The sequence below is a fragment of the Lissotriton vulgaris genome, chromosome 9 (genome assembly GCF_964263255.1).
Source record: "Lissotriton vulgaris chromosome 9, aLisVul1.2, whole genome shotgun sequence".
Classification (NCBI taxonomy): domain Eukaryota; kingdom Metazoa; phylum Chordata; class Amphibia; order Caudata; family Salamandridae; genus Lissotriton; species Lissotriton vulgaris.
This window is the reverse complement of record NC_141697.1, coordinates 568,454,872-568,599,050: the sequence shown is the minus strand read 5'-3', so window position 1 is coordinate 568,599,050 and position 144,179 is coordinate 568,454,872. Positions and strand designations below refer to the sequence as shown.

At 46.1% G+C, this 144,179-nt stretch overlaps 1 protein-coding gene across 1 annotated transcript; it reads right to left on the bottom strand.

The window, feature by feature from the left end:
- Window positions 1-46,735: 46,735 nt before the first annotated feature.
- On the bottom strand, window positions 46,736-121,498 carry WDR74 (WD repeat domain 74). The gene is made up of 11 exons (XM_086938115.1): window positions 121,367-121,498; window positions 89,146-89,252; window positions 87,573-87,694; window positions 87,353-87,416; window positions 86,457-86,600; window positions 60,591-60,692; window positions 60,291-60,391; window positions 59,291-59,346; window positions 58,758-58,900; window positions 58,281-58,337; window positions 46,736-47,787 (listed from the first exon to the last, which is right to left on the bottom strand). The coding sequence occupies exons 1-11, from the start codon at window positions 121,425-121,427 to the stop codon at window positions 47,578-47,580; spliced, it is 1,167 nt and encodes a 388-aa protein (XP_086794241.1). The 5' UTR covers window positions 121,428-121,498; the 3' UTR covers window positions 46,736-47,577.
- Between the last annotated feature and the right edge of the window lie 22,681 nt (window positions 121,499-144,179).

Below are 144,179 nucleotides of genomic sequence, written 5' to 3'. Positions count from 1 at the left end.
TCAAGCCAAGGAATGCCATGACTTGAGTCTGGGTTGTTGGAGCTTACCAGTCCAGAATGGTCTGGATCTTGCCGTGTAAGAGTTGAACTTGGCATCCACCTACAAGCTGGCCCAAGTATACAACTATGCCCTGCCTATCTGGCACTCGCTTGCCTTGATAATGAGGCCTGCAACTTTCAGAGCCTTAGGGACCTTTCCATGGTGGATCAGGTGATCCTTCCAAGTGGAACTATCCTTCCAAGTGGAACTATAGACAGCAATATCTTCAAGGTATGCTGCACTAGAAGTCTCCAACCGAGCAAGGACTTTATTCACCAACCTTTGGAAGGTGGAAGGGGCATTCTATAACGCAAATAGTAAAACAGGGAATGGGAAATGCCAATCTGGAGTCAAGAATGCTGTCAGACCAATCTGCCAATACGTCAAATCAAAGGTACTGAGAAATGTGGTTGCCCCCAGTTGGCCAATCAACTCATCAGCTCTGGGTATAGGTGTGCATCTGTCTTAGTGACAGCATTGAGAGCTCTATAGTCCACACAAAACATCAGCTCTGGTTTCCCAACTTTAAAATGAGGCTTGGGGTCTAAGAGCACTGGGCTAGCACAGGGACTGTCAGAGGGCTCAATCACCCCTAACTCCAGCATCTTGCTGACATAAGGACTGATGCTTTCCTTAATTTTGTCAGACTGTCTGTAGATTTTGTTCCTGACAGGAGTGCTGTCTCCAGTGTCCACATCATGGATACACCAGTGTGTCGTGTCTGACTAGGGGGTAATGGTAAACAGCCTAGCATACTGTTCCAGGACATGCATGTAGTCAGCTTTCTTTTTGGAAGAGAGGGTGCCTGAGAAGACAACTCCATCCACTGACCCATCTTTTGAGCTGTAGGAGAGGTCAGGGAGAGGTTCTTTCTGGTTCCTGATCCTCATCATTGCTCATCAGCATGGCCATCTCAGCCCTGTCCTAAAAAGGTTTCAGGCAATTCATATGGATGACCCAGCAAGGGCCTAGGTCGACCAGGATGGTGGTCTCCCCTTTCCTTTCAAGGATGGGGCAGGGACGAGTCCACTTGTCCTGAAGGGCCCTATCTGTCACAGGCTACAATACCCATACCTTCTGCCCTCGTTGGAACTCCGCATTTTGGTCATACCAGGGCTTCTGAAGCACTTGGCGGGCCTCAATGTTTTTGGTTACCTTACTCATGTACCCAGCCAGAACATAGGCCACGCCCATAGTCGAGAGTGTCTGGCCTACGTTTTTTGAGAGATCTCACCCATCCTTCCTTCTCACCCATCCTTCCTTCACCAGACATAGTTGTACCCTCACAGGATGACCAACAGGAGTTCAAAGGGACTACAGCCCACTAAATACGGTTGCATCTCTCTGTAGGCGAAAAACAGGCATGGTAAAAGGATATCCCATCTCCTTCTAAATTGTTCAGGAAGTCTCATGATCATACCTTTCGTGGTCCTGTTGAATCTCTCAACTAAATCATTGGTTTGTGGGTGATATGGGGTGGTAAACTTGTATGTCACCCCATATGCAGCCCATGCGGCTTTCAGGGAGCCAGATATGAAGTTTGTACTTGTATCTGACACCACCTCCTTAGGAACACCCACTCTAAAAAAGATACTTATGAGAGCTCTGACAACTGAAGGAGTAGTGACAGTCCTTGTGGGAATTGCCTCATGATACCTGGTGGCATGATTCACTACCGCCAGTGTATATATATATATATATGTTTCCCGATGCTGTTGGAGGGTCTAGGGGGCTCACTAGGTTAATCCCTACCCTGTCAAAGGGAACCCTAACCACTGTAAGGGGGTTTAAGGGGACCTTTGGGTGGTTGCCTAGCTTGCTACTGGCTTGACAGGTAACACAGGAGTTGCAAAACCCTTTTGTCCTTCTGTGACATAACGGGCTAGTAGAAGTGGATGACTAACCTACTCCAGGTTTTGGTCTGGTCAAGATGCCCAGCTAAGGGGATGTCGTACTAGTCAAGGTAAGAACTCTCTGTACTGCTGAGGCACTACCACTTTACTAGTGACACCAGGTTTGGTGTCTCTGGCCTCAGTATACAGGAGTCCCTCCTCCCAATAGGTTCTGTGGGAGCCACGGACATCTCCCTTTCTTCTGGTCAGCAGCTTGCTGTCTCAGGCTCTCAAGAGTGGGGCAAGTCCTCTGTCCCTGGCACAGCTCTTATCTAGAGGGTCCCCCTGGGCCTACGAGCTCAGCCGTGTAAGGCCTAAGTTCCTGGGGTTCGGTCCCCTCTGGGGCTGACAGGTCTTTTTTCTGAGGATAAGGGTCCTGAGCTTGTGGCTGTTCAGAAGTTTTTCCAGACTTCTTACCTTTTCTCTTGGAAGGATGAGCTTTGCTTTGTTCTCTGGTTTTCATGTGCACTCAATCAGGTATTCCTTGAATGGCTGCATGGGACTTGAGCTCTATCTCAGCTCATGCGAGGTCTCCAGATCATTCCCTAGCAGCCATTCTACCGGAATCTTGACACTAGGATAACATGTATTAAAAATATTTCCTGTGTCCCAGTAGTCTTTTTTAATTTTCACAATTTTTCTTTTGCACTGCAATTTTTCAGCACCACTGATTGAGATCACACTTGGGTTGGGCCGATCATCAGTTTTGAATTAAGTGCAGTAGAGTTCCCCCGACTTAGGGGTGGACTGCACTGGATTCACTTAACCATTCCCAGATGATGATGCTCCGCCAGTGTTATGGGCTGATGGGATTCATCTCAATATGGTGAGGCTGAATTTGTATTGCTCTTAGACTTCACAAAAAATAATTCCATCTAGGTTCTCTGTCTCTATACGGTTCGACCGGCAGTCTCCTCTTTTGTTTGTTGGATTGTTATTGGGGGTTGGAGACCACCCGGTTAGTAAATATTTTCTCCCCTGGACCCTCTTTTGTAAATATGTATTCTGGTACTTGCACCTCTACTCCTCAATGTTTCCACTCTAACCCCATTAATATGTGGCTGTTGACAGTATTTATCCAGATTATTGGCCAGACAGCCAGGGCAGCTACATCCACTCCACCCTCTGATATTGAGGTAGCTTCAGTGTTCTCTCCGACCTGATCAGGTCACACCAAGGATCCTATCTGGACACTCACCACCCCAGAGGAAGCCTTTTTGGGACAGGAAGAGTCCCCAGTTCAGTGTCCATTGGCTGTTCAATTAAAACACCAAGCTTGGGATCCCAGTTCTTAACCTGGTACCCACCCTTGGATTGTGAAGTGTCTAAATGCCCACCTTCCTAAACAGGTTTTGTGGTCCCTTAGAAGACGCTTTACCTTTTTCTTCAGACTGTCTGCATCTTACCCGGGTGGGAGATTAGCAACCCCTCTCTTTTGGTCACACACTCCATGAGACTTTTCAGACACCCAAGTCTTGACCTAATGGTTGGCTTTCTTTCCCAACTCCTGGGGAAAAATCAAACCTAGGTCCACCAAGTATTTTCAGAAGTAGAGTTACTCAACAGATGCTCTTTCATAATTAAATTATAAAGCCCGTCATAATCCTGCACCTGACGTCCCTCCAACCAACCACCTAGTGTTTTGACTGAAAAAGTTCACAAAATCAACCGAGGGATGACTCAAGGTTTCTGAGTCTCCCTGAACTTAATTTTATACTCCTCAGTGGTGATGCCAAAGCCCTCAGTCAGGGTTCCCTTCATGAGGTCATAGCACTGAGCACATGCCTGCCTCATTAAGTGTCAGAAGTCTATCCCTGTACTTGCCTGAGATCAGCTCCCGCAGTAGAGAGCCCCAAATACTTCTGGCTGAGTTTCTTCATCTTACAAGCCCTCTCTAAGGCTGTAAACCATTTGGTTATATCATCACCTTCTACATACTTTGGGATAATCCCTTTGGGATTTTAGAGTCAAACCCCTCATCTTTCCCCCATTTAGGATTTTGCTGCCACCAGAGATGGTTCCTAGGCCCAACTCAGCCCTTTCTTTTTCAATGGCCAAGATTTTGGCCTCAAGGGCTACTCTTCTTGCTAGTTTTTGAAGATCAGAATCTTTATCTTCTACTTCTTCTGGGGTACTGTTAGAAGTACTCCCAGTAGGGGTACTATCAGTAGGGGTTTCTGAGGAATTATCATCTTCACTGACAGCTCAATCCCCTGTAGGATTTTCTCCCATTGCCAGGGCTCTATCGTGTTTGGCAAGCAACTCCTGGAGATGTGCCCTAGTGGGTTTAGGTCCAATGGCAATGTCACAAGGTTACAGAGGTTCTTAAGTTGGCCTAGCTTAAGGTTTTTGTACGGGGCTAGGTTGAGCTCCTGGCTTGTACTCTTTGTATCTGACATTTTAAAAACAGTTGGGAGCTTTTAGAATCTTCTTTTTAATTCAAACAGAAATGTCAAGGCCTTACTGACTAGTACAATTTTTTTTAAAGTCTAAAACAAATTGGACTGGGAGATGTAACGAAGGCCCTGAAAGTTCAAATGTAAAAATTTGGAAAGAAAAACAAAAAAATTCGAAAAATATTGTTTAAGCTAATGTCAATTGTGGCTTTACTCAATTCAAACAAAGGGTAGCTGTTTCAAAATTGGGTGCAATGGTCACCCACAAGAAGGAGAAAAAGGGAGCCTATGTCTAAACCCCACAAACTAGAGGCAAGCGCGAGTCTAGTCTCTTGATGACCTCAGACATCCTGAGTGATGTCATGCTTCATCACTGTGCATTAAGAAACAATGTCCTGACAGGTAAGAATATGTAAGCAATTAATTATGCATGCATACAGCATTACTCAAGAATAAAGAAGGAGAGCACTCGTTTTTGAAAAAAGAAGTTAATCATCTTATATTGTATCACAAGTTCATGGTCAGAAATTATACAATTAGAAGCAGCACTGCATAAAATGAATTAGTGACAACCATATAATACTTGGTGCATAAAAAAGTGTCTGTGGTGACAGTGGCGACGCAAGTGCAGAAGTGAACAGCGTGGACGGCGCACTGTGAACAAGGTGCAGGTAATTTACAGTGAGTGGCTCAAAAAATGTGACAACGTGATATCACAGTTTATAAGCGTTCTTTCAATTTGATGTAGAGCCACAAAGAAGTACGCCTGTTAATGAGCTGTTACTTACTTACCCAGTCCTGAATTGGTATATGGGTCACGCTCCTGTAAAACTTTACAATGCTTCATCACTGGGCGTTGCTCCTCGTCGGGCCGGCGCTGTAATGCCCTACCAGTCACTTTGGAGGAAATTGGTACTGACGTATGATGAGTGAGGGTGTGAGATAAAGGGTTCTAGGAGATAGGTGAGTGGGCGTAATGAGCCTCAGTAACTTTCGGTCGACATGTTTCACGCCGTCTCGGTGAATATGCAGGAAGGCTTGTAAGGGGTAGGTGCTGGCAGGCAGTGCACCCGGCGGCAACTCCCGTTAAGGTGCGGGTGACTACATGTGCTAGCCTATGGAGCAACCAACAAACTTAGACAAGGTTGCAACTGGAGCGGCCACTCAATAGAGCTGTAGCCACCTTGTAGTTGTACACAAGGTTGGACAGTTCCTGCTTACTAGGGTTCTAGACCCACTCACTTTTACTCACATTTTACTCACTTCATTGGTCCTGAAGAAGAACCAGGGATTGTTCTAACCACTCAGACGGCGTGAAATATGTCGACCGAAAGTTACTGAGGCCTATTACGCCCCTTCAGTAACACACGACCTACGGGTTTTTTAACCTGGCAAGGGAACCTATATATTAAACCTAATTCACCCTGGTATCCCTTAGCTAGTTTTATCATTCACTCACCTACTCACGCTTCTCCCAGAACCCTTTATCTCACACCCTCATTCATCATGTGGCAGTACCAATAAAAGATCTCCGCCAAAGTGACCCTTCGGGCATCAAGAGACAAGCTTGCCTCTAGTTTGGAACAGTTACCGTTTGTTTGACTTTAGATTAACACAGGGAGCATGGGTACTGGACCACAATGAGCTCCTAGTCCCCCCCCCCCTTTTCTTCTTAGTGCACAATTGTGGCTTTACTTCATGGGGTCTTTATTGTCCAAGCAGTATCAACAAATGCAAAGTCTTGCATCCCACCGCTGAACCACCAATGTAGGAAGCTGGCTCTCTATATTGTGGACCAAAAAAAGGTACACTGTGCAGAGAGACCAGGCAACCCTTATTGGTTTACAGAGGAACAAGTAACAAACCCAAATGCACTCTTTGTGGTAGTGTGGGTAGTGCTAAGCATTTGTTGTATTCACACAGCCAATAAATGAGACACACACTTGAAGATAAACCCAAGAACAATTGAGAAAAACAACAAATATTTTAATATAAATTTCAGCACCAAGAACTTCGGGGTCAAGTAAGTACTCTTCGAGATATAGATTGTTACAGGTAATTAAATCGTTCACTTAAATGCGTGTTTATATGACAATGCTTTTGTATTGGGGAAAAAGGCATACACCGCATACTTACTTGCAATAGGTTTCCAGAGGTCCCCTTCAGGACTTAAGGTGGTAGGGGGCCACGGTCCAAAGAACAGTCAGCAGTTAATCTTTACCTGCTCTGGAGCAGCCATGTGTGTACGTGCTGGTCAGGTTGGTAGGTTTGTGCGCCACACCAAAGGAGAGGGGCCATCTAGAAACACGCTTCAGAATGGGACTTAGGGACAAGTCCAGGAGCTCCCAATGGGAGGCTTGGTTTGTAACGGCCCAGGGAGCAAGGCAGCACAGTCAGTACTTGGGGAACCAGGCTAGGGCACTCTGGTGCAGAGTGGTTAAGTCGGCTTGCACTCTCGTTGTCGGTCTAGCTGATTGAGGGGACAAAAACAGGACAGCTGAGCCACTCTGAAAGTGGGTCTCTGTGGTGCTGATGTCCCTCGATGGCTGCTCGGTCTTGGAGTCCGTTTTGAACTTAAATAGGCTTTGGTTGTTGCAAGGGGTCAGTACCACTGGTATTGGTACTGTGCTGCTCCCGTTGGTGCTCTGTGGCTCTGGTTGGTCCTGGCATCTTCTCACTTAGTGGGAGACTGATCTGATCTTCTGTAGCATGACTACCTTTTCCTGGGTGGCTGCTATGTTAGGGAGACCGGGGAGTGGCAGAACGGTGGACCGGATTTTGCTGTTTGGTGCCTGCAAGCTGCAGGGGAAAAGCTTCTCTACTCCAAGCGACATTTGCTGGCAATTTGTGGAAGTTCTGGCAGTCCACCGGGGTTCTTGGCAGGTGCACAGCTGCAGGATGAGTCCGTTTGCCACGATTGTCGGGGCAGGTGAAGGCAGGCAGGGTTTGGCACCAAAAAGTCTGCAGCTGGTCCTCAGCTCTTGCTTTCTTCGTTCTTCTTGTGTCCGTCAAATCTGAGTTCCAGGTGTCAGAGGTGCCACTTAAATACTTAATTTAGGGGAGTGTAAGGTAGTAGCCAAATGGCCACTTACCTTTTGGGGTGCCTACACAACCTATATGACCACTTCTTGTGGGAAGTGGGCATAACCATGACCCAGATTATTTAATGTCACCAAAAAACATGATGGTGGAATTCTATTCTTCATGTTCACTTCACTAGCCCTATAGGGAACACTCCTCCTGACTAGCTAATTTCCCTGTCTGTCCTGGTGCCAAATGGGCCCTGTGCGGGGGTGGCAGTTTCCATGTCTGGGGGAAGCCAGGTTCGCAAATTAAAGGTAGGAGAGGCCTTTTGAAGCCTCCTGCCCTGATATGCTGATTACTTAGCCATCCTGCTTGGAGATGGTGACAACCCCTCCAGTCATAGCAGGCAGTACTTCTGACCTCAGAGAGCGTGGGCTCTCACCTGCAGGAGGTCAGAAACCTATCTGTGGTGGCAGGCTAGTCTGCACCAGTCAGCCAGTACACTAGATGTTGGTAGGTTTTCAGGTGGCACCTCTAAGGTGCTCTCTGGGTGCATGTTTTAATAAATCCACTACTGGCATCAGTATGTATCTATTAGGACAATGTGTTTGATACCAAACACCATCGGTTTCAGTGAAGCTATCATGTAGCTGGGAAACTCGTAATGACCAATGGCCAGTACATGTACTCATGACGGCTTCCATGTTCACTTGCACTATCTTTTAATTTGACATAACAGCACAGGGGCATATCTGCTCACATAGACATTTCCTCACAGGTAATATAATGCACCCTGCTTTAGGGCTGTAAGGCCATATATTTCATGCAGCGTCTGGGAACATGGCAAACAGGGCGTGTGCCATGTTGTGTTTTCACATTTGTGTGCACCATTGCATGCAGCCTGCAAAGGCAGTCTGCATGACTTTGGTGTTGGGTCCTTAAGGGTGGCATAATGCATGCTGCAATCTTTAGGTTTAAAGTATTTTATTAAGGCACAAAAACACGGGGAGGGGAGCAGGAGGTCAAGCAAACATACAGTACAAGAAGCGGAACGTTGCAGCGAGTCAGAAGAAAAGCAGGGAGGCAGGAAGCCCCAGAGGGTAACAAGGCAAAGACATAAGGCAATAAGGCATTGTGAACTACCCCCCAGTAGACCCCCACTCCCTAGGCAAGGCCGAGCCCGAATAGCACCCCGCAACACAGTAAGGGAGAAGCATACCGTTCCACCAACCCCCCGACCCCAGAAAAGAAGAAGAAAGAAAAGCAAAGGAGGAAAAGAAAGAAAACAATACCCCAACATCCCCGTCCGAAAGTCAGCATTAGAAGCATATAACCCATCTTCCCGCCCCCAACCCCCGGCCCCCGATCCGCACTTTCACTCCGCCGCAGCCGCCGGCGGCGTCAGCCTAAGGAGGCGCAAATACCGTGGACACGTGAGCTCGTGAAATTCCGTGGACAGCAGTGCCAAAAAGGGGTGCCAGAGCTCCTCAAACTGGTCAACATTCCCAGCCACCGTTAGCGACATCTTCTCCATGCCCAGTACCTGCCAGAGCCTATGCAAACAACCAGTGATAGAGGGGGCAGTGGGGGTGCACCAGAGTACAAGTATGTTCTGAACGGCGGAGCCTAGCGCAATCGCAATCTGCCTGCCCCTGCAGGATTTCAGCGGGTACATCAAGTCATTGGGGAGGCCTAGCAAGACATACGCGGGGAAGCGCGGAAGCTCGATCTCAAAATGCCTATCCACCTCATCTAAGACTTCCTTCCAATAGGCCGACAGCACCGGGCACTCCCAGAGAATGTGCGTGAGGGTGCCCTCCTGTCCGCAGCCGCGCCAGCAACCTTTATCGCCGATTTTGCGCATCTCATAGAGCCGCTCCTGGGTGTAGTACCAATAGGTGGACACTTTAGTGAAGGTTTCCGTCAGCCCAGTGTGGTACGCAGAGTGCCTCGCCCGATACGCAATCCTGTCCCACTCCTTGTGACTCAGGGTCCTGCCCAGTTCCCTGTGCCAGCGCTCCCTCCCTGGGTTATGGTAATGAAACGGCGGGGGTTGGAGAAACTTATACAAGTCAGTGATGAGCTTGGCGTCCGAGGTCCGGGTTACCAACCATCGCTCGTAGGGCGTAATCGAACGGGCAGCGACGTCACGCACTGGGGGTTGAAGAGCCCAGTGGCGGACTTGCATGTAACGCAGTCTGTCCCCTTCCGTCAGGCCAAACTCCTGTCGGAGCTGCTGGAAGGGGAGCACGCCCTCCGGCCCGTAGATCTGGAAAAGCGCCCTGCAACCCGCGCTCACCCAGTGGGAAAAGGCTCCCGGCTCCAGACCCGGGGTAAAGTCCGGATTGCCAGCAATGGGAGTGAACGGCGATGGGAAAGTGGTGAGCTCACGCAGCTCACACACCGCGTCCCACACTCTTAGCGGGACCCGGGTGATGAAAGAGGCGTAGAGATTAGGCGGGCGGTGAGTGCGCCGCAGGAACGGGACCTCCTGGAGGATACGGCCTGCAACCGCCTGGTCTTGAAAGAGCCAGTGTTTGTCCGATTCCCACCGGCTCCACTCCACCAAATACCGGAGCTGCGCCGCCTGAAAGTACTTCCGGAGGTCCGGGACTCCGAGACCCCCCGCCTCCGGGGCAAGCATGGAGAGGACCCGCTTCATCCGGGGTTTACGGCCCTGCCACACAAAGCGGGAGATGTCTGCCTGCGTCTGCCGTATCCAACCCACGGGGGGCTGGAGAGGCAGAGCGCGGAAAAGATACAGGATCTGAGGCAGTATCGTCATCTTCACCGCCGCGATACGGCCCAACCACGAGAGTAGGCCCTTGTTCCAACGGCCGAGTTCCTCTTTGATCTTTTTGCCCAGAGAGGAATAGTTAGCTGCGACCATGGCAGGCAGGGAGGGAGCAAGCAAAATCCCCAGGTAAGGCACCGTGGAGGAGGACCACTGCAGAGGAAAGAGACTCTGAAGGTCCCGCCTGGTGTCGGCAGAGAGCGACACATCCAGTGCAGCCGACTTAGTCATATTCATTTTAAAGCCCGCCACGCGGGCAAAAGCGTTCAGTTCCTGGACGTAGGCAGGGAGCGACCGCTTGGGGTCATCCAGGGTCAGCAAGACATCGTCCGCGTATAAGCTGACAGTATGCGTGTATTGCCCCATCTTCACCCCAATAGCGTCCGGGTTATCGCGAATCCTCTGTGCAAACGGCTCCATATAAAGGGCAAAGAGGAGCGGCGAGAGGGGGCAACCCTGTCTCGTGCCGCGCTCAATGGCAAAGCTGCTGGAGCTGTGTCCATTGACACGCACTGACGCTGACGGTCTCCTATAGCAGTTAAAGACCATAGTGCGGAACTTCTCGCCGATCCCCAGTTTCCCAAGGACCAGCTCGAGATATGGCCAATGAACCCTATCAAAGGCCTTCTCCGCGTCGACCGATAGCAGCATCCGCTCCCCCGGGACGCGTGAGGCCTTTTCCAGCACGTGCGTCACCCTCTTTGTGTTGTCGACCGTCTGCCTACCGGGTACAAAACCGGCCTGGTCCGCCTCCACCAAACCTGGTAGGTGTAGACCCAGTCTGGCCGCCAAGATTCCGGTGTAAAGCTTGAGGTCCACATTTAGGAGCGAGATGGGCCGGTACGAGCCGCACAGGGTCCGGTCCTTCCCCGGCTTGGGGATAACCGACACAGTCGCTGAGAGAAGGTCCGGTGGGATGGCTCCCGGTTCGGAGAAGGAGTTGAACAAGCGAGCCAGTAGAGGCGCGACAGTGGGACAGAAGGTCTTGTAAAACAAGGCCGTATAGCCATCCGGGCCCGGGGCTTTACCATGCTTTAGCCGTGCAATCGCGGAGATGACCTCCTCCACGTGAATGTCCCTCTCTAGGTGGTCCGCCTGGGAGGGGTCCAGGGCCGGGAGGGTCACGGATTCCAAATAGGCCTCAGCCTCTCCCAGTGGGGAAGGCTCCGCAGCATACAGCGCCTCGTAAAAGGAACGAAAGGAATCTGCCACCTCCGCGTCACCGGAAACCGGGATCCCATCCACTCCCACCAGCTCCTTCACCACATTGCGTTGCTGCGCAGCCCTGAGCCTATGGGCCAGGAGCTTACCGCACCTGTCTCCGCCGGTGTAAAAGGCATGCTTCAGGCGCAGCACTGCATACTCCGCCCGATCTAGATCCAACGCAGAGAGGAGTTTCCGTGCCGCCTTCAGCTGCTTCCAGACACGAGGAGCCCCTGTTCGGCGGTGAACCTGCTCAAGCTCCCTAACCTGCGCCGTCAGTTCCTCCCTCTTGCGTTGGCGTTCCCTGTTTTCCGCCGAGGAAATGGAGATAAACTCCCCCCTGACGACCGCTTTCAAAGCCGCCCACTGCGTTGCCAGGGACGTGGCAGAGTTGTTATTGTGGGTCAGGTAGTCCTGGATGACCTCCTCCACTCGCTTCACAACCGATTTCTTATGGAGAAGCGTGTCCCGAAGCCGCCACATCCCCCTAGAGGGGGGGGCCGCCGGCCAAGCAAAGATTCCGTAAACCGGTGCGTGGTCGGACAGGGACAAGACCCCAATTTCTGCCGCTGTGGCGGCCGAACAAAGCGGTCCGCTCACCAAGAGGTAATCCAACCGTGAATACGTGCGGTGCGCGTGGGAGAAATAGGAGTAGTCCCTATCGGTGGGGTGCATGGCGCGCCAGAGGTCATGCAGGTCCATTTCCGCAATCTGGTCCCGTACCGCCCTAGAAAGCTCCCCTGTCTGCGGAAAGCGCTGGGCGGACCTATCCAGGGTGGAGTCGAAGACCATATTCAGGTCTCCCCCCAAGATGATATGGCGATCGGGCGAGGCAGTAACGTCCACCAACACTGATTCCAGGAAGCGATCCTGGTGGTCATTTGGGCTGTATACCGAACCAACCGTAAAGGCAACACCTCCCAAACGCATGCGATACACTAGAAGCCTCCCCTTCTGCTCAGCATGTTTATGCAACACCTCCCCCCTGAAGGAGCTGGCTAGAAGAATGGCCACCCCAGCAGTCTTAGTCGCAGCAGAGGAAAAGAGTTGCGTGGGGAACTTGGCAGAGCGCAACCTATGGCAATCTTTGGAAAGTAAATGGGTTTCCTGCAGTAGGCAGATATCCGCCTGCGACCCCTCCAACAGGGAAAGGATCGCCCTACGCTTCACGGGGTTATTCAGACCCTTAACATTAAGGGTCACTACTTTCAGGGGCGGCATCGCCTCCAGGGAAACAACGCGCTATGCAGCGAGCGAGGGATCAGCGGAGGGGGCGCGCGGGGCAGGGGCGCAGGGAAGGCCAGAGGCAGCATCGCACATGGTCGGACAACTTCGGACGGGACCCCCCCCACACCAAACCAACAGTGAAACCCCCCCAGAACCAGCCCATAGCAACCAACCAAAACAAAAAACAGGAAACAACACCCCATAGTCTCAGTCTAGCCCAGGTGGGCGAGTCTGCAGAAAACAGTCAAGTGGACGTCCAGCCACACGCCTCCCCCCTTGCCCCCCCAGCCCCCAGCCCCAGCCCAGCATCGTTAAAGCTAAGAGTCTCTCCCCCCGGAGAAAAGTTAGGCCGTTAGGGCCACACCAGTAGTTTCAGGCAAGTTCCTGGCCGCAGTCCTCAGGGCCTCCGCCATGTCTGCTCTGATGGTGGGCGAGTCTGGACGACTCGCCGTCGCTGACGATTGGCGCCTCCTCGATCTCCGTCGGCCCCGCCGTTCGGGGCGCCGCCATGCGGGTGTAGCCCCTTCCTCCTCCGTAGCAGTAAGGCCCAGTACTCCACAGACATCTTGTAAAGAGCGCAGCTGATGCAGCACCCCATTCCATCGAAAGATAAGACGGAAGGGGTGACCCCAGGAATAGGCTGTCTCATGCTCTCGCAGAAAGTCCGTAGCGATGCGGAAAGACCTGCGCTTCTGCAGTGTGATGGCGGACAGGTCCTGATAGAGCGCCACAGGTCTTTCTCGGAAGGTCAGCGGTTGCTTCCTGCGGGCCTCCGTCATGATGCGCTCTTTTAGGGGGAAATCCGGCAGGAATGCCAGGATATCAGGCAGGGGTGCCGATGACTGGCGCTGGCGGCCCACCCTGTGTGCTCTGTCAATGCGGATCGGGAAATCCGCTCCTTCCTCCAAGATGTCGCAGAACAGGTCCTGCAGATAGGCCACTAGGTCCTCACCTTCATCCGCGGATGGAACCCCTCGAACCCGGATGTTATTCCGCCTGGACCTGTTCTCGAGGTCCTCCGAGTGGGCCTGGAGCTCGACACATTGCTCCCGGAGGCGGAGGACGTCCTGCTGGAGATGAGTTATCTCTTCATCGCAACGTTGGGCCGCCGTCTCCACAGTATCGACCCGCTCGCCCAGGCCTTCGACTTCCCTGCGCACCTCCCGGACCTCTCCAGCCACTTCGGTCTTAAGAGTTTGAAATTCCTCCTTGAGGGAGCTGAATAAGTCCTCCATGAAGGACCTCGTGACTGGTGGCTCGCCCACGGTTGCGTCTGTTGATGCCCGGGAGGCCCCCGGGGACGGCTGCGCCCTGTCGCGTAGTTGCTGGGACCTGCCGAGCATTTCCGGCAAAGTGCGATCTCCTCGTGCCGCGCCACGTCTCCCAGTCATCTTGGCCCCCGGTGAAGCCTAGGGTCAGTTGCTGTAGGCGAGCGCCACCGCTCGCGGGCACCAGATGTGAGGCCCTCGTCGGGGACAAGGGTAGTGCGTCACAGGCGACAAAATGGCGGCCCGGGCCTGGGCAAGACGACCCCCGGGCCAGCAGGGCAGGCAGCAACGTCCAAAGTGTAGGCCTCTTGCCTCGTACTCCCAGGGGGGGCAGCAGATGAGTCGGTACCAGGACGAGCCGAGGCTCCCGTGTGAGAAGGGCGCGGGCAAGGGCCACTGGGCTCAGCTACACAAAGACAAGATGGCGGGAGGGTGGAACCCAAGAAGGCAGCCCGGGCCAGCAAGTCCGTGGGCAACCCTCAAACAGCAACGGGTCCGGAAAGTGCGAAACCGATGTCTTCCTTCACCACCAGTTGATTTGCCCGGCTCGGGCACTGCTCGAACTCCGCCATCCAGTGCCTCCGGGCGCGGAGTTCGCAAGTCAGCACTCCGCGAAACCCAGGGTAGGGGGAAGATCGCCGGCTCAGGGCTGGGGTTCGTCGCCCAGCAATGGTGTTCGCCGCCAGGGCACCGGCCAGGAAGCCTCCACACTCCGCGGAGTCCGTCTAGTCCGCTCCCCCGGGATCTCCGGCTTTCAGCTTTTCAGCACTCGGCCCAGCCGAGGCGCGCGGACAGCGCCGCAATACGCTCCGCCTCCCGGCTCTTCACCTCGGGCGACCCGGGCTCCACTCCTCGGAGCGGTCTCCGAATAAACTTTTCGGGGACTTCCCCCGGGGCCACAGAAGTCAAAGTGGTCTCAAAATGTGCCCCACGAACTCCGGCACAGTTCTCTCACCCGCAGTGCAGCCGCGGGGGGAGAGAAGCGCAGGAATCGGGGCTCGGGCTGAGCCGGGCCGGAGGAGCTACGGGAGGAAGCGTCCGCTCACCCCGCCATCTTGGCCACGCCCCCCCTGCAATCTTTAGAGACCTCATTAGTACCCATGCCCTAAGTACCAGGGGTACTATTTACCAGAAACTTACAGGGGCACTCAGGTTCTTGTGAACTGTGGAACAATTGCACAATTACCTTGCTTTTGGGAAAGAACACTGGCACTGGGGAACTGGTTAGCAGGAACCCAGTGCCCTTCAGTCAAAGTTGCATCAAATATCCAGCAAAAAAATGGGGGTGACCATGTCAAAAGGGGGCACTTTCTTACAATAAAGTTGTTAGCGGTTGGGGATTAAAGCCATAGTATTTGTTGAAGGCTGCAGCACATGAATGAAGGTAATGTACCATGGGATCTGCAGCCAAGCAATGCCGGAAATTGTACAATTGGCCAAAGAATTTGGCAATTGCTCTGGGTATAAGTTGAATGAGGGGAAAACCCAGATCATCTGTACCAAGAATATTAGGAAAAGTGATCATAGGTATGTAGAGTGTGCGACGTATCTTGGGGTTAAAATTAATTCATCAGTTGAGAAGATGGTTGAGGAGAACTATCTTCCGCTGCTGGGCTCAATTGAAAAAGAGCTTAGAAGAATTGATGTCCTGCATCTATCCCTTATAGGTAGGGTGAATGCCCTAAAGATGACTATGTTTCCCAAAATATATCTTTTTAGGGCTATTCCCCTACTTATAGGGGAGACAATGATCAGAAAAATTGAATCCACGTTTGTCAGATTTGTGTGGCAGTACGGTAAAATCAGACGATCTATAAACTATTTATCTTTACCGGTAGATAGGGGCGGTCTGTCATTTCCGAATCTTAAATTTTACCATTTGGCATGCCTGTTCACACAAATGAATATATTGATTCAATCTGAACCCTTGCCAGCAGTAGGTTATAATGAAAATCAAGATCCTCCCTCCATCTATGAGCTATTGCTGGGTAGAAAAGCATATGGGTTATTACAGTGTGAAGTGGAACGGAGATTCTACAACAGGACGAGATATAGGATTATCGAAGGGGTTTGGTGGACGTGGAAATCCATAGGTAAAATTCTAGGAATCCCCAAAATAAATGCTAATACTAATCTGTGGAAATCAAGTCTATTCACCCATCTTGGACAGAATGAGAATAGTTTAATTTGGAGGGCACAAGGGATAAGATGCTTGGGCGATGTCATGATGGGAGAGAATATATATAGCTTTATTGAAATGCAGCAGAGGTTTGGGATCCCTGGGAATCACTGGCTGCTATATTGGGAAGTCGCTCAAACTATCTCAGCAATAAGACCAAAACTAGTGATGACACCAAACTGCCAACTGATTGAGTATATAAAAAGAGGGGGAAGGAAGATTGGTACTGCCTATAATTTTCTGGTGACCGGGCTCCCAGATGATCTGGATAAAACTGAGGTGGCTTGGTCACATAAGTTAGGGGACCCAGACGTAGATATAGATCTGGCCTTACTTTTAAGCAGTAAAGTATTTCGAGCTTCAAACTTAAGGGCCCAACACTACAAGACGGTGTTTAACCTTTATTACACCCCCGCAAAATTGTTTGGGTGGGGGTTAAGGGAAGACGATAAGTGCCCAAGATGCAACACAGGCCCAGCAGATTTGATACATATGTTTTACGGCTGCTCTAGTCTGGCCCCAATCTGTGGTGAGATAACAACCTTTCTGAGGGGGCTGCTAGGTAACAATATCAACCTATCCCCCACGCCGGTTCTTTTAGGAGCGGACTCTAAACTTAAGGTTGGGAAACATGCACAAGCATTGTTATTTATTGCCGCAGCAGTACTCCGTATGCTAATCTCTGCTGGGTGGAAAGATTCCAACGCCCCCACATTTCAGATGTGGATGTCTAGGCTGCTGGGTATCCACAATCTGGAAGCCTGCCTTTATGAATTAAAGGGTAGAAAGAAGCAGGAGTTTGGTAGGAATATTTGGGCACCGGTTAAGATCTGGAGAAACTCTGATTCATGAGATTTGTGGGGACTTAGCCCCTTTGTTCTCTTTTTAAGAATTATGACAGCATGTTATTAACTTTTGTAAAGCTCTGATTAATGTATTGCATATTATGATTTTTTTTTTACATTCTATAATATATATTGTATCTATTTATCCGGATATGTATTGATTCTGTAAGTGTAACTGCCTTATCTCTAATAAAAATTTTTTTTAAAAAAAAGGGATCTGCAGCCAAGGGCAGGGGGTGCAGGGCTTTAGCATATTAACAAAAAAGCTTTAAAAACAATCTGTGAAAACATTGTTAAACAAATGTGTGGTATTTTGAAGAAGAAATTACATTTCTCTATAAAACATCAGTTGAAAGAAGGGTCTGGTATGATACAAACCCTAAAAAACACTGTAAGTCACCATTCATGGTGAGCAAAGCAACCATAACCCACTTGCCCCCAATGCACTGTTCGTAAACTTACATATCAAATATGTCATCAGTTTCATCAATAAAGCTTAAATGAGATCGGGGACATGCAGGATTGGAGTGGAGGATCAGACTACGGCCAGAACAAGCACCTACAGCACACTGGGCTTCAACAAAGTCAATGTCGATTCACCTCATGAGGTGATTTGTTATATATTCAGCCACCATTCACAATCAGTAGTAGGCAATGCTCACCTATACCTGATGAAATTTAGTTACTTGGTATCAGGACCATAACATCCCTTCTACTGCAAGTTTCTATGAAAGCTTCCGTTATTTTTATATCAAATGTCATATCACTTCTGAGTAAGGCAGCATAACTTTCCTTCAACAAATAATGTTGTGATACAATACATTGATCTTAATGTATCTTTTTCAAATATTACACATTTTCTTTTTTTCTGGAGGGTGGAATGGTGGTCCCAGAATGGGCATACATGCCGTGGGCCCAACCTCAGCTTTGACCTAAGGTTACCCATGTAGAGGCTGCCACGGTTGGTTGAAGGAGGCGATCTGTGCTGATTCATATGAGATGTGACCAAATGGGGCACCCAGAATATCAAAGGCCTTGAATCCTCAACATAGAGGTTCAGCCTGAAAATGGGGTTTCAAAGCAAGATTTGTAAATCTTCCTTACTGAAGAAACACATTTTTAAAATAAGGAATTTAATGTTATGTGGAGAGGGAATAAAATTGGGGAATATGCTACCATAAAAAGAAGGGTAGTGCAGAGATCCTGCTCGGATCAGACAAACAGCTTGAGCTGATGGCAGTGAAATGTAGGAAGGGACTGTTATTTCTTCATGAACGGTTCTTCCTGATTTGAACCTGCAAACTGTCTTGTGTCTATTGGCCAAACCAAAACCAAGTTAAATTCTGGGAAAAGGTGTGGTTGAGACTGGAAGAATTTTAAGGGAGGTAAACTCATTGGGACTTGTGACAATAACATGGTCAATTGCTGTACCTTTGTTGGCTAGATCAAATGGGTGATAGATGCCTAGAAGACCAAAGTAGAGTGGGGATGGGCTTTGATGAATTAATCTAGAGACACCTCATAGATGTTTAGAGTTAACGCCAAACTTTAAAGAAAAGGTATACTGTTTACTCTCAAGACCATAATTTTATGGGTGCATTAATTATGCTTTTGTGTGGTCACATACTCTAAATAAATCATGGTCTCTATATGAGACGAGAAAATAGTGAGGCTATCTAGGAAGACCTAATGTATTCCACATGAGGAAGGAGAATTTATTTCCCTAATTTTGAGGTGCATTTCAAGCCCATACAACTGCTGTTTCAAGGAGATTATCTTCAGGATAGAAATGGTTATCAGTAGAAATATATGGAAAACTGTAAACTGCACCCCTTTATATCTGATACTTTGAATTGGTCCCCTTTAAAAACTATTCTGGAGAAGATGCATCAGCACCCAAATGTAACAGTACTTTGGAAGGTGTGAACTGACAAACCAGCCAATGCTGGGTTGTCCATATGGCCATCACCACTGAACTTGCTATGGCGTCCTCTGCTTAGCTTTTATAGCTAAGAGCCTTTGCTCTACTAGGAATGATATGATGGAGGGTTAAAGAAAGTAAGTTAGTTTTGGTTGGGTTGTTGTGTAGAAACACATACTTAAAACGGATTTGGGGTACGCTTGAATGTGAAACTTTCTGTTTTTAAAGGTGAAAATGGAGCTTGTAAATAGCAAACGAGGCAAAAACTTTGGAAACCACGGACATCTATTGAAGAAATGTTTGTCCTCTCTTTGGATCATAAACCTGCTGGATACAAGGACATCATAATTATTTCCACTGAAACCCACCTAAATTCAGACGATTAAGGGGTAGGACTCTCCCCAGATGAGTTATGGAATAAATTTAGTTAAGCACATCCCACGAGGGTTATCAACACAGCCTTTATAAAGTTCCATAGGTAGCATTATGATCCCTGACATACATAAAAAATATGAGGGGTCTGATCGGGAGTCTACCTGTGAGACTGTGCTGAAACTGGGACATGTCACCATGTTTTAGAGTTGCGCAGAGCCCAAAAAGAATGGAAAGATGTGCTGAGATGTATTTGGGAGTTCACGGACGCCATCAATCTATGAATATAGTTCCAGTTATGGTTGATATTCCAGTAGCAGCAATAAGTAAGTAAGTAATATTTTATTGTTTGGTTAATTAAAAACTTTACATATAAAATGCAGCATAGCAACAGAGTTCATATTCTATTTTTTTTAAATAAAACATATAAAAACTTTCCTGAGTTGTATTAACATGCGTAGAGCAGTTGTCGGTAATTGTTTGCACGGACCATGAATTAAAAAACACGGCTCAGTTCTCAACGGGAGAGAGGCTGTTCCATGATCTGTAGGTTTGTAACAGCAACAATGGTAAATTGCTGTTCGCTGTCCTGCTTAAGCATGTATCGTCCGGGTGTTGAGCAGCCAGAAAATGTCATTTTCGCTTTAATGTAACACTTTAGGAGGCAGTGGGATGCAGAGATAAAGCGATCCGGTCGCTTGACGACAGAGCTTTTGCCCCTGTTGATTCCATGAATTGAACAAAGTGACACGCTAGCTGTGCATCTTCACCTCCGAAACATGCCTTCACAGCTTGTCTGCAGGTTCTTATCCCCTTACTTGCAAAGAGCGGCTTCAGTAACTGTCGCCGATTGGCCTGTAAATCTCTGCAGATACATAATAGGTGTAATACACTTTCATTGGCATCCTCACATAATTGGCACATTGGCCGACCCTGCGGTCGTTTCCACGGGGGAAGATGCGGTAATGATGGTAAAATACCCAATCGGCACTGAAGGTATTTTTCTTTCTTCTTCCTATTAAAACTGACGCCTGAGTCTGGTTGTGAAGAGGACTTGTCGTAGCTGTGGACAACAAAGCATCCCTGGGCTCTTTCTGTGAGTATCGCCTTATCTTCTACTAGTGATAGCCTTTTCACTGTCTTGCTTACAATTTGTTTAAAACAATGGTAGGTCCCTGAGGCTGCCCACAGTACCTCGAGTCCAAGACGATCTATTGTTGTTGTCAAATAGGCCCTTGCTGCACACTCCCTCTTTCATTCCATAAATAGGAGTTCAGTGTGCCAGTTTCACCTTTTTTTTAATCCTATACCAGCTCTTAGCATAGGCTCCTTTGTGGGCTATTCTATTTCTTGACTTTGCATGCCGAATTCTAGCCTTATTTGGGCTGGCGAGATGTACTTTGGTAAGTTAAATATCATCCTGGCTGCTCTTGAGACAGTTCTAACTAAAGTAACCGCGTCTCTTCCCCTCAGACAGTAGCAGTAATAGTGGGTCAGAAAAATATACACTTGATGCCAGTTAGAGCTAAAGCTTTGCTCACCCAGTTCTGGAAGAAATGTTTCCAAATGGAAAACAGTAAGTGGGTGCATAAAGCATAGGAAGTATACACAATGAAAAAACTAACACACCAGGTCAGAAATACACAATCTGAATTCCTAGAGGTCTGGAGCCTCTTCCTTGCACATTTCTTTCTCGTCTACCAACCAACTACATAAGCCACACACCTTGAAATCCTTCTTTGTGTAGAAGGGAAAGTAAAAGGTATATTGTAATATTGGAACCAGAAAAGTTTGTAACACAGTTTCAGTTGAGATGTGATTCATTCTTTCATTATTGTACAACATGTGAAAAGGAAAGGCCTTGTGTGAACTCGGTTTGAGGGGTCTTTGGAGCGGGTGGGTGGCTATGGCAGGGCTGGGGGATGCTGGGGTGGATAGGGCATGGCAGATGGCATTGCCTAATCTCTCGACACTTTTCTGTCTTCCTCTGCTTTAAATCTTTTATTTGTCCTCATCCATATTAGGTGCTACCTAGGCAGTGTATGTGTTGTCTCTTTGAGACATGCTGTGTTTACTCTGTGGGCTTCTAGCACGCCCATCACTGTTGATTTGCTCCTTTAGTGCCATTCGTAAATTCGTGCTTTTATGGTTTTGTTAGTCCCTTCTTTTGGTGCTTGGGTCCCTCCCATGGAGCCTGCCCCTCTTGTGGTCTTACTCTTTTGGTTATTTATATTATTTTGTGTGAACAATTTTTTTAATGTTCCTCGGTTTATGTTTAAGGTTTGTAGTTATTTTTACCTTTCTAACTAAAACACGCGTATCTCTTTTTTTTGTTAAGTCTCGCCTAGGCATCGCTTGCACTTTCTCTTCAAGACATGCTGTATTCAGGTATGGACTTGAAGCTCCGCCCACTTTCTGCCCATCTTGTTAATTGGCTACTGTCACTGTCCTTTGTAAATGTTGGCTTTTCATTGGTGAATATACTTAGTAGTCCCCCTTAGTACCACATTGTCCCTTCTTGTAACCTCACATAAAGACTGGCTGTCTTGCTTGCGTTATTACTCAGTAGGCTTTAACTGCAGCCTCTGAGCACTATTTTCTTAAACTGCTTTGTCCTGCCTGCCGTTGCAAGCAAGATACGCTCTCCCAAAATGCTTTTTACTAAGTCAGAGCGACGCCATTGTGGACACTTCCGTCATGTGCCATTGCCCCCCCCCCCCATCCCTATCCCATCCATGGCTCACAGCACATGTGCAACTTAATCTCACCGTGCTTTCACTTAAACAATGGGGGTCGCCGTATTCACTTTTGAAAACATTGTATTTTTTTTAACGCACCCCATCCCGGCTTTCAATTAAACAATGGGGGGGGGGTGCCAAGTTAGATCGGTCGTCTGTTGCGCACACATCTTAGACGTGATTTTCTTGAAACTCCGATAGGACCTGCTTTTCAAAGACGTGCTGTCGAAAGAGATGCTCTACTTTCAAGACCGCTTTCATTTTAAAACTGATGTTGATTTCTACACTCACATATTGGGCACTTGACTCCCCCCTTGCCCCAGCAACCCTGACACTAGGGTCCTGCTGCAAAAATGAAACTCTAAATCCCGGGAGAGCTTATTCGAGACGAGCCAACTTCACATCTGCAACAGCCAGTTACATGAATGCAGCTCAAGTGCCTCTTACAGACTTTCATTCAAAGGGAGGCCTGTGGGTGGGGCCAGCCCACCGAGGAGGTTCTAGCCTGGCCGCTGGGGCCACTGCCTTAGTGCCAATATCGGCCCATACCCCGGACCGCTCCTCCTCCAACTTTCCCAAATAACAGACACCACTCTATGATTTGTTGGAGAAAGTTGTAGCAGCTTTATTAGCACATACATTATGCCAATATGTTGGGTTATCTTACGGGCGATCCAAGAGCAGGCCGCCTCTCGCGACCCGCCCACCTGATGAGCCATAACCCCCCGGGGTGTTAACCGCGGGGGCATTGTCAGTTTCGAGGAAAGGTCTAACCCCTCCCCTCAGCGGACCTCTATTCCGCCCCTTGTTCACGCCCCTACCCCTGGGGGGCGGAGCGTTGTGGCAACCCCCGGTTGCTCAGGTCTACAACCGCCCGAAGGACTAACGGGGCGTCGGTCCTCCAGGATCCATCACAGCGTGGATCTCCCTGGGGATAATTCTGCTCTCGCACCCTTCCGGTGCTCCTGTAGAGGGTACCCCTCTGTACCTTTCTGCATTGGATCACCCTGTAACTCCGCCTGCAACAAAAAAAAGACAGTAATATTAATAGCAAACCCCCCCTCCCCCACTTACTGCCCGAAAGCAGAGTAAGCGGAAGGGAGGGAAAAACAGCAACGGGCAGTCACCAGCATCGGGGTCCGGGCAGGGGAGGGCGATGGTCACGCGAGCTGTGGCCAGGAACAAAGAGGGCGCTTGACCCTCGCCCCCTAGGATATATAGCCCCTCGGACCCCTCCCCACCAGAAGTGACATCACTGGGAGACCATCCGGTCCCCCAAACACTAGACCGTACCGAGGTCTGTGCCATCCTATGGCACTAAGGGTGGCCGCCCTCGTAGGTGGCCGCCTTTGGTGGCCCGGGGCAGCCATTCATAGTGCCAATATCGGCCCATACACCGGACCGCACCTCTTCCAACTTTCCCAAATAACAGACACCACACTATGATTTGTTGGAGAAAGTTGTTGCAGCTTTATTAGCACATACATTATGCTATTTCCCTTCTTTCCGATCTGACCATCGAGGTGGCGCCGGTCTTCGACTGAGATCTCTTCTGTCGATTCACTGTGCAGTGGCCGTTTGGTCGAATTTAGAACTTGGCAGTTGGAACCTGGACACCCTATGATTGGTAAGGGCTGTTTTACAGCACGTACTATGGGTTTTGGATGCCCTTGTAAGGTAAGGTAGTTTTAGGAACACTTACTGTGGCATATTTGGTATTTGGTAAAGACTAGTCTTATTTGTATTTGTATGATTTGCTATGATATATGAATTATAACACATATAGGGAGGCAATGTGGAGATTTTTCTTTAATGAGTCAAATTTTGAACGGCGCAACAATTCTAGAAGTACTTTAAGTGCCACTTGGTGTATAATACTGCATATTTTGTATTATTTTTGGCATGCCTGTTTTCAGCGCACTTCGAAGGATGTGCTGCTTTTGTAATGGGACCCGACTTAGACTTGAAGACTCGCAACCGGCTCCCCCAGACGGGACTTATGTCTATAAAATGTGGTCTTTCTTCCATAATGTACAGCACGTTATGGCATAGATATACCCGCAAGGATCCTGAGTTATCTTGGCCTACGCATGGGTCATTTGATATACAAAAGATTGAGAACGTGGAGCAATGTATGTTTGAGCGAAGTCTAGACGTGATATGTTTGAATGCGTGCGTATGTGGGAGAAAGAAGTGCGTGAACGAGCGAAACGTGAGCAAGCATTGATTGAGAAGGAGCAGCGGAAGAATGTGTATGAGAAAGCGCTGGAGTTGAGAAAGAAAGAAATGAAAGAGCTGAAAGAGAGAGAGGAGAAAGAACACAGATTGCAGGTATCTGGCCAATACCCTGTCGGACAACCTCTCTACCCTGTCCTTAATAAACCACAAGATGATTTTTTGTTATTAGATCGACCTCTATTGCCGTATGCCATTCCGTTCGCTCCGTCCGATGGTGGTAAGGATTCAGATTCAGATCAACGAAAGGCGCGGGACACCCGTTCTATGCTGTCCACACAACGTGCAGCCGATATCAGACAAGCTGCTCGTAAAGCATTACGTAGCACTGATCCTGCTTCCGATCTCTTAGCTAGTATACAGGGATGGTCGGAAAGGGAGCAGATATATTTCACTGAGACGCTTGCTTCAGAAGTCGTTGAATTATTTTGGAAATTCTCTCCAGATTTAGAACCTGATGATGTAGAAGCTGATTGTAAGAAGATGAGTGATGGTCTTTTTGTTTTCCCTCAGGTGGCTGGGACGATTAGACGGTTGGTTAAATTACAAACTGAGGCGGTTCACTTGAAGGAGAAGAAAAAGCTCGCAGACGAAGCTGCGCAGAAATCTCAGACCGGAGAGTTGCAGTCTTCCATCTTCGGAACAGATAAGCTAATGGCGGTTTATATGAAGCCCATGCGGGAAGCCGCGCCCTTGTATGTTCCTCCTAGAGGAGCGGGTGACAATGATGATAAAAGTTCTGTTGATGCAAAAGGTTATTTTATTTATAATTGGGTCTATACTCCTTGGAATAGGGCAGATGTAATGGCGCTTAAAGCAGCATTACCCGATCCACGTAAAAATCCAGTTGCCTTCCATGAGGAAGTTGAAGGCGCTATAAATTCTTGTACTATGACTGTGTGATATTGATTTATTTTTCGGGTTGATATTACCACCGGATATGTGGAGGACCGTTCATAGAATTAACGATCGTGCTACTTTTGGCACGGAATGGAAAGAATTAGAACAATTGGATGTGGAGAGGGAACAAGCTCAAAAGCCACATAAGTTAATATTAGATCTCCCTGCAGCTATATTAACTAAGCTTAAAACAGTTATTCCCCCGAAAAAGATAGATTGGACTGTTTTAGCATTGTGCAAACAAAAGGTAGATGAATCGGTTTCTGATTTCTTTACATGTTTTGAGGAAGCTTTTCACGATTTTAGTGGTCAGTCCTTGACAGATGATACAGGCAGACATCTTTTTGTCGATAAATATTTTACGAATCTGTTACCAGGGATAGCTAACCGTTTAAAAGCCAGTGAATGTTATTGGACTACATCTTCTCCAGCATCTGTTTTAACGATGGCTCAATATTATGAGCGTCAAGAATTAGAAGCGAAAGGTAATGAAGACAAGAAATCTAAAGATCTGAAAACGAAGGTTATGTAAGCCCAAGTTTATGGTCCGCCCTCAAGAGGCTATGATAGAGGCGGACGTGGATCTTTTAATCCCCCCTATACTCGTTCGAATTTGTCCATTAATCAATGTGAGTATTGTAAGCAATTTGGCCACTGGATTGCCGATTGTCCAGTGTGGCGTGCTCAACAGGGTTTGCGAGGTCGGGGACAAATGAGAAATTGGTCTGGTTATTCAGGGCCTAGAGGAAATACAAATGATCGTGCTTAATTGGACACCAATGTACGAACACAGGATAGGTTTAACACCTTTGATAGACGAAATCAGTATCAAATGTCCGATTATGTGCAGCCTGACCTTTAAAATTCTGTTCATGCATAGGATTACCTAGGATGGGATAAGGAATCAGTTGAAGTTCCAGTAGATCAGAGGGGTCCTTATGTTACAGCACATGTTTTGGGTTCTACTGATCGGTTTCTGGTCGATACAGGAGCTACTCGTAGCGCTTTGTCTAAACAATTGGTTCCAAGGGCTCCCCTGTCTGGCGTAACTATTACTTCGCTGGGTTTCGATGGAACACCTTCCCTTAGCCCATTGTCACAGCCACTTGCATTCCATGTTGATAAATTTAGTGTTCCATGTCCGTTTTTGCTTTCTCTCAACACACCAGAAAATATTGTGGGTCTCGACATGCTCAAGTATTTCAGACAAAACAGGTGATGGACCAAATGTGGATCAATGTCACACATTCACCCCAGTCCAAAGATATGGGCCCAAATCCATCGTTTTTTTGCACTCCACACCACCCTGGTTTAGACAATGGCGATAGTGTGGCTCACTGGTTAGAGGCGGCAGACCCGAGAGCAGAGGACGGCCCGGGACCAGGGTTCGATTCCCGGTGCGGCAGGTTTCTGGACCAGGGTCAGCGGACTCGATAATTCTCTCGCCTCGGTACCCACTCTGATCAGCGATCACACTCGGCAACTCTGGGCATTAGCTTGCCTCATCTTCACTAACGGCCCCACCAGACCGCCGGGGATGCCTGGTCTCACCCTGGAGATACCCATTAAGGGACCATCTCTCAGGGAAGCCAGGAAGGGTTTCGCAGCGGTCGAAGCGCCTTGGGACCCTCCGGGTAAGTAGTGCGCTATATAAATGCCTATACATTACACATTACATATGCAAATCAGCTCTGACCCTGTGCCCCATGGGAACAGTCCAGTCCGAACTACAAAAGCCATGTCCTTCCCAGAACGGAATCAAGCATCCGAGGACCGGACCGGTTTCGAGGTAACACCTCTCATCAGCCCGGCTAGCTTGACTCCAGTGGTGTGGAGTGCCTGGGACCCACGTCTGAGCATCCCCAGCGCACTTATGGCGGTATTTGCAAAAAAAACAGGTGATGGACCGAATGTGGATCAATGTCACACATTCACCCCAGTCCAAAGATCTGGGCCCAAATCCATCGTTTTTTTGCACTCCACACCACCCTGGGTTAGACAATGGCGATATGCAAATCAGCTCTGACCCTGTGCCCCATGGGAACAGTCCAGTCCGAACTACAAAAGCAGACCCCCCAGGATATTGCGGCATAGATTTGCAAATTTAGCGGCACAAAAATGGAAATTTAGCGGCACAAAAATGGAAATTTAGCGGCATTATTGCGGCACTTTATTTTTCTCTGAATTATTACTTTTCAGCATTAAATCAATGTAAACTGATTTTGCAAGTATTCCACTGTGTAAGAAGCAAGTGTCTGCGATTCTACGGAAGCACAGCTCCAATCTGCACCTCATTAGAAGGGGGCTTATTTCCCCCTGGGGTTTTCTAGCACCCATGTATGCACCCCTGCAGGGGCACCACTGCCTCCAGACTTGTCTATTTTAAAAAACTGTGATTTCTATCAACCTTTTTAACTTTGAAAATATATTTATAAAACAAATATGACCCATGCAGGAAGTCCTGATTTGCTCCTAGAGCGCTTTACCAGAAAGTACTGCAGCAAATTAAGTGTGGGAATTTAAGATACAGTTTGTGAGTGGACAAAGGCAAGAAAAATCATTTAATAAACTATTGTCTTTTCTGAAACCCAATGTTCTAAAAGGGGCCTTACAATATCCCCAGCAGTTCTGAAGTTCGGTTGCTGGGTAAATAGCTGCCAAGGTTTCAGATTGCTTGTGTGTGACATTTTCATAAATTCAGTGTAAATATGAGTGACACTCAACGACTTTGAGTGACACTTTCTCCTGAACAAAATAAAGCAATGAAGTCTAGGTAAATAGCTGAATATCATAAATTACCCCCATTAGAGCAATTAGAAACTTTAAGAATATTTCGAAACTGCAGCAAAGTACCGGAAATTGGAGGACACTATCTTAGTGCCTTTGTAACTTGATTTACGTCCTTTGCAGTAGGAATCCTCTGCCCTTTTTTATCATGACAAAGTGCTGATCTTGCAACAGAAGGAGAATTATTCAGCAGTTAACTTGACATTTTTTATTGTTGCTTGAAAACTCCTGGATACTAAAGGAATTCAGCACCGTGCTGCATAAGTTCCACAAGCAAACAAAAGGATCTCTGTGAGAAAAACAATACATCACAGTTATCCTCATAAAATATTGTTTTCCGAATATGCGCGCTACGTGTGATCACAATTGCCACAGACCACGATGGTGAACCTACAATTTTAAGTTCCCCCTTAGGCTTCGCAATCTATCCTCACCCTGTCCCCTTACTTCACTACCTTCCGGTCCTTAGTTTTTTACCCCAAAGATTTGCACTCGTCTCTGAGTAACTATCCTTGTGAGAAAACGGCTCCAAAAAAACTCGAGTCTCAGCTACCCAGTCAATGGTTAATTTACAATTGGATCAATTAGCGTTTCTGTGTATGGTTCTAACACCTCAACCCCCCCCCCCCCCCCCACCTAAAGACTGTCCCGGCTGGTGACGGAGCTCATCATATTGGCGCCACTTTCCTGGGAGCCGTGCTGTGTGCCTTTTAAAGACACTCAGCACCTGCTGTCAGACTCACTATTACCAGACACAAACCCCGGTGTCCAGGTGTGCCAGCCCCCTCCCCCCTCACACACAGCAGGGTTACAGCACATGTAGAGGTCAGGAAGGATCGGCCATCTTGCCATGCTCCTATAATTAACACTAGCGCTCGGTGTCAGCAGCAATTCCTGGGGGCCTGGGCGGCAGGAAATTGATAACATCCTGCCTGAGCCGACCGACGCTCTCTCTGAGTCTCTGGCATCATGCGAGCAAAAGTCCTGTTCATGTAGGACTGACTGCAGCAAGGCGCCAGTAGGCAAAGTTAAGGGCCGCATTTGCACATCAAAGCCACGTAGGCTAAATGCTTCGATCTTGCTGGAGGAAGGGGTACTGGACGGCTGAACGGCGGCACGTAGTGACGTGTGCGCGCACAGCCATTAAAAGGATTTTGTTTTACTAACGCTTTTCTGTAAATATCGCAGCAATAATTGTAAATATTGCGGGCATCGCGCTAGTCAGCTGATTTCGCAATTTTTTCGTGAATCGCGAAATGCTGGAGGGTCTGCAAAAGCCATGTCCTTCCCAGAACGGAATCAAGCATCCGAGGACCGGACCGGTTTCGAGGTAACACCTCTCATCAGCCCGGATTTTGTCCACCATAAGTGTGGTGGACAAAACCACCATAAGTGTGGAAGGGTATACTCAGACGTGAGTCCCTAGCTCATTGCACCATCAGGATTCAAGCAAGCCGGGCCGAAGACGGCTGAAATGCCAGAAACCGGTCCCCGGTAGCTTGTTTCCTTCCCAGTGAAAGAATTGGCTTGGTAGTTTGGTTTGCCCTGTTCCCATGATACACTGGGCCAGGGACAGACTAATTTGCATATAGCCAGGTTCTGAGCTGGGATGGTGCAGTGAGCTAAAAAACGGTGTTGGATTAAGCACTGATCTCTTGACTGGGTTAGAGTATTCTGCTTAATTCAGAAACTCTGTCCATCACCACCCCCTGTTGTTTAATTATCAAGTATTTCAGAGCCACAATACGATGCTCTCCTGAAGGAGTGCGTGTCATTTTGAATGATAATTACTCTGTGCCTGAGAGAGCTTGTCTTGTTAAAGAGGATATTGCATTAGCTTCACTCCCTGAAACCTTGTGGGCTACCTCAGACACTGATGTGGGCCAAATGGTTATCCCACCGGTACATATTATTGTCAAAGAGGGAGCTGTGTTACCACGTTTGCCTCAATACAGAATATCAAAGGAGGGTGAGGAAGCACTCACACGAATTGTACATGACCTTATTCAAGTTGGGGTTGTTGAAGAAGTTCCATTTAATATCTGTAACAGCCAGATTCTTCCAATTTTGAAAAAGGATACTGATACTAGAGTTTACAGGTTCATTATAGACCTTAGAGAGGCGAACAAGATCGTAGTACCACAATACCCTGTGGTTTCTGATATTAAGACACTCCTTACTTTGGTTCCTCCAACAGCAACCACGTTCTCTGTTATAGATTTGAAGAAGGCTTTCTTTTCGATCCCTATTCATCCTGATAGCCGATATTTGTTCGGTTTCACTTTGAATAATCGATCGTACAGATTTTGTAGAGTTCCTCAAGGCTATACCGAGAGTCCGAGTATTTACAGTCAAGCATTGAAAAGAGAGCTTGCTTCCTTTGCTTTGCCTGAAGGTGTGGCTCTCATACAATATGTCAATGACATCTTGTTGGCAGCCGATACCCCTGAACAATGTAAAATGTGTACTCTGTCTTTGCTTTCCTTTCTTGCTTCACATCATCATAAAGTGGCACGAAAGAAATTGCAATATTGTAGACCAAAGGTAACCTACTCAGGTCACCTTTTGTCTAAGGGGGACGTGCATGGACATCAGATACATACAAGCAATTTTAGATACACCAGTACCTTCGACACAGAAAGAAGTGCGTGCATTTCTTGGTCTTACTTCTTTTTGTAGACAATGGATTTTGGGGTTTTCCTACATTGTTAAACCTTTGCTAGTACTGTTGACAAAAGACACTCCGATACCCCTTCCATGGACAGATGAATGTGAAACTGCTTTTCGGCAGTTACGACAAGCCCTTTGTTCAGCACCGGTGTTAGGTACACCAGATTACACGAAGACTTTTACACTCTACGTGCATGAGAAAGATGGATGCGCGTTGTCCGTTTTAGTTCAGTTACATGGTGATAAGCCACGTCCCTGTGCTTATTTTTCAGCAGTCCTCGATCCTGTTGCCCGAGCGTTGCCTGGGTGTTTTCGCTCCGTTGCAGCAACAGCTGTGTCAATACGACAGAGTGAAGGAATTGTTTTGTCACATAAGCTGTTAGTGTTGGTACCCCATGCTGTTGATGCTGTTCTAAATCAGACAAAGACGCAGCACTTAACTAGCGCTCGTCTGACCGGATATGAACTGACATTGCTAGCTCCTCATATTACATTGAAGAGATGTGCAACTTTAAACCTAGCTACTTTGTTGCCATACCCGGCGACTCAGCCTCAATCACAAGAAAAACATAATTGTATATTCCTGACTGAGGAACAGACAAAGGGTCGCATTGATTTACAAGATATGCCCCTTCCAAATGTGGATGGTGAATTGTGGGTTGATGGGTCCTGTTTGAAATGACCAGATGGTACGACCTCAAGCGTGTATTCAATTACCACGCTTGAGACAATAGTGGAGACAGCTCGCATACCACAGAAATCGGCTCAAGCAGCTGAACTGATAGCCTTGACACGAGGGTGTGAGCTTAGTGCTGATCTATGTGTGAATTTTTATACAGATAGCCACTATGCTTTTGGAGTAGCGCATGATTTTGGCCTACTCTGGAAGAAAAGAGGCTTTCTTGCATCTCACGGAATACAGATAATGCACGGAGATTTAGTACATAATATTTTGACTGCATTGACAAACCCAAAGAAAATAGCTATTGTGAAGTGTAGTGCGCATAAGAAAGTGACAGATAAGATTGAACAAGGGAATGCCTTTGCAGATCAGGTGGCACGTGAGACTGCGACGCAAAGAAGCACTACTTCTATGTATGTAGTGAACTCACAAGCTGAGCGTTGGCATGATGCTAGGCAGGAAGTACGAGAGATACAGAAATCTGCTTCTGTAAAGGAACGTGTAAAATGGTCTGAATAAGGAGAGTTGGATGATGAAGGTTGTTGGCGGAATAAGCAGATGGATAGATGGAAGCTGCCTATAGCCTTTGTACAACCTATGGTTCAAATGGCACATGGGCTAGCACATGTTGGAGCTTCAGTAATAACGAGATTGCTTATGCAAGTTTGGGAGCATCCAGAAATTAAAACACAAAGGCGGGTAACAAAGTTCCCCGGGAAGGGTAAAAAGTGTTGTGATGCTAGCGTGGAAGCAATGGGAGAATAAGGGGGAATTCCCTTTTTGGAACTAAAACCCTCGCACACCTAGCAAGCTAGGTGTCATGCTTCATCATATGGGTTCTGCTCCTCGTCAGACTGGCGCTGCAATGTCTGACGGGCACCCGCGAAGGGGCTCCTTACCGAAGATCTTTTGTTCCTGCCATATGTTGCATGCGGGTAAGAGGGTAAAGGTTATCGTAAGTGATTGTGTAGTCGTGGTGTGAACGTGAGGTTAAAAAAGCTTAGTGAATCCACTTGGAATTTTAATGGTGTGGGTAGCTATCTTAGTTAAAAGGTGGGAGGGGAGATATGCACTGGTGCAAAGATACAGTGGAACATCTACGACCCTCTGATTAGGTCAACATGTTTCTTGCATAGTGAGCAATTCGTCAGGACCTTAAGTGAAATAGTACTACACACAGTTAGAAACAATATACAACCTTATTTTGTTGTGGTCAGCATATGTGCAGACTTTAAAAACAACAAACGTCCCAAGTCGGTGGACAGAAAGGATTGTGTCCTATTTTAGTGTTGGTCAAATGGGCATGGTAATTGTAGGATATAATATTTGTCAAATGGGACGGGCGTAAATTCCGCGGGAAAGGCAAAGGTACAAGCTTGTATGATTAGTTATCCATATACAGAAATTGCGCACTATAGTCTCTAGAATAGACACGGGTAAATGACAGATTCTACGCAGTTGCTTCAGATACCTTCAACAAGTATTACAAAACTGATTACGACTTTTTAACAAATATTACAAAATTAATTAAAACTTATCACCACATGTGTTTGGTAACAATATATAAATTTTATTACACTTCATAAATTTACAATTTATCTTAAAAACAACTTTAAAAACATTTAGCAATAGACATGATCATCACAATAATTTTTAATAAAATATATATATAAGTACAGAATCAAAAGGTCGACGCGGCGTTTCGGCTTTCTTTAGTACACCTTCATCAGGACTGATTCTTGTTATTCCAAATGGAATTATTGCCCATGTGGAAGGAACTAGTTGGTTCAACGGAGAGTCCTTTTTAAATACGGACGGTTGGTAGGTCGCAATTTGCTGGAAATTATGTGCAAAGTTGCGCTGTCTCTCGTATCAGAGGGGTAAATTCTATTTCCTCTAGTTTGTAAATGTTTTATTTATGCATATCATAGGGGGCTTGATTGCCACTTTCTGTACCTTTATATAGGCTACGGTCCTGCCGTATTAAGCTGCCAGAAGGAGCCACCGTTTTATATATGTTTTCGGCAATGTTCTCCCATAGGAGCCTGGTGAACGGTTGCTGAGATCCAAAACCACTTTCAATTAGGTCAGGATGTGTCAGATACACGATCAATATGTTCGGGATTAGCCTCCTCAGGTTGTTGATCTCAATATTACTGGTTACGGCCTCCCTGCTCCTTTCTTCCTGGCAGCCCGTCCTTGTTTTCACCGCACGGCAACGCCGTAGCCTATATAAAGGTACAGAAAGTGGCAATCAAGCCCCCTATGATATGCATAAATAAAACATTTACAAACTAGAGGAAATAGAATTTACCCCTCTGATACGAGAGACAGCGCAACTTTGCACATAATTTCCAGCAAATTGCGACCTACCAACCGTCCGTATTTAAAAAGGACTCTCCGTTGAACCAACTAGTTCCTTCCACATGGGCAATAATTCCATTTGGAATAACAAGAATCAGTCCTGATGAAGGTGTACTAAAGAAAGCCGAAACGCCGCGTCGACCTTTTGATTCTGTACTTATATATATATTTTATTAAAAATTATTGTGATGATCATGTCTATTGCTAAATGTTTTTAAAGTTGTTTTTAAGATAAATTGTAAATTTATGAAGTGTAATAAAATTTATATATTGTTACCAAACACATGTGGTGATAAGTTTTAATTAATTTTGTAATATTTGTTAAAAAGTCGTAATCAGTTTTGTAATACTTGTTGAAGGTATCTGAAGCAACTGCGTAGAATCTGTCATTTACCCGTGTCTATTCTAGAGACTATAGTGCGCAATTTCTGTATATGGATAACTAATCATACAAGCTTGTACCTTTGCCTTTCCCGCGGAATTTACGCCCGTCCCATTTGACAAATATTATATCCTACAATTACCATGCCCATTTGACCAACACTAAAATAGGACACAATCCTTTCTGTCCACCGACTTGGGACGTTTGTTGTTTTTAAAGTCTGTTTTCCCCACGGTCCTTCATAATTCAGTGTGGGGTCCTCCTTATTTTTTTCCCAGTATATGTGCAGGCCAAATGGTCCTGCCCTAAGTGTTGCGACCTGTAAAATGACAAAAGGGAAAGTGCAAACTGAGATTGATACTCTGGTCCTGTCAAAGTCTAACAAACACTGTACTGCACGCTAGATAAACACAATGTTGGAACGTGTTACAATAAAGAAGGATCCGTAGTCTGTAGATGTAGTTCAGGATCATAACTTGATTTCTTCTTCAGATCCATGAGATAGAGTAGAGACCCCACCAGGAGCAGTTCCACTGCTCAGCCCCTCATGCCAACTGACATCTCCTTACTGTTCAACCTTCCCAACATTCCAGTGACATCATCAAGGGCCAAGCAGCAGAGCAGGGGTAAGCATAGGGAGGATGCACAAGACAAGTTACATTACAACAGAACGCTTCCCTGGGATAGCACTCCACAATTTATCAATGTGAAAATTAACAACAACAGTGGTTTAAAACTCTAAGGTTTTTGAGGAGATGAAGACAATATCGCTCTACAATCAATTGGCGTGGAACACCAATATGTTTTGCTTACCCTGAGAGTCCCTAGGGTACCCCAGCAGTCCGCTTCCGTGGTACAGGCCCCTTGTTTAGTACGTACCTAAGGAAACAGAAGCACCCCCTTTGTCAGCCTGTTTTATCACTATGGTGGAAACATTACCCAGAGATTGGATCGCCTGTCTCTCCGCTTTAGTCAAGATGTCAAAGGTGTTTGTAACAGGCCTGTTCTCTAAGCTTCTCAGAACGGCCCCCTCGAAGGCCAGTACTTCGGGGGGTATCATGTTGTCTGATGGCGTAAAAGTGGATGGTTTACGTAACCCAGTGTCAGTTCTCTCACTTTCTTGTTTATCTTTAAAGTAGGCTCGTAGCCGTACCTTCCTGAAGAGTGGTTTGATCTCGCACATCTCGTTAAAGTTGTCTGGAGTAGGGGTAGGGATAAAGCCCAACCCTTTTTCCATAACTGTAGTCTCGACGGGGGTAAGTCTTCTGTCAGAGAGGTTGACAATTAGACTCTCCTTCCACTGGTCGTGCTCCTGGTCTCCACCGTGGGGGTCGTGGTTGTCTGATCCTGCCACTGTACGCCCTTCGGACCTCCTCGCTTGCGCCCTCTTCCTCTGCCCCAACCTCTGCCTAAAAAAGTGGGGTTCATAGGGTAGAACTGTGGTGGGCCTTGCGGGTAAAAAGGGTATTGCCAGGAAGGCGGCATCTGTGGTGGCCCGTGAAACATTTGGTTATTATTGTATCCCTGATTAGGATTAGTACGTCGTTGATTACGGTTGTTAGGGTACCCACCGCTTGAGTCACAACTCGAGGAGCCCCTCCTGCTACCAGTATCTGAACCCTCATCCGAGGAATAACTCTTTTTCGTAGTGGTATAGCCATCTTTCAGATACGGATAGACCTTTTCCTTGTCGAATTTGGTCACATCCTTCTGTAGTTTAGCGAATGTCTGTTTAAGGAGGTATTCTTTGTTCTCGGCCATCTCATTATTAATCTCTGCAAGTTTGTTTGAAAAGGCAGTCTTGGGTAGCGTACCCTTCAGGGACGTCTCTGCTGCCTGTATTTTCACTAGTAGAGCATCAGCCAGCTTCTTGGCTGTCTTAACGATTAGGAAGAGGAGGTCTTTCATACATTTCCATGACACTTGGCACCAGTCTATCTTGAATGGGCCATCCTCAAGGGCTATTACTATTCGAGGACCAGCTGGACGGGCTCAGCCATAGCCCAGGTGCCCACGTGGCGGGAACCGCCCTGCCACTGAGAGGTGTATCCCCTTGGCTCCGTCACAGACTAGCATGATCACACGCCAGGCTAACACACGGGAGTACCGGCACTGTCCAGAGTGTACCAGGTGGTCTGACTTGGTGTCCCAAGCATAAAGGCATGACCACTCTTTTTGTGTTCTTTGTCCCCCGCATCTTGCCTCTGTTTCCTTAGATACCTACTAAACAAGGGGCCTGTACCACGGAAGCGGACTGCTGGGGTACCCTAGGGACTCTCTTAGGGTAAGCAAAACATATTGGTGTTCCACGCCAATTGATTGTAGAGCGATATTGTCTTCATCTCCTCAAAAACCTTAGAGTTTTAAACCACTGTTGTTGTTAATTTTCACATTGATAAATTGTGGAGTGCTATCCCAGGAAGCCTTCCAACATTGTGTTTATCTAGCGTGCAGTACAGTGTTTGTTAGACTTTGACAGGACCAGAGTATCAATCTCAGTTTGCTCTTTCCGTTTTGTCATTTTACAGGTCGCAACACTTAGGGCAGGACCATTTGGCCTGCACATATACTGACCACAACAAAATAAGGTTGTATATTGTTTCTAACTGTGTGTAGTACTATTTCACTTAAGGTCCTGACGAATTGCTCACTATGCAAGAAACATGTTGCCCTAATCAGAGGGTCGTAGATATTCCACTGTATCTTTGCACCAGTGCATATCTCCCCTCCCACCTTTTAACTTAGATAGATACCCACACCATTAAAAATTCCCAGTGGATTGACTAATCTTTTTTAACCTCACATTCACACCTCGACTACACAATCACTTACGAGAACTTTTACCCTCTTACCCGCATGCAACATATGGCAGGAACAAAAGATCTCCGGTTAAGAGCCCCTTCGCGGGTGCCCGTCAGACATTGCAGCGCCAGTCTGATGAGGAGCAGAACCCATATGATGAAGCATGACAACTAGCTTGCTAGGTGTGTGAGGGTTTTAGTTCCAAAAAGGGAATTCCCCCTTTTTTCCCATTGCTTCCTTGCTAGCATCACATCACTTTTTACCCTTCCCGGGGAACTTTGTACCCTCCTTTGTGTTTTAGCTGTTCTGGGCTTGTACACTGAACCCCGTTAAAAATTGCCCTGTTACGGTTCCCCTCTATGTTGATAATAGCATCCAGAAATTGCCAGCACAGCTAAGAGAGTATTGCAGTCCTGTTTAATCTGTTTACAATATAATCCTGGAAAAGGGACACAAACTCCAGCTGGAGGATTTGCTACACCAACTGCACCTTTCGAAGTCTTGCAGATGGACTATATCCAACTTGAGCGTTGTAATAATTTGAAGTATGTCTTAGTGGTGGTCTGTGCCTTCAGTAAATGGATCGAGGCGTACCCCACGAAGGACAATACTGCTATTACTACTGCAAAGGTGTTGTTGAAGGAATTCTTCCCGAGATTTGGTGTTTGCAAATTCTTATGGAATGATAACGACCTCATTTTGTTGGGGAAGTTATCAAACATGTCCTGAAGGGATTAGGAATTAAATCGAAATTTCATGCAGTGTTCCATCCACAATCAGCAGGATTGGTGGAAAGGTATAATGCTACCCTGAAGTTGAAAATAGAGAAGATTCAGGCTTCCACATCTTGGACTTGGCCGGATGCGTTGCCTCTGGCATTGTCTTCTATTAGATCAGTACGACATTCTGGAACAGGCCTCACTCCCTATGAAGTGGTATTAGGGAGGCCCATGAATATTTGGGGAGTTCCGAAACAGAGTTCGGTGTATGATGTACCTTGTGTCTTAATGAATGAATATTTTGGCACAATTAACTGACAGCTTGGTTTCTATTCATCAACAGGTTTGAGAAGCACTCCCCGACGGATTTGCAGGTGATGGCCATGCACTCCGACCTGGGGATTTCGTCATGGTGAAGGTATTTGAGAGGTCAAGCAGCTTGGAGCCGAGGTGGCGTGGACCAGAGCAGGTGCTTCTTGCCACAAGAACAGCGGTTCGAGTCACAAACAAGAAAAATTGGGTGCATAGTACCCATTGTCGCAAGGTATTGTCGACCTTGGTGGAACCTGCTGTGCTGACCGATCGAGAGATCTTGACTACGGAGAAAGGCCACGCTGTATCACCTGACGAATCTGCGGAGTTCTTCCCGGACCAGACGATCCCTGGAGCATCGCAATACAACTTGAGGCCGAGAAAAGAATCCACCATTTTGAAAGAGACAGGTTGAGCAACCGCCCTGGGTAGTAGAAACGGAATACCGATATGACAAGGGGAGGGGGGGGGGGGGAGTGGTGGTCAGCCCTGCGCCCTGCGTAGTGTAGTGACACCCGTCTTGATCTTCGGTGAAGAAACCAACATTTACCTATGGGAGAAGAGCTCCTACGATTATTTCCGATTTTGTTTTTTAGAGAGAATTGATTTTGTTGTTGAAATGAATAAACAAAGGAAAATATTAGGTGTTATAGGAGTTTTTGGTGCTTTGACAATTATAGCAGTGATTACTTGGTCTGTTGAAGTGATGATTCCTGCTCGTGAGTTGTTTGTTGTTACTAGTCAAGTCCCAGAGGAGTGCAGATTTTCACTCTTCCATATCATGAGCATAAACACCGTCAATCGTATCTCAATAACACTTTTGTTCAGATGCTTCACCACACCCATGACGCTACGAACATCACTAACTGTTGGGTATGTGGAATGATTCTAGCGCATCAAAAGAAAGGAGGAGCGCCTTTTATCCCACTTTTCTTGCACAATGGCTCTTGTCGAGCCTGGTACACCTTATTGTTCTCAACTAGGAAACCTGCAGTAGGTGGACTTCTTTTCCGTTTGAATAAAGAGTGTTACCAGGACAAAGATGGGTATCCTCAAGCCAATGGAACTATATGGCAATGGGAGAAATACCAACCGGACAATTTCTCTACGCCATATGTCTACACCTAAACAAGAAATTTGGAAAAAGTGAACAATTTGTGATTACTGTTACAAAGACTAAAGCAGACTTATGTGTACAAAGCATTGGACATATCCCAGTTGGAGTCAGTGATTGTATTACTGTATTAAAAATAGATGGAATGAATAATAGTTCTTTTTTAGCTTCGCATAACACATATCTAGTATGTGGCAGTAATGGATATTATCGACTACCAGTTGGGTGGTCGCGTGTATGTTATGTATCTTTCTTGTTACCCCCTGTTTTCTTGGCACCTGCATCGTATCATCGAGATTTTAAACTGTACAAAAATGTTTTATCAAATAGAAGCAAGAGGACGATTAGCACGGATGAAGTAGACCAGACCGATACTAGTCTACAGCAATATGTTGATTTCAATTTGGGTCTGTTTTCTTTTGTGAGTGCTGCACTGAATAGCAGGAAAGTGAGACGATTAAGTAGAGTTGTAGAAGCTGCCACTAATCAGACTGCTAAAGTGCTAGGAAATATTACTGAAGAACTGCAAGTTGCTAGAATTGTAGCGCTCCAAAACAGGATGGTTCTAGGTGTGATGCTAGCAGATCGAGGAGCATGTAAAATTATCGGTAGTAGTTGTTGTTTGTTTATCCCTGATAATTCGCCCTCAGTGTATTATGCAATTTTACTGCATAAGATCGCTACAGACATTCACACAACGAATAGCACTTGGTCTTTTACTGGATGGTTTTGGGCTCTAGTCTCTCCTTGGGGTTGGAAACTACTGACTGTTCTATGTATTGCAATTGCAGTGATTTTACTTGTTGTATGTGTATCCATTGTGGCCCAATGCTATGTTCTATTGGCCTTACTGCTTGTGTGCCAACCAGGAAGAATATTGTGAAAACGAAAGCACAACACATGTTAGATAAAGAAGTAGCTGACATGATGCGAATATACAGGATGAATATTTAGATTATCCTAGAAGAGCGAATGTCTTTAGCTAATGCTGAAAGGGTTGTCTGTTGTAATTTGACAGCGATTAGATTAAGCCATAGCAGGAGACATCTTAGATCTAGCCATTATCTTGACATTTAGCAGACTCCATTTTGTATTTAAGGAAGCCATCTGGTCTGCTACATACTGCCTCGTGCCGACCATGTGCTTTGTCCTATCTTCCGGTCCACGGCGCTTGAAATCTGCACGGCAACAAGTTATATTTAGCATCCCTCACTTTCACGCATGGCAAGTAGGGTCCACATCTGTTCGTGATTAGTTCCAGATAGGAATGGGTTTGTCGACCCCCAAAACTGTTAGCTCCTCCTACTGATCGATTGAGCCTCTCGATATTGCCTTATATGTACATAAACTGCACTCTTGTGTTTGTACCGCCTTCTTTTGAGCCCCTGTGCGGGTATAAACTATGCTTTCTTGGCTCGTGGTGCTACTTCTTGCAATACCGAAGGGTACTGTTTGAACCGTAGCACCACCTCATGAGGTGTAATAAATGTTACTTTTTCTATTCCAGTTTCGGTGACAACTTCTTCCTATTGGTCTGAAGACTTTGTGCAGAAGAAGGGCGAACCCCTTGCACTAGTGGGTCTGGTGAGGCCTGCTACCACACTCCCACTACCAGAGAAAGATCCCACAACGAACTCTGAGTAAGTCTAGCAGATATTTATGGTCTAGTATGGATCAAAATATCCTTCAGGTTGGCAGTTCACTTCTATGCAAACCTTGGTGGAGGTAGCAAGAGTTTGCCTGTTTGTAGGATAGTCCAAAGCTTCTCAATTTTTTTAATAGTGTTGGACTCGTATGTAAAAGTGGTGACACAAGTTAGAACATTTGAACTAGGTCTAACTTGTGGCTCCAGTAGGGTACCCCTATTGTTATTCTGTACTAGTTTCTGTGCAGTCTGAATACATATTAAGGGGCATTGTCGGGCCTCTAGGATGTCTGCTAATTCTTCAGCTTACATGTTGTAATCATGCGTATTACTGCAATTACGGCTTAGCCTTAAAAGCTGCCCATGGGGCACATTGTCAGGTAATGGTTTGAGGTGATGGCTTCCGTAAAGAAGCAAGCTGTTGCTATCTGCGGGATTTTTTTTATTATTTTTGGAGTTCAAATCTGCTTTATTGTATAAGATGAAACATAATACACAGCTTGTTGTGCCTACAACCCTGAGGCCGGCAGCAGAGGGAGACAATGTTTACACAGCCCTACGGCCGGCATACGGGAGGCCCGGCGGCACTGCATATAGGTGGGGAAAGGTAGTAACACAGCCGGTGTTGCAGGGCAATTAAGGATGAGCAGCAGTAGAACAATGTTTTTTTGGAAAATTTTTGTGATGGTCATAACAGCTCAACAAAACATACCAACGATTCAGTAACTAAGAGGCAATTCATGTCTACATAGCAGGATACGTGGTGGTGATCTGGTGTGCCATAACAGGTGAGCAGAGGTGTGCACAATACTGTAACCGCATCACGGCTGTCCCATCAATAGGGCCGCAAATAGCCGGAAGTAGTGACGTGTACGGAGCCCTGGAGTATCGTCTAACAGAGGGTATAGTAGCATATGGCGGGTAAGGCATAGGGTGTCAGTGCACAAGTAAGGAGAAGTGATGGGCTATCCAAGGGGGCAGAACCACGATGTCAAGCATCGCGTGAGGGTCTGGGGGGGGGGGGGGGGTAAGAACACTGCAGCCAGGGGACAGAGGGTCCCTACAAGGAACATATAGAAAGGAAGTGCGTGTGCAGATGTAGGGCCTTCGGTCAGGTCCGGGTTACGAGCAGGGCACTAATCCGTGATAGGGTGGTCTTCCGTCGGATCCACTTCGTCAGATCGTGCGAGCAGATAGCGCACCAGTGGATCCCAAATGTCGCTGGGCCGACTCGAGACAGGCAGTAGTTCAGCAAATGTTGCATGTTGGTCTTGGCAGTGGGTCAAGTCGGCCAGCCAGTCCTTAAATTTGGGCGCTCTGCCCCTGCCCCAGCGGCACGCCACACGCCTTTTGGCCAATAGGAGTGCGGTATCAATGAATTTCCGGCAAGACCTAGGAAGCTGCATCGTGTCCCCAAGAAGGGCCACCAGGGGATCCATGGGCACCGTCACCACCACCATTTCCGCGAGAGCATCCGTTACTTGTTGCCAGTAGCAAGCCACCTGGGGACATTCCCATGCCAAGTGGAGAAAGTCGGCACGATCGGCGCGGCAGCGCTCACAGCGGTCATCCTCCGCCAGGCCAAATCGTCGTTTCCTCACCGGCGTGTAATACACCCGCTCTAGGAATTTATAATGGATGATCTTCAATCTGCTACTGGCAGAGATGCGGGAGGTGAGTGCACAGCAATAGTGCCATTGCTCATCCGATATATCAGTAGCAAGCTCAGTAGACCAGCGTAGCCGGGCATTGGATTCCGGCAACGGAGCAGCTCCCCTGAGCTGGCGGTAAAGGCCAGAGACTAGATGGGCTCCGTCCTGCGAGCACAATAAGAAATGTAGCGGAGGCAGAACCTGGGGCTCGTCGGGAAACTCGGGTAGGATGTCTCTCAACCTCGCACGCAGACGTATATAGTAAAAAAGTTCGAGAGGAGTGCGGTCATGCGTCGCAAAGAATAGATCCGCCGATTTAAAACAGCCGTTGGAGAACAAGTCCCCCCAGCAGGAAATATGAATCTTAGAACAGAGGTTGCGGAAACCTGGTTCCCACAAGAGGGTGAGATTAGGGTGATAAGTAAGCGGCGCCACGCATCTAAAGTACATGAAACCGATGTGTTCGGCGTAGTTATGGATGATTCAGGGCAGTGGAGCAAACCATTGAGTGGGAGAGGATGCGCAATCCAGTCCTCCACCGCTATGTGCGGTATGAAGGGGGTAGGAGCCATCCAGTTGTAGCCGAAGTGCGCCTGCGCGCACTGGTAGTAGGCCTCAAAATCAGGGACATCAAAACCACGCCCGTCGTAGGGGAGGGTGAGCGTGGACCATTTGAGCCGGGGGCTCCTGCCTCCCCAAAAGAGCCTGCGCAACTCCGCCTTTAGAGTGCATCTGCGGCCTTTTTAAAGGTGGTAGTATGTAGTCTGCCATCAGCCGAGATTAATCAGGAGGTTCAGGAATGGCAGCCCCTGTGCAGAGGCATTGGCTGTAAAATGTACGACAGGGTTCAGTGTATTGATCCATTCAATAAAAAAGGTACAGATTGGGTTGACCCCCTTTCCAAAGGATTAGAATGTTGTCAATATAATGACGCTAGCTGAGGATGTTCATATTGTAGGGGTTGGCAGGGCACAGAATGTCTTCCTTTTTGAAGTTGGACATATAAAGACAGGCAAGGCTTGGGACGAAGGTACTGCCCATTGAAGTCCCTTGGGTTTGAGTAAATAGTTTGTTGCCATATTAAAATACATTTTCAGTGAGAGCTACAGAAGTGCACTCCATAACAATTCTAATCAGAGTGGGAGAAGTCAATTCTGCAGATTGCATGATTCTTTCTATCACCTCTAATGTGGCTGCCTGGGAAATGTTGGTATAAAGTGCCTTCACATCCAGAGTGACCAAGAGGTCTACCTACTGTATGTCATTATTGGTCACCTCAATGAGATTCAATATATTCCTTGTATCCTGTACAAAGGAGTGTGTCTTTATGGCGAAAGGTTGAAGGAAATGGTTGCAATATCCCGGCGGTGGAAGGATCCCCTTAAGAATTTTGGGCAAATTATAAAAATAGGGGATGCTCAGATATTTATTCACAAGAAAGTCCACCTCATTCTTAGAGACCCACCCGGGACTTTCTGCTGAGGAAACCATAGAAACAACGTGAGAACTAAGGCCATTAGTGGGGTCTCCAGTTATCGGAGTATAATATTTTCGATCTGATTACTGGCAGAGGCATTCACTGTCAGTCAGGAGTGGACGTGATAACTGGCAGAGGCATTCACTGTCAGTCAGGAGTGGACGTGATCACAATGATTACGCCCCCCCCCCCCCCCCCCACGCCCTTATCTGCCTTTTTATCTCGATTTTCATGTAATTAGCCAGAGATTGTACAGCCTCAAGTTCCATGTTGCACATATTGTGAAAGCTGTTGGTTTTGTAACTTCTTCCAACCTCTTTTAATATTGCCTGCTCAAATGTCAGGAGTTCATTTGGGATCCTGTTCGAGGTAGTCGTGAATGTAGAGGGTTTATTCAGTCTTCTATGCGTTATTTCCTGATAGGGTTTGTCTGCAAAGAATGTTTTTCACAGTATCTTGGCAACTCACAATTGGTATGAAATATGTCAGTTTTAGGCGTGAGTACAAAACCTAAGCCGTTCTGCAGGGCCTTTTTCTCTGTATCAGTTAGATCTCTCATGGAGAGATTAACTATGAGTTTTCCTTCCCCACATGGTTCCCGAGTTGCATTGGTGGGGCGGGTGTTCTTGCCACTGTACTGGTTTCTATTGTTGGCCCCCTCTCTGTCTAAAAAAGCAGTGTTGTAGGGGCACACTGGTGGCCTTGGAAGAAGCCATACCGTAACCGAACATGGCCGGTGGAGGACCCCTTCTTCCCTCATTACTCCCCCAGCTATCTGAGTTTGTGTTGCTACTGTAAGAGGAATTCCTCTTCGTAAATCACCGACTGTCGTCCGAGGATACTTCATCTGCTCTAGGTTGGAAATCCTCTTTTAAGAAGGGGAAGATCTTCTCTTTACAAAACTTCTTTATGTCTTTTTGAAGTTTTGTAATTTTCAATATTAGATAATCCTTATGTTTGTTGACTTCACTATTTAACTCAGCAAATTTGCTTTTGTAAGCGGAGATTAAAATGTTAGCTTTTAAAGCACCTTCCGCTATAGTATTTAGGCATATCTGCTGCACGGCAAGACTAGAAACAAAGAAAACATATGGCACCTGGTGTTTTCCATCCATGCACCCAGGATCCGAAACAACATCCCAGTATCCATAAGGTCCACCCCAATTTAGGAAAGAAATCTCTTTAAAGAACAATATATATATATATATATATATATATATATATATATATATATATATATATATATATATATATATATATATATCAAACAAAAGAGGCGGCACAACCAGGATACTTTTAAGTCTGTTTATTAGACTTCACCCCACCAACGCGTTTGATATATATATATCATGTGATCAAGGCTTTTGGTAGCCGAAAAGCATCATGGCAGACTGGTGTTGGGCAAAATAAACACCTAAAAAACAGGTCTCGTCTCTTCCTCAATGTTCGGCTGGGCATGCTGAGTTAAAGGACGAAAACATACCATACATATATATATGTATAACAGTAACAATCAACTAACCAGCTACCTTGCCTATCGCTTATTGACTTATGCTTAATCTGACCCTGGACAGCGCTCCCCTGCCTTTCTGGCTAGGTTCACACCATACAAATACCATACACATACAAACATACGGTTTTAGACCATAAAAGGTCTACATATGAGGTACTTCATTACCTCCTTATGAAACTTAAATCAAAGGGTTGTCATTTACACGAAAACTATGTGCATGAAAAAATGCTCGAGTAGGTATGAATGAATTTAGAACGTGTTCTTATTGGAGGTTTAATGTACGAATTTGAACTTTTTTTATGACAATTTTACAATTAATAATTAGCTGACAGTTGTGTGCAGGACACCTCTGAAATGTGTTTGGTAGTTTTGTCACAGTAATAAGGAACACAGCCTTTTAGACGTAAACAGGGAGTCAGTAATTAGGTATCTCCAGTTTCCATGGAGATTGATAGGTTGTTTAGGCACATTTGGGCTTTGTTGATTCGGATAGATTCACATGCTTTACACAATCCTGCAGTTTAGTTTCAAAACATAGAGTATGTCTTCCTCACTGAAAGGGAGGCAGTAGCACCAAATGGTCAAGAAACACAACAGAGCTCCGATTTGGGGCCTCTCCTGTTTACAGGCCCAACACAAAGGGAAATGAAACAGATGGCCACAGCAATAAATATATTTGAGGAAGCACATTCTAGGCATACTGAGCGGTGTTAAGCTGTCAGTGCACAATGTGAATGTGTATCCCTCCACTCTCCTAGATCATCTATTTATAGGGGGGTGTTTGGAGGAGGGGGTCGGGCGGGGTTGGGGGGAGATGCAAGATTATCACTTACACAAAAGGCGTCATGCAATCTGTCAGCAATCAAATATAACCCCAAACATGAACCAAACCATGAACATCACTTGCCACAACCCATAACATGCACAATGGGACATGTGAAAGCCCACGGTTATGGGAGACAAAGCAGACATACCACAATATCTCTGCACTATTGATTCAGCCACCAACAAAAGTCACTGTCTCCGATGTCTAAGTCTAGCGAGGGGACATCAGTTACCCTACACTAAGGTTGAAGGAACTTTTTACCTGAATATAACGTGTCTGCTGAAAAGAGATAAAAAACTGAAAGTGGAGAATCACCAGTGGGCCCACAAATTCCAAGTCCACTGAAGGAAAAACACAGACCAAGCATGACATACACAGCACAGCAGAACTTTCCTCTGTACAAGGGTTATAAAATATACATTTCTCTTTCTACACTGGTGTCTGAAACGTATGCGGTTCCAGGCGAGTAGCTGGCTTCTCAAGGAATCTAGGAAGAGAATAGATGTGTATTCACCTGGGGTTTGGTGAACTTGGATTGAGAGAAGACAACGCCAACAGAGGACTACTAAGTACTACTGTTGCTTTACAAGAATGACAGGTAAAGATAGACAACTAAATATAATTTGGGGGTGATTCAGCCTATGTCTGCAGTAAATAAAACAAATCCGTTTTTCTGTACCCTTTCATGCTGTCATTAACCACTACCTGTTGCAATGCCATAGCCTAAAGGAGACTGAATTCAAAGGTTTTCATCATGTTTTTTTGGGAGAAATATCAAGTTTTTATTTCATTTGTCAATTTTGGCAAATTTGATCAGATTTCCTGAAAGATGATATGCACAAAAATACATTAAAAAAAGTATACAAGGAATAACTCTGGAGCAGAGCCAGACTCAGAGCTGCCCTGTGGTTTTGAGAGGGTTCTTTAAGTTAATGTTGCTGAAAGCGCTCATGAGACAGGCGCGGGTAGAGTTGCATTTAAATGATATGAATAATAATCCACCAACTGTCTAATCAGGCAAAGAGGTGTCTATAACACAAAAGCAAACATAAGAATTTCTATTTCCCCATGTTTACCAAGACAGCCAAACTATCTGCAAACCCTCCTTATCTTTCCTTAGCACCGTCCTTTCCTGAAAGGGCTGTGATAGTGAAGTTAATCTGTTGAGCCGATGCTCAGTTCCAGCTGTTATTGAGGAGACAGCGATTTCCTTGCTTCCAGTGATGGTAACTAAGACGGAGGGGCAACCATTCTGAAAAGTGGCACAAGAAGTGGTTTTGCTTCTGCTCACTAAGGGTATTATTGTGGGGTAAAGCAGAGCGCCGCTGCTCTGTAGAAGTTGCCTCTGGGAACGACCAATAATAGGAGCCCTTGTTTTGTGGTGAAGCACATCAGTGCTCAATGACAGTAGAGGCTGTTTGCATCAGGTGAAGCAGCAGCAGCCCTGTACGGTTAGGAACTGATGGTGTTGTGGGAAGCTTCTGTGTTCCTTCTTGGCAGCAGCTGATAATGCTAGGTGGTGCCGCGGTGTGCTCACTCAGCAGACTGCATGACAATTTATTCCTAGCTCAGTCCTATGTGCAATGTGGCCGATGAAGATCACAATGTCCTCTTTGTTTTCTTGCCTCTCCTGGTGCCTTGAACCTTTGGTCTCTTCTGTGCCTTTGCAGTCTTTTCATCCTCTACAGGTGTCATCTTAGCCTTTTGTGCATTTGTTACTTCTGTCACAGTCTCCATCAAAGTCCAAACCTCATCATCCTCCTCCTTCACCTCGTCCTGAGCTGCACCGGATAGTAGAATCTCCTCCTCCTGTGGAGAGAGTAGAAAACAGATTAGACAAGTTAACAGACCTCAAATCTGGTAGCCCTGAATGACACCCTCAGCACTTCATGAGCAAAGACTGAGGTCACAGTAGCCCCTCTGATCCTTCCAGATTATCAATGCCATGTACTCTAAAGCAGGCATTCCCAGTCTCATTTATGAGAGTCTGCGGATAGGGACCCTGATATGGATACAAGTTTCAGCCATAAGACAGGAGTTTTCAAAGCAACTAAGCCCCACTTGGCAAATAGGCCGGACACTGGTCTCACCATTATCCAGCACCAATAGCCAATTTATTGATCCAAGAACAATTAAAGGCTGAGTACATTAGCGGAAATTAGAATAGTTGACATGCAGAGACTGGGATCATGGACAGAAGGGGGTGCATGGGCAGGCACACACACATACATACATACATACATACATAAATGCCTTGAAGATCTCTTCCTGCATCTCCCATCAAAATAACCCAAATCATGCTTCTGTATCAGATGCTTGCATTGAGAGAAGACATTGACAGTGTTATCCAGAAGAAAAGGTTTACTGTGTCTGTGTAGGGAACAGTGCCCCTCGGGTAAAGGAATGGTTTGAAGGTGTTGAACCAGCTTTCCCTGGCCTGCATTACATAAACTCCAGACCAGTCTGGTATGAATTTCCTAGTGACAAGGAAAGGAAAATATAGAGGGGGTTGCCACTATTAGGCACCAGGCACAGGGAAATAATTCATTGTTGTCATCTTGCCATAGTGCATCACAGTGAACTCCATTCTCGTTGACAAACAGGTAAGCATTATCAACACCAGTGCACGCACTGACAACCACACCAACCAATATCTTGCCTTTAGCTTAATAACACATCCCCATAAACCACCAATAAAGTTCTTACTATTTCAGCCTAAAACGTCAGAAAATTGCACAATTCTTCAAATTACACAAGTGGGAGTAAGGGCTTTGAAATAAGATCACTTAAAAACACCTAACCATAAACATTTTCCATTCAAGCAAGAACATATACACAGGGATGGAGGCCATGCAGATAAATATTCGCTTCCAAAACCCACTTGCACCATAGGATCACACAGCAGTGTTAATCTAGACTAGCCGTTGCATCAATGGCACAATGACCACCGAAAACAATATCACCCAATTCGAAACTAATCCGATTTTCAAAACTAGACACAGGTCAAGAGCAAAGGGTCAGAGAAAGAAATCATAAATTGCAGATATGTAAAATTAAAATAAGAAGACACTTGAAAATGATGTGAAAAGGTGCTTAGGGCGCACACCATGAAGCAAAACAGCTTCCTGTGATGACTTGCCTTTCTAGATATTCTGGTTCCATGTTGGAACCTAGTGTTTAGAACCATATGTCACCAAGGTTCCCATGACTGGTAATTCCAGGATTGTCAGTTGTTAGCTGACTGTTGGCTGGGGCTGAATAAACTATACTTGCTTATCTAAATTACTTGGACTCTCTCAACTTTATTACACTGGCGACGAGGGTGGGAAGGCCTACGTGTGCAAGTCAGCCTCAACAACAGGTGTAAACTGAAAAGAAGAGGAAAACACTCACTTGGCTGTTGTGTGGTAGAAGGAAAGCGGAGTGGCATCCTCAGAGGAAGATTACAGCAAAACGAAGATTGCGCTGTAAATGTGGAAGAGATAGACGAAAACGCAGCGAAAATCGGCAAAGGTAGACTCTTTTCTTTGATTTAATAAGGAAAAGGAGAAAAAACGGAGTCTGAGAGTGACGTCGATTTTTGTGGGTAAATTCCCATAGAAAAAAGACCGTTTGTTGGAGGAAAGTGGCAGACATCTTTGAATGCATTCAAATTCTTAAGAATGCCTTTTGGGCTGGTTTCAGCAGCCTCGGTATTCCAGAGAATTATGGAAGATCTGTTCAAAGGAATACCGGGGGTAAGGTGTTATCAGGATGATGTTCTCATTTCTGGTAAGAACGAGCAGGAACATGATGAGAGGGTTTGCCTTGTGTTGAAGAAAATGTTGGAAGTTGGTTTAACTCTGCGTCAAAGCAAGTGCAAGTTTGGTGTCAATGAGCTAGATTATTTGGGCCACCACATCTCAAGGAAGGGCATTTCTCCAAAAAAGGATCTTGTAGAAACAATTGAGAAGTTGAAGGAACCGTGCTCAAAAGAAGAAGTTTCATCGTTTTTGGGCATGGCGGAATTTTACAATAAGTTTGTCAGAAATTTTGCAGGTAAGACTGTTAATCTGAGGAAAATCATGTGCAAGAATGCTGTGTTTAATTGGACTGAAGAGTGTAGCAGGGAGTTTGATCAGGTGAAGATGGATCTGAGGAATGCACCAAATTTGCAGGCGTTTGTTCCTGGGGATCCGACGTTTATTGTAACGGATGCTAGCAGCAAGGGTCTGGGTGCTTTGTTGTTACAGGTGAGGAAGGACAAGGAGGTCCTGATAGCTTGTGCTTCGAGGTGTTTGAAGGGGGCGGAGTTGAATTACTCTGTCATAGAGAAAGAGGCACTAGATATATATTGGGCTGTGAATAAATTCAGGAAGTTTGTGTGGGGTTCCTCCTTCACCGTCAGGTCTGATCACAAACCACTAAAGGAGGTCTTCGAAAAAAAGGGGTTAGACTCCATCTCAGCAAGAATTAGGCGATGGGTAATTTCGTTGCAGGAGTTTGTGTTCAAGTTTGAGTACATACCAGGTAAAACTAATGTCTCGGCAGATTGTCTGTCAAGGTTGGTGGATGTGGTAGGGAATGGTGAGGAAGCCTTGGCTGACGATTTTGAGGGTGATTTAAAGGTGTGTGACGTTACCTTGGGGGCGGTTAAAGAAGATGATTGGAGAGAAGAGCTGGGCAAGGATGAGGAGTTGAAGGAGGTCATTAAATTGCTGGAAGGTGGTAGGTCTCGTTCTTTAAAGAAACCTTGGTCTTTGATTGCCGATGAGTTGGCAGTGGTGGATGGCTTACTCATGAGAGGGACTAGGTTAGTTCCACCAGTTAATCTCAGAAGTATTCTGGTTGACATGTCTCATGAGGGACACTTGGGTATTTCAAAGACGGAAGAACGCATTAGAATGGACTTCTGGTGGCCTGGTATCGATTTGTTGGTGGAGCGCACTGTAAGAGATTACTCTTCTTGTCAGGCAAGTGATAAAGTCTTGAGGACGAGGTCTTCTCCTATGGTTTGCAGAAGGTTGCCTAGGTCCCCTTGGGATGAAATTGCCGTGGATATTGTGGGGCCTTTACATGGTGAGCACCAAACTCCATTTATGTTGGTTCTATTGGATTTGTATTCTAGATGGGTTGAGGTTAGTTTGGTAAGGGAGATTACAAGTGAGTCTGTTATTTCTTTTTTGGAGTCTGTCTTTAAACGTGAGAGTTTTCCCAACTCCATTCTTTCTGACAACGGACCACAATTTTGTTCAGGGAAAGTTGAGGAGTACCTCAGTAAGTGTGGCATTGTTCACAAGAGAATTTCTTTGTATCACCCTGAGGCAAATGGTGCTTTGGAGAGACTCAACAAAACTTTGAAGGAAAGCATTCAATTGGCAAGGGTCAACAATTTGGACTGGAGAAAGGAGTTACAGAATAGAATTTCAGCATATCGATTCGCTCCTCACTCAACTACAGGAAAAACTCCGTTTGAACTTTTCAAGGGTAGAGCACCTAACACTTGCTTATGTCCTGCCTGGATGATTGCAGACAAAGGTGTAAAAAATAATGAGTTGGGGGCATGGAGAGAAAGGGAATTGGAACTACAGAGGAAAAGGAAAATATATGTGGATAGAAGAAATTCAGCTAAGGGTTCTAAGTTTGTGGTGGGGGAGATAGTGAAGATCAGGGCTCCTGTTGGCTGTCAAAACTGGTCGAAGTTTTCTGTTCCTAGAACCATTGTGAAAATTTTCAAAAATGCTGTAAAGACGGAGGATGGTCGTATCTGGAACAATAGTCGTGTTTCTCATTTTGGGGGTAAAGGGAAATATGATGATGTTGTTGCTGTTCCTGATCTGCACGCTAATTATCCTCGCAAGAGTGTGAGAGTATGCAGGCCTCCTGTTCACTTGCGAGATTATGTCTAGGTAGTTTCTTCTTTATTTCTTTATCCTTCTGTTGCCTTCTTCATTGCTGGATGTGTAAACCTGTTTAATGTTTAAGAGGGAGAAGTGTGATGACTTGCCTTTCTAGATATTCTGGTTCCATGTTGGAACCTAGTGTTTAGAACCATATGTCACCAAGGTTCCCATGACTGGTAATTCCAGGATTGTCAGTTGTTAGCTGACTGTTGGCTGGGGCTGAATAAACTATACTTGCTTATCTAAACTACTTGGACTCTCTCAACTTTATTACTTCATTACACTTCCTAATGACAAATTCTTAAGCGGAATAAAGAAGCAGCTGAGGTGACAAAGATGGAATAGAAATGTCAAAAAGAACAACTTACTTACCTTCAGTAATTCTCTTTCTGGCGGATACTCTAACTTCATATTCTTCACCTTAAGAAAAGCCCCAGGAACCAGATTGAATAAAATCGCCATACGGATGTTAAATATTTTATCCTTTTGCACCCAGAGACGAGAAGCGTAAAACAAATTGACAGTGTGCTGAGTTTCTAACTTAGGATCTTTTTAGATGTTAAACATGCCACTTCCAATAATGGGAAGGCAGTGAGGAATCTGTGGTTAATTAAAGTATCCACCAGAAAGAGCATTACTGAAGGTTAAGTAACTTGTTCACCTGATGGATACTTATAATCACTGATATCGGTGTTTAGAAAAGATACTTCATAGTATTTCTTAAAGGAGCAGTGTATGGGAAGTAGGCTTAAGTAAAAAGACTTGTAGAATCGAGCAGGTGAAGTGTCCTTCCAACTGGGCCCGACTGTCAAGACGCTAGTACTTTGTGAACGTATGCACCAACGCCCATACTGAAGCCTGACAGATGTTTAGAATAAGCACCCCTCGCATCAATGCCACTGTAGCTGCCTTGGCCCTGGAAGAATGAGCCTGCTGTTTCTTGGCCAGTGCGTAGCAGATTTTGAAGCAGAGGACTAGCGACCTTGACAGAGTCCTCATCTGCATCCCAGAAAGCTGATCATCCAAAAAATGGTCCTTTGTGTGATCAATGTTAAAGCTTTGTGCTCTCTTAGGGTCAAGACAATGGAGCTTCTCATCGTGACTCAAGGAGTGAGGCGAGGAAAAGAAAACTGGCAGAGTGATCAATTGGTTGTCATGGAAAGGAGTTAGAACCTTTCGCAAGAAGGCTGCTCAGGTCCTCAGCAACAATTTGTCTGGAAAAAAAAGGGGTATACGGTGGTTGCACTGAAAGCATCTGCAGTTGACATAACTGCAAAAAAGGAGACAGTTTTTAGTGTTAAGAGCCTTTGAGACCAGCTGTGCAAAGGCTTGAAGGGTATCCACATGAAAATGTCAAACCCAAGATCAGGTTCAATTGAAGCACAGTAAATGGTTTGGGAGAAACATAACAGTCAAACCGGTTATTAACCGCATCACAAGAGGTGAAGTAACCAAAGACAGTTGGACAGGCGAACAGAGACAAACAAATTACCTGTCAAATTGCCCACCGCAAGGTATTACTGGGCTGATGATAGAACTAACTAAAATGAATTTTGCTTTAAGTAGTTGTGCTTTAGGCAACAAGTTAGGCCCAGCATAGGTCAACTTTGTGGAAGAGTGTCGATCTGTAAGGATGTCATCAACCACCTCGGTTGGCAAGCAAACATATTTAGCTGTCGCTGCTCAGTCTCCACACATGGAGGGGTAGGCTGAGGAGGCTCAGGTACAGGTCCATGTATTTTTGAGCAGATAGGAGATCCAACAGAACAAGAAGCCTCATCGGAGGACAAACGCTTAAGTTCATGAGAGCTCTGGGTACCACACTCTTCTGGCCCAGTGTAGGGTAATGAGAATGACATGCCCGGTCTATCTTGATCTTATTCAGAACTTGAGAAAGGAGTGGGGTTGTAGGACATTACCACGCATTCCTTCACCAAGTAGGTTTTTACAACCATAATTTACAACGCATACCACTGCCACGCTTAGTAAGTGTAAAATACAGTCACAGTCTAACACTGCCACCTACTAAAATTATACATTAATTCTTAATTATATATATATATATATATATATATATATATATATATATATATATATATATATATATATATATATAACCTCCTTCCAAGAAAAGAGACAGAGACCCAGGAGGAAACGGTGGGAAGCATTCATTTATTTGCACATATGCGAATGCATTTCGGCAGTCTTCTGCCTTCTTTAGCGCCCAAAGCGTCCTGTGGTTGGAATCTCATGCTGCAGGTGAGTCCCTCATTTTGGACGCTTGCTGAGGCAAGCCAGCTCCACCCCCTGCAGTAAACTCCACGCATCTGTGTGTAGTCCCGAATGTGGCGCAGGACTACATATCCCAGAATACAGCATAATGAGGCCTGGGAACTAGCCTAATAATAACCTCTAATCAACAACTCTGCCCATGTGAATTAACATGTAGCAAAATGTACTAATGACAGCACAAATGTTTAATCACACCAGTCTTTCTTTTCTTGTTTGTAATTTTAATATAATTTTGTTCCAAACAACATATCCCATAATGCCACCTAAGGCTAATATGGGCTAGTATTTAAGTGGAAATGGTAGAAGGACTAACTGACCGTGACCAAAGCCATGTGTGGCTGAAACGCGTTGGTGGGGAGAAGCGCTGATTAAAAGGCTTCAATAAGGAATCCGGTTGTGCCGCCTCTTTTGTGACAAACAAGTAATCTTTGGGTCAGGATCCGACCCCTGGGCTGAGCACACACTGTGGAGCGCACTCGATATCTGCTCGATCACATTGTGGATATGTGGATATATATATATATATATATATATATATATATATATATATAATTATTTTTTTTACAAATTACATTTATGTCCTTAACAGGTTTGCTAATATTTTAACATTTTATATTGGGAGGGACTCCATTCCCCTTTTGTAGTTACCCTTAAAAATATGTAAACTACCTACTACATACTCGTCAATAAAAACATGGATCCGTTGTAAAGTCTTGCATGATAAAAGTAATTGCAATGTAAAAAGTGTGTTGTAATTACTTTTCGTTGGAAGAACTTTGTGGTAAAAGCTGTTCCCCAGGAGTGGTAGTGGTATGAATGTGCATGCGACTACTTCCGTCAATTTCAGACAGAAAGAATCTCCTAACTTGTTCTCTGGAGGAAATCACAGAGCGCGGAATTGCAGACACACTGTGCTTTCTCGATGGTGGCAAACCGATTAAGCCAGGAAGTACCCATTTGCTTGAAGATGTCCTGTGCTCCCTCTAGGTAAATAAAATACCCCACACATGGCCTGCAAGATGATGTCTGCTCAGTTTGTCTGGTCTGATATTTAGAGACTCTGCCAGGTGGTTTGAACCAGGAAGACGTTCTGCTGCTCCAGAAACTGGATCCTGTCAGCTGAGTTGTAGCACCTCATGTGACAGGATCTGGGACCCCACTCCAAACTGTTTGTTGCAGTACCATAAGGCGGTCGTATTGTCCATGAGGATCTATACCACCCTCCCTTTTGTGGATGTCGGAAAGGCTTTGAGGGTGGGATATATAAATTGCAACTCTAGAAGACTGAAATGTCATTGCTCTGCTGGAGACCAGAAGTATCTGGTCTCCACCTCTCTCAGGTGCCCCTCCCCAATGTAGCAGCGACACATCTGTCACCACTGTGAAGTCTGGGTGGGTGAGCAAGAGTAACCAAGTGAGGTCAGTGTTTACCAGCTGCCACTGCAAATCCTGCGTTGTCTTCCTCGAAGTCTGGATGGAGTCAGAGAGACATCCCTGATAGTGGGTCCACTGGAATCTGAGATTTCATTGCAGTGCCGGCATGTCCCACCTGGCATTCAGGATAAGGAGGATGTATGCAGACAGGAAAGCACAAATCCTCATATTTTTAATGTACTAGACACGTTTTGGAAGAGGAAAGGCCGTAAACTTAAACTTGAGAGGGCATACTAAAGTAGGTACGAAGCCACTGTAGAAGGGAGGACGTACTGGAGGACGCCTGTCCCTGCAGGTTGAAGTGATTTCTGGTGATGCTAAGGCTGTGACCTCGAAACAACTGTGCTTGCTGCTGTTATGTAAGTGGAGCAGGCTGCTACTGGCTGCAAGCTACCTCCCTGGAAAAGCCTGTGAATTTTCCGTATTGGTGAGGAAATTGTTTAGCTGGCATCAATAGCTGAACGATTGTGCTTTGGTGCATCTGTCCCTGAAAAATTCTAGCGTGGAGTCACCCTTTTCTCTACCTGGCTTGGAGCCACCAAAGGACATGTTCATTAAGGACGCATGCACGCCTTCAGAAAACCCAGCGGATCTCATCCAGGCATGCCTTCTGAGCACAACACTAATGCCAATAACTTTGCTGATGCAATCCATAATGTCTAGACCATCTCATAGCATATACTTGGCTCCTTCCTGGCCGTCATGTATCGTCTGCTCAACAGAGGTCGTCATGAAGTCCTACTGGACAGCTGACAAGATATCACTGGCCATGTCCCATAGTGCATGGATCTACCCCTCTACTGCAAGGCAAACTCTGTTAATAGATCTGAGGGCCAAACTGACTGAAGAAAACATTCTCTTTCCGAAAGCATAATTTACACTCGGTATCCAGGGAATTTGTAGGTAAGGAATTTAGATTAACCTTGCCTATTGAGGCGTGAACAATCATCCTCTACGATTTAGTTTGCTTGGTGAGGAAATCCACGTCACCGGAAGCCGGTCTAGGTTACCCAACAACAGGGATTGCCTGTCAGGCATGAGCGTACTTTAGACCATGCAACCAGAAGGGCATCAGTGAGGGCTGCATTACATGGCAGTAAGGGCTCAGAGGAAGATGGCCCTGGTTTAAGAATCTCAGTCTACACATTTGATGTCATCTATATATTGGACAACGGCAGTTCTGGTGCCTTAGGTGCTCTCCCTCTGCAAAGGAAGTTTTTCCATCCGTGGTTAAGGTGACAACCCTAGATCTGTTTCAGGACAGGAGTGAAGCCCCCTAGCATTTTGTCATGAAAGGTGTGTGTGTGTATTGGGGGAGGTTTCTGCTCCTTTCTTCATCATCCATGTTTGAGATACATAGGATGTTCCTAAATCTGAGCAAAAAATAGCATGTGTTATCTGCTGGTACCAATGGTGGCTCACAAGAACTGGATTTAAATCTGGATGAATTATTTCCATTTGTGCTTTTGTAATTTTACAGCGTAACAGACATGGATCTTATTTGTTAATTTTCTACTTTGGTTTAGACTTAAAGAAAGACTGACTGGGAAGTGAACTTCTCATGGGAGCTCCTTTGTGACCGAGACTTCGAGATACCTGCCAACCTTCAATTTGAATAAGAACTATGAAAAATACAGATGCAGCCGAGGCAGAACACTCAAAGAGTTCTCAAAACCCCCAAAAGAACAGCCTGTAACACAAAGTGCAATTATAAATTACTGACACAGCGTAGAGTCTTTCAAGAGGAGGTATGGTTGTGTGTGAATTTGCTGATTACTGTAAGAGAACCAAAAAGACTGTGCATTGTTAAGAGACTGCCAGGGGAGAACAAGCATTGGCAAAGCCAATGGGTGTCTCCTTTGAGACCTACTGGCTTTGCCAATACATCTGTTCACGCTGTAACTGATCAGCAAAAATACAGATGCTGTACGACATGAGCATAAAAGGGAAAAAGGGTTGCAGGCAGCTGTGTCATTGTGTAGGCAAGTGCATGCATCATGATGTCTGCAGATAATGTGGGTTATTTTTTTTTTTGTAAACCGATCTGAAATGGATAGGCAAATAGAAAAAATAAACATTCAAGTAAAGTAGCTCAAAAGCATTCATATTTATATAACCGAAAGGCTGGAAGTAATTTGCTGCTTGGCCCACAAAAACAAGGAAGGTGGGTGGATATGAACACAAGGGAGGCAGCATCAGGGAGATTGGAGAAGGAAGAGAAGAATACAGGTGTGAGAGCAACGAGGGGCCCAGTGGAGCAGAGAGAAACACACGAGGGAAATCGCTGGAAAACACATGCACTCTTTTCAGGTGCTTAAGCAAAAAGACAAAAAGTTGTTCCCCAAAAGGAGCAGTAGAAAGAAAGGTAAAGACATGATGCTCCAGGTTAGCAGTGAACACATGAACGACAAGGCAAGCCACTGAATAAGAAACAAGCAAACTAGAGTGACAATAAACTCAACCAATGATAAGCAATGGTTGAGCTACATGTTCATTAAGTTCTTGGTAAGCTGAAAATAGGTATTTTGCAACCAGAGAGCTTGCATTGTCTGGTCGGTTCAACCAAAAACAAAGTAGAAAAAAAGACAACACAATAGTATTGCAACCAACATCAAAGGAAGACTCTCTAAAACTCCTCCTGCTACCTCGCAGAGACTCCCTACTGACAGCTTGAAGTGTAGAGTAAACACTCACCTCCCACTTTTCCCGTCGGGTCATGAGAAGGCAATTGAGGCGAGATTTCAGATAGACCTGAGAGAGACAAGAGAGGTAAAGATCAGGGGCCATGCAGTGGTGGAAAAAAATCACAGAGGTTTATATAGGAGCACTGAATGTGGTGGACAAACAGGTGTGTTGCCTATGGGAGACCGTGTAAGTGTATAACCCGTGGGGGGCACAATAGGAGCTCTGGAAGGGGCTTGTGGAAGCGCTTTTTTTAGGTGCACTGGTGGGTGCGACAGGGTAAAGCAGGTCAAGAGAGCAGGGTATACTGTAGGGCTGATTGCTGTGGAGGGTTGTGTAGGAAGGCTGGTGGTGGAGTATAGCGTGGGAGAGCTGGATGTGCGGGTGATGTAGGAGGGAGGGCTGTGGATACAGTGTGGGAGTGACAGCTGTGGCCTTTGTAGAGGGTAAGCCCCTGCTGTCATGAAGTGTTGCCCACCTCCCCCTCACCTTGTACAGCAGCTTTTTTTCCTCAATGCTGTGCACCCGCAGGAATCGGTCAAGGCCGCAGGAAGCCACCAGTGGCAACGTGGGGTGACACTGTATGCTGCGAATGCTGCCCGCAAGGCCCTTCAGTGTCTTCAGCAAACGACCTGTGGAAGAGGGAGTAGTAAAGAGATGAGAGGGACAGGAATCTTTCCCATGAAATGTTAGTAAGTCGAAGGCCACGGTGTACTGAGCTGGGGGATGACAAACCACTCCACAACCCTCTAAACCCCTCCTTACCCTATACTTAGCAAGAACAAGTTCCTACCTTCCCTGGACCTCAACCCGTTCCATAGCCAATGCTTGCTTACAATAGGCATGTTTTCACACCTTGGTTTTCATTTTCTTTAAAACGATTACCTTCATTTGCATACACACAAAAGTCACATCTTCCCTCAAAAAAGAGAACCCCAGTTTAATTCTCATTGCAAGCACAGTCAAACATGCTCGGAGCAATGTAACGCATAGAAAGTTCAAACATTAACCTTCAAGCTCACCTTGTCGCAGGTCGATGACAGCCATATTTCCATGTGTGTTTCCTACCACAACTGCACTGAAAATAGACAGGATGGTACACAACATTAAACAATGCAAACAGTGCAAACCACCAACCAATTTTTGGCAAACAAAAAAACGAAAAGAAACACAAGAATCATTATCGCCAGAAAGAGAATGCAACTGAATAACTGTGTCAAAAATCGAGTGCCAAAATGTTTTTAGGGGGCGGGGGGTGTCAAGAAAAGTACTTAACTTTGGAGAAAGGATGGGAAAAGGGGTCCAACTATATCCACTATACTGTCAAGGGTAAGGGACTGAAGGATGTGTAGAGCAAAGCCATTTACTGTAATAACTCTTGCATTTTTAGATGTAGGAATGGGATGCCCTATCATTGGGCGGTGTCAGTCAAGTAACCTGACACATTACGAAAGATAGGATTTATTAGTTCACAGAGCCCTATAACTGTAAACTAATGAAGCCGATACTAATACTTCGTTTGTTTTCTGCTCTTAAATATTAAATGTATTATATGAGCATAATATTGAAAATACAAAAGCTATTGAGGGGGCAACGGAGCTAAGAGGATGAAGTGGGATGTTGGCAGCTTAAAAAGGTCTGGCACAGTTGCAGAGAGTGCGAGCTAGTACAAACTGGAAAGGGTTCTAGTGCAGGTTTAAACGTCAAAGGTTCTCCTGCAGTATGATCAAAGGACCCAATAAATAGCAAGGATGATTTTCAAGATTAGGTAGAAAACAGCGACCTCTGAAGTAATCTGAAAATTTGCCCACGTATGGTAATAAACAATATTTGTTATTTTTGAAAAAAGTTGATGCCTACTTTATTAAGCCACAAGTGCAATGCCTCTGAACATAGCCCCAAATTGTAATCCTAGTTACTGATACCAGGACAAGCTCCAGAACTTTTTTCTTCAGGATAGGGATTCATATTGACAGCAGCATGGCCTGACCAATGACAGAGAGGGACCCTACAGCAACTCACCTGGCATCGGCAGTCAGTGACAGGGCCGTTAACGGATGCTCATCGAAGGAGGTCTCCAGCACAGGACGGCGCTTTGGGCAGCTGGGGTCATACAGCCGCACCTGTAAGAGTGTATGCATTAGGTGAACAGGGTAGGACTGCTTAATGAAGTATTTTTCAAAGTACTGGTGGATAGGACCCACAGCCAAGGCCATTGGCACCTTGAGGTCTCCCCTCGAACAGTGCATCACATTCCCCTCCTTTTCAAGTGTTCCTGCCAGATATGACTCACACACACAACCCTTCTCTCCACCTACTTACCTGGTGGTAACTGGTGCAGGTCACAATTTTCTCTGATCCCGGTAGGAACTGCATGTCTCGAACCCACACCGGAACCCGCAAATCTAGCCAGTCATTGCTCACCTGTGAATTGAAGGTAGAGGACTTAGAAAAGCTGTGAATTTGGTTAGGATATTATTTAGTATTCCTCCTCATACAACCATACTAATCACTGCTGTACCCCATTATGGATGGATGGGTCTCCTAGCTACAAATAACTACTGTTGCATCAAACCATTAATACGCGTTTAGTGCTGCGAACACATTCCAATACCATGTGGTCCACAATAATCTCCCGACCTGTGAGTAGAAAGTGGATGGGTTGAAGTTAGCAAATAAATAAATCAACACTTGGTAATGGAAAAAATATTAAATGCAAGATCTTTACGATGGAGTCACAGGAGTGGTTGGTTGTTCGAGTAGATTAATCTGGTCTCTTGAAGCGCTGAATAAAGCAGGTAGTGGTCGGACTGACCATCAACAAGCCTTGGTACCTGCAAGCACTTGGTTGAGGAAATCTTTATCCAGAGGACCAGAAGAACGTTGAAGGAAGTTGAGGGTCGCAACTTCAGTTCCCAGATGCCACCTTCCCAAGGACTTTGAGAGTCCACAGTGGGTGGCTCGGGTGCAAGACTTCAAGGTAATGGATTTTGCAGTTGTGCCTGCAGACGACTAGTTCCTCTAGCCAAGGGGGATTCTAGTGAAGTTTGGAGTTTGTAGAGGGGTTCACCTTCCTTTTGGAACCAGTCTCTTGCCTTGGTCGAGTTGAAATCCATGGAATGCAGGGTGGCTGTCACAGTTGCACAGCTTAGTGCCCATCTACGTGGAATCCTTCCTTTCTCCCTAGAGGGGTGGTCAGCCTTATAGAGGTGGATAGCTCCTGAATAGCTAATTTCCGGTCTGCCCACGAAAAAACAGTGCCAGGTGGAGGCTTTGTCCTATTTTGCCGGACAATTCCTTTGTCTAGGGGCGACAGTGAAGCCTTTGAGGCTCACTGCCAAACCGGTGTAATTCACTAGCCATCTTGTGTGAGAGGAGATGTCACCTCCTGCTCACAAAGGTCCTTTGTCTCTGACCTCTGAGAATAGCACACACTCCCCAGCATGAGTTTAGACTTGTGTCTTGGCGGCAAGGCTTTAACCCCTCCCATGCTCGTGATGGAACCGTTCCGTCACGAGCCTCGGGTGGGCTGTGCTGGTGACGGAACGGTTCCGTCACGGCCCGCTCGCCGCGAATTCCGCGCCTGCGCTGACGTTCTGAATTGCGGGCGGTGCCGTGACGGAACCGTTCCGTCACAAGCACAGCTCACCTGCGTGCCGTGACGGAGCGGTTCCGTCACGAGCACGGGACCGCCGCGCGGCCCCGCCTCCCCCTTAGCACTGTGGCGGAATAGCCGCCGCAGTGAAGGGGTTAAAGAAACCTGCCAAAGGATGAGAACACTGGGTTAACTTGGTGGGCACTGTCTAAAGCGCCACACAGTTACATGCAGTTTAAACCTCAACATCGTGTCAGGAGTTAAAAAAAGCTTGGTGTATGACACCAAACACAAAAGAAATCGGCCAGGCCATCATGGAGCTGACATATAGGTAATGACTACATGCCAGGCCATGTTATATAATGGACTGCCTGTCCCTTGCGGTAGAATTAAGTTTAGAGTGTTAACACAGGGCAATATAAGCTTGCACATATATTCCTACACATATAATATAATGCAACCTACCACCTGGGCTATAGAAGGCCTGCCTTTGGGGTGACTGACATATTAAATGCAGTGAGGTGGCCCGCCAGACAAGGTGTGTGCAGCGAACTCAAGTAGGAAAGCTGCTCATGAAGGGCTGACATAGCAGACCTGCAGGCTTCGGTTTTACCCGGGTCACTCAGGGTGGCACAATAAGTGCTGCAGCCCATGTACCCCTTTTAAACCCCTGCCTTGGGCACCACTGGTACTGTATACTCAGGCCTTACAGGGGTGTAAAAGTACTTGCCAATTGGATGTACCAATCCACATTTACAGTATAAAGGAAAGAGCACTTGTGCTGGGCCAGGTTAACAGAACCCAGCACACTCTCAGATCAATTACCACAGCATCTAGCAGTTCAAAATGGGGGCACAAATTGGGGACCACCTGCAAGCAGCCCAGTTTACCACAGTCAGTATGAAGACGGTCTTGCAGGGGCAGACTAAAATATGCGTAGCATACAACCTCTCCTAAAACCTGGAACATAACTGGTGATGCTAGTCTCAGCTATTCTCACTCTGGTGTCTCTCTGTGAGCTAAGGAAATATTTGTGTGCATAGCTAAATGAAAAGAGGGCTCACTAAACAACAGGATCCAATGGGAGGATGGGATGGATCACTGCCAAGGAATTTTGTAAACGTGGTATTGCATTATGCATTTTAAAGCCTATTCTGCCAACTCTATACCAGCTTCAAAATACAACTTTAATCATGTGTTTGGTGCTTTAACAGAAGTCCTAACATAAAATAATCTATCGGAAGCCTCATGTTTTGAAAGTCAGAAGGCTTGTTTGGTTAAACTGTCCTATACTTCAAAATCTGGGAAACTACTCAAACATCACTTCTCTGCAGAAGATGTTGGAATAGTCTATTATACACTTTTACAAAGTCACATTCTGCTCCAATGGACAGCAGAACAGGTCTATGGTACCAGAGAAATCATACGTATCGGAAAAATATCACAGGGTAAATATTTCTAGCGAGCCAGGAAAAATATAAATCTACACTCTACTGCGAAATACATAATGGCTGACAAGGAGTAGTTTCTGTCCCGTAACTACAGTTCTGTAGTAGGGGTATCTCTGTTATAGTCATAATCTAGTGAATAATCTAGTGAATAGTCCCGCCCATGTGCGTGGACCCCGGCAATCAAAAATAATCTCTTAAATTGTCAAATCATGCAGAAACTGCAAACACACTTAAGAGAGAATTTAAAGACAAATAATGCAGCCTATATCCACAGGCTACACTGTCCAGTACTTCAACTAGAATTTCCAAAAAACAACACCACACACAACACAGCCTGCCCAATTTCTACCATAGAGAAACTTGCCTCTACCATTAAAATACTCTGGAATGATAGAGAGGAAGGCATCGACAGACAAGCCCCATAGGCTGCCATTATGTGGCTTAAATAGGATACTGTGCATTTAAGAGAACATTCCAGAACTTTCTCCCAGTATCCCAGAATGCACAGCAGGTCCCTTTTACTTTCAGTTCTTTTTGAAGGCGTAACACGCCAGACCTGTAGCATTCCTTACATGAATAATTATCTCCACCGGGGAGGAGGGCGGGCACTTATGACTATAACAGAGATACCCCTACTACAGAACTGGAGTTACAGGACAGAAACTACTCCTTCTGTAGTAGGGGATCTCTGTGTATAGTCATAATCTAGTGAATAGAATGGCAAGCCCATCCCCACACCAAAGCGGGGGTGGAGAAAAAGAAAATAACACCACTATTGTGCGAACAAATTCCCCAGCGAAGCCTGTCCAACCTGAGCATCTGCCCTGGCATCAGTGTCCAGACAGTAATGCTTAGCAAAGGTATGAACCGACTTCCAAGTGGCCGCCTTGCAGATCTCTGCAATCGGAACATTACGGAGCAAAGCTGTCGTGGCAGCTTTTCCCCTGGTGGAATGAGCCTTAGGTTTACCCCCTAAGGTCTTATTAGCTTTTTGGTAACACAACTGTATGCAGGACATAATCCACCTAGAGATGGACTGCTTAGAGGTAGCAAGACCTGTCCTGACCGATCCATAATTGACAAATAATTGGTCTGACCTACGAATATCTTTGGTTTTATCCTGATAAAATTTCAACACCCTCCTAACATCCAGGGAATGTAGAGACCTTTCCACTGGAGACGAAGGATTCTGAAAAAACGTAGGCAACGTTATGGTCTGGTTGACATGAAAATCAGAAATAACCTTGGGAAGAAATTTAGGGTGAGTACGCATAACAACCATAGCAGCATGAAATACAGTATAAGGTTCTTGGCAACACAACGTCTGAATTTCACTCACCCTGCGGGCCGATGTAATGGCCACGAGGAACGCCGCCTTCCAGGACAGGTGCTGCAACGAAGCCTTATGAATAGGTTCAAAAGGCTCCTTCATCAATCTGGACAGCACCACATTCAATTCCCATGAAGGCGAAGGAAGCCTGACAGGAGGGAACACTTTCTTCAAGCCTTCCAAAAAATCTTTCATCACAGGGATCTGGAAGAAGGAAGTCTGTGAAGGGCATTTCCTGTAGGCAGTCAATGCAGCAAGATGAACCTGATTAGAATGAACATTAAGGCCAGACTGCGCCAAATGTAGAAGGTAAGGAAGGATGACTTCTTCCTTGCACGTTGTCGGGTCATAGTTCTTAGACTGGCACCAGATACAGAACCTCTTCCACTTGTAAGCATAGGAGGTCCGAGTGGAAGATCTCTTAGACTCCTTCAGTATGTCCATGCAATCCTCGGGTAGATTTAGATGGCCATATTGCACTATCTCAGGAGCCATGCCGCCAAATTCAAAGATGAAAGGTTGGGGTGCAACATCTGCCCCCGAACTTCGCGAGAAGGTCCGGCCTGCACGGCAGCCGAATGTGAGGAAGGAGAGACCGGTGAAGCAGGTCCGTGAACCACCACGGTCTGGGCCATTCTGGGGCAATGAGTATCATCCGAGCCCTGGACCGGGCCAGCTTGATGAGCACCGCCGGAATCAGGGGAATGGGTGGAAAAGCGTACAGAAAGCTGTTCGACCAGTTGATCCATAACGCATTCCCCAGCGTCCCCTGCTGGTAGTACCTGGAGGCGAAGTCTCGGCATTTGCTGTTTTCGGCTGTGGCGAACAGATCTATGTCTGGAGTCCCCCACCTTGCGAAGACTTCTCCTAGTACTTCGTCGTTTATGACCCATTCGTGGTTTTCCTGAATCAGTCTGCTCAGTGCGTCCGCCTGAACATTCTGCACACCTGGCAGATGGGTAGCCGTTATCGTCAGTCCTCTGGCCAGAAGCCAGTGCCAGATCGCCTGCGCCTCCTGTGACAGAGTGCGTGATCTCGAACCCCCCCGCTTGTTGAGGTAATACATCGTGGTCGTATTGTCCGTCTGTACAAGCAGAGAGTTGGTTTGGAAGGACGGATGAAAGGCCTTCAGTGCCAAGTGAACAGCTCTGAGTTCCAGGACATTGATGTGATACATGGCCTTCATCGGGGACCACGTTCCTTGAATCTGTAGGCTTCCGGAGTGCGCTCCCCAGCCGTGGAGAGACGCATCCGTCACGATAGTCTGCGTGGGAATGTCCTTGTGGAAGGGAACCCCTCTGAGGAGATTCTCCGCTGAACACCACCACTTCAGAGACTGAAGAGCATGCAGAGACAGTCGTATCTTGTCGTCCCAAGATCCTCTCCTCTGATCCCACTGGTCTTCCAAGCACTCCTCCAGCGGTCTCATGTGCAGCCGTGCGTGAGGCGTCAGGAAGATACAAGAGGCCATCGATCCCAGTAGAGAAGACACCGTCCTCACTGTTGTAGATGGAGTGGTCATAAGAGCCTGAGCCTTCCGAAGGAGTGATAATCGTCGCTCTTCCGAAGGAGACACGCTTGCGGACAGCGTATTGATGGAGGCTCCCAAGAACTGAATGCACTGGACCGGAGTCGGGAAAGACTTGGACATGTTGATGTGCAACCCCAGCTTGTTCAAGAGAACGCACGTCTTCTGGAAGTGTGCTCTCGCTTCCGAGAAGGAGGAGGCCTTGGTCAACCAATCGTCCAGGTACGGGTAAACAAACACCTTTTTCTTCCTCAGGTGTGCTGCTACCACCGCCATGCACTTCGAGAATGTTCTCGGCGCAGACTTTAGTCCGAATGGGAGTACTGTGTATTGATAATGATTGGCGCCGACTTGGAACCGCAGGAACTTCCTGTGTTTGTGTGCAATGGGCACATGGAAGTACGCATCCTGTAGGTCTATAGCACATAGCCAGTCTCCCTGTTGCAACTGAGGATAAATCTGATGCAACGACAGCATGCGAAACTTTTCCCTGCGAATCCATTTGTTTGCCTGTCGCAAGTCCAGAATGGGCCAGAACTCGTTCTTGTCCTTCTTGCGAACCAGGAAGAACCGGGAGTACAGACCTCTTCCTCTCTGAGACAGAGGTACGTGTTCTATCGCACTTTTCCTTAACAGGATATCTGCCTCTGCCTAAAGCTCGCGCAGTTGAAACTGCGAGCTGACCGGTGGAATTGCTGGAAGCGGGCTGGTGAACCGAAGACTGTATCCATTGCAAACAATATTCAGCACCCACTTGTCCTGAGTAATTTTTCTCCACTCTGCCAGAAAAAATTGAATGCTTCCCCCTACCGGAGTGGGTAACAGATCCGGGGGAAGTAAGAGCTCAGGGCCTAGGTCGCTGGGGCCGACTGTTGGCCTCCTCTGCCCTTCGGGCGTTTCTGGAACGGCTTACGGAACTGTTGATGTTGCTGCGACTGTCCGAAGCTTGGCCACGTCCTCTGTCCTGCCCACCGAACCGCCGTTGGAATGGGCGGTACGACTTCTTCGCTTCTTTGGGCTTCTCTAGACCCACAGCCGTGAGTGTTTCGGCCTCCGCCTTCATGCGGGCCATTTCGTCATCCGCATGTTTCCCAAATAGGGTTACGCCAGAGAATGGAAGGTTGGCTACCCTTTGCTGGGCGTCTGGTTTCAGTGATGTAAGGCGGAGCCAGGCATGACGTCGCTGGTTAATCCCATGGCAAAAGCCATGTGCCGCTAAAAAGGGATGAATCTGCCGCAGCGCTGATAATTTGATTCGCTACCAGCATCCCCTCATTTAGCACTTCCTGGAAGTCTTCCCGCTTATCGCGAGGCAAGTGTTCCGCAAACTGCTGGAGGGAGTCCCAGAGGGCGCGGTTGTAGCGCCCCAACAAAGCCGTGGCACTCGCAGCCTTCATAGAGGTCACCAATGCTCCACATACTTCCCTTCCAGCTGAATCCATCCATCTAGACTCTTTGTCAGGGGGGAACCGTGGATGACGGGGTGGTGGCATGTTGCTTGCGGGCTGCAGTCACAATCAAAGAATCCGGAGGAGGTTCCACCCTTAGAAAAGCCGGGTCCGAATCGGGAGCCTGGTACTTTTTCTGCAATCTCGATGGTGCCGCCTTAGTTACCGCAGGGGTGAGGAAAAGGTCCATGGCCGGTTCCTCCAGGCCCGGCACCAGAGGTAGTAGTGGACAAGACAGGTGTTTCTGGTGCAGTGTCTCGAAAAGGACTGATGTCTTAGGCGTGGGCACCGTCAAGGATATGCCCAATTTGGCAGCGCCTCTCAAGAGGACATCATGGAACGCCACCAGGTCATCAACCAGGGACACCCTTGTGTCCGGCGATCCTGACAAAGTCGGAGAGTAATCCCTGAGGACCTCGTGCGAGAGCGAGATCTGTGCCTCCAATGGCGGTGTCTCGACCGCGTGGATGACCTGTGGAGCGATCGCTCCTTCCTCCTGGAGCAAGAGCGTGATCTCCCAGCACGTGGACGCTCCGCAGGTTTCCCTGGGGGCGTCTTCCGCGGTTTCTCCTGGGGCCTTGGTCTAGGAGTCCCCTTAGATGGTGTAGGAAGAGGAGGTAGTGACGCCGACCTTGGCGGTGGAACAGGGTGTATCACCGATCGAGGGGCGGGTCCATGCGGTTGAAGCGGTGGTAGTGGTCGTCCTGGTGGAAGCGGAGGGTTGGTGGGAGGGCCCTCCTTAGGTACAGGAGGAGGGGGCGACAGGCCGAGGTAGTGTATATACCACAGAGTACACCGAGCCCGGTGACTTCTTCGGGGAAGGGGACTGCGACCCTGCCCCTTCAGCAGGCGATCGCTTTCTCCTGCGCCCTCCACTAGATCCAGCCTGACTTCTGGCGCCAGAACTCCTCCTGCGCCGTTTAGGAGAGTTGGAGGGACTCCTAAACGCCGCTCTCTTCCTTCTCGACGCTGAGCGTCGCCTTTCCGGCGACGAACGTCGCCTCCGCGACTCTGGCATCGAACGACGCCTCTGCGAAGTCGACCTCTTCTTCCTCGCCGAACGCCGCCTCCACGACGTCGACCTCTCCTTCCTCGACGCCGAACGCCGCCTCCGCTGTTGCGTGCTTATCTAGGTTCCTGATCGATACTGTGACCTTATGCCCCTATTCGGCTATAAATCCATTTATTCCCTATATTGGCATAACCGTTCAAGTGCGATTTTCTGAAAAGTCATCTCTGGCCTCACACGAACAGAGCCACATTCCAGCATGACTCTCTGCTACTTCCTTTGCGACCAATTAGTACAATGACAGAGCAGCAGTCACTATCTGATATTCCTAGATAACACTCCGAGTTCTTCAACAAGATAAAAACTTAGCAAACCTGGAAATCCCCGCTTGCTATGTTTTGATTAGTAATGGAACTCTAATGAGCAACTGATAACTGTCACTTCCTAGTGACATCTTTAATTGACGTCTTATGTCCAGCAAACTTGCGTCAAACCCGGCACCTGTCAGGTATAAATATTACCAACGTTGCCTTAAGCAATGTGAGCTGAGAGAGATACGAACTGTGAGTTCGTTGCCTGTTGCTGATGCCAGCTGCCTGCATGACCCTGTGTTGGTAAAAACTAGCACTCTGTCGCTGCAGCCTGCTATCCTGTGGTGGTGAAGCTGCTGATTACCATTATCGCCGCTAAAGCGCGACCTATGGTGCAGTACGCTTGAGGAGCCGAGCAGCCGTCCTCTGCGAAGACATCCAGCCCAGCTGCCCGCGGACGCTGTCACCCCTCCTTCCTCGACGCGCTGAGAGAAGCCGCTGCATTTCTCGTGCAGAGAAATCCAGTCCCGGCGCTTCCGGTTTACCCTCGCGGGTGACTGGGATATCGAGAGAGACCCCTGAAGGAGATACCAATCCTCCATCATTCTATTCAGAGGTATGGTGTTGACTAAACCCTTAGACGAGAATTCTTGAAACAAACCTTGGCAAAACCAACTTAACTTAAGCTACTTACTTGCTCCCCCTTTCACGTGTTAGGCTTAGGTCAGGCACACTGGGGTAGGCTTAGTTAGAAGCACCAGTTGAGTATGTTAGCCTAATGTATATATGACTGTATATATGTTTTATTACTTTTAAACCATTGTATGGCTAAGAAACCATATCAATGCTTTTACAGTTCTATTTCGCAATACTTATCCTACTGTACGTACTTTTTATAATAACAGTTATTGCAATTGTGGCAATACATTTCTCTTGTACGAGAAGAAAGACTGTTCAATAAATGTTAAACCTTTATTGATAAACGCCCGTCTCTCTATTCTCTACATACTGTGAAAGTAAACTGCACCAGACTGACTGAGTGAAATCTATGTCTATTGTTTCACACGACCCTAGAGATCGACTCTTGATCTGAGGAGCAAAGTTGTCATGTTGCACGGTTGTTGGAAAACTGAATCCCTTCTTGTCTGTGCCAAGGAAGCTGATCACTTCCTATGCAGAGAAGAAAGTTTCCAGTGACCTCTGAGCTAGTTGGTAACACAACCCAATTAAGTTTAGCATAGTCAGTGGAGGCCTGGAATATAAGCAGTTCCACGTCGATACTACTGTTTATGTTATTCCAATGCGCAGGGCCTAGTGGGAAACTAGGAACTACACTACATGGCGCCCTAACGTTTGGTAAGGCGATAAACTAACGCATGACTTGTAGAGTAACTCAGTCGTGCATATTTCACACCCCTTTCTCCCGTAAATACTCCAATAGACGTCTGGAGTGGGTGAAAGGTTAAAATCCGCCCGACCTTAGTAGGAAGAGATTCCTATGTAAAGCTCTGGTATATTCAACGTTGAAGGATACAGTGTTCCAAAATATTGTGCATCTAATCTTTGTCTCCTTGGAGACCTACTCTGCAAATACTGCATTTTTAAAAAAAAAAATGTCAGACAATGAAGAAGCAGTTAGGCTGGCTTCCATACTAATAGAGGAAGACACGAGTCTCCTACAGGCAGACCCGGATGCTATTATCATCCCGGTCCAGTTAAGAAGATCTATAACTTTAAAACTTATAGAAAACGGACTGACACCTCAAGGTGGTACAGTAATTTTCGTGATAGAGGCTCACGAGTATCGGCAGACAGAGGTATTCTATTCATGGATAAACTTTCCAGCGGTAAACGCTATAACACAAGAGTTTCACTATTACAAAATAGAGGAACCTCCGGGAGAGTACGCTCCTTTCGAGGAGATTGAAATCCCACTTAAATTTCAAGAGCACCTGCTCTGGTTTAATGGCGCCCTAAAACACAATGATCACATAACTAGGCTCGGTCCACTAGGTAGACCAGGAGCCACGTGGCCGGTTCTAGCCAGCTACACACCACATCCTGACATTGCAAGAATGTCTAGAGAAGAGCTGTTAGCACAGCTAAACACATTAATAAAAATACATAGGCAATTAGTCCAATATGTAATGCGGACTGCAACAGTCCAGCCAGCTGTTAATACACCACAGCTGACCCCTCATCAGGGGAACACAAATAAAATTACACCACAGAACATACAGTCATGTCTTGGTAAAACACCCGTAAAACGGGAACAAATTCCTTTCTGGTTAGCCCAGAAAATCACTCAAATAGAGGCAGTATTTCCTGATACTACCCCTATTGAGAAACACAGAATCTTGACCATCTGCCTTCCTATGGGAATCGCACTACACGTGGAGGACTGTGACACTTGGGGTACAGTCTTTGCTTCCATTTACACAAAAACACACGGTGTTCCGTCTATGGCGGTAATACCAGAAGTGCTAAAACAGATTCAAAATGAATTCGGTCCAGAGCCCGCTTTAAATCTAGGTATGAAATTACTGAAAGACTTCAAGCAGGTCACGGCTATATTATTAGCCAACATAAAAGGAGAAGCAGCATCTGTGGCGATCCGCCAGAAGTTGAGGGAAACAGATATAAAAGATCCTGTTGAGCTTGCAAAAATCATAGAAAAATGCTATGAAGAATTAGGTAGAGACAGCTTGGGTGGGAAACCAGTTAAGCCCCAACTGCTCGAAAATCCTGAAAAATTATTTATTAAAAATAATTTAAACACTCCTAAAAAGAGCTGGGATGGAAATAAACAATCCACTCCCAAGGAAAAAGTTTTCCAGTCCAGAGGAAGGTCTCCTCGACGGAGGGAAAGAACTCCGACTCGAGAACGCCAGTCTCCCCAGCGGGAGCCCTCTGAGAAAAGATATAACCTTAGAAATAGGGATAATATAAAAAAACCTGATAGATATCAAAGTATTGATACACGTCCCTCTCGATCTTTTCCACAGAATTCGGAAAGAAGAGGACGGTCAGACCCAGGAGAGCACACCAAGTCCAAAGACAAGGAACCTGCTCAAAATAAGAAATCTCAATTTCAGAAAAAGAAGGTAGCCAGTATTAGAGTAATCAACCATGCCGAGAATACTGAGGACACAGTTGAAAAACGGGGAGTGGGCATTGACAATGTTGGACAGTGCAGCAGAAATCAGTATAGCGCGCAAGATCTTGATGAGTCATCTGGAGACAGTGGACACGAATGAATACATTCAGGTTGAAACTGCCGACGCCAGACTTAGCGAGCCCCATAAAATATACGAAATAACATTGCGTATAGAGGGTGATAAGACTAGGAAAATTAAGGGTCTATTTTGGGATAAGCTCTCAAAAGGCTATGATATTCTGTTAGCTGAAAAAGATTGGCCCCCGGAGTTTGTCAGGGAGTGCCCTCGTGGCGAAGAAGTGATTATGCCTGCCTTCTCGAATCACATACCGATTCATAAAAAATACACATATGCAAGGAAATGGGCAGTGGCCCAGGCACCTGCATTGTATAAAAATCATGTAGGATGGGATGAGGATTCACCACCTCACAAAATCCAATTAAAAAGTGAACCAACTGCCCAACGGCAGTATCCCATAAAGCAAGAAGCTAAAAAACAGGTCAGGGAGATCTTAGATCAACTTGAGTACCAGGGGGTGATTGAAACATGCACCTCTCAAATGAACAATCCTTTGTTTCCTGTCTCCAAGCCAGACAATTCATATCGTCTAGTTTTGGACTACAGACATCTTAATACATGTTGCAAAACCTTTGCAGTACAAAACTCGCATAGTGCAGCCCTAATGAATAACATAGTTAGGAAAAAATATAAAACGACATTAGACATTTCTAATGGTTTCTTTTGTCAAAACATTGCACCAGAAAGCAGATATTTGACCGCTTTCTCCGCATTTGGGTCACAGAAAAAATTCTGTCGACTCCCACAGGGGTTCAAGAACAGCCCAGGACTATTCTCAGCTAGGGTAACAGAGTTACTACAAATCTATGATGATGAAGCATTGTCTTACGTAGATGATATTTATCTCACAGACGACGACTTGGATACTCACTTGAAAAGAGTGAACACCATAATACTTGGGTTCGCAGCAGAGGGTTACAAATTCAACTTTAAAAAGTCTCGAATTGCCCATCTGACAGTACTATTTTTAGGGTACGAATTATCAAGTGAAGGGAAAAGCCTAGCGGACAACTTCTTAGAGAAGTGCGCTGTACTCCAAGCTCCAAAAACGCTGAAGAATTTACAATCAATACTAGGTTTTCTGAATTTCGGAAGAACTTACATTCTAAATTACGCAGAGAGGGTTAAACCTCTCTACGAACTAATTAAACCTGATTTAAAACAAATCAATTGGACTCAAGAACACACAGAATTTTTGAGATCACTGCAAACAGACATGTTAGCAAAAACAAAATTAGATACACGTGACAACACGATCGATCTTGTAATCCGAATCATCCCAGGAAGATGCGGATTCACGTACCTAACCTCTAATGAGGGAGAAAAGGTACCAATTTCAATTAAAACTCACTTGTACACACAAGCAGAAAAAGCATTCAGTCACACAGAAAGAACTGTGAACGCAGTGCAAATCGCATTAGCAAATGAACGAGAACTAGCAAACGGATTAATATCCTTACAGCGGAATCCGCCTTCGAGGCGCTATTCAGCCCAGTAAACCTGCCTACAGTGTCTCTGGATCCGAAATGGATACAGTACATAGATTCTCTAGGAGCGGAAGACGTAAAATACTATTTCGCCCCGCAATACAAAGAACTGAATGATTTAGAGTATGAAGAAGAATATCCTCTGCCAATCGAAATCCTGCCTCTCCCACAATACGCCTGTATAATCTATACAGATAGCTTTGTACAGCATTTCAACGTAGAGAGAAAATCCTACGATGCAGCATGTGCGATCATTAAATGTCGTTGGCTGTGCGGTAAAATCAAACCGAAAATAACAAAAACTGAATCAGTAAAGTACTGTTCGGCTCAAAGAACTGAAATCAGATCTTTAAAGATGGCGCTCGAAAATGCGGAACGTGAATTCCCGACACTTATCGTGTGCGATTCTCATTTTTGCGTCAATTCTTACAACAATAAATTGCAGAGTTGGATCAAAAACGACTACAAAGATGACACAGGTGCCACAATAAAGCATAAAAAGCTCTGGAACGAGGTAGCTCTTTTACACAAAGAACTACAAATGACTCACGTGATTCACGCACAGAGTCTTCAACGTGATGGCGTTCACGTTGCAGGGAATTCATTGGCTAATACAGCCACCGCGGAAGTAACTAAACAGGCTTCCGTAGCCACAAAAAAGCGTACAGATAAATGCATAGACGGGGAAACCATGCTGGCAGTAAAAACGACCATAAAAGGCGACTGTGCAGCACTACCCGTAAACTATCCACTCAATTATGCATACATAATCGATGCAAACTCCGTTCCTTTTGCTCGAATCCCTGGAGTGGGGGACAGAGTAATTCCAAACAGGAGCAGGAGGGGCTTCCTATTACTGGAAGCACACATGGGGTTGGGTCTGAAACACCAAACAATCAAAGCCTCTCTGAAAGAATTGCAATCAGAGTACTGGTGGCCAGGAATGAGTATAGATATTCAATGTTTTGCTCAAAATTGTGAAGACTGCAACAGAGATCGCAGTAATGAACAGGCCAGTGTAGTTTCAGGATCCCTTCTAGACAGCATAAGGCGGTCTATCTGCGCAATCAAAGAAGAGAAGCGCGTCCCAGTGTACACCATTAAGACGAAAAGCACTTAAAAAATGAGGCCTCCAGCGCTCGGCTGACGCTAGAACGGTTATAAAAGATTTGCGAGTCAATATCGGCACATACGCAATTACCACGTTCCATTCTGACCAGGGTCCTGCTTTCAGCTCTCGAGCCTATAAGGAGGCCATGGCCAGCATGGGAATTGGGTTGCGGTATTCTTGTCCATCGCACCCCGAAGGGAATAGTGTGGTAGAAAGAAAAAACCGCGACATAAAGCAATCTATAACAGCGAAGGTATTAGGTTCAGGCGCTGGGTGGGTCAAACATTTAATAAGTGTCCAAACTAGTCTTAACAACATGCCAAGAAATTCTCTAAAAGGTTTCAGCCCATACGAACTATTGTTCGGAATTAGAATGAACGTTCAGGACCTCGATAGTCAGATGTCAGTGGTACAAGAAGAAACAACGCACTTTGATGTAAAAGACCGTTTGGCTGTTTTACAGGAACTGAATGAAACAAGAAAATCATTAAGCAACATAAAGTTAAAGCAACAGCCAAGTACCACTGACGAGGCACCACCCGCAACAGCCCCAGCAAGGCCTGTCTGGATTCCAAAGATTGGGGATCTAGTCAGAGAAAAGATCGCGGTTAAAAAGGAATTTGGGCTTCCTTACAGAAAAGCAGTACCTGTCTTAGCAGTCACCGGAACAAGATCAGTTGTGCTACCGCCCCTTGCTGGTAAAAAGGAGAACAGAATCGTGTCCATCGATCTGGTAAAACCACAAGCATGTGGCCTATAATCAACAGTAGGCCCAGTGGACTCCCAAGAAACAACAGAATACCCAAACTTGCAACAATCCAAGAGGTTCAAACTGAAAGACTCATCACATTCGATCAGCCTGCAGTGCACAATGAAGGACTATGCAATAATGCCATGGAACTCGTGCCTCTTGAAACACAGATTGAAACAGTTCGTCAAGAAACAACACCAGTCTACAATGATGTGGCATCAGAAAGTGCTACCGAGAGACAGATTGAAAGAACAATCCCATCAATTGACAGAACTGCCTCTGGTTATTTCATCAACTTCGACAACTTCTCTGAAGATTTAAACGACCCCGAAGTGATGCCAGAAACTAAAAAGTATTCTAAAGAAAATACAACAGGACTCCTTCAACAAATCAAAGAACTATATCTGGATTCACCGTTGATTGAGCATTGGATTATCTCAGGGGTATTCATACTCCTACTATGCCTAATTTTAGTTTTAATTTTAGGAAAGTTCATCACAATTGAATGGACACAGCAAGTCAGAACATCAACCTAGTCCTGAAACCACACAGATCATCCCACGTGAAGAAAAGAGAACTGTCAACAGTAAATGTCACAGCAATTCCAATACCTGGTGGGGTAGTATGGGAGAAAACAGACTATGAGATCTATGGTCCGGTCGAAATCCTGAAGTATCCTCATCAACTAAAGGTTTCCTTAAGTGACTTTGTGACACCAAGTACATTCTCTGATGATTGGGACTTTAACAGTATTAATGACATGATGTCTGATTTAGTAATGTCAGCTAGATTCACAGATCATGATTATTTACAAGGTTCATCTAGTTATGAGCAGTTATTCTGTTACACCCACTATGGGGATCATTATTTGCATAAATCTGCACAGCCTAGAAATGTTTTTATGAATAATCAATGGGAACATTGTTCTACACCACCTAAAAGCAGTTCTAAAGCATTTTTTGAGAAATTCAAATACTTCTCAGGGTTTAACACCAGTGATGCAGAAACGTTTTATTACAAACTGTTAGATAAAACAGGAATGAAAACAATGCTGACAAATTCTAAATTGATATATTCAGAAGCATTTTATGACAAAATGATGACATTTGGTTTTGATTATTGGAAAAATAATATTGAAACGAAAACAATTTGGGGTACAAAAGATTGGCAGGTGCAAGGCATTGAAGCACTATTTAGAACCTGCATGATACCAGAACAAATGTTATTTTTAAATGACACAGTACACCAAACATCTTGTCTTGGCCTAGCTAAGATCAAAGACCTTAAAACACCGTCTATACCTAAGCCAATACCTGAAAATGCAACAGCTGATATTGAATTAGACGTGTCACAAATTTTACATTTCAACAGAACACATCCTGATTGGAAAAAATGGTTAATCTGGCCTACAGACACAAATAGCTGTCAAGATAGGTTCCTGAATAAAACACAGGGGTTAAAAATGACCAGATTAGACCCTAGATACTCCCAGAGACAACATCCAGGGATTATAACAACATACAGTGTAGGGAAACTCTGCCTAGAATGGCTAACTACATCCACACTGGCTGAAATTAAGCAACACTTGTCTTTATTAAAAGATGGTGCTGATTTGCGCGATTTCATCCTTGGACCACGCAAACAGCGTCAGAAGCGTTTCATAGCGACCAGCATCTATGCTGCTTACAACGAGGCTTGGAAAGTAAAGCAAATTGAAACTGCTGAAAAAATACGAGAAATTGATCGTATTAATTTGGAGAAATCACTTTCTGTAGTAGACAATGGGTTAATGACTCTGTCTTCCAGAATATATTCTTTGGACAATATTGTATCCTCTGCCTTTGATGTGATAGACAGAGATTTGCTAATGTTACAACATGGCCAGTCTCAATTACGCTCTATTATAGAATTAGGCTGGACGCTGCAAAATCTTCGTTCAGGCTATGTGCCTTGGCGTTTAATCAACACAACGTCATTATTTTCCAGTTTTAACCTTACTGATAAACAGATCAGTTTGGCACAGAAAGGAGCAGACTATACAATCCTGAGCATCGAAAAACTCGAGAGATTACCATTGACAATGTCAGAGAGTCCTGTCATTGAATGGATAATACACGGAATTATCACAATTCCGATAACAACTTTCCGATTTCATAAATGCCTTGAGTACATACCTGCTGGCCAATATGAACAATTGGGTAAGGGATATGTAAAATCCGAATGGAAATTACCATACACTCATTCTTGCTATAGTGACAGTGACAAAAATGTATTTCTTAGTGGTGACAACTGTAAACACTCACTAAGTGGTATACTTTTGTGTCAGGGTATTAATTTACACGGAGCATGTGATGGAAATTCAAACAACCTTTCATGCCACCAGCTAGTCACACCTGCAACTCAGATAGAGCCCTTCTTTATGCAACTTTCGAACGGGAGTTACATTCTTAGAACGGATCACAGGTGTTGTGGCCTCGCGCCCGGAAAAAGTTATCTAGTACAAGTAACGTCCATGGTCAAATGTTGTATGCAAGCATTGTTTCCGAGCGGGCCTCCAGACATAGTGACTCCCCTCTGGCCTCGTCTGAATCTCTATTCTATACGAATTGATACATTAAGCAAAATGAAATCTGTGCTTTTACAGACAACAGTGCCTATAACGTCATCTAAAGAGACGTATGATCTTCTAGTCGCAAGGACGGCTACTGAAGTCCATGACCTTTTATCAACAAATTGCCCCGTGCATTTCGTAGAAATGTTCAGCCAACTCCTTAACATGTCTAGTGCAACAAGCATCCCAGGCATATTTAAGACAGTCTTTACGGGACTGCTAACACCCTTCCAGGCAATTTTGGGAATCTTTCCTAATTTTGTACACTCCATTTTTGGCGGCATACCACTATTTTTGGGACTCATTGCAGGGATTCTATTTTTGACCATCCTGCTACGTTATGGCAAGCCTCGGCTCAGACATAGCTCCCATGGGAATGGAAGAGACAATCCTAGCGATGCGCTACAGGGACAGGATAACTAACGTCCTCGGATTGGCCAGGCTGAGAGATCTAAACATGACCTGGTTCCTTTCATTCAGACCGATATGGCAAAATTGCATTTTACCTGTGCTACGGTGTATGCTTTGCGGCGATGAATGCGTGTTGGACATCTGTCTTTCACTTCCATCAGCAGTACCAATGGACGTCGATACTTTGCTCAGTCCAATAACGGCTCACCCATTGTATTGTCCCCAGCGGCTACCAATCCTGATGACGGCATTTGTGGAGACTCCTGTACTACAGCCAAGTGGTAACAGTGGAGCGAGTGACAAAAGCAACATCATCCAGGTACAACGTTCTGTGAGCATTGCTGGTCCTGCCTTCGATGACAGCAATCATTCTCACACCTGCCAAGTTACAGCGCTATCTAATTTGGTTGAACTATCACCTGATTTTGTAGACCAATTCTTTGCGAGCCTGTCTGATACGATGTTCTCACCCACAGAGAAACAATAACTTTTTGAGAAGCTTTCCGACACACAGTGTTCCCATGAACTCTGAATTCGGCCTTCAGTTTTGATCAACAAAAAACTGCCAGGAGCTTTGGAAATCTATTTTCTTTGAATTGGACAATTTTTTAAAAAAATATTGACCCTCTCTTTTTGGCACGAACAATTCTTTGCTTAACGTAAAAACTATTCTTAGAGAACAGAAGCTTCACACTTCTATTTCTAAACACATCTAGAGACATAACAACATAACACCAGCCTCTAGCACACATGTTATTACAATGCATTTTTATGTGATGATTTATCTCGCTTTTCTTCTGTCAGAGATACTTCATGTGTAATTCTTTTTGCATAATCGTTCATTGATTTCAAATGCAATAATTTTTTGAATGATTACTATGCTTTAAAAAACGTACAGTACCTAAAATTCCATGTATTACAAGTACGCCTATTTCGAATGCATTTATGTATTTTGGGGTGGGCAATGTTACACATGCATCTAATTGCTTAGTTTTAGTAATTTTGATGGACATGAAAACGTGGAGTGGGTGTTGCGTGCTTATCTAGGTTCCTGATCGATACTGTGACCTTATGCCCCTATTCGGCTATAAATCCATTTATTCCCTATATTGGCATAACCGTTCAAGTGCGATTTTCTGAAAAGTCATCTCTGGCCTCACACGAACAGAGCCACATTCCAGCATGACTCTCTGCTACTTCCTTTGCGACCAATTAGTGCAATGACAGAGCAGCAGTCACTATCTGATATTCCTAGATAACACTCCGAGTTCTTCAACAAGATAAAAACTTAGCAAACCTGGAAATCCCCGCTTGCTATGTTTTGATTAGTAATGGAACTCTAATGAGCAACTGATAACTGTCACTTCCTAGTGACATCTTTAATTGACGTCTTATGTCCAGCAAACTTGCGTCAAACCCGGCACCTGTCAGGTATAAATATTACCAACGTTGCCTTAAGCAATGTGAGCTGAGAGAGATACGAACTGTGAGTTCGTTGCCTGTTGCTGATGCCAGCTGCCTGCATGACCCTGTGTTGGTAAAAACTAGCACTCTGTCGCTGCAGCCTGCTATCCTGTGGTGGTGAAGCTGCTGATTACCATTATCGCCGCTAAAGCGCGACCTATGGTGCAGTACGCTTGAGGAGCCGAGCAGCCGTCCTCTGCAAAGACATCCAGCCCAGCTGCCCGCGGACGCTGTCACCCCTCCTTCCTCGACGCGCTGAGAGAAGCCGCTGCATTTCTCGTGCAGAGAAATCCAGTCCCGGCGCTTCCGGTTTACCCTCGCGGGTGACTGGGATATCGAGAGAGACCCCTGAAGGAGATACCAATCCTCCATCATTCTATTCAGAGGTATGGTGTTGACTAAACCCTTAGACGAGAATTCTTGAAACAAACCTTGGCAAAACCAACTTAACTTAAGCTACTTACTTGCTCCCCCTTTCACGTGTTAGGCTTAGGTCAGGCACACTGGGGTAGGCTTAGTTAGAAGCACCAGTTGAGTATGTTAGCCTAATGTATATATGACTGTATATATGTTTTATTACTTTTAAACCATTGTATGGCTAAGAAACCATATCAATGCTTTTACAGTTCTATTTCGCAATACTTATCCTACTGTACGTACTTTTTATAATAACAGTTATTGCAATTGTGGCAATACATTTCTCTTGTACGAGAAGAAAGACTGTTCAATAAATGTTAAACCTTTATTGATAAACGCCCGTCTCTCTATTCTCTACATACTGTGAAAGTAAACTGCACCACACTGACTGAGTGAAATCTATGTCTATTGTTTCACACGACCCTAGAGATCGACTCTTGATCTGAGGAGCAAAGTTGTCATGTTGCACGGTTGTTGGAAAACTGAATCCCTTCTTGTCTGTGCCAAGGAAGCTGATCACTTCCTATGCAGAGAAGAAAGTTTCCAGTGACCTCTGAGCTAGTTGGTAACACAACCCAATTAAGTTTAGCATAGTCAGTGGAGGCCTGGAATATAAGCAGTTCCACGTCGATACTACTGTTTATGTTATTCCAATGCGCAGGGCCTAGTGGGAAACTAGGAACTACACTACACCGCAACGTCGACCGGTCCATTCTCGACGACGAGCGTCGACTCCTCCTTCTCGAGGTCCTCGACGTCGAGGATCCCCGACGCCGATCTTCGTCTCGACGGCGACCGGCGGTGTCGCCTCGACGGCGAGCGCCGACGCCTGTCGCTCCTTCTTCGACGCCGATAGTCCGACGCGCACGTCGACGACGATGAAGATGCAGTCTACGGTGGTCTTGACGGCGGCCTGTCCAGGCCCTTCGACGTCGAATCCCCATGCCGTCTCGACCCGGAGCCCCGGGGAGATGGGGAACACACCGTCGTCATCCCTCTCGACGTCGTCGTCGATGCAATCGATGCCGACGGAGACCGCGACCGTTTGCTGGTCTTCCTGCCTCTAGGGAGCCCCCTAGAGGCCTCAGCAGAGGCAGAGGGAGCTTTCCCGGTCTGCCCAGACCCACCTGCAGCCTGCAGTCGTCTGTCCTCCAGGCCTTGCAGCCTAATCTTCAGCCTTTCCCTCAGAGTTCTTGCAGAAAGGTTCTTAGATGTCACACTCTTCAGGGACATGTGCTTCAGGAAGGCAGATGATGCAGACCTCGTGTGGATCAGTCTTGAGCTTCTTACGCCCACAGATAGGGCATTTGTCGAAAAGGGCAGGCCTTTTAGAACCCTAAAACACCTGACAAACACACAGGAGAGAAGGGAAAGCACCAAGACAAAAACTGAAACACTTTTAAATCACAAAGTGCACAAAGAATCCAATAAACCCTTGAAAAAGGGGAGAGCTCAATGCCAGGGTCCTGTTAGCAGGAGCCGGAAAAAAGAACTGAAAGTAAAAGGGACCTGCTGTGCATTCTGGGATACTGGGAGAAAGTTCTGGAAAGTTCTCTTAAAGGCACAGTATCCTATTTAAGCCACATAATGGAAGCCTATGGGGCTTGTCTGTCCATGCCTTCCTCTCCATCATTCCAGAGTTTTATAATGGTAGAGGCAAGTTTCTCTATGGTAGAAACTGTGCAGGCTGTGCTGTGTGTGGTGTTGTTTGGTGGAATTTCTAGTTGAAGTACTGGACAGTGTAGCCTAGGGATATAGGCTGCATTATTTGTCTTTAAATTCTCTCTTAAGTGTGTTTGCAGTTTCTGCATGATTTGACAGCTTAAGAGATTATTTTTGATTGCCGGGGTCCACGCACATAGGCGGGACTATTCACTAGATGATGACTATACACAGAGATCCCCTACTACAGAAATACACTGCATAAAAGAATAAGACCATCAAAATTCATTATGCAGGAGGACATTTTTCATAAGATTTACTACTGGTCTAAGGCAACCACAACTCCACTTCTACTTCTTTGCTAATCAATAATGAGTTTATAGCATATTCACATAATCCACTATGGTGAGCAATAAGCCACCGTGTAACAGAATGCTTGCCCTCCTTCTCCAATTTATACTTTTTGAGACTGCTGCTGGAGGTAAACCAGGGAGAATAAAACATGGGATAGTTACATTGGTGGGGAGAAGAGCGAGTAAACAGGAGGGAGTTGCTTAGTAATTGAGAACGGTAACAATCTTACAGCACGCACAAGTTTTTTTTTTATTGGGTAGTCCTCCGGTTTATTGTTCTGTTAAATCTGAAACTTCTATTTCAGAATGGAGAGTTTTCTTTTTACATCTGGATGTAAACTAGTAATAGGTGGTGTATTAGATTTATCTGGCAATTCCCATATTATTTCAGGACACACATTATTTTACAGGTCGCAGAGCACTAACTAACACTATTATGAAGAATACGTTATTGTTCAACCTGTATATTGGTTCTTTGTCTTTTGGGTACAAATTTGTTTGTGCGGCGCAGCACATTTCCTCACTCTGCTAGGAGGGGACAAGAACAGTTATAAAAAGGTGCTAAGTAAGCATTAAAGTTCCAGAAAATGAAAAAGGTGGAAGGAGGCCAGCATGCATTAATTGAAAGCAGCTATATAAAAACATAGGACAGTAATGCAACAAACAGTGACCAATGAGAGCATATGGGGAGCAGGACTAGACCGAATAGGGTATGCCTGCTATGCACCCAATAAGGCACATTAGAGCAGCTAAATCAGTGGGTTGGCAAGAGGTATAGCATCTGGGCCTGGCTTTAGTTAGATTATAGGGATGCATCACAGGAAACAGTGACCAGGGATTTTCAGAATGTGAGAAAACAGCAACACAATGAAGCAGACAAAGAAACCAATGGTAGTTCTTTTAACAGCACGCTAAATAGCAGATGGGTTGGGTCCCGATCTATCAGTGCAAGAGGGAGCAGCAAAAAACTGGGCAGGGCCCTCTATCCCACAGAGCTTCTACATAGCAAGCCCCAAAGACAAGGTTAGTTTAAGAAAGGTATTGAGGCTCCATATCAGATTTATGAACCACCTCATATCACTTACACCTTCAAGTTCAGAGCCAGACTGTATGTGAGGAAACTCCTATGGCTGCATGATGGGTTAATGTGTTCCAGACAATCCTTAACATTAAAAAGCTCCTGGGAGAATTAGCAAGGTTGAGGTAGCTCTGAGCTACAGAAGACTAGCTTCATATACAGTTAAGCAGTAGCATCAATACCCCTTCCAGGATCAATCCTGGGGCTGAAGAGCCTTGCTGTTGGAGCTAGGTTCCAAAATGCTGCTTCCTTTCTTTTGCCCAGTATTCCCTCAGAGTTTTGTGTTGCTATGCAGAGGACAGAGTAAGTAGAAAAGGAGTTTTCCATGGAAAACCTACTCTACAATCCAGAGACCGCTCTCAGTTCTGAGGGTACTCTCTCACAGATGTCAAACCCCATCAATAGGTAGAAAGGCAGAGGCTCTTGTACATTCAAGGATGAGTCACGTTGTTTTGTCCACGTCACACAAGCCTAGAAACAGTCCAGTGTGATGTTCATCTGCTACGTTATTTGGTATGTGTATATTGCAAGGTCTGTCAATCTCTTAGCGCTTTGTGCAGACGTCAGTCTAAAGATAGAGATTCATCAAGTGTACATTTTTTAGGAGAAAATTCTATCCTGAACCACATACAGTGAGGAGGACTGGTTTATAAAGGGATTTGGTTATCCTTTTGCAGAGGTTTCATAAGGGTATATGGGACGGCGGGTCTTGTGACCGACTGTATCATAGGTTGCCCCAGCATAGCGTTTCAGTGGGAATTTAGGTCTTATAATATTCTACCTTGCCATTGACAGCTGTCCTTACCCTGATGCCAGTTTGGTTGAGAGGGACCTCTTGTGGTTAGTAGATGTTACATTTTTCTGAGGGGTTCATTTAACCAGAGCGAGTTACTGTACTCTGAGCGCTCTTCTCTACAAGCTGTTTCTAGTTTGTAAGATAAGGGATCAGGTGATCGCTTAAAGCCTAGTCTTGTTGACTATTGTCCTATATTTGTATTGCATACAATGATATCAAGTATTCATTCTCCCCTGTTGTAGGCTCTGTGGCCAATACAATGTGTATACAATCTGAACTATCATGTTAAACGGGCATGTGTATAGTTGCAGCATCAATATTGAATAACTTTGGGTTTGTAATTCTGTCACATTGTTTTTTTTTATAGATTTTTGTACACAATCTCTCTAAAAAAATATATATGGACTTGAAGATAAATTTACCTTGGGCTGATAAGGAGTGTGCTTGAATACTCAAGATCCGCCTTTAAATGTTTTCATTTATCACTAGTCCCAACTGTCTGCTCCTAGGTCAAAAGGGTGCTTGAGGGAGCGCAGGGAGAAGAAACAGATGAGACAGGAGCAGGAAAAAGAGGCAGGGGGAAAAGAGGCTGAGTCGTCGAGAAAGACGAGTCAGAGAAGAGGCAGTGGGGGAAGACACAGAAACAGAGAACTAAGAAGCAACATTTTGAAGGGAGAATAGGTCGATGTACACGAAGAAACAAGCATTGGTGAAGCCTATGGGTCTCTGCGCGAAAAGGTAAAGTTATTTGCTTGGCCAATGCTTTTTGACCGGTAGCTGCTTGCAAATGCATTCATTATGATGCACACATAGCCAATCTTGCAATGGGTTTTGTATTAAAGAAAACAGTTTCCAAGATGGATACTGGTGGATGTCCATGCAACATGACATGCAGAGGCCATTTTTAATCTAATGTTTAAGCACAGCATATGGCCATGTTCCAATGATAAATAAAAAGTAAAATCAAGTGAAAACGTGTGTGCTGGTGCAAAGAAATGAAATAAGTAGCCTGACAGAAATTGGAGTTGCCAGATCTTTGTAAAAAACAACAAAAAAAACAACACGAAGCCGTACTGCTACTTTTAAAAGACACATATTGCTAAAGTGAGAACTGTAAAGTAAACTTTTTGTTAAGAGACATGCATATGATTTTCCTAGGATAAAACTCATTCTAGCTGTAGTGTTAATTACAGGCATTTGTTCAGCATGGCTGCATTTGAAAACCAAGTGTTGGCAAAGCTAGTATGTCTTGCAAGTGAACCTTATTGGCTTTGCCAGGGCTTTTTTTTGTTAGCCACACTGGATGAGTTTGTATGTGCATCAGTCATCTTGAAATGGCATGTTAAACATTACAAATGCCTTTAAACATGGCCACCATGGATTTGGGCGTAACAACGGCAGCCATCTTTGAATGTATTTGTAATGTTTGAACAAAGCTATTTAAAGATAGCCGTAGAGGATAAGTACGCATTTACAGCACCCATCTCTGAAGGAGTTTGTCCAAATAATAAAAATCAATCTGTGTCCGCCACGCATGTATATTCGTGGGTGGCAATCCTGAAATGGATATTATCTAATTTTGAAATGGATGCCAGCCTATAGCTAAGTGGGTGAGAAAATGTCTGAAAAAGTAGTGAACACAAGCATGTCGATCAGTGAAAGGATACAAGTCAGCTAATCGAATACGGAGACGAAATGCTCCTGGGCATGACAAACATAAAAGTGGGGAGGCGAGCCATCAAATCAATGGGAGACAAGTGAGAGAGACGCAAAGCCCACTCTGTATATACTCGATATGACCGGTCTGGTGAATAAACAGCTAAAACGGTCTTTAGCTTTAACATAAAAAAGACACAGCAGATAGACACAGGGACAAGAAAGAGAGGAACCATATGAAATGCACAAGAAGAAAGACAAAGGAAGGATAAAAAAAGTCCAGGAGCGCCCAAGATTAGTAGAGGCACCAGGAGTATATAGGGAGCACTGGCAGATTAAAAGACACTTCTCAAGGGTACTGGACTTGTTAATTCAGGGGTGAAGGAAAAGTCTTGGATCTGTGTGACAGGTTTCCTGGGCTCAATGGTGCATAGCAGTGATCTGGATTGGATATACAGCAGTCATCATGGGTGCAGCACTCACATTCTTTGCTTTGAATACAGGGTTCTGTGGATTCTCCAGGTCCCAAACTTTTAGACAGTTCTCCTTCCCTCCAGTAGACACACAGTGGGGCTTGCTTGGGTTCTGACGCATCTTATAGACTCCAGGGCCCACATTTACCTCTACCTGCAGGTGGAACCATGAGAGGATTGCATTAACAAATAAAATATTACCACAAAAATGTGTGTGTTCCCAGTGTATTAGAACAGGGCCGTGAATGTCAGGACTGTTGTGCAGTCACAAAAGTCTGTGTTTTCCAGTACTGGAATATCAGTGGACAATGCAGGGTAGGATTTGTGTGCACTGGCACAGCTCAGCGTGAGGTTTGCAGTACTGGCATAGAAGGAGTACACTGGGAAATAAGCGAGATGCACTAGCTGAAAAGTTTGTGTGCCTCAGTGCTAGAATCCAAAATAATCTTAAAGGGAATAAATGTGGTGCATTGGATGATTTTTGTGTAGGCTCTAGTACTTGGATTTGCAGAGAGCGCATTGGGTTAGAACAGATATTTAATGGCAGAATTAGTTCCGATAGCTTGAATGCCATAGGGTGGTGCAGAATTAGGTGTGGTTCTGATCGCTTGAATGCCTGATCGCTTGAATGCCATAGGGTGGTGCAGAGCAGGATAAAGGTGCACCGGCAAATATGTGTTGGGTTCTTCGTTCTAGAATATCAGAGCATGCAATACTTAAGGTCTGATCTTGACTGGCACAGCAGCATATGGGTTGGGATATGAAAATATAAGATAAAGCTGCATGTAAAAAAAGTAGGCACCGTTGTAGATTTCCAGTGCTATATTCCCAGTGCTATATATATTTCCAGTGCTATATTCCCAGAAGGTGTAACAAATCAGATTTGATTTCTGTTGCCGTACTTACATTTTCTGAAGCGGCTTCTCTCCATACCTTGAGAAGACCAGACTCCACACATGTGATAAGAGCACTGATGTGAAAACAAACAAAGGTAACATTTACAATTATTATTTTAACACTTTAACAAAAACACAGTTTCGATTAAGATTGTGAAATATCTTTTGTGCTAGGAGCAAAGGTGTGCAGGGAGTAATGGCAGCGCCCTGGCTGCCCCTGCCAGACCCACCTGTTATTGACAGCCAATCCTCTGAAGGGTCCCTCGCCGCCAGCACAATCCCGGAACTCTGTGTATTTGCCTTTTTCGGTGTTGAAAACCTTCACTGTCCCATTTCGGCATCCCAAGAGCACCTATGTAAAGTAGAGCAGGAGGCAGTAGTATCTCATAAGATTTATTGAGATAAAGCATAAACAGGTGGAGCCAGGAAGCACAGCTCACATCAGCAGAGGGAAGCTTCAACTGAAGCTACATGGAACAAGAATGCAAGAAACAGTAATAAACATTCCACATGGTGGCACGCTCTAACGCGAGCCTTAAAGCAACATGCATTTAATAAAAGAAAGCACAACATAACACATCCCCCCCGTCACATAAAGGCGAAAAGGAACAACGAGGGAAGGCAAGGGAACGAGGGAAAGAAGGAAGGGATAAGGAGGGAAATAATGAATTAACATGCATTTAATAAAAGAAAGCACAACATAACAACCTACAATGATAGAAGATGAAAACCCTGTCTGAAGTGCTAGGCTGAAAGAACTGGCTCGGGAGGGTGCATTACTACTACATGACATCTGGAAGAGGGTAAACGTGGAGATAACAGCTGATCTGTAAAAGGGCCAGACCTTCGCAGCCAATTAATGTAGTCAGAATGGGTATTTAGGGGTGGTGAACTGACTATTAACTTCTCTAAGACCCACAGCAATTGTCAACACTCCGAGACAGAGAGACTACCCATAGCTCGTAAGCAAGGATCAAGAGAGAACTGATGATCACATGAAGTAAAAGATGGCGAAGACAAGTGCCAGACTGGCACCACAAGCGTTTGGAGTGACAGAGGGGCCCAGGAGTACTCAGAATAACAGAGAGGGCTGATAAAAATGAATACATAAATAGAATAGCTGAGAGGGGACCCGCAAGTGTCCCTTTGGCAGAGTGGGAACAGACATGCATCCCTTTGGCAGAGAGGAGGCTGGAGAGCCTCCGGTACTAACAACTACACAGAGAGAGACAGACAGGGCTGGCAGCCATCCAAGAGAGGGGACCAAAAATGTTCCATGGCAAAGAGGGACCAGTGAGCATTCCAAAGCAGAGACTGAACCAGCGTATACAATAACACAAAGTCTGGACCAGGAAGCACTAACAGGTAGAGAGAGGGGACCGGCGAGCACTACCAAGCAGAGAGAAATCGAGAAACTTACACAAGCAAAGACAAATCAAGGACAGTCTGATGTGAGATGAGAAAAAAACATGGATGTACATTCCACATCTGACAAGAATCAATATGGGTAAAGTCTTTTCAGCTGGCCTTTTTGAAACACAATGGACACCAATGGCAACATCCCAGCTCACATATTTGGGGTCCCAGTCCAACAACGCATCCCCTAAAGCAAGTCGTTGTAAAGACCTGCGTGGTCAAGAAATGTGTGGTAACAAAGCGTTAGTTGTATTATTGCCCGTTTTGTAAAGGCACTATGTGGTTTGGCTGCGTGGTAAAGACTATTTCCCATCTGGGGTTTGTAACCTTCATGGTAATGCAAATTCGTCTAAAATAGCCAGGCATTAGAATGTAGGGTATCCTTACCTCAGACTCCTGCTCATCTCCCCAGCACATTGCACAGACCTCCTGGTCACGGGACAAACTGCTCACCTCTGTGTAGTTGGTGGCTTGCTTTCTATGCAGATTTACACCTGAGAAAGAAGGGCAGGCTTGGTGTAAGTGACATCTAATTGTTGCTTTCTGTGCAAGGAAGTGCACACTCATGCTTATATAGCTACATATTTCTTGGCAATGAACATGTGGTTTGTACCCTCATTTAGCCTCTTAGTGCTACAGTGTCTGTGCTCTGGGAGGGGGGGGGGCACGTTATGTCCACATGGGTCAGACGCATGAGCTTCGAAAAAAATCCCTTCATTTGCACCTCATGCATCCCTTGTATATTCTATTTAATGCTAAAATATGTGTTAGGAAGGCTCCCATTAAAGGGACCTTTAAGCACCTTGAAGCTCCCTTCCAAACAAGAGACTGCTTTGATACTATCAAGCAAGCCCTCTGACTGGTACATAAACGTCCAGAACTCCCAGTTCATCATCTCATGATATCACTTTTGATGACTGAAATAGCAATGTGTGAGCCATAGTCATTGTTGAGCCTTGGATCTGCAACATAACTTCGCTCAAACCACCGTTAGCTACTAAGATTACCTTCACCTTGTGTAACATCATTGCTCCATTTATGTCATTAGTTATGCAATGCTTAACTGCCACAATTCTGAAGTGAACGGTCATCTCCCAATTGGAAATATTCTTTGAACTCGTAAACAACCACCAAATCCATTTCTTCCTATTAGGATAACGAGATTCCTTTTCCTGAACATCAAAAGTTAGCACCCACCTAGAACCACACCTTAAATCTGCTATTTTGGTGAGCCAACACTCACATTTATCTCTTCCTCACACGCCAAAAGAATCAAATTGATTTCTCTCAACAGGGCATATCTAGACTCAGATCTGTGGTATTTAGCAAGGCTTATTCACATTCCTCCACCTCATTATCAAACATGGCTCAACGAAGCCTTTTTTATTAGGTAACTAGAAGCCCGTCCCGGTGTTGTCCGGGCATGCTGTAGCCGACACCACTGTACCTTAACACGCTCCAGCCGCGAACGTGTTTGTCTGATGTTTGCTCCATCCCTGAATGTGTTTGGCCCACAACAATGCTAAAGGACATGCCCACTCGTATTGGAACGCTAGTCCCACAGAACGCTTCTCTTTTGCTGAATCCCACAACGCACATGCCCACAACTAACTACTTTTCACAAAACGTTCTTTTCCCCTTCTAATGTATATGTTGGGCTGCTGTATAGTCTATGACCATCTGCTGATACTGTAGCTTGCAATGCTGTATTGGGTGTTCCGATTGGTGCTGTAGTTCTTGAGTTTACCCGCTTTAAAGGTTTGGGATCTCTCTTTATAATAGTAAGTATAGATATATAGATTCAGTTTCAAATTCTACTGCTATGCAAATGATACAAACAAATTCTTCTCAGGCTTCATGTCAGCCTTCATATTCCTCCATTCAGTCCTTATCATGCTCAAAAGCTGTTCATTTCTAATGGAGAAAGACGAAAATTTTAATTTTCAACAGCTGCACTGATGTTTGTAACTCTTTCACTTGGCATAAATACCTAAGGCCTCACCTCCTACCCTCCCCTGAGATCAAAGTCCTTGGCTTGTGTTTCAACACCAACCTCTCCATGGTGGTGAACGGTGTCACTCCTGCCTTCCTCACACCCTGCCAAATGGCTCCAACCTTAACAAAGTCCATTTCTTTGTCTTCTCAAAGCCAGACCTAGAGCTCAATTTATCTCCACTGCTCATATGGAGCCTTTGGGAAATTAAAGAAACAATGAAAATATCACACTGCCTGCTGCCTGGATACTTAAATTCCTCCAAGCCAACTCAATTTATCTACCCAAGTACGACACAGTCTACTACCAATGCCCTCCCCTCTTTCTTCATCTATAAATACACTCATTACTCGGCCGTGAATTATCTTCATTTATGTACCTCACTTCAACTAGAAATGGGCTGCAGTTATGTAATCGCAATATTTATTATTCACCTGTAAAACTCATCAGTCTATCAAGGGCATTAGAGTTTACCTACCCATGCACCAAGCTTTCATGACTATGCTTCTAACTTTTCAATACAATTTGTGTTTTCTTCCAGCCAACATGTGCTTAGTGTCATAAGGTCATCTTTGTGGTGTAGGATGCACGCTGTAAATGTTTTAAGCAAATAATTTAAAAAAATACATTAATAAGGACAAATGTTATGCTGTCAAACCAACTTTCTGGTATGCCAGCAGTCATGGCCCCATAGCAAAGTGAGACCTCTGAGCATTAATCATCTGTCGGTCTTACATGCCCCATTTCACATACCAAGTGAAGCGATCATACCACCGTATGACTAACATGTTACCAGTGCAACCCGAACAATAACCTAGCTCTGACCAAATTCCCACAGAACCACACCTCAATTTAAAATACAGTGGGTGGGCAAATCTTTATGGGGCTTGCCTCACTATCTTTGGGATCTGAAAGACCTTGTCAGCACAGAGCAGGAGCCTTCACCAGTAAGAGGCTACTATGACACATGTGAGTTGTGGATGTCTTGCTTAAGGAGATACCCAGTGCCAGGCATTCACTGCTGCCCTTACACACACAACTGCCCCCTCAGCCCGACGTTTCTGCCTTGGAACTAAAATATAGCAAGTAGGGGGTATCGAGCTCTAAATAAAAGCAACATAATATTCTGAAATGAACAACATTGCAACTTTGACCTGTGCAATAATCTTGGGTGGGCCTTTAAGGTGTCCTTCAAGATCTTTCAGAATTTATAGGGTTACATCCAGACCAGGTTACGCCATTTTCAAAATTACCACAAAGCCCTCCAGTGGATATGGGCAATCCGGGCAAAACAATTAGACACTGTATGTTGGTTTTCAATATGTGGAAATATAAAAGGGTAAGGTCTTTCTCCGATCTGGTATAACAAATGTAGTCACTCTGATTGTATGGATTCATTCATATGGAATATTCTATTCATGTATTAACACATTGTATATTCCACAGAAATACAATAAAATATTTCACAGATCAAAATAATTTTGAAATATAATGTTGAAAAGAAATATTAATTTTCACTGGTAAAAAACCCAGAGCCAAGTCACAATCCCTGGTTTGGCTAGCATGAGGTAGATGCATCAAATCTTGAAAACAACTGAAACAAAGATTGCAGTCCTAAGATTGGAGTAAAAGAAATGAGTCCACTACTTATCCACAATCTGTAGATCTCCAGTTTTAAAATGTATATAAAAACGTTCACTTCAGGATAGCTCTTCAGACCATAATTAGGGAAAAATCTACACAATAATGCCAGTCTCTTTATTCTTAAACCGTGATCAAAACAATGTATGCAGCTTTGAATTTTGATTGTTTTTTTAAATCCAATTCCTCAAAGATGGTTTAGTCATTCCACAAATCTAGAGCTATTGCTAGATTGGTAGCCACATTGTTACTGTGCTATAAAAGATAGATTTATGTCAAAGGTATACAGTAAAATTCTGGTGACCTGAGGGGTGCAAACCTTGAAGAGAGCTTACTTTTTTGAATGTCTATAAAGCTAAAGAATCAATGTAAACCAATCGCCACACCAGTTGCTTTGGCTTTTAGCAATCTTTGTGGAAGATTTCTTCTGATTAAGGGCCAGATGTATCAAGATACCCTTTAGCGATTCTCAAATAGCAATTTTTTGCGAATCGCTATTTGAGAATTGCTAAATGGTATGTATCTAGAAATTCGCAATTTTTTAGCGATTTCTTACAATTCCTTAATTGCGATTAGCAAATTGCTAATCACAATTAAGGAATAATTTCCCATTCATTTCTATGGGCCAGGAGGCCCATAGGAATGAATGGAAAGTTATTCTCAATTTGCGATTCGCAATTTGCTAATCGCAAATTTAGAATAATTTCAAGGGTGCAAGGGTGTCTTAAGGACACCCTTCTGCACCCCTGAAATTTACATATGTGCGCATATGGCGCACATACATGCCCTAAGGGCATGTATGAGCGTCACATGGCACCTTTAAAATTTTCAAAAAGTGCATTTTCGAAAGAATTCGCAAATTACCACCAACTACAAGTTGGTGGTAATTTGCGATTTCTTAGAGTGAAATTGAAAAACTTTCTTCTTTCTTACATACCATTTAAGGAATCGCTTTTTGCGATTCCTTAAATGGTAGCGCAAAATGAAGGAATCGCAAATTTTGCAATGCGATTGAAATACATCGCATTTCCCGTTTTTTTTGTCGCAAACGCTGCTATTTTGCGATTCGCAGCTTTTGCGACAAAAACAACGCTTGATACATCTGCCCCTAAGACCCTTAAATTGTGGTATTGGGTCACTATTTTCTATAAATGATTATCAGCAGACCATTTGCGATGATTAAATGAAAATGAATCTTCAAAGATCATAATATTTATTTTGGAAAACATTAACAAATGCAAATTTTCTAAATAAGTTTAAAAACAATTAAGTTTGCTCTGGGGGCCAACCGGGGTGAGATCGAAAATACAATGTCATCAACATACATGAATAAGTTTATTTTTTACCACTCATGTTAGGTTTCAACACACTGGGGGCACTGGCACGAACCCTGGGGAATGAGTTCCCGCTGTTCCCGGTGGGACCCTTTCTGCCCGGCGGCTGGACCGAGTTGCAGGGGTGGTGGTGGTGGAGGGGCAGTGCCCCCAGTCCCTAGAGTGTGGGGGACCTGCGCTGCCATCCTGAAGACGCCTGCAGTGAGTGAACTACTTGTGGTGCTGGGCCATCAGAGGCGCGCAACCAGGCGGTGCCCCAGGTGTGGTGGAGGGCGGTGTGGCAGGGCCCTCCGGGACCTGGACGCCCGGTCTCTTGCCCTGGGCTGCAGGTCGAAGATTAGGTACTCAAGCGCGCTGTGCGACAAGTGCACTGGGGCCCCATTGCACAGCAGCACGGTGTAGCCCCCAGGAAAAGGAAAGGTGGTCCGACACCGGCCTCCCCCATATGGACAGTGGTATGCTTGGGCCTCGCTGGCCTTGGGGTCATCAGCGGAGCCCGGGAGGGGCCAGGGTTGGCGGCGCATGTCGGTGGTCGGGTCGGGCCACGGAGTGGAAGATCGGGCCCTTGAAGGTGAAGACGGTGGAGTATTGGCAGACGTTGGGGCTGTCCTTGAGGAGGTGGCCACCTGCAAGTGTGCTTGGAGTGAGATAGATTCTGCGTTGGGCCTGTGGTCTGGGCTTTGGGCTGTGTCGGTGCTCAGCCGGTTCAATGGCTGTTCTTGAGGATCTTGTGGCAAGACACCCCCTGAGACAATGACGCGGGACAAAGGTGGCGGGGGTTCTACCAAGCAGGGCACCCTGGATAAATTTACTGGAACGGGTGCGGCTGCAGGGGCTACGGGAACGCAGAGCCAGGTGCCAGACATTGCGGCGTTAATGGCTGCCATTACCCAGTCTCAAGATATATGTTACATGCGGAGATCGGGGCTGTTGGATCCGATGTCATGCTACTGCGGCAGGATTTGCGCAACGCCATCGATCGCATAGCAGGGACTGAGGCCTGAATATCGGGGTGGAAGACTATGTTACGACCCATAAAAAGAAGCTGGCGGCAATGGAGAAGATCCAGAAGGGGTTGGCGCTGCAGGCAGAGGACGCTGAAGGGAGGGCTTGGCGCAACAATCTCCGCTTAGTAGGATTTCCGGAGGGTTGCGAGGGAGATAGCTTGGATCGCTTTCTGACATGGTGGCTGGAGGGCTGGCTCCCCCCAGATACCCTCTCCCGATGCTTTGTGGTGGAGCGCTCTCACAGGGCCCTCATGCAGAAGCCCCCACAGGGGGCGCATCCCCGGCCGATCATCCCCAAATTCTTGAACTATATGGACCGCAATACTATCCGGAAGCAGGCCAGGGCTAAGGAGTCTCTTACATGCGACAACGCAAAGATCCTCATCTTTCCAAACTACACATGCCTGGTGCAGCAGCAGGGGCAATCCTTAGCGGCCAAGGCTCGTCTTCGACAATTGAAGATCCAGTATGCGCTGCTGTATCCAGCCCGCCTGAGTGATATATAGGTCCAGCACTTTGTTGTTCGACTCGCCGGAGGAGGTCTTTAGATGGACGGATGAAACTGTACGGGTGCGGGTTCACACACCGTCTGGCCGAGACTCGGATTCGTTGTCAAATGAAGCGGCACGGAAGGGACAACAGGGTCAGCAGCGGGGAGGCAGGAGATCGGGGTCCAGGTGGCGATCGTGGTCTGGTTCGGACCCCGGCGGGATGACAGGTCGGCGGAGAGACAGGCTTCAGCGGACTGGTTAACCGGCTCTATGGGGACTGATATCCTTGTGGTTATATTTTGTCGTCCGAATGGGCACATTTGTGGGGCTGGGTACCCTGTCACGTAGTGGTGGGCGGGCAGGGGAGAGGCCCAGCGGGGTATGGGTGGTCAGTTGGGATCCATTGGAAGGGTTGGTACCGGTCCCCCTGTTTGGGATTAGGCTCCTATCTGACCGCGACAGAGACTTCCATGTTTGGGAGGTACTGGAGGGGGGGGGGGGGGAGGGGGGGGGGGGTTGTTCAGGTTGTTTGATTGCGCATTCACACCCATTGACTGGAACCTTGGCTGTAGATTGGAGAACACGTATGTCTGCTGCAAGAATGTCTGTTTTTTTGCCATGCCTGACACTGAGGTGGAATGGCGGATGACCCGTGGGTCCATACATGTGGTCAGGAGGAACGTCAGGGGGGCCTTAGACAAGGTTAAGCGGGGAGCTCTTCTTCAGTATGCTAAGAGGGCTGGGGCCGACGTGCTCCTGCTTCAGAAAACACACCTTATGGGTACCAAAGCCTTATGCCTCCAACGCTACGGATATGTTCAGGTGTTTCACTGAGTTCACGAGAGGCTCGCATGGAGTGGCTGTGTTGATTCATCACAGGGTCCAGTATGAGCACGAGAGAATTTGGTCTGACACGCAGGGACGGTATGTTTTCGTACAGGGCAATCTCGGGGGAGAGGTTGTGATCCTGGGTAGTGTACATGCACCGCCGCCATTACAGTGGTCCCTAGTGGAACGGCTACTAACACTGTGGGGGATATGCCAGATGTGCTTTCTTTGGAAGGGGGCGGCTGGAATGATGTCATGGACCGTGATTGGGATAGATGGAGTGAAGGGGAGGCGGGTGTGGGAGGAACCCCCACCAAGTTGCATTCCCTGGCTGCCGAGTTAGACTGGACAGACATCTGGAGACACATTCAGGGTCCTTGCAGGGAATACACGTACTTTTCCTCGACACATGATTCCTTCTCGAGACTTGATTATATATTTCTCCCTAGGAGGATGGTCCAGAGAGCAATGTCAGCAAGCATTATGCCTAGAGCCCTGTTTAATCATTCACCCGTTGCACTCAAGGTCCGGATTGGCCCAGGGAGGCATCCTCTTAGATGGCGCATGTCGGGGTGGCAGCTGCAGAAAGAGGAATATAGGGAACACCTGACCAAGGAGATAGATAATTACCTTGTTGAGAACGTAGGGTCAGTTGAGTCACCAGCTGTGCTCTGGGAGGCGATGAAACCCACGTTGCGGGGGTGGATATTTCCTGGTGTGTGGCCGCGCGGAGGGAGAGGCAGAGGGACCTGGTGCGTAGGGAGGCGCATATTGAGGTGCTGGAGCGAAGGGGCAGGGAGGTGGATGGGGGCCGGCCAGGAGACAGTTGGTGTTAGCTCAGCAGCAGTACACTGCACTCTTGCTAGATGAGGCTCGTCAGGCGTAGCTGGCAACGAGCAGTAGGGTCTGTCAATGGGGGGAGAAATCTAGCAAAATACTTCACCGTCTTTGCCAAGGTACGTTTCATGCTCAGTCTTGGTCATGGACCCGGTGGGGGAGCCGATATTAGAACCCTCTGCTATTGCCGTGAACTTTGAGGAACTATACTCTCCAAAAGAGTGCCTAGATGAAGCGGTTATTATGAAATTAATTGACGATCTCCCGCCTAAGACGGTTTGGGATGAGGTGCGAGAGCAATTGGATCGGCCTCTATCGGATGAGGAACTCTGTGTGGCCCTGGGCGAATTGAATCCGGGGAAGGCTCCGGGTCCGGATGCGTTTCCCTGCGAATTTTTTAAAGGTTTTTTACGCAGTTGGCCCCACACTTTCGGCCGGTGGTGGAGGAGGCACGGGAGGATGGATTGCTTCCCCACGACTGGAGACATGCGGAGATAGTGGTATTCCACAAACCAGGTAGACCTCCGGAGCAGCATGCATCATATCGCCCCATCTCCCTCCTCAATATTGAGGCAAAGGTCTTGGCCAAGACTTTGGCTAACCGCTTTAAGCAACACATCACGACTCTAGTCCATCCGGACCAGGCAGGGTTCAATCTGGGACCGTGGTTTTTGGCTTATTTGCAGCTGTTGTATACTACCTTAACGGCTTCGGTGCAGGTGGGGGCGATTTCTCGTTCCTTCCCTATCCGAAGGGGTACCCGCCATGTCTGACCCCTTTCCCCCTACCTTTTTGTGCTCGCCATGGAGCCACTGGCGGCCTGGGTGCGAATAGATGCTCAGCTTAAAGGGTTTCGATGGGCACCAGGACTTACTGATAAGATAGCATTATACGCGGACGACGTGCTGTTGTGTCTTACAGACTTGGATAGATCGGGGCCACGATTATTGCGCATTCTCCAGATTTTCGGTGAGACCTCGGGGCTATATATCCACGTAAATCCACACTCTGGGTCCTGGGGGGTGGTTCTGAGGTGGGGGAATGGGCATCGGCCCTACAATTGCGAAGGGGGGGGATGAAGTACCTGGGGTTTTTTTTGTCCGATGTCCCGGTGGTAGCCAGTGAGCGTAATTTGGCCCCGGTCTGGGATCGTACTAAAGAGGATCTCAAGGTGTGGTCTCGCATGCCCCTGACGATTTATGGTTGGTCAGCAATATTTAAGAGGGGAACATCACTTACAACGCATTTATTACAACGCACTACCATTACAACGCAACCATTACAACGCAAACCATTACAACGCATTGCGCTGGGGGGCGCTCTAGGATAGGGAATATATTTAATTTACTATCCAACACCTTCCCTACTATCCACGGGGACTGGAGTTGGAATAGTAAATTAAATAAATCACTATCCAGCGCTTAAAAGCACTATACGTTGTAGTGGTATGCGATGTAAAAACCGCGTTGTAACAGCAGGCGTTGTAATAGCCTGCGTTGTAGTGACACCAATCCATTTAAGATGGCGGCGCTCCCTCGTCTTCTTTATCAGTTACAAAACCATCCCTACCAGATTCCAACCCTATGGTTCCGGCAGGTTAACTCGGCGGGTTTTATGGGGGGGGTGGGGGGCGCGGTTAGGATGACCCTGAGCACATGCTTCCTATCTACGTACACGAGGGGACTAGCTACATCGGATGTCCTCTCCTACTACCAAGCTGCACACTTGCTGGTTCTTAACGAATGGTGGTAGGGAGATAGGAATGACCCGGCTTATGCGGTTGAGCGGCAGCTCATGGGCATGCACTCTTTACATACGTTATTGTACTCCGCACCGCATCGGAAGACTCTGCCCCCGGCTACACAGGTTGTGTTTCATATTTGGAGGCAGGCCCAGCGCAGGATGGGGTGGTGGAATGTTCCAACTAAAGAGACTCCTCTTTGAGGCAATGGACGTTTACCCAAGCTTGCTGCCCTGCAAGGTTTTAGGGGCTGGGATTCCATTGGCATCTCGGTTCTGGGGGATGTGATGTCTGATGTAACGCTTAAATCATTTCAAGATCTGCGAGATGAGTACGCCATGCCACGTTCCCAGTTTTTTAGATACCTCCAGTTTCGGCACGCGCTGGCACCTTGTTTGGAGGGCCTGGAATCTCTCCCCGACTTCAGCCCCATTGAAGCTAAGGTCTTTATGGGGGAGCTGCCAGACCGCAAGATTTCCCGCATATATCAGACACTGATCATTCACTGCTCCGCAACTTTACAGCGGCTCAAGACAACTTGGAAGGAGGATGTAGGGGACCTAGAGGAGGAGGATTGGGCTGAGGCACTAACCAGTGCAGGGGGGCGGCAATTGCCACGCGATTGCACCTGATTCAATTTAAATACTTACATCAGGTGTACTTCACTAGGGTGCGATTGTGGAGAGCAGGAATGATTGTATCCCCAGAGTGTCTTAGATGTGGCTCCGAAGAGGGCACCTTTTTGCACACAGTCTGGAGTTGTCTTTCATTACAAAGGTTCTGGGGCGGGGTGTTTTCCTGCTTATCAGAAGTGCTGGGTTGGGAGCTGCCTCGTACGCCGCGCCTGGCGTGGTTACATGTCCTGGAGGGGATGGGGGGTAATAGATATAAGCAACATCTATTGTTGCTTGGTCTAACCTTGGCAAAGAGGGCTATAGCGAGGGAGTGGAAGGCACCGCAAGCCCCGTCGCTGACCGCGTGGAGAAATGGGTTAGATTTTTGCATGGGCCTTTAACAGCCGATCTTTACTGCCAGGGGGTGTCCCCGTAAACATTATAAGATTTGGAAACGATGGGCAGATTACCGGGGACTAGACTTGGATACGCCGTTGAAACGAAATGGCCCTCAGACAGACTAATGAGTATGAAGAAGTTGGGACCTTGCAGGGGGAGGTGGGGGGTTTGTATGTGTTGCCAGTGTATTGCTACGTGTTTCCGGGGGGTGTAGGTGCGACTGGGGGGAGGTGGGGCGGGGTGTTCTTGTTAGTTTTCTTTAATATAAAAAGTCACTGTCATCTGCTACTGTGCTTTGGATGTATGCAGCTGTCTCCGGAGCTATGCAATATATGTGAAACATGACAAATAAAGCTAGTTAAAAAAAAAAAAACAACTAGCATTTCTAACTAAATACGGACCCTGTGACCTTGGCACTGAACCATTTATTGTAGTTTTTTGTGAAATTATATTTTGCATACGCTCAGTGTGCTTTCATTGGTTTGAGCTGCACCCATATGGTACATGCAAAAATATTAATTTCTGCTGTACTGAGAAGAAGTTTTCATTTCATAAATTGCAGCTGTGTGCGTGTTTTTTTGCGCTTATGAACCTTCACCATGGTGAAAGCAACATTTCTCATACAGATCTTTGGCGTGAAAGAATTTAGAGGATCACAACTGATTTCTTTCCCCAGTTATTCCTCGGAAATCATTTACGCGCCGCAGAGAAGGCAAACGGCAACTGGAGAAATCAAACATTGCTAAATAATTAAAGCACAAAAGGTAGCAACTTCCAGCTCTCCCAGAAGAAAGGAAACTTCCAGTTTTTCTGGTTTTGTGAAGCAGCGCCTACTTTCTCTACTATAAATATGTAGCAGGAGTTTATCAAAGCTGCCCCTCAAATTTCTTTACTGCCAGATTTCGCAAGGACCAGGCAGGTTGCACGACAGAGCACGTGATGGGGACTTTCGACAGGTGCACTTTATTTACTACACCGATAACAGTCTGCGTTTAACTACTTCTTTCAACTTAATCTGCGTATGTCCAGCAGCCTGAGGATTTCTAAGACAACTGATACTTTCTTACATCATGTGTACTTGCCAGCTTTCATGAGTTCAACGTTCTCAACAGGGCGGTCTTCTCAAATGCCCAAAGCGCAGATAATAGAGAAATCCCTGTTTTTTCTACTCCCGTCTGTCGCCATTCCAGTTTCTTCTCTTCCATCCGCCATGTACCTCTTTCTTCTAGCTCCCACCTGCCCTGTCCCTGTTTCACCTAATCCCCTCCTGTCTTGTCACTGTTTCATCTCCTCCAAATACCAGCCCGTCCATTTCTTCTTCCAACAGACAAACGAAAACAAGCATATGCAATGCAATCGGTCTCACATTTGTGAAAGTTAGAGCTATTGGTGTTGAAATTGACAATTTTTTTTACTTTTGTTTTTTTGTTTACATAAACGCGGTGTAGTTGTAAAGCACAAAACAAAAAGCAGGAGGGAGGAGGAGGCAGATGCAAAGAGTGCAAGACACTACAGAAAAATCCTTCAGAGAAAGGATACCGTAATATGCCAATACTCCAGGTGAGGAGTAGGACACGAGAAGGTGGGACATATACCCACAAGAAACCATAGAGAAGAAAGCTTTTCAGAACCACACACACTTTAACCAATCAGCTGCAAGGGCGTGGCCAAAGCCCATAGAAGTGAATACTGCATGCCTCGCAGAGCACCCCATGCCTGTTGCTAGGCTCGACCTAAAAAGTAGTTTCCTGAACGTAAGTAATGGAAGGATACAAGTCACCTAATCAAAAGAATAGGAAAGTGGGGAGAAAAAGAGTAAGGAAAACCATCTAATAAGAACTAATTAAATGAGATTTAGATTGAAATCAACCAGTGATAAGTAATAGGTTGACCCAAAGGGTTAGTAACTGAAATGGGTCTTTCAGTAACGGTACCGCCCACAATGGATCTTCCAAAAACAAACGTTGAAGCTGTCTGCAGGCGATACCGAATAAGCACAACGTACAAATGATGATGTGATGGTTTTAGACATCCTTGTCCACAAACAAATATTTTTGGGACCTGGAGCAATTTTACGTAAACTGAATTTCCTGTTCACTTCTCATGGCAAAGAAACAGCAGATCATATTTTCTTTTTTTCTTCCTGTAACTGTAAGGCAAAAACATATCACTATTGAGCCAATTAAAAAAGAAGCATTGTTGTATCACTTGTTCAAACTTTCCGTTTGGAGGGGGTGCCAATCCTTTCATTACTGTGTAAAACCCGGTTGCAATATAACATCATGTTGCGTACGTCCGTGCATAATTTGGCTTTTTGAATTCCACTGAAGGCACAGATGTAGGCTCTGAATAATGACAACAGTTTGGCACATCAGCACAAACCACCCAAAGCGTTCCCTCTTTCCTTAATTCTCCCTGTTTGTTATCAATGAGACTCAAAAGACTCGGTCTCTTACCGTCTACTGTAGGTACCGGACTGTCAGTGTCTAGTGTAGTTAGCGATGGGTTGTTTCCTTAAAAGGGCGGGGGGGGGGGGATAACTAGATTCTGCCTAACCGTCAATCAATCAATCAATCAAAGACATTTAAAGAGCGCGCTACATACCCGTAGGGTCTCAAGGCTGTGGGGGGGGGGGGGGGGGGGGGGGGGGGTTGGGTGCCGCTACTGCTCGAACAGCCAGGTCTTCAGCTTCTTCCTGAAGGAGAGGAGGTCTTGGGTCAGGCGCAGGCCGGTCGGGAGGGAGTTCCAGGTCTTGGCGGCCAGGTAGGAGAAGGACCTTCCTCCTGTAGTCGCTCTTCGGATGCGGGGGACGTCGGCGAGGGCGTGGTTGGCTGATCGGAGGTGGCGTTTGGGAGCGTAGAAGTTGACTCGGCTGTTGAGGTAGCTCGGGCCTTGGTCGTGTAGGGCTTTGTGTGCGTGGGTGAGGAGGCGGAAGGTGATTCTTTTGTTGACGGGGAGCCAGTGAAGGTCTCTCAGATGTCCGGAGATGTGGCTGGTTCGTGGGATGTCGAGGATGAGTCTGGCTGAGGCGTTCTGGATCCGCTGGAGTCTCTTCTGGAGCTTGGCGGTGGTACCGGCGTAGAGGGCGTTGCCGTAGTCCAGTCGGCTGGTGACGAGGGCCTGGGTGACGGTCTTCCTGGTCTCGGTGGGGATCCACCAGAAGATCTTCCGTAGCATGCGAAGGACGTTGAAGCATGCCGATGAGACGTTGTTGACTTGCCTGGTCATGGAGAGGGAGGAGTCCAGGATGAAGCCCAGGTTGCGCGCATGGTCTGTCGGTTTGGGTGCGGTGCCCAGGGCGGGAGGCCACCAGGAGTCGTCCCAGGCGGAGGGTGAGGAGCCCAGGATGAGGACCTCCGTCTTGTCCGAGTTCAGTTTCAGGCGGCTGGTCGTCATCCACTCGGCTACCTCTTTCATCCCTTCGTGCAGGTTGGCTCTGGCGGCGGCGGGGTCGTTGGTCAGGGAGAGGATCAGCTGGGTGTCGTCGGCGTAGGAGATTATGTTGAGGTTGTGCTGGCGTGCGATGGCCGCGAGGGGGCTCATGTAGACGTTGAAGAGGGTGGGGCTCAGAGAGGATCCTTGAGGGACGCCGCAGATGACTTCGGTGGCCTCTGACTTGTACGGTGATAGACGGACTCTCTGTGTTCTTCCTTGTCGTAATGAGACGCCAAGCACTGTAGCATGTAGAGGAGGGGGCGGGAGCTGGAAACACTCCAACTTGTGTTCGGTGGGATGCATTTATAGTCAATTTTCTGCATTTACATACAGGAGTAGAGATGTGAAAATGCAGCTGCAGTTAGTCAGCCAATGTTCTCGTCAGCATCTGCGTTTGCTGTTATTGGTTACTTCGGGTTATACAAGCACAATATTCACTGAAAACTTGTGTTGGGGGAATAGCTGTCCGGCCTGAACTTTACGCTTCGTATTTTTTATATATGAGCGTGACATCCAAAAAGCAGTGTTTCAAAGCGCTGTACTGAAAGTGAAACATATTTAAGTACTAGAATTTGAACTAAATATTTGCGGCATATACATATAATATTTGTCACATGCAAGGATTATAACACAGCTGGTATGTACATATAATATTGATCTGTGATGTTTGCTGGTTAAAACTAAATCAGAGAAAATTAGGCTGAGTCCATCAAAAACACATAGACCGAAATACACTAGAAGCAAACGAGATGCAAAGACATAAGAGAAAGGGGAGAAAGGAGAAGGAAGAGAGGTGAGAGAAATACTTAAAATTAATTAACTAGTCCAGTGCTGTTGGAGGTCGCAGACAACATGAAAGGGGCTCAGGCCTACATCGATTTATTTCCCCCGCTGTCACTTGACTGTCAGTAAGCACACATAAGGCAAACCTGAAGCCATGACAACTCTCTGTACTCCGAACCTGGGAGTCTTATCTTGCAAATTCTGGGTTTGGGGAACAGAAAAGGGCTGAGACCCTAGTGAAAACTAAGCTGCCACTCAAGGCTTCAGGCAAAAGCATGAACGTTTCATCTGCCCGCGGGACAATATTTTCCGCTATTTATTTTTAAACACCTTGTGAGCTTTACAATGTTGAAACTTAGCATTTAAAACAAGTAGTTAAAGTGAGGCGCCCATGAAACAAGTGACGCAAGAGCCTTGAAAGCAGGGCGTGCCGGGCCGTCATTTTGCAGGAAAACCAGCTGTATTTAATTGAAAAATAAGTGGTTAAAGCGCGGCCCCGCAAGAGCCTCGAAAACGTGGCGTGCCACTGGAAGTGCTAGGTGTCATTAGAAAAAAAGTATTTAGCCATGCAGCACATTATTATGTATACATGACCGAATGAACATGCATACACAAACAAAAGCCCACATTTTAACAAAATACAAGCCATCGGAAACATGAGGGAGCCGTGCTGATGCACAAGCTGAGGCAAACAAATAATAAATAATAATAAAGAGTGCCCCCCAAAGAACCTAAAATAACAAGCATTTACAATGCAATGGTCTCGGCATTATTAAAGGTAGCGCTATTGGCATTGCTCATGACCTTTTTTTAAAAAAAATCATAAATAAATGGCATTGTCATTTACAATGCCAATAGCTTAATCACTCGCAAATGCATGACCTATTGCATTTACGCCCACACAGAGCCACACACACAGAGCCACCCACACAGTAATTCACATAGAGCCACCTACACAGAGCCACTCTCACACAGACAGTCACCCACTCATAGAGCCACCTACAAAAAAAGCTATCCACACAGAGCTACACACACACACACAGAGCACTACGCTCTACACACACACACAGAGCGCTACACACACACACAGAGAGCTACACACACACACACACAATGACAAGAGCGCCACACACAGACAGAGCGCCACACATACTACACACACACAGACTACACACACACACACACAGACAGAGCGCCACACATACACAGACTATGCTAACACATATCCTGCCTACTGTCCCAACTCCTCCGTGCACTGTAAACCCCTTTAGCCACTCTACACTCACCCCAAATCTTCTACACCACGAGAGAAAACCACTTCCAAACAATCACACGTTGGACCGCACTGCTATAATCCTCCTGCATTCAATTAATAAACCTGCTTATCACACAAATAAAAAAATCCTAAACTCTACATTAGCATTCAAAACTCGTCCCACAGCTTGATATATACATGTCTCCCTTCAGCCTCTCTCTAAAATCTAACATCACCCTCCCACTATTATGACCACCCTTGGTGTGAGACTCATAGGTTTCACCCCAAGAACCTACCGTTTACATTCTCAAACCCTACAAGATTCCCCCACCCATTGCACGCACTCAAACACTCAAGTTAAATACACACACACACACACACCATCTATAACCACATCTACACTTTGATGTATATCATCCACCCACATCACACCTATAGGCTCCACTGAGTCATCTTCGGCACCACACACCCACATCAAATGTCCAATAAGTACATTACACAAACACATACACATGCCACACACTTAGAGCACAACCCAACACGTATACCCACAAATTTACCCAGTCACGTCCACTCATACCATTCGCATGAACATGACACACTCGTCCAACACCCATTAACACTTAGCCCCTCTCCACTCCCCTACAGTATCTCTACACCAGTCAGTGAGTCCTACACCGACCCCACCAATTTGACACCACTACACCTCATTAACTCCGGCGCACCCTACAACCCCATGCCTCCTGCATACCTGCTCACTCGTACGAGTTCCATTCAATTAGTAAAGCAACGCGTTTTATTTAGAGCGCTTAGAAACCTAGACGTGTCGTGTGAAGCGCTATATATTTTTTTGTTTTATAGCGTTAATGGTACTGCTAAGTACGCCGCACACCGTTAAACTCCTATGCAGTACCACGCCGACCTCTCACGCCCGTTCCAAGCACCACACAGCATCCTTCCCTACCCGTCACACGGCCCCTGTGGTAACCCTGGGAGGAGGCTGCGCTCCGCTCAGTGCTGGAAGACCGGCTGGCTGGGGGACAGCTGACCGGGCCCTCGGTCGGCTCAAGCACCGCCCCCGGCCGACCAGAGGCCACTTGGTGCCATGCATTACAGGTGAGAAGGGGCTCTGTGTGCGTCCAAGGGCCTTATGTAGCGCCTTGACGCACTTAAATACACTGTAAGCAGGGTGTTTGGTTTTGGATGTCAGATATGCTGCCCTGAGTTTGGGACGGAGGATAACTCCCGACATCCCCGCGAGCGTATTTGTTGTGGAGATGGGTGGTGCACCGGCTGCACGAAACTACCGGCTGCAGTGCTCCCCCTAGGTTATGCGCTGGGCGGACTCAGCCTTTCATCTTTCCGTGATGGGTATTCTGGTTTAGAATAACATCCAACGATTAAGCTGCTCAGCATGAATGTTTCCGCTAATTTAAAGCATCTTATTCAAGGGTAGAGGGTACGGTTGTGGTAGGTGTCCTGGGCGCACACCGGTGGTGAAAGGTGGTAGGTGTCCTGGACGCACAACGGTGGTGGTAAGTGTCCTGGGCGCACTGTGGGAGGGGAGGTGGAAATGGGCTCGGAAGCAGTTTTCAAGGCCTCCCAACCCAACCCCGTTACACGCACAAAGGTGGTGATGGGTGTTTTGGTGCACGCGGGCCTGGGCGCACAAGGACTGGGCATGGATTGTCCAATCGTCTGGGTCCCACAGCAGTGTAACAGATATGCAGCTGTTGATTTACAGGCATGCATGTGGGATCCCAGTAAGGGCTGCTTCTAGGCGCGTGCATCTCTTCTGTTAATTCTAAACTCAGAATAACAAGGTTAAGAAACTTTAACACAGAAAACCTGAAACTCCCAAACCCCGTTACCAGCGCACTGGGCTTTGTCTATGTGTTGAGCTCAGTCTGACTGTAAATCTCTCATGCAACACGCGTTATTCTTTCTGATAATATGATTTTTTCAAACACAACGTTCTTTCTTTAGTCCACCCTTCTGTAAATAAAACATGTTTTTGAGAATAAGAAAGTGGTAAGTTACATAGGAAAAAAAAACAACGAATACATCCTGACCTGGAATAAAGAACAAAATAAACAATAGAAATACGCACATACTCACCACGTACACACACACCCCAATCACAACAAGTCGACGGGGGAGGTCTGAAAAAAAGCACATTGCTAGTTTTGTTTTACTCGACGCCCGTTCGTGCATGCTCACCTCAGTCAGTACCCGTGTGTTTGTCCGGCTGTATAACCGGGTATCTTTCTGTGTGCACATGGGTATGCGGGATTTCATGTATGTTTTTCTACTATGGAGTGCTGGAAAGGGAAACAGTACCCCGAGAACCAACAAAAATGGGTGAAGACACGAGGGGCGGAGTCATAAACAACAAGGTTTGACCCTTAAGGTATACTTTTTTTTTTTACTCGCTGGAAACAAACTGGCAACAAGTTTGTGACCCGGGCGCTGCAGAGGCAGTGTCAGAGGCACAGACCAATACGGGCATTTCACCGGAATCTGCCTAAAATAAGAACCAGGGGGAGACCGGAAGTCCCGGCTTCGATGTCCAGTGGTGGGGGGCTGAAAAGAGGAGTAGGCTGGGAGAGGCGATGTCAGCAGCCTCTGGGTGTGCGCAGCCTGTCTTTTCCAGCGGTGGGGGCTCTGCGGGTGAAGATGGGTGCCCAGGTACTGCGGGGCGTTCTAGGCAGCTGGGCGACGTCAGCAGCATCTGGGGCTCGAGGAGCACAACGAGGGGGGGGGGGGGGGCGGGTGGGCGGGCAGCACAACCTTCCTCCAGCAGCGGTCGGGGGAAATGGCAAATGAAAAGCGCCGGCAAAAAAAATAAAAAAAATAAACGCCCACCTACGAATGACGATGAAAGAGGGGCAGGACTTAAAAAAGAGGCAGAAACGCCCACGGATCGCATCAAGGCGGGGAAAATAGTAATTGACACACCTCTCTTCCAATGGCTAGCCTCCATTTACGAAGCTAGCCAATGGAAGAGAGAGGCGGTATGAAGTCCCACACTGTTGAAATCATTAAATCTTCGGCTCCGCCCCCCCCGCTTCGCTGTGGGACGGTAGCCTCGACCTAAAAAGAAAAGTGTACGCTAATGTCACAGGGGCAGTCTAATTAAGCATAACCAGGCCACGAAAAATCATAAAAATGTTACTAGACCTGCGGGTCTAATGACTTAAATAATCTACTTGACCTACTTGCAATGCTCTTGACCCATAAACTGGTTTCAAATTATGCGATTGTGGGCAAATATTTTAATTAATTAAGCCGCCATTTTCTTCAACATCACATATGTGAGTGCCTTCAAATGTGCCAGTTCAGCATGGGTACTGTACAAAAAACACTTTTGTTTGATTTATATAATACAAATCTAGTCACATATAAGATACACATGACCCCTCTTAGTTCATTAACAGCATTGTCATCAGGGCAGGGGCAGGAATGTTTCTCAAATCACATTTAAAAACTATCACCTTTAATAAATACTTAGCTAAAGCATGAAGTGGTAGCACACATTTGTAATCAGTAGATTTTACATTGAAGTGGCCACAAACTTTCCCACTGACATGGGACTTTACTGATAAAACTATACAGTGTACAAAAGATGTTTGGAAATAGAGTTTCTGCAAATGTGTGTCATTCACATATTACTAAGTGAAGTGTTCTGGTTTGTTTGGCTCCGATTTAACTCTTTGTTTGCATCACACTCATTAATTACAAAAAAATGTGCTTTTGTAATTCCCAATATATTTTTCAATATTTGTAATTTTAATTTACAGGCTATTTATATAAATGTTAAGAGTTAGAGAAAAATAACTGACATCTTCAGACAGCTCCCTTGACAAAAACATCTAACTATAGTAATGCTAATGTTACTATAATTAATTTATAAAGCGCACGTATACCCAGCGGTGTCTTGGCGCTGAGGACAATAGTGGACCTGCTTGGACATCTAGTTCTGAAACAGCCAGGTTTTAGGAGAGCGAAAAATAAAACTCATTTTCCAGGAAGCAATTAGTTAAAAGAAAAGCTGACATTTGATCTCTTTCCTTAAACAGACAGCAAATGTGTCAAGAAAAAAGCAAGATTTAATGGCATCTTTATTGCTCGTTCACTTTCTGAATGAACAGAACACCTGTTCCTTTCCAGACCAAGCTTACTCACCAGATGGGACTAGTAGGTGCTAAAAATAGCTTGACCTGATAAACTTTTACTGGGCGAGTAAATTTTATGAGGTCTGTTAATGATCAAACAAAAGCAGGCATTTATGAAGAGCGGAAGCTGGAGTCAATGGAAAATATGGGCAGTAATTGAAGCCCCTTTCCAGATACAGCATGCCTAGCAGAGCAGCGCATGTGCTGCCTAGGCCCGACCTGAAAAAGTGATATGACTTGCCCAGCACTGGCCGCGTGATAGTGCTTTTTTTACCGGTCTGCTCTCCACCAGTTTACCCGCCTCCTCATTTACCACCTGTAGGGATGTGGGTTTCTGTTGCAGTAAACTCCCCTCTCCCCACCCCCTCCCCCCCACACACACTTTTTGCCTGATAACTGGTGCACTTTTCCTTGGTGTGCCCTGGGTCCCTGCCAATCAGGTTCCTAGGGCCTGTATTCTTTCCCCAAAAACCATCCCAATTGGCATCTATGGCCCCAGGTCAGCCCCTGGTACATGGTACCCAGGGCATAGTGACCAGAGAAGGCCCATAAGGGCTGCAACACTTATTGTGCCACCCTTAGGGGCCCTGTACCCTGACACACACACACACACACACACTGCCTTTGCAGGCTGAGTGTCTTGGTGCAGAACAAACCACAGAGTCGACATGGCACACATCCCTGTGTGCCATGCCCACAACGCACTGCCCTGGCATACTTCAGTCACACCTCTAGCTGGGTGCCCTATGCCAGTGGTGTGGGTACAAGGACATGAGCCCTGTGCCCCTACACTACCCAGGTCCATTCCTGGGCACTGTAAGTGCAGTGCTGCCATTAAGAGTATATGGTGCTGGGAGGTCGTCAACATGAACTCCCCAGCACCATAATGGCTACACCGAAGACTGAGAAGTTTGGTATCAAAATTCTCAGCTCATTAAACCCACACTGATGCCAGTGTGGGATTTAATGTAAAGTGCACGCCAGAGGGCAACTTAGAGTTGCCCCCTGAAACTAACCAACAACCTGTGTCCAGACTGAGAGGCTGCCTAGGCTGCCACCCAGCAGACATGTTACTGGACCCCTGGGTAGAGAGCCCTCTACTCGCTTGGGCCTGCAACAATGCACATCCTGGGACGAGGTGCTAGGTATCCTCCACCAAGATGGGCAGGGGGAGCTTCAAAGGCATGCCGCCTTTGTGAGCTTCTCCAGGCCATAGCTGTACTCAGCAACTGGCTCTCACCGGTTCTGACCCCCCACTCTGGCGGGAAGACAGGGGGGGAAAACGGGTGTGCCAGTGTTGGCCGCACCTGAAGAATCTCCGTCCCAGAGTCTGCAGCCTTTAATCCAAAATCAAGCTTTCTCATTATAATACATTGGGCACCCGACGGCCCAAAAGCACCCTGTACCCAGCTGCCCGAGTGCCACTGGGAGTGCAGCATCTATACTATCCTACTTCCCTACTTGCCCTTTGTAAATGACCAACAGCTCAGCTCCCACAGCCGCGTGGCCTGCCTGCTGGCAGCCACCAACCAAAGGCCAATATCCTCCATAGGATAACATTGGGCCTACTCACTCTTGCTCCCGGCTGCCCCAGTGCTGCTGAGGGTGCAACAACAGTACTTACCTGAACCTGGGAGACCCCGAGTCTACCCCCAGAACCTTAACTCTGCCAGCCGAGTACTTACCCAAAGACCGATAACTTGATTTTCTCTATAGGGTAACACTGGCTAGATTTCACTCAGAATTTCTTCTAAGTGTTGAGTTTTGCAACTTTGAAATATTCCTTAAAAATCATTCAAACATCAAAAACGAAATTACTCACCAGTGATCAGGAGAGATCCTAGTGCTGGATCTTTGTGCCCAGCACTGACCCTCAAAAGTAATTATAACTGTGATTCACTGTTTTCCTCCATAGGAATACATTGACTGGTTTTTGCGAGAATTTTTCCGTGTCAATTTTCAAAACTTACAAATATTTCTTAAAAATCGCCTGTGTAACAAAAATAATTTCTTTCCACTGTTTACAGGAAATACACCAGTGCTTGAATACAGGATTTGGCCCAGAGTAAGAAAAACATTTGTAAAGTGATTTTTTTCCATTTACTGAAAACTTCCCATTTAGCTCATTGTTATTTTGTGTTTAACTTGTGTTGCATATTGCAACAACTGTAATGATAGCATTCTAAAGTCTATTGCTCTTTGAAAGTATTCAATTGCAACATCTCATTCGGAGAAAGTATTTATGATACCTACTGTGGTTCTAAAATAAAGTAACTATATATTTTTATATATAAAACAATTAGCCTAGAGTTCAGTTCTTGAGTGTGTGAGACCATTTGCTGACTGAGTGTGTACAACAAATGCTTTACACTGTCCTCTGATACTGCCTTACTGCTCTACCAAGCTACCACTTTAGAGAGTAAGGTTATATCTAACTTTAGCCTCTGCCACACCTCTGGGGACTGTGGACTCTGTGCACACCGTACCTTACTTTGGTCAAGTATATACAGCCACTTTCTTACTCGACACCCACCCGCCTTCCCATTCACCACCCCCACTCACTACACTGACAAAGCAAGTAGCTCACCCATAGGCTGTTCTTCTCTTTTAATCTGCTTAGAGGCAGTTTAACTAGCCTCAATTCTGTTGTATGATTTTTGAATTACCTGACACTTTTCCCTTCTTTGTCTTATTCTTGACTAAAGAGATTTGGCGATTGTGCAGCGTACATAACATCAGGGAAAGATGTGCAAACATCTTCAACCACTGAATCCCACACTGGATCTTGTACGGAGTACTCTGAAGCTTGCTCAATAAAACTGGGGAAGACGCTTCATGCGCAGACAAACGTTTGCCCAAAATTTGTGTGCAGAGGCCACTTTGTTAGAACTGAGAGAACTATGGATGTTAACATTTCAAGATTGTGAGTTTGCAAGCGAGTTGCTTCGTCTTAAGTTTTATCAGAGGCCAGTATGTTTTGAATCGTCACCATCAAGACCAAAATGGGAGGATCAAAAACTTCAGGTTAAAGAATGGGGAAAATATGTTATGGATACATGTCCTCGTGCATCTCAGATAGCCCATAATTCAGTGAAGGCAGCATAGACCTGGAGTTAAGACCAAATGATGACCATTCCGGAATTTCTTCAGCTGGAACTTTTTTTTGCTGGGATAGATTAAGTTCATCATTGCCAAAACTAAGACGAGGTTGGGACATTGGTATTCACTAGATGTTTCAATATCATCCCAACTTTTGGTTCCTCGTTTCAGACTTCATTTGGAGTTACCCAAGCCCCCAGTGTCTGTGCGTACTCTGTACCGCCGACAGTCGTTAGGGTCATAGTTATGGGAGGATTACATCCACAAGGGCCACAAAAGTTATCTAGAATAGTTGTCTCTTCGCTTTATTTTAGATTTTGTGTCATTAACCTAGAAGAATTAAGCAGATTGTTATCTGAAAAAGTCTGGAAAATCTGCATTGGATCTTTGGTCAAAACATGATATTCGATTACCATATATCACAGGGGTATTTCCATGAAAAGAAGACACATTCATAATTGGAAATTTGAGAGAAGAGAATAAAGACCTGGGGCTCACAGAGTAGAAGAGGTAGGGCCCTATGCCCCCTGCTTCTGATTCACAACACCGGCCCACCTGATTTGGAAGCAATGGAAGCACAGTAACACTTCAGGACATGTACTCCCAACAATATGAATTACAGTGCTCATGAAAAGACAGGAAGTAGCCATTAAAAACAAATGTTCCTATCAAAATGAACATCAATGTGCGATATGTCAGGATGACTTGTGGAGTAACCTAAATTTGTTGACCATGGGTCACAGAAAACTAATTAGCAAAGGCCTGATATGTAACGGACTCCAAGATAAAGAATGTAATGACTAGGAAGAGGTTAACTAAAGAAACCACGATGGTTCAGCCACAAGAACACTAGGCAGAGAGATATAAAGGAACACAAAACTGTGCTAAAGCCAACACAATTTCCATAATACTAGATTAGCTCTCCCAATAAAGCATAGCACAGGTTCAATTCCATTTCCCATGTTGGAACCCCAAGCTGCACTGTTGCCAACTTCACTTGCAGGTGTCCAAGTTCGACTTTCAGAACGGCAGGGCAGAACAACAACAGGATCCATATCCACACCATTAAATCCATACAGTCCAGCCACAACAATGCCAGATGGTCTAAACCAACAGATTAAAATCCAAACATGAACTCCTCTTTTTGACAGACCTAGTTGATTTGAACTACATATATGACATTCCAAAAGCTGCAGATTTCCTAATTTCCAAATGCTGGCGGCCAGCCAAACAAATGACAAACCGCAATTGACTGCAAAGCAGCAGGAGAGCGAGTCCTCCGCAGGTTAGCAGGTCCGAAGTAGGTCAGTGGTACAAGTGCCAAAAAGTGCAAAACTACAAGATTGCCTAAGTGATGAAGGAGCAAGTGATGCAACAATGAAAAGGCTGGAGGACACGAAAGCAACAGCCACTTTCGCAGCCTCAACTTGTCAGAACTCATCTGTAGGTGACAGCATACAACATGGCAGGAATTACTTCAAAACAGGATTAGATGTGCCATACAATTCTCAAACTATGCCAGCTATTATTATTATTATTATTATGGAGGTTTGTAAAGCGCTTGGTTACGCGCCCCGGCGTGTCCCCGCGCTAGGTGAGAGTAAGAGATGGGCAGAACAGGGAGGTTACATCAGTACTGACCGGAACAGGTGAGTTTTGAGAGCTCTGCGGAACTTGGCCTCAGAAGGTTCGAGACGCAGCTCCATCAGAAGCATATTCCAGCTCTTGGCTGCAAGGAGCCTAAAAGATCTGCCCTCCATACGAGCTTTGTGAATTTTGGGGACAGCTACCAGTCCGGTGCCAGAGGATCTGAGCATCCACTCAAGTCTATAAGGAGTGATAAGGCTATGCAGGGAATCGGGCGCCCTGCCCCCGATGATGCGGTGACACATGCATAGCGCTTTAAAGGTGATCCTTTCTCTGACAGGAAGCCAGTGGAGGGCCTTCAGGGCAGCTTTACAGGTCGTTCTCCTCGGAAGCCTCAGTACCAGCCGGGCTGTGGCGTTCTGTAGTACCTGGAGACGATAAAGGCTTCTAACTGTGGTTCCCAGATAGAGGAGGTTGGAGTAGTCGAGTCACGATGTGACCAGGGCATGTACCAGAGTCTGCCTGGCAACAACGGGGAGTAGGTCCAGGATCTTCCACAGACTTTCGAGTATACCGAAGCACATCCCAACCACATGATCAATCTGGGGAGTAAACGATAGGTCTGAGTCAAACATCACCCCAAGGTTTTTGGCCTGCCGACAGGGCCCTGGAGTGGAGCCCAGGCATGCCGAGGACCACACATCTGGACCACCTCCCACCGCGAGCACTTCAGTTTTGGTCCCATTCAGCTTCAGGCAGTTGTTAGACATCCAGGATGCAAGCTCCTGCATGCAAGCACTGAAGCTGGATGCCGCAACATCAGGTGTCCGTGACAGCGAGATGACCAGCTGTGTGTCATCGGCATATGACACTAGTTGGATGCCATGGCTTTCCACAATATTGGCTACGGGGGAAGCATATAGGTTGAACAGGGTAGGGCTCAGGGCAGAGCCCTGAGGAACCCCTTGATCAAGATTGAACATACAAGAGTAGTGTTCTCCCTGTCTAACCTGAAAGCCCCTATCAGTCAGAAAAGATTGGATCCACCTCAGCGCTGACCCTGTGACTCCAGCCTTGTTCAGACACTGTAGCAAGGTAAAATGTGCTACAGTGTCGAAAGCTGCACTTAGGTCAAGTAGAATGAGGGCCATCGTCTGTCCCTCATCTACCCCTTGCCTGATGGTCTCAGTGGCCATAAGCAGCGCAGACTCCGTGGAGTGGCATGAGCGAAAGCCAAACTGAGTTGGATGGAGCAGATTGGCTTTCTCCACATATGCCATTAGCTGAAGATTAGCCACTTTTTCTGCCACTTTGGCCAGGTAGGGAAGGAGTGAGATAGGACGAAGATTATCCAGCCTGTCCCAGCTTAGATTAGGCTTTTTTTGAAGCGGGAGTACTACAGCCTGCTTCCAGCTTTTAGGTACTGTATTGGATCTAAACGATCGGTCCAAAACATCCCTAATATAAGGCTCAAGGATCTCGATACTCCCGGCAAGAAGTTTTGGTGATGCCGGATCACGAGGAGATCCTGACTTGATGGAGACCGTCAGGGGATGGGGTGAGAAAGTTCTCCAGCCTATTGACACCCACATCCTCTACTTTACTCTCTCTGAACTCTGATCCCCTTCTCTTACCTCCTGAAAAAGTGGAGTAGATGGTAGCCACCTTTTCAGAAAAAAAAAGCAGCGATGCGGTTACATGATTCCTCTGGGACACTGGACGGGTCAACAGACGAGCAATAGATAGAGATTTCTTTATAAATTTTAAATAGCTCCTTGGTAGAATTTTTAGCTTCCCCTATCCTGCCTGAAAAATAGGTTGTTTTGGCACGCCTGATCAAGCTATGATAGTCTCTCCGTTTATCTTTATACTTCTGTTTTGCTTGATCAAGATAGGCCACCCTCCACTGTCTTTCGGGTTGTTTACATTCCGCTTTAGCTTGGCGAAGCTCATCGCTGAACCAGGGAGCGGATTTCTGGGGTCTACTGCAGGGATTTTTATGACAAAGAGGGGCTATGTCATCTAAAGCATTATTGATGCGACCTTCCAGTCTATCTGATGTAGTATCAGCATCCTCACCTCCCGGTCTGCCACCTTTAATCAGCGCAGTATCGAACTTGGCTTTGGAAAAAGCAGTCCATTTACGGCTCGAGTTTTCAAATTAGTTCGCTTTTGGATATTGCTAGCAGTGACATTTATTACAAAAGGCACTAAGAAGTGGTCGGAAAAGGGAATTAGGACGGGGGCCTTAACTTCAATGTCATCCCAGTTGAAAAAGATAGGGTCCAACAAGTGGCCCTTTTGATGGGTAGGGGCCTTGGATCTGATATGTAATTGGAGGGATTGTAGTTCCTGACAAAAGTCAGTGACTCCTTTGTCCAGTGGGTCATCCAAATGGATGTTTAGGTCGCCTAATAGCAGAAACTTATCCCTACGCAGGGCTGTTTCCGTAATACCTTCAGTTAGGCTGGTAGTAAAGCGGGTAAATGGACCTGGAGAGCGGTAGACCAAGAAGCCCTTCACCGTATTACCAGCGTTGACCTTAATGGAAAAGGCTCCCGTCTCACTGTCAGCGATGGCGAGTGGTTCAAGTTGACAACATAGTGGCAGCTTAGATATTATTGCTATCCCACCACCTCTACCCACGGCTCTGTCCAGTCTTACCATAGTATAGCCGGCCGGGAGAGAAGCAACTACATCCGGCTCTGAGTTGGAGTCAAGCCAAGTCTCAGTGAGGAACAAGAGGTCGAGTTTCATATCTGTGAGCAGATCGTATATATCCAGATTATGCTTCCGCATAGATCTGGTATTAAGTAGCCCACATATGAGCCTAGTGTCCTCAGCCTTATGCGTAGCTCTAGTGTGCCAGTTATACTGACACTCTTTGCAGCTGTTAGCTTCTTCCGCTTTCAGGTTATGGAGACAGGCTTTAGAGAATGTGGGACAGAGTGCACGAAGTTGTAGCGCGCTCCACCGTATTACTGACCCATTTCGTCCAGGAGTTGTGGCCCCAGTCCCCGGCCGGCCGCAGACGGGCTTGCCTTTGGCGCGCCTTCGGCACGCCCGCTGTGCGGGCGAGTCACCATCACCTGATGTAGGAAGTCGAGGAAGTGACGCAGCAAGGGGGAGGAGTCGCGTCCCTCCATTCAATCGGCACAAAATCTCTATGACGGACCGGGAACCGAATCAGGTGGGTACCAAGTGCAGACCAAAGGGTTTACATCAGCACACAAATTCACCCCCCATTAGATGTATTTTAAAAATAGAATAGCACTGATGCGCTACACAGAGTAAAAGATAGTTACGCTGGACGGTTTTTCAGACAACCGCACTAGCGCCAGACTCTCAATGAAAAATGCTCCACCCGCTGTCAGCGCCGGCTCACACTGCTCACACCAGCGCGGCAGAAGTAACAGGCGCCTATGTAGGCAGCAAGGGGGAGGAGTCGCGTCTCTCCGTTCAATCGGCACAAAATCGCCGTGACGGACCGGGGACCGAATCAGGTGGGTACCAAGTGCAGACCAAAGTGTTTACATCAGCACACAAATTCACCCCCCATTAGATGTATTTTAAAAATAGAATAGCACCGAGGCGCTACACAGAGTAAAAGATAGTTACGCTGGACGGTTTTTCAGTCAACCGCACTAGCGCCAGACTCTCAATTAAAAATGCTCCACACGCTGTCAGCGCCGGCTCACACTGCTCATACCTACGTGCTGCTGTAGTGCAAGACTGACAACCATGATTCAACACATCACCATGATCATCACATACACATTCTGCAAAGTATGGTTCTCGCTGTTGTACCTTCAGAACATGCTGCACTATGATTCTTCGATTGGTAACAGAAGTTGATAAACGTGCTTGCGCTGCTAAGTATGCATTGAAAAATGAAAGCGTTTGGGCTGGGCTCAATATATCAAGGACTTTGCCACAGTAAGCTCCCCATTCCGGGAACTAACAATGCAGGGTCAGAAATTTCTCTGGACTGTCAAATGGGACAGGGCATTTGAAGCAATCAGACAAGCAGTCGACCACCTCGCCTACTTCAACCCTTCGCTATGCACCGAGCTCACTATTGACACCAGCCCGTTGGAGTTAGAAGCCATTCTAGCACAACACACACCAGGAAGACTTGCCCAGGTATATTGTTGTGTATGCAAGTAAGAGCCTATTGAACATAGAACAGCATACTCACAACCAGAGAAAAAAAAAGCTTAGAAGTAGTATGGGCAACCATTTGACGGACCACCAGGCACTAGTAACAATATACAGGAACCCCAACCCAAAAATTCCGCCATGCTTTGAGAGGTGGGGAATACGCCTTATGGACTATGATTTTAAGATTGTTCATAAACCTGGAAAGGAACACAACCCCACTGACTACATGTCACGGCAACCCTTACCACGGGCACCAGAGAACACGTACATTCCGGAAGAGTACCTAAACTTTACGTTACGACAAAACACCCCTGCTTCAATAACACTTGAAGAACTGGAGCAAGAGACAACAGGAGGCGCAACACTACAAACAGTCAAAAAAACAAAGGGGGAGACCTAAACAACAGCAGCCCCATGGGCGAAGGAGTAATATGGGAGAAAATGCTAGCATTGAAACACATATAAGAAGAACTGTTGGAAACAGAAAGAGGAGTTCTACTTCGAGGAACATAGATAATAACAACAAAAACTCTACTGCGGCAGCCGGTGAATCTAGCACATGAGCCCCACAAGGGCATAGTGGCAGCAAAAAGGATGCTACGGGAAAAAAGTATGGTTCCCGGGTCTGGATCGTCTGGTGGAAAACCCAATAATGAGCTGTCACCCATGCCAAATAACAGAAAGGGCAGCAAAGCCAGAACAACTACATATGTCCCACCTCCACTGGGCAGTGTGGACGACATTGGCAGCTGATTTCTATGGTCCACTGGAAACTGGCAACTACTTGCTAGTAGTGATTGATGAATACTCCAGGTTCCCCACAGTCCGACAAGTGTTGTCAGCCAAAGCTACCTTGCCGATATTTTATGACATATTTGAAGCGTGGGGCTCCCCACAAAGAATGGAGACTGACAATGGGCCACCATTCTCAGGGGAGGAGTTTCGCAGATTCATTGCGTACCTGGGCATACATCACAGGAAAATAACTCCTCTGTGGCCACAAACAAACGGCATGGTGGAAAGATTCATGGGAAACATCAAGAAAGCAGTTGAATGTGCAGAACTTGCGCAGATTACAGTGGGATGGGCACTGTGCCAAATACTGAGAGCCTACCGAAACACCCCACACAGTTCCACAGGACGATGCCGAGCAGAACTGATGTTGAGAAGAACAAGCAGGACAAGATTGCTCCAGCTGGAGGCAAAAGCGCCACCCAAACACAGCAGCATCGCTGAAAGAGATAAAGAAGCAAAAGGGAAAATGAAACAGTATGCAGACGCACAGCGACATGCCACACCATCCAAGCTGAAGCAAGGAGATTCAGTGTTGGTGCGTCAATGGCAAGCAAGTAAGTCGGACAGTCCTTTCTCAAGTTAACTGATAACAATAATAACAGGGAGGGGCCAATGATAACTGCTGCAGAAGGCCCCTACCGGATCACCAGAAACAGCTCACATTTCAAGGGACTAGGGAAATCAGATGAGGAAGAAGAAGACAGCGCCTAAGAGCAACATCTGTCAAAGAGGAAGCGATGGACATCATGGAAGGGACACCACACAGCAGTGAGCGACAAGACAAGGTTGAAGAGATACAGAAAGAGGAAACCGAAATGCCTTGCCCAAAGAGAGCGAGCAGAAAGGCAAAGAGACTTATCGAGGAACTATAGTGACGAGGGAAAGCAAGCAACAATCACCAGCAGCAAAGAAAACAAGGACGATCAGAGTGTAGCAGGACAACGATGACAGTCTTTTCTTCTGTTCCGTCGGTGTTTTTCTTTTCTCTCTCTATTCTTTTTCTTTTCTTTTCCACAAAAGGGGGAAGATGTCGTACCACGGTGCAGAGGGTACTAGGACACTGCACAAGAATGAAGGGAGGGGCCAGCCACGGGCACCACTTGCGATCAGGGAAGGGGGACGGGGAAGTATTGGGAGACCAGGGAAGAGCGAGGACGTGCCTACGAGCCGAAGAATAACAATAAACGAAGCGCAGATCCCTACCTGTGTCCTTGTGTGGTCTCTGGGATCCGGGGCAGACGCAGGACACGACACATTCTTGCCCAAGATCACACCATTGACAAGAATCAATCAATGAACACACTGACATGGCCAGTACCTTCAGTGCACCAACCATTCCAATAAAAAGAGTTGTCTCTGGCAATGCATTGGGTGTGACTCACAAGTATACTAACCACATGTATAATCAAATGCTATTCCACCAGAGCTGAGCTACCTAATCTTGGACGCTTACTCCACTGCCTCATCATTCCGCTGTAAACGTAAATTCATTGAAATATACGGACCAGTAGCACCTTTCGTCTGCTTCCATTCTGCTTGTCAAAACGGATGATGGCTTCTTTTCCCGCTACAGTTGCCTCTACAGAGGCTGCTGCTGATGAAGACACTGTGCTAACAGGAAAACATCACACCCTTTGCTCCTAGTCCTTAACACTTGCTCCCTGCCCTTTGGACACTGAAGCACAGTATTTACTCTGTTAAACTGATATGATCTTGCCATGCCCTCCTTCCTCACTGGGTGCATCCTACCCAGCAGCCAGATCTGACACCACTAGCAGGTGGATCGGGGAGTGGGCGATCCTACACCACTCATCCATGCTCACAGGCAGGATCTCACTCCATCCATATGCAGCCCTCCTCCTCGGTCAGGAACAGGTCCTGCTACAAGTCAACGTGGGGTCTTTAACAACATGTCACCAAAAAGTAGTAGTTGACGGGCATTGAATAGTCAGACAGGTCCTGTGAAGGAAGGCTGCATGCATTCTCCCTCTAACTTGAATCCACTTCCAAGCATCATCCAGCACACAAATGCAATGAATCATCAGTTTCTTACCGCCTCCACACTAAACATTCTACAACTTGCCCATGTTGCCGCAGCTACACCACGTCACTACGCATAGTTTATCTGTAACCTTCACCCAATCGCACTTACCAAAGTTCTAGTGACCAATGAAACAAAGTTCAATATTATAACCAATTTGCAGGACAGCTATCGACCAAGTGTGATGGCGTTAATTAAATAACTGACTAACAACTAAAACAGAGTTCACCTAAAAACATGCTTCAAACCCAGGTCAGTTGGTGTAAGCTCTATACAAATGCAATTACAATAGTTGAACTGTGCAAACACCTTCTGTGTGCATTCCGAGCACGGGATTGGCCGCAGTCACAACATACATCGGTAATGATGTAACTAACTACTACTCCTCTTACCCTTTAAGATGCCGGTCTCGGTTCCTACCCACACGTGGTTCCATCGCGCCGGATCCGCCATCCTATTCCGCTCACGGTACGACTACAATCTGGTCAGTAACGCTTCCGGGTTGCGTACGTCATTTCCGCCACGGAGTCATGCTTTGTAGAACGCATGTGCAGCTGCTCTCGTACTATGTACTACTGTCAGTTCAAGGTAACCTACTTCCTTAGATTCGGGTTTCGTTATCGTACGCATTCATCTCTACTGCTGTAGACCCCGTTTCCTCGACGCTGACTGCATTGCTACTCCAGCGCCACCTCTTCACGTACAGAATTATTTCCCACAAAATTGAACACTTTAAAAAATACGCCAGACCCGCACAATACATTTAACCAACAATACCTAAAGAATAATACATGAAATGGGGCAGTTATAAGTGTTATACTGGAGATTCGAAAACGTGAAACGGATAATGTTTAAGTTGATATCAGGTAACAATATAAATTGAGAACATGTCACATAAAATCTTTATTGCGCGGTTACTAACTTAAACACGCATTGGCATTAGGGTGACCAACTGGCATTGGTGCAAATTCAGGACGGTGAGTGTAAAAATTCAGGACAAAGGGTCAAAATTCAGAACACATTTCAGAACAGGAGGTGAAAATTCTGGACAATTGAATAGGTTTTACAGACACATCATAGGTCGCGCAATAGTATATAAGTAAGCCCAGCCATATCCAAACATATTCAACCATTTGCAAACCTATCCATCATAAATCCTTCCATCTATCATTTCGCTCATCCATCCTTTCATCCATCCATTATCCATCCACCCTTTCACCCTATGCATCTGTACACTCATCCATCCACTCTTCTACCCATCCATCCATTCACTCATCCATCCAGCCATTTACCCTTTCACCCATCCATCCACCCACTCACTCATCCTTCCTTAATCCACCCTTTCAGTCATCCATCCATCCTCCCTTTCTCTCTCCATCGACCCTTTCACTTAGCAATCCTTCCTTCCATCCATCCACCCATCCATCTACTCATCCACTCATGAATCCACCCATTGACCCTATCACTCATCCATCCTTTCTCTCATCTATTTATCCTTTCACTCCTTCACTCATCTATTCATCCTTTTTCCATCTACCCTCCCTTTCACTCACTCATCCTTACATCCACCCTTTCACTCATCCGTCCATTCATTCACCCTTGCACTTATCAATTCATCAATCCATCCATCATTTCACTCATCCATCCACCCACTGACTCATCATCCACCTTTTCACTCATCCATCCTTTCACTCATCCATCCACCCTTTTACCCATCCAGCTACCCTTCCACCCATACATCCAGCTATTTACCTTTTCTCTCTTCCATCTTTCCACTCACTCATCAATCCATCCATCCTCTCTCATTATCTTTCAATTCAATCTTTCATTCATTCAACCTTTCACTAATTCCTCCAGCCATCCACCCATCCCTTCACTTACTCACTCGCCCACCTTTCTATATTAATTTTGAGCTGAGCCTTTTTGAGAAGAGGCCCATCAAGAACTTCACCTTTGCTGCAGCAGCCATTCCAGGACTGGGACAGAAGCCACCCAGGGCAGAGACAGGATCCACCACAGGGGGGGGGGACAGGAGCCATCACAGGCGGGGGGGGACAGAAGCCACCACATGGGGGGACAAGAGTCATTACTGGAGGGGGAACAGGATCCACCAGGGTGGGCACAGGGGTGGGCATGCAGTATTTTAGTATCATCTTGGTCTCTTCCAGGGTGGGGTAGGGCTCCTCACCCCCTCCTGGACAAGACAACGAGAAGACAGGCTCTTTCCAAAATGTTAGTTTTGCCATCCCCACTGTGATGTACAGTACTTAAAGGAGATACTCCAAGAGAACTGATTTAACTGATTGTCCTCCATACTTTGTTAATCAGTGTGGGTGCGATTGTGCCATTTCTTTATTTTATTACATTATAGACTGCATGTTTGAAGAACCGAGGTTTGTTTACAATTTAGTGACAGTAATTAAGCTCTGTGAAGAGAACCACGTGCTGCCTCGGTGTAATCAGGGCCGGTTCTAGGATGTCTGCACAGCCAGGGGTTGGTGAGAGGCTCCATAGCTGGCCCACCCACTGCTAGCACCTTCTGACTCTCCAAATATTGCTGCTCCAACCACTCTGTGGTGTTCGTCTTCAATTTATGAAAGCTGCAAGTGACTTCAGCATGAAGAGGATAGAGAGAGTACATGATCATCAGGGCAGCCTACTGACACACATTTGTACTAGCACCAGTAGCCGAAGAGGATTCCTTATATGCGTGACCCAGTCTGTGCCTGGAGAAGGATATGGTGTTGTGTTCTTTCATGACTATGGGAGAGATGCATCTTCTTACCGCAAATGCTCACTATTGCATGCACAAGGACCGCAGTGATGGGACAGCGCATGCACTAGCGTTTGGTTTCTAGATCTGTGGATGTAAGGAGGCTATTTTTTACAAATAGCAAGCCTCAGCTAAGATCTTGGGTTTTTACTTCTTCTCACCTGTTATAGATTTAGTTCAGTTTGTGACTGTGATTTAATGTTAGGGAAGCCTCCTCTTTAAAGGAGTCATCACGGTTTCGCCCCTTCTTCTGTATTACTTTTCTCATTTCCTGCCAAGAAAACTCACATTGTGGATGAGGCTATGCTAAACAGGAGGCCACAAGTCATCTCAATTTTATCCCTGCAGAATCAATAAAAATCAGGCCTACTGCCCGTCACAGCCAGACCAAACCTGTGCAAAATGATTGAGCTATTTCAAAGAATTACAGCATTTAATATAGGGGTCACCACAATCTTCTGTAGAAAAATCCACAGATGTTGCCTATTTTCTTCATAGGAAGGGAATGTGTGAGGCCCCCTCTAAATTGCAGAGACGTGACGGATTCAGGGCTGTTTGCATCTGAATAGATGCCCCTGCTCCTGAAGTTTCAGCCCCTCCCTCTCAGTCACCTTCAAGCACCTCTTAACAGCTCATCAAGGGCTGAAGGTGTGAGGGTTGCAATCCCACTGTGCCTCTCCAATGCTGCTGGGTATCTGTTCTTTGGCACAGCATCGGAGTCAAGAAGGGAGGTGGGTGGAAGCTGTGCCGTGTTAGGGTGGTGAGATCAGTGCCCAGTTAAAATTACGGACAAATGGCGTCCGTCAAAGAATCCTTCTCGGACAACGGATAGACGGACGAAATTACGGACTGTCCGTGAAATTACGGATGGTTGGTCACCCTAATTGGCATGGCCAATAGGTCTCGCTTTTGGGACCTTATAAGTATTTAGTTATGCAGCACAATATCCTTGATGCAACAACATCAACCATTGCAAGGCTAAACACTTATAAGGTCCCAAAGGCGAGACCTATTGGCTATGCCAATGCTTGTTATCTTATGCAACTAACAGCCATTGACAAAGTCCATAGACCTGGTTTGTTGTAGGTGTAATTTTAAAAGTTGTATTACATATCTCTATGCAATGACAGAAGCAGCAAAATACCAGTCGGGCCACACACTATGCTAAGCACAGATTTTTAGCTTGTTGTTTTTAATCCACACCCTTTTGAGAGACCCCCTCAGTTTTTTAATCCTACTTAAAGCCCTATGTGTGAGTATTCAGAGACAAGTCGCAAGTCTGACGCAATCAGCCGGGCACAGATCTCTGAATACAAAAGTGACAATGGTGCCTGGTTTTATTCACCAGCTGCAGCGGGTGAACCAAATGTATTTCTCTGAGGGCGCTATCCATGTAGTTACCTGAAGGTGAAATACTGAAAAGGTTACAGAATATTTCAATTTTTTAGCAAAGCCTTTGACCCCTCCCCCACACTCACCCCACACCCATTGTGTGAGTATCACAGTTCCCAAACTTGTAACGCACATTGACCGCTGATTGTCTCCACGTATGACGCTGATTTTAAGAACTCTCATCTATTCCCGGTTTACTTCAAACTGTCTCAGCTTTTGACATTAGTTAAATATCATAAGTCATCATATAGGCTAAATTTAAAAAAAATAGTTTAAGATATTTTTTTTAGATTAAGAAACGATCTTTAAATAAGACGAACGTACGACTCTGCATGTTTGCAGGTCAAAGCAGAGAACACTGGGCTGCACGCCCCAAACATGATCTGTAGCAAAATCAGTGAGTGGGCGATCCCAGCTCCCTGCTGAAATCGTGTGAATCTGCAGTGTTAGCACCTCCCGCATGGCATCTCCTGTGAGTCACTACCAGGGGTGAGAACTTCATGCTGGTGCTGACGCCGACGGTGGCCTTCGAAGTCACAGCATCACGGGATGGTCAGAAATACACGTCCGCTTTTGGATTTTGAAGAGAGGGCTCCAACCAACTTCCACAGTCAAATGATGGTCAGAAATAAATGTCTGCTTCCTGTTTATGAAAACCTGCTCTCCCTGTGAGCATCATTCGCAGTAGCAGACATTTTGAGTGGAAATCTTGAGCCCAGGGTGAAATCCCGGCTGAGCCCTCCCGCTCCTATCCTCTTACAAATACAAGGATCAGGGAGTGTACGGAGAAGAGGGGGTTGGGAAGGGGTATAGGGAAGAGTCTAGCACAGGGAAACAAAAGTGCTTACTTCTTCTGTTGACAGGGACCAGACACACACAGCTTTTCCCTTGCGGGAGCGAGCAGCGGCACCATCTGTTTGAAGGTAATTACAAACAGATGGCGCTGATGCTCGCTTCCGCAAGGGAAAAGCCAAACGTGCACGCGTGGCAATAGAAAGCAATGTAAAATATGCACGCTTTTCGGCAAAAGTGCTGACCGATTGCTAAAGGTTCCCTCCTATGCAGCGCTTGCTCGCTGCGTAGGCGGACCTAAAAACAATAAAATCAGAATAAAAGGAATCACTCATCAGCCACTGAAGAGGGCACTGACAAGTGAAATTATTAACTATGGGAAAGCGTGTTCAGGATATTATAACTTTTTCAGTTCATTGCATATTAATCTTTAACCTAAAATGTTCAAACCAATCTGAAATAATTAAAAAGCGGAGTTGCTGTACAAAACTTAAAAAATCCGTGTCCCTGAACTTAATCTGCTACGGACCGGGTCTCAAGACAAAAGGAGATTGATGCCTGACTAGTCTGTACCCAGATTCTGTTAAAAATGGACTTCAAAAGTCTTCTATGTCCTCCGATCAAATCGGGGTATCTGCATAAAACTGGTAATGCTTCTATTACTTACTGGTATTTGCATTACTTTGAGGCCTACTCTCCCTAATTTCCATTACATCGTGAGGCCCCTGTGCCTCGTAGACACACCCCCTACCATTATAAAATGTTCACGTCCCCCTTACATCTCCTGTTCGTCCCAAGCCACCATAGACACAGTTGGCCTGACAACCGGGAGGGAGGGAGGGCAGTAATGGAAATGAGCGAGAATAGGACTCAGAGTAATGCAATTACCGATAAGTCCCTCTCACTCATTTCCATTACATCGTGAGACATACCAAGCCAAAACAAAAATCAGGACAGCTGCACAAATTCTGCACAGCCAGAACAAAAAAAAAACAAATTTTATTGTCAAACAAACAAGCAACAGCTATAATACAGAGGACAAAACTTGAGCCAAAAACCTCCCCCACATCCGGACCCTGAACCACTCGATAATGAGAAAAAAAGGCGTTAGGCATGGCCCAAGTGGTAGCCCTGCAAATCTCAAACAAAGAAGCACCCTGAATCTCAGCCAAGGATGCCGACATTCCCCTGTGGACCTGCCCTGGAGCCCCGGAGGAGACTGGAGACCAACAGGCTTGTAGGCCAAAGTCACCAATGACTTAATCTACCTGGACAAAGTTTGTAAAGAAGGCTTCAACCCCTTTTTTGATAGACCAAAATTAACAAACAGAGGGCACAAGCCCAAAATCCTGAACTCTAGATAGATAAATCAGACCAGCACGCCGAACATCCAGCGCATGCCACTCAACCTCCTCTGGAGACTAAGGATCAGGAAATAACTTGTTAGCTTTGAAATGTTATTTTCGTGATACCCAGAACTAAAATGCTTCCTTTGCTATGTTGCTATGTTGCTATGTTCGAACTCTATTCGGTGTTAAGTTAGCATTCATGGCGCCATCTTTATTGGCGCCATCTTGTTTTGTAACTAAGATCGAGCTTCTGTTTCATGATGCTTGCCTCAGCAGAAAGGATGCCCCGGCGCCTCCAGCTTGTACTTCTCAAGGTTGAAGTTTCGCTACACTAATGAATGTATGATCTATTGTTGCATACCTTTGCTGTCAGTTAAACTCGTTCCCACATCTTATAATGGTAGAAACCGGCCAAGTGGCTTTGGGGTAGAAATAGCATGTACCCAGCTCTGTGCCATCTCTCATCCTTTTTTGCCTGCTTTGGTCATCATGGCCTAAGCTGGAAAATTCCGGTTTGGGCGGGACTTTAGAAGTGTTGGGAATGTATATTTTGTGTTACCCAGCTGACGAGAGTCAGACCCCTCTGCAGTCATCTAAGGAGACTGTCCAGATAAACGAACTGGTTTGTATTCTCTACTATCTGACTGACTCTTCATTTATCAGAGAGGTGGTCGTGAGTCACTACCTTCATTTGGCGTCTGAACAGGGACTCTACCAGGTAACCCATTTCGCCTGAAGTTGGGTTGTAGAGGTCGGGTTTGTGTCTGGGCGGATCGAGGATCCACACACGATCAAGCTTGGTTCTTGCGGCTGCCCCGACTGTCTGATCGGGCTGCTCCTCATCCAGTGGTCATCTCGGCTGGGGTCCTGAAAAGGCGAAACCCTTGGATCTGACCGTTTGGTCCGAAGAGTCGGCAGTGGAGAATAACTTTGTTCAACCTGTGTGCACCAGGTGAGTTTGTCTTGATTTTTGGTAAATACGGCACTGTGCTGAATACGTTTGGTTGCGGTCTGAAGACCTTTTCCTTTTTGGCTTGAATGTAGAATTGGCAGGTCTGCGGACCAATTTGGAGATACCGGGTATCTGTGTGGTCCCTCTGCCAGGCTACTTGGTAATTTGGCCTTTCTTGAAAAAGCCTGGGGTTTGGTTAGCGTTTGAGACTCGTGATGTGGTGTCTCATTTGAAGAATTGGTGCGGTCTGTGGATCGGTCCTTGGGTTGTAATTGTTTAATGCAGTCCGAGGACGAACTTGTGTGTGAAGAATAGGTAAGTTATTGGTCGGGTGCAAGTGGTGACTTTGTCTTTCTGCATTTATGAAGATACTCTGTTTCAGCACGTTTTGCTGTTTTGGGTGTCGTTGCTGCTCTGCTGATTCTCGATTGGAGGAGAGGCAGCCTGTGCCTCCGGAAAACTTTGGCATGTATGTGAAACCTGGCCTTGGCCCTATTATGTTAGTACATTATGCCACAAATATACCAGGGACAACTCCGAGTGCAATGGCCTTTGACAGGTACTTTTGATCAGCAGAAGTTGAACTTCCTGCAGGATAAATTGTTTGAAAAAGTCTCTGTTAGATAATCTTCAGATATGGCAAAAAGAAGCCAAGCAAAGACAAATCAGGTCGGAGAAGGAAGCCCGGAGAGGGAAGACGCAGACAGTAACTCAAAAGGCTATAGCGTATGAGAGGGAGAGGATAGAGAAGGGCATACAGTGTGCTCACAGGAGGTTCCGATTGCAATGTGATCAGTCTTATGTCGCGCGTGACGAAGGTGATCCTTTTGTGGAAGATCAGTTAGATGTACGGCCACCCTCTCCTTATGCCCCGCAAAGGACATACGCCGCAGCCCCACCCACACTCCATGCTGCTGCCTCTGGCTCCCCTGCGCCGGTCATTTCAGATGGAGCACCCCTTGTTTCCCTTTCGGCTTTATCAGCCGAGACTGCAGTGCTTGCAGGCAAACCTGCTGCACCCATTGCGCCAAGTTCTTCCCTGTCCCTCTCGCTTACACCCACCATAAAGACATTAGTGTCCTCGGTGCCGCAACTTCTACGAGTGTGTGCTCTCCCCACCGCTTTTCCTTGTTCTTGCTGTATGCTGTCACACCGGTGCAGGGATTGGATGATGGGGACCGGGAGGCTGCTAAGGAAATAATGGGGCGAGTGCTGATTCGGTCTGATGTGGGTAATGTGGAGAAAAAGATGTTTGCTGACCAGGGCTCTCAGTGGGCCCGGAGCCCGATTTACAGCGTTGAGGATGTGTGGAGTGTGCTGAAAGATTATGAACCATTTGTGCAGCAGCACACCCTCAAGCATTTGTCAGCTACTTTGATTGGGCTATGGTAACAGTGCTTTAATAGTGTTGACCCTTAACTTTTTTATGATATTTGGGATAGTGTGTATGCAACTGGCATGGCTCCTAACAATGTATTTAGCAATGTTGCCACACTGATTGGCTACTGAGGCAGGTTAATCTAAAAAAGCCCAATTGCAGTGTCTCAGTTCCCGATGAGAAAAGTACATCCCATCTACCACCCCGAAATATCAGAGCTTCGAAATGGGCAGGACCAGGTCATCCAACAGCAGGTGGAGGGCCGTTTTCAGAAACAGTGGGTTTATATTCCTTGGAAGAGGAGTGAGGTTTTATCTCTTAAGCCACAGTTGCCCGACCCTAGGAAGAATCCTACTGCCTATTATAAAGAGCTGACGGCGGCTGCGTCCTCCACTGTGATGACACTGGCCGACATTGAGATGTTTTTCGGTTTACTGGTGCTGGTTGATATCTGGTGACAGCTTCATACGTAGGACCATCTGGTGGAGTTGGGTGGCAGTTGGGGCGAGACTAGGGCATGGGATAATGAGAGGAAGCCTGGTGAGAAACCCAAAGCTGAGATACTAGCTTTGCCAAGCCGAATTATCACGTATATGCACTCCTTGATCCCACCGAGAAGAGTAGATTGGGATAAATTAACAGCATGTCGTCAGAAGAAAGATGAGAGCATATCCGATTTCTTCACTAGATTTGAAGGGGTGTTTCTGGATTTCAACAGTCAGGACTTGTCAATGGAGGGAGGTATCCGATTGTTTGTTAACAGGTTTATTACAAACTTGCTTCCTGAGATCGCAACTCGGTTGCAGGCTTTGGAGAGCACTTGGACTACCTCCTCCCCATTCTGCATTCTGTCCATCAACTGTTGTTTTTGCAATGAGTCCCATGCTCTCCACACCACTGGAGTCAAGCTATCCTGGCTGAAGACGGCTGATAGCCAGAAACCGGTCCTAGGATGCTTGATTCCGGTCCAGGGAAGACATGGCTGGCAGTTCGGGCTGGACTGTTCCCATGAGGCACAGGGTCAAGGCTGATTTGCATATAGACATGTCTGAACTGGGGTGGTGTAGAGTGCAAAAAAACAATGGATTTAGGCCCAGATCTCTGTACTGGGGTGAATGTATAACATTGTTCTGCATTCTGTCCATCAACTGTTGTTTTTGCAGTTATTGCAACAACTGGGCAACAAAGATAGGGATGGATGTTGTTACAGAAAGTGAGTGATGCCCCTATCTACATGCCACACTTACTAAAGCTAAAAAGGATCCATAAATAAGTGAACAAGAAGCACACACTCCATCCATGCAAGGTAAATGCCTAACCCCAATGCGTACAAAGAAGGGAAGGGACAGACTGCTTGGCCACTGCCAAGTGAAACAGAATTTTCAGCAGTTATTAAATATAATAGATTGATCAATTCAAATACCTGACTAACATAGCCACCACTCAAATTACTTTCATATTTCACTATACTAATTCAACACTAATCCTTATGGGTTCCAGAGTAGCGTGCTACTTGCCAAAAAAAGCACTTCAAAACCCCATCAGGTTTAGCAAGCGCTATATAAATACAAACCTCTTTCCCTCTTCTATCCCGCCACCTACCCTTCTCTATCCAAATAACTGAATAACATATCCACCACTCTAATTACTTCATATTTCACTATACTAATTTGCAACACTAATACTTTATGGGTTCCGGAGTAGCATGCTATTCACCAGAAAAGCACTTGAACACCCATTGGGGGTAACAGGTGCTATATGAATGCAAACCTTTCTTCCCCTTCTATCCCTCCGATATCCTTCTTACTCCAAATAACTGACTAATATGTGTGGAAATGCACCGTCTTTTCAGTTTTTTAAGCAAACGTTTGGAGGGATATTTGGCGCTGCACAAACGTGCGGTCTGGTTCCTGGTGCACATAGCCATGACTGCCGCACACAGAGGGAAAAAATTAGAGGGAACATTGGTCACAAGTGAGAGCCAGGGGCCCAGTTGGATATGGCGGGAATGGGGGAAATGAGGAACAGCCAGGCCGGTCTGAGCTGAACTATTTCGATGATCCAAGGGGGTGCCAGTGTTACCATGATGATAAGGATTTTGACAAAGTGACGGGACTTAACCACGGCTAGGACAGCCAGGGACAGGGTTGGGGGTCAGTCCAGATACCTGTGGAGCAGCGAGGACCCTATGTCACTGCTGATCTACAGGGCTCGGTGAAAGAATTCTTGGTGGACTCAGGCGCTATGAATAGCTCAGTTTCTTATTCACTGGTCCCCGGGGCAGCCCTGTCTGGCCAAAATAATGTTTTGTTAGGCTTCTCAGGCGTACCAGTTGTGAGCCCCATCTCCGAGCCTCTGCCTTTGACTATTGGTCCTTTTACAGTAGATTCACCCTTCCTATTAACATCAAATTGTGGTGAAAATCCAATAGGTTTGGAACTGTTGAAGTTGCATGCGACCATTTCGTGCTCCCCGGATGGCGTCTATATGACCATAGGACCAAATGTGACTTCTAAGCAATGTTTGTCAAAAGATGAGCCTCTTCCTGTTGAGTTAGAGAGGTGCTGACAACATTATGGGCTACAGGTGACACAGATGTAGGGCTATTGCAGATACCTCCGGTTTCCATCAAAATTAAAGACAATACTGTCCTGCCTCGTCTTCCCCAGAATAAGATACCACAAACGGGAGAAAGGGGGCTGCTACAGATTATACATGACTTGATTGCTTCTGGTCTGGTTGAGCAGACGAATGCGAATGTGTGCAATAGCCCTATTCTTCCCATTCTAAAAAGGGTTCCCTCAAGTTCCCCAGATGACCATCCCGATGTCTACAGCTTTGTGATTGATTTGCGTGAGGTTAAAAAGATAGTGATTCCCCATTTCCCTGTTGTTCGAGACATCACTGCTCTCCTTACAATGATTCCCCCTACTAGTAAATATTTCTCGGTCATTGACCTGAAGAATGCTTTCTTCAGCATTCCCATACATCCAGAAGCAGGTATCTTTTTGAGTTCTCCCTGACTGGCAGGAGTTTTAGATTCGGTCGGACTCCTCAGGGCTATACTGAGAGTCCCAGCATATATAGTCAAACCTTTAAAGCCAATTGGACTCCTCACTCTTCCCTCAGGTAATATATTGCTCCAGTAGGTGGACGACCTTCTCCGACACCGAAGAAGGTTGTAAGAAGAGTACTGTTATATTGTTGCGGCATTTGGCACACCATGGACACAAAGTATCGCTTTCTAAATTCCAATATTGTCGACAGGAGGTCATCTACTTAGTATATATCAACAAGGAGAGAGGTAGGGAGAGTCAGAGACACTCTCTTGATCCCCGGTTAAATGTCAAACAACAAAAGAAGAGAGGTCTGGTCTGGTCAAGCACAAGGCTACCAGAAATATGGAGCAAAAAGATAAGTGGGTAGTATTGATCAGAGTCACTCTATTTGAGTGGGATCACAGTCACTCTATTTGAGTAGGAAAGCCCTCACACACCGACCTGGTCAGTGTCATGCTTCATCATCGGGCCCCACCGAAGAGACCGAGTGTCTCTTCGGTGTGCTGCGACGCCAGAAAGACTGCGGAGCTGGTCGTGTGGGGAGGACGTGTTGTGAAAATAATAAGATTAAAAGTGACTAACAGGGTATCAAAAAAACTTTAATGAGTGATCCCTAAGACACGTGTAAGTGGTATATGTGTCTGAATTTAAGAGCCAAGGTTATTAGGATTTTGTTTAAATTCAGCTAAATACCACGGGTTTATTAAAATTAATCAGTCAACATGTTTCTGCCTTTATTGTGGTATATATTCACCATGGCATTCTTCAGGACTAAAACCCCGGCGGTATGGACACTCTAATAGTCCACCCTAACCTGGGGACGTGAAAGTGAAAAAAGAAAAAGTGAAAAAGTGCTTAAAAATTAGAAGAGCAATTTGCTCATTCCAAAAAGCCCCAAATTCAGGGGTGTATCAGCACTTTTAAAACTGGGCGCTACTCGCACCATGGGTCTCGGGAGGGGGATTGGAGTGCGCTTGGCACATCGCCCTCAGCGCTCACAACCCGCTTGTCAACCTGCAAGATCCCTCTGAACCGGACCCCGACGACATCGTCCCCCTCCCGAGACCCATGGTGCGAGTAGCGCCCAGTTTTAAAAGTGCTGATACACCCCTGAATTTGGGGCTTTTTTGGAATGAGCAAATTGCTCTTCTAATTTTTAAGCACTTTTTCACTTTTTCTTTTTTCACTTTCACGTCCCCAGGTTAGGGTGGACTATTAGAGTGTCCATACCGCCGGGGTTTTAGTCCTGAAGAATGCCATGGTGAATATATACCACAATAAAGGCAGAAACATGTTGACTGATTAATTTTAATAAACCCGTGGTATTTAGCTGAATTTAAACAAAATCCTAATAACCTTGGCTCTTAAATTCAGACACATATACCACTTACACATGTCTTAGGGATCACTCATTAAAGTTTTTTTGACACCCTGTTAGTCACTTTTAATCTTATTATTTTCACAACACGTCCTCCCCACACGACCAGCTCCGCAGTCTTTCTGGCGTCGCAGCACACCGAAGAGACACTCGGTCTCTTCGGTGGGGCCCGATGATGAAGCATGACACTGACCAGGTCGGTGTGTGAGGGCTTTCCTACTCAAATAGAGTGACTGTGATCCCACTCAAATAGAGTGACTCTGATCAATACTACCCACTTATCTTTTTGCTCCATATTTCTGGTAGCCTTGTGCTTGACCAGACCAGACCTCTCTTCTTTTGTTGTTGGTCATCTACTTAGGTCACCTAGTGTCAAAGGAGGGACGGAGACTAGCACCTGAGCATGTGGCTGCTATAACTAAGATGCCTATCCCTAAGACGCAGCAGGAGGTGCGCACGTTCATAGGCATCACTTCGTATTGTTGCCACTGGATTCCTAATTTTGCTTTACTAACGAAACCCTATTGCAACTAATCACTAAAGATGTGCATCACTGCCACTGTGCAGCAGAACTCCCTAGACCCGGCCAACCACGCCCGACGTACTCGACCGCATTAACGACCAGTACCACCCGTAATTAAACGTATTGGCTCCGACGTGAGCCTCGCTGAGGATCGTCAACTTGCTCCTCGTGCAATCCCTATCCAGGCTCCATTGTGAGCTTAGAAGCACAGTATCCCAGCTATTGCCTTGAGCTATACTCACTCGTAATCGGACCTCTAGCCTGAGAGGCTCTGTACTTTACCGAAGACAGTTTTTCACATTCGTGCATGTTATCTTACTGTCCTGATGATGATCCCATAACTCCTTTAAAGGGATTGAAACGTCGTCGACCTATGGAATAGATTTACACGTTAAACCATTGTGTTAAATCAGTGTGAATACTGTTATGGATAGCTTGTCGTGTATTATTACTGACTCAAAGCCTCCTTTGTCCTTTGCCTGAAATCCTAATTGTTCAAATGTAATTGTCTTCTGTTTTGTGTACTGGATCCAGGACTGTGTCCCACTCTGTTGTTGCTTGCTCTTTAAAAATATTGAACATTCATTTGATTGATTAAACTATGTGTCCGGCTGGACACCTTGGAATATAGCACTAATCTTGGTCTATATTTATTATCTTGAAATAAATGCTTTTTAAGGACCATTGTTACTAATATAAAGTGAACCTTTACCCTGGACACATGATTGTCAGTATGCTTTTGAGCAGCTAAAAATAGCGCTTTGCTCTGCACCTGTGCTTGGCACCCCAGATTACCAGAAGCTGTTCATGTTGTATGTCCACGAAATGGCTGGCTGGGTGCTCTCTGTCTTAACACAGGTCTTTGGAGGTAAGCAAAGGCTGTGCGCTTACTTCTCCTCTCTGCTTGACAATGTCGCCAGAGCCCTCCTGAACTGTCTGAGAGCGCCCGCGCAGTGGCCATTTCAATCCGCCAATCGGCAGGGCTCATCCTTGATACTGATCTCACAGTTATGATTCCCCATGCTGTGGACATACTTTTGAACAGAAAGAAGACACAGCACCTTACTAGTGCACGTCTGACTGGCTATGAGCAGAACCTATTTGGACCACACATCCCCATCAAACGCTGTGCCACTCTGAACCCAGCCACGTTACTACCCCTCCCTTCTGAGAGTGATGAGACGGACGTGCATGATTGCATCTACCGCACGGAGGAAGAGACGAACGGACGGGTAGACCTGGCTGATGTTCACCTATCTGAACCCCAAGGGGAACTATATGTTGATTGTTCTTGTTTTAAATTACCATATGGCACAACAACAGCGGCTTATGCTATTACCACCTTACGCACTGTAGTTGAGACAACATGAGTTCCCTAGCAATCAGCGCAAGCTTCAGAGTTAGTGGCCCTCCTTCGTACCTGTGAGCTGAGTGAGGGACTGACTGTCAATATTTATACTGACAATCAGTACGCATGCAGCGTGGCTCATAATTTTGGACGGCTTTGGGCAGAAAGGGGGTTCTTGACGTCGCATGGCATGAGGATACAAAATGGTCCATTAATATACAGACTTCTGTAGGCCTTGACACTTCCTAAGAGACTAGCAATAGTGAGGTGTAGTGTTCACAATGCAATAACAGAGGATTTTGGAAGGGGGAATGCATTTGCAGACCAGACAGCAAAAGAGACAGTGCGGACTAAAACAAAGAGGATGTTTGTGGCAGGTCCAGCTAGATGGGTGCCTAAAAATGGGATGCTTGAGGATACCTTGGAGAACGTGAAGGAAATCCAAAGCGAGGTAACAATTGAAGAATTAGCAACATGGCAGGAGAGCACAGGTATTTTGTATGAGGATGGGTGTTGGAGCGACAAATCCGAGAAGAAGAGATGGATGCTGCCGGATGCGTATGTCCTTCCTGTGGTTACCATGGTGCATGGGCCAGCGCACATTAGTGTGAAGGGTGTCTGTAAGCTGTTAGACCCTGTATGGTGACATGACAATATTACCAAGGTTGCAGCTCACCTAGTGGAGTATTGTATGGTTTGTTTAATGCATAATCCTGGAAAAGGTACTCCCACTCCTGTTGGCAACTTTGCATCGCCCTCCTTTCCCTTGGAGGTTCTCCAGAAGGATTACATCGAAATGGAACGGGCCAAACACTTGAAATATGTACTGGTGGTTGTCCGTGCATTCAGTAAATGGGTTGAGGCTTACCCCCACGAAAAAGAACAGCGATGTGGCGAAGTCGAAGCTACTACTGAAAGAGCTCTTCCTGTGTTTTGGTTTTCCTCGTTTGCTTTGGAGTGATAACGACAGCCACTTCAATGTTATCCAGTTTGTGTACGATGGATTGCACATTAGTTTCATACAGCAACCTCCCCCAATCCGCAGGCCTGGTCGAGAAGTACAATGGTACTCTCAAGTTGAAAATGGCTAAGATCAAAGAGAACACAAGATTGCAGTGGCCCGATGCTTTACCCCTAGCATTAATGTCAACGAGAGTCACAGCCCACTCTAGAACAGGATTGTCCCCGTATGAAGTCATGTTTGAACGCCCAGCAAATGTCTGGGACGTCCCACGACCGCGCAGGTTCTCTGAAATTGAATACCTTATTGATTATTTTTACGATTTAACAAAAAATCTGCGTTCTATTCACCAACAGATAATTGAGATGCTGCAGCAGCATCCAGAGGCTCCTGGTCATGACTTACAGCCTGGAGATTGGGTGTTGATCCGGAACTTTCAAAGGAGCAGCTTGGAGCCACGCTGGAAGGGACCTCTCCAGGTCCTTCTGGCCACCAGGACAGCAGTAAAAGTCGACGGGCGGAAGAACTGGATACATAGCACCCACTGCAAGAGGGTGCCCGTTCCGCTTCCCTATGACCAGTGGGTCGTGGTCGGGATTGGGGACTGCGAGACAGAGCAAGTACCGCGTTCATCCCCTTTTCAGATGCCGGCTCACATGGGCACGGACAGATGAGGAGAGTAATGCACTGCTGACTGAAGCGGTGCCACCTGAAATTAAGGCCATACAGGAGCCCCAGCCTGCTGACCCACCAGTGATCGAGTCACGTCCAGTTGAGACCTAATACACCTATGTGCCTGAGCCTGGCCTTTTTTCCCTTGGTCCCCTTGAGCCTGACTCCTTGTTCTCTGACTCTGCTGTGTCTGGAGTATTGAGATATATCTTGCGTCTTATATATAACACAGAAAGTTAGGAAGGGTCCAAGGGGAAAATATATTTAAAGACCACAACACAGTCTACACCCCCAATTCAACGAGTAATAACACAGCAAAAGACTAGTGGTGGTCTATATTGGACACTGAAGACTGAGCAAGAAAAAAGCCTATGTGTCAGAACTTGAATGTGTGTAAATGAAAGGAAATGAATCCCATCAGCCCACCCATATGGCGGAGCCTCGTCATCTGGGATTGTAACATGTCAAGGTATAGATAAGGAGACACACCTGGTGATATTTTGTGTTTCTCCAATTCTCCAAGACCTCCAGTGGTAGATCCGACCCAGAATGTTGTATGTGGGTATGATGGTGTGAGAAAGTAAGATTTGCAGTGAGAAAAAAGTTGGAACAAAGAACAAAATGTGCTATTTAAAATTGGCTACTATGATGTAAGGGGAAACTTTAATGGAAATACATCATGGTGTCAAGATTAAAAAGAAGTGTATGAAAGTCTGAAATAATGACTGCCCAAATTAGATAGTACAGTGATCAACATGTTTCTGCCATGCAGGGGGGTCTCACCTACCAGGCTTCATCAGGACCTTGGAAATACACTACTGCAAAAAATGTACAAAAATCAAAAGTAAATTGTCGTTACCAAATAATTCCGGATACTATACCGTCCGCGAGACACTTTCTGCATCGGTAAATCCAGAATTTCTAAAGGATTCTTCCCTAAGAGAGTTCAAAACACACAAGTATTTAAACAACTTTGTCTGGCACATACAGAACGTGCTTATTATCAAAATAAGGAGTTTACTTTTAAATTGCTTCTAAGTCAACCTTCATAAAGATAGTAAAAAAGAAATTTTATAAATGTTATTTTACTCACCCAAATATTCTTGGGAGTAAACCTCACCTCTCCTGGCCACTGCTCAGGAAAATGGAGGCCCGCTCTATGGTAATGGAAATGATTATTTACTAATATGTAGGTTATCCTATGAAAGTGAAACCTAACAAATACATATCCATTACATGTGCTCTCTTACAGGAGCAATCAGAAAACCTTGGTATATAGTCACTTTAAATTGGAAAAAGCCGAAAAATCAAGGGCTGTCACCAAACGTGGAACAGAGATGTAATATTTCAAAAACACAGCTATGGTATGTCCCAGAGGGCTGCTCTTGTTAATGTTATCTATATCAAAAGTGTGTGACCTGGATTAAGAAGACTAGAAGATCACACTTTTAGAATTTGTCAAAATAATTTATAGGTTAGCTCCTCCATGGCACCCCTTTCATCTAAACTTGTTCTTAATAATGCGATATTGCATTAAAACATGCACACGAGTGAAAGAAAAGCGAGATGTCCTGGCGAACCTTACCTGTCCGTTGGTACCTCTGGCTTCGTCCTGAGCCAAGGGGGAGGTACCGACGTGACGGTGCTCAGTTGTTAATAACGCGTCTCGTGGCCAATCGTGGCGCCGTCGTCGGTCATCTGACCGGCGGACCTGATTGGAAGCGGAGCTTGGAAACTATCGCTATATGTCCAACTAGCGGATTGGTACAGCTTCCAACAGGGAAAAGCTGATTGGTCCTCTTACGGCCAACCAAATTCTCGTTACGAACCATGGTGCTCAGTTGTTAAAGACCCGTCTCTTAGCAAAACATTAAACCGTCATCGGTCATCTGACCGGCGGGCCTGAATGGAAAACGTATTGAGAACAAGCACTGGCGTTGCCAATAGGTCTCGCATTAGGAAAGTGTGAGCTATTGGTATTGTAAATGACAATTATTTTTTTAATATGTGTTGGCATAGAAAATTTATAAATTAATAGCATTGTTATTTACGAAGCCAATAGCTACGAGTCCTATTGGCTATGGGAATGCTTGTTGTTAGCCAGCAAGGACAGTGCTGTTGTGGTGCTGAGTAATGCTGTTATGGTGCTGAGTGATGTGGTGGTGTATTAGAGTGATGTGGTTGAGTCCCAGAGTGATGTGGTGGTGTCCCAGAGTGATGTGGTGGTGTCCCAGAGTGATGTGGTGGTGTCCCAGAGTGATGTGGTGGTGTCCGTGAGTGATGTGGTGGTGTCACAGAGTGATGTGGTGGTGTCCCTGAGTGGTGTGGTGGTGTCCCTGAGTGATGTGGTGGTGTCCCTGATTGATTTTGTGATGTACATCATTGATGTGGTGGTCTCCCTGAGTGCTGTGTTGGTGTCCCTAAGGGCTGTGGTGGTGTCCCTGAGTGCCGTGTTGGTGTCCCTGAGGGCTGTGGTGGTGTCCCTCAGTGCTGTGTTGGTGTCCCTCAGTGCTGTGGTGGTGTCCCTGAGTGGTGTGGTAGTGTCCCTGAGTGGTGTGGTGGTGTCCCTGAGTGGTGTGGTGGTGTCCCTGAGTGGTGTGGTGGTGTCCCTGAGTGGTGTGGTGGTGTCCCTGAGTGATGTAGTGGTGTCCCTGAGTGATGTGGCGGTGTCCCTGAGTGGTGTGGTGATGTCCCTGAGTGTTGTGGTGGTGTTGATGAGTGGTGTGATGGTGTCCCTGAGTGATGTCGTGGTGTCCCTTAATATTTAACACAGAAACTGTAGTAATGGCGCTTACTACATTGCAACATTCTGCTTAACAGTATCTAAGGGGATATTTTTTAAGCGAACGAGCCTGTGGACAAATATGTCAAGTAATACCATCCTAAGGGTTTCAATCTATCCATATGAGGTGCTGTGTTACTTAAAAAAGTACACCAAATCAAGTAATGGGAATTTGGCTAACTTCGGTGGTGTGATCAGAATTTCACCCTGGCCTGATTTTATAGGAGCTGGAGTATGGCGAGAATGGAGTATGGTGAGAATGGAGTATGGTGAGAATGGAGTATGGCGAGAATGGAGGATGGTGAGAATGGAGTATAGTGAGAATGGAGTATGGTGAGAATGGAGTATGGCGAGAATGGAGTATGGTGAGAATGGAGTATGGTGAGAATGGCCCATGGTGTGTAATCCGGGGTGGGGAACAGCAGCAGTCTCGCAGGGGAGGTAGTTTGAGTGTGGTCAGTCTTACACTGTCCCTAAAATCATCTGAATAATTTGGCTGAAGAGATAGCTTCCCTTGTATAGGCGTCCCGCAATGTATAGAAACTGTCTTAAAGCTTCCTAGAAGATTGTGCCCACTCCTAACTGAGGGAGGAATTGGCCCCTCGCCAGACCGATTAACACGTCACGACACAGCTTAGTATACCATAACCTGACGTAACATAACAGGGCGGCATAGTAAACTTTTCCCGTACAACATGCCATATCGTGACATGATCGCCTGACATGACATCGCATTCCGTTTTAGGACAGACGTGTTGCCTCTACAAGTGGCATGTCTGGGCTTCAAGTTAAAAATCCGAACAGTGAATGTTGCTCTAGTGCACCGGGCACTTATCCTACCTATGCTACTGTCGTGTACACGGCACGCAGCACGCAGTAATTACTCGGGACACAGATCGGGTATGTGTAGATGTGATTCTTTATTTCGGCTTCTCATCAGTCCGTCAGGGCACGTCTGTCCTCGTCCTCTTCCTAGCGCATAATGTCCTTTCCTGTCCCCCGACAGGAAGTGGTATCCGGTGACCTGGTCACCACCCTGTGACCCACAGGGTCCTAGCGTCCAGCGTCTGTCGTCGTCTGTCTTGGTCATCACATCTCCCCCCTTGTTACAACAAATACTTTCCCCATGCACAAGTCCTTGCCCCACACTGTGGAACGCCTGTGAGACGGTGCGGGAGAGAGAGAGAGAGAGAGAGAGAGAGAGAGAGAGAGAGAGAGAGAGAGAGAGAGAGAGAGAGAGAGAGTCTCTACATTTCTTCTAGCAGTCTCTTTGTCTTTTTGCATTCTCTTCTTGGTCTTTGTTCTCCGCTCTGCTCTGGTCCTCCACCTTCTTCTTTGTGTGTTGTCACTTCTCCGTTTGTTCCTTGCTCTCTTTCCTCCACTTCCGCTGTTGTTATTGCTCTTTCTCCTTCTTCCATTTTAAACTCCTTGAAGTGTGAGCTGTTTCTTGTTATCTTCCGATGGTCTGAGGCCGCGGTCACCATTGACCCGTTTACTCCAGCTACTACCAGCGGCTCCTTTGAAAAAGGGCTGCCGGATTTTCTTTGCTGTGTTTGCTTCACTATTACTACGTCTCCTTCCTTTAGTTGGTGTTCAGCTGCATGTCTCTTTTTGTCAGCATATTCTTTCATTTTCTTTTTCTCTTTGTTGTCTCTTTCTGCGATCTCTTGTCTGTTGGTGTCTGCTGTGGCTTCTCTCTGTGGTAGCCTTGTTTTGCTTGTTCTTCCTAACACCAGTTCTGCTGGGCATTTGACCGAGGTGCTGTGAGGGGTGTTCCTATAGTCTCGTAGTACTTGACACAGCGCTTGTCCAATGGAGATCTGTGTCAATTTTGCTCGCTGGATGGCCCTTTTGATGGTCCCCATAAATCGTTCTGCCATTCCGTTGGCTTGTGGCCACAGTGGGGTTATTTTCCTGTGTTTTATCCCCAGGTAGTCCATGAACCTGCGGAATTCTTCTCCTGAAAATGGAGGGCCATTGTCTGTTTTCAGTGTTTGTGGTGAGCCCCAGGCAGCAAATATGTCATCCAGCACTGGTAAGGTGGCATTTGCCGATGTCGATGACACTTTCCTCACTACTGGGAATCTCGAAAATTCGTCAATGACTACCAGCAGGTATTTTCCAGTCTCCAGTGGCCCATAGAAGTTTGCCGCTAGTTCAGTCCATACTGCCAATGGCAGTTCCGACATCCTCAGCGGTGTGGGCTTACTGGATGATCCAGTTACTTGACAGGTGTGACATTGTGACACTTCTTCCTCTACCATGCTGTCTAGTCCTGGGAACCACACTCTTTCTCTCAACATCTTCTTTGTCGCTACTATTCCTCTATGTGACTCATGTGCTATCTTGATTGTTCTCTTCCGTAGTCGAAGTGGTATTACAATCCTTTAACCTCTCATCAGGACTCCGTTCTCTGTCTCCGACAATTCTTCGCCTATCTTTTTGAACGCCAACAGTTCTTCTTTGTCAACTCCTTCTTCTGTGACGGTGTTGCTATTGACGTGTCTCCATCTCTGTAGCCTCACTATCGTTCCTATTGTTTTCATTGTCGGATCTCTTTTCGTCTCTTGCTCCAGTTCCTCACTTGTTATTGACGCTGGAGTGTTTTGTTTCACGATGAAATTGAGGTATTCTTCTGCCATTGTGGTTCCATTACTCCGATACGGGAGCGGGTGTCGCGACATGTAGTCAGCTGGGTTTTGATCTTTGCCTGGTTTGTGTATTATCTTGAAGTTATAGTCCATCAGCCTTATTCCCCACCTTTCTATTCTTGGTGGTATTTTTGCTTTTGGGTTGCCATAGATAGTCACTAGCGCTTGGTGGTCTGTCACTATTGTGAACGGCTTTCCATATATGAACATGTGGTAGTGCTCACATGCCCATACCACCGCCAAGCTCTCCTTTTCTGGTTGAGAGTAGGCTCTCTCAACATCGGACAGGCTTTTGCTTCCGTATGCTACTATTTGTCGAGGTGAATCTTTCCCAGGTTTGTGTTGTGCTAGTATTGCACCCAGGCCTACCGGGCTGGCGTCTACTGTTAGTTCTGTGCATAGGTTCGGGTCAAAGTATGCTAAGTGGTCGACTGCTGTCACTGATGCTCTTATCTCTTCAAACGCCTTTGTGCACTCTGTGGTCCATTCGAATGGGTGCCCTTGTTTTGTCAGTTCTCTCAAGGGTGTGCTCACCGTTGCGAAGTCTTTTATGTACCTCGCGCAGTAGCTGGCAAGGCCAAGAAACGAGCGCACGTCGGCGACGTCTTTTGGTTCACTCTTTTTTTCGAGCGTGTCTATCTTACTCTTGTCAGGCCTCATTCCTTTTCGTGAGAATATGTGTCCAAAAAACACTAGTTCCTCTCTTCCCAGCTCGCATTTCTTCTCGTTTACTGTCAGGCCCACCTCTACTAGCCGTGAGCATACTTCCCTCAGTGCCGTGTCATGCTCCTCGTCTGACTTCCCAAAGACCAGAATGTCATCGCTGTAGTTTAGACTGTTCGTTATCGGTCTTATTATCTGCCTGATCGTTTCTTGGAATATTTCTGCTGCTGAGGATATTCCAAAGCTCAGCCTTTTGTAACGAAACAGTCCGAGGTGCGTTGAGAAGGTCGTTATGTACCTGGATTGCTCATCTAGCTCCAATTGATGATATCCCTTGCACAGGTCTAGTTTGGAAAATGTTCTCATTCCTGTCAGGCAGCTTATCATGTCGTCCAGATGTGGCCCTGGGTGCCTTTCTCTTTCGATGGCTGTGTTCAGTACTCTCATGTCCACGCAGATCCTTATCTGCGTGGTGTCTTTCTTTGGTACAGCCACTATTGGGGACACCCATGGCGTTGGTCCTTCTGCAGGC

What these genes read in the sequence shown, in the direction of transcription:
- WDR74 (XM_086938115.1), bottom strand. Translation starts at nt 121,427, where the DNA reads ATGGCGGATCCGGCGCGATGGAACCACGTGTGGGTAGGAACCGAGACC. An exon ending in CCTGCACCAGTTACCACCAG is followed by an intron (nt 60,392 to 60,590) that starts GTAAGTAGGTGG and finishes ACACTCTTACAG; the next exon opens with GTGCGGCTGTATGACCCCAG. An exon ending in TGTCATCGACCTGCGACAAG is followed by an intron (nt 58,901 to 59,290) that starts GTGAGCTTGAAG and finishes CCTCTTCCACAG; the next exon opens with GTCGTTTGCTGAAGACACTG.